Source organism: Xiphophorus maculatus, chromosome 13 (assembly GCF_002775205.1).
Source record: "Xiphophorus maculatus strain JP 163 A chromosome 13, X_maculatus-5.0-male, whole genome shotgun sequence".
NCBI classification, from domain to species: Eukaryota; Metazoa; Chordata; class Actinopteri; order Cyprinodontiformes; family Poeciliidae; genus Xiphophorus; species Xiphophorus maculatus.
In genome coordinates, this window is record NC_036455.1 from 25,687,158 (window position 1) to 25,809,876 (window position 122,719).

Sequence of the window (122,719 nt, forward strand, 5' to 3'; positions counted from 1 at the left end):
GCTTCTGTTGTCATATTCTCTGTTTGAGCACGATGCCGGCTGCATTGTTTAGTTGTCTGATCCTGGTATTAACCATTAGTCTCTCAAGCATTTGTCATTCTGAAATAAGTCCTAGAGATATTTTAGGCAGACAGAGACAAATGGGATCCAAAACAGAACAGTGTAATTTGAATATGTGACAGTGCTTCTACAAGTTAATGTAAAAACTTGGAAATCTTTTGAAAAGCATGAGACCAGAAAGACACCACAAATCCATTAAGAAATTCTCAGAAAGGCTTGGCTATAGCTGGGATCTAAATCCAAAGTGAGGAAGTTCAAGTGAGGAAGAACGGACCAGAGCTAGGAATCTTTCAGCCAGAAACAACAGCTGGTCTGAAATTTCCCCATCAGTAAGGAAATCCTGTTTGGATCTGTGGATGAGCAAAGAGCCTCATTCTGGACTCCAAAGCAAGACAGTCCTTATTAGTTAATGTGTGAGAAACTGAAGGGCCCTAAGTTTTTCTCCCTTTCATTTAATCTTTTTCTCCCAGAATAATAATGTTGTTTTACTCACAGTTATGTTATGTTTTCTCCAACTGCCAGTGACTCATAGCAGAGCCAGGTTGACTTAATTCCTGGCTTTTAAAAGTACCAATTTTAAAAGTATCAATTTCACAACAAATGTCTTAAATTTGTAGTATGTAGGTATTGTGAAAAATATGTTTTTTACATATTTGTTAAAATATGTAAAATGTGTACAAAAAAGTACTTTATAGAATAGAATGGAATAGAATTCAACTTTATTGTCATTGCACTGTCACAAGTACAAGCAACGAGATGTAGTTTGCATCTATCCAGAAGTGCTCTACAAGATATAAATTTTTATTTACAGATGTACAAGACTATGTACAGTATGTATGGACTATAAGGGGTTGTAACAAAGAGATATAGATATTGTGTATAAATATAAATATAAATATGGGAGCTATATGCACAGATTATACTGATTATACAGAATATATAGAATATACAAGAATGTTAGGGAATGGATTATATATGTATATAATATAATACAAGATAAATAATGGCAGATAAAATTTACAGATTGTATGTGTGTGTGAAGAAAACAGTCCGTGATGTATGTGTGTGTGAGGATAGTCTCTTTGATAACAAAGAGAAATTAAATGTAACTGTAAATGCTACATTTACATTAATGTAAATGTAATGCCTGAGCATTCATGACAGGCTCTATTATTGGGAAGAAGATGTATTGTTAAGAGAACGGCAGAGGCTGTCATTAGCGTGTACACAAGAATGATTGACAGTGCTAAGACCCTCCTTCTGGTTCTGACTGGTTGTTTTTGACTGAGTGGTGTATTTCTGCAATTAGTCCTGGGAACACTGGGAGAAAGCAGAGAAGCTTTCCCATTTTTCTCAGAGATTATCTGTCTCATCCGATACTGTCACAACATTTTGATAACTTTGTAAAAAACATATTTTAAAAAAATAAAAGTTATATACTGTGGCTACGAACAGAAGAACATACAATTTATTTACAGAAATATATCGTCAGTTCAGTCCAGTTATGCATATTCAATATCAACTATATCAACTACATGCTTTCCAATTTGTTTGTAGCTACAAGACAATCCAGTCAAGTTTGGTGTTATTTAAAGTGGTAAAAAGTTTTTTTTCTTTTCATGTATCTGTTAATTCTATTTATTTTAATTTATTCAATATATGTTTTTGATGTTAGTAATAACTGTCGGTTGATGATTATATTCACTGCTGGTGCTCTTCCTATCATGTATGGTCATATTTTTCATGTCGTTTTGGCACGTTGTATTGCAACCCATTTATTAAACTTTATCTCTTAGTTTCTTTGGCTTTTTTATATATACTTGCTGCAACATTAATTGCCCTCTGTGACTTAAATTAACCTCCACCTGAATGAATTATAGTTTTGATAAATATTCTTCATTCTTGCTTTAAAAACAATATTGAACAATTTCATTATAGGTAGAGTGAAACACAAAACAGTTTTTCAGTGGATGTGAGACTGACATTTTTTCATGACACATATTAATTCCAGATACACTAATATAATTTTTGCTACACCAGAGGCTAAAAGACAAAATTCCAAACAGAATCATTAGTTGGATTGTGAGGCTGTTTACTGTGTGTGAGAACAGTTCAAGCACCAGGGCTGAGATAAGGAGGAAAAACTACCGTTTGAGGTTGAGAGGAGCACAGAGATGTCTAAAAGTGAAAAAAGTGCTGTGCTGTCACAATATGACAGCCAATCCATCAGTGAAATGGAGACTGTGTCTGAAGCGCCAAGGAGAAAGTGTCTGAAAGTTTTATAAATAGTTGTGCCTTTTAAAGGAAATTAGAAATTTTCACATGAATGCCATCTACATTTTTTAGAGAATATTTCAAGTGAAGAACTCTTTGAACATGACTGAAACATTCTAAAATATGAAGCAGCACAGCTCAAAACTCATTTGGAAATGGCAGGATCTCCCACTGAAATGACAAGTTTATTCCCAGGCCAGTGACACTTTCAACGTGTCACAGTTCATAAACAGTTTCCATGACATCTATTAACCTGGCTTATCCTTATGCTTTTTATGAACAAGTGAACCATGTATCTTATATCTTGAATCTTACTTCTGTGCTGAAAGCTAATAAATACATCCTCTAAATCCACCCTCAGTTGACTTAGTAAGTTAATTTTTCAACATACTGCATATGTTACAGCGTCATCAGACATATAGGTACTAATATAGCTCATTGGTTATATTTGCTTGTTAAAGACGCATAAAAAAAGATGTTGTTACAGATGTGTACTATCAAAAGCTAGCAAGCAAATTATGTTCACCAAACATCAAAGTCGAATGTTCCAACCTGATATTCACCAACCATTGAACATTCACTGCAAACATTCATGCGCTATGGAAAATTTGTATTTGGCTGTAATTTAAGTGTTAATATCTTTTAAACACTTATGGTGATTAATAATTGTTGGCCAAATCTGCATTTTTCTCTTCTAAGAAAAAGTTTATCTCTGAATGTTGTATTAAAGTTGTCGGAATGTCTGTGTGGGAAATTTTATAAAATGTAGTCAGAAAACCTCAGTACCACACTTGGGCAGTAGAGGGCTCCTGATCCGGCCAAACCTTATAAATAACAGTCATTTTATGAAGGAATTTTTCTGTCATAATCCAAGAACACACATTTTCAGTCTGAAGACAGGATTTCATGTCTTTTGTTCTCAAAACGTTTGAAAACTTATCTATAGTTAGATAGACAGATAGATAGACAGATAGATTATGTATATAGCAGATGTGTTAGATGATTTTTACTGAACAATAATTATAAAGCAGCCCAACCACCACCATTTAATTGCAATTTGTGTATACATGACTGCTGAGCATGTTGACCAGATAACATGGCAAGAAAAGCTGAGCGAATGTGGACTGAAAATACTGAGGAAGACTAGTGGCAGAGCAGCTAGCACAAGGAGCAAACAGGAATTGGGAACATGGAGAATAACTTGAGGGTCTTGTGAGATGTGAATCAAGGAGAGTTTCTTAAATACGGGGAGTTGAATGCTGAAACAGTGGACTAGTGCTACTTAGAAAGCACTAGCAGGTGTGAGGGGAGAGCAGAGTGCAAGCTCAGAGAGAGAGAGAGAGATGGCACATCAGAGCAAGGAGGATTAACACTAACAGGAAAATAGGAACCCTAAATCCAAACATAACTAACAATAGCTGAACACAGGAAATAAACATAATCTAACTAAAAAGAAACAGAAACAATCTTGATTTAATCAAAACAAAGAATAATTAGGGAAAAAAACTCAAATGATGAAAACTATAAACCCCAAAACAAGTCAAAATCCTGTTACATATCATTGCACTTATTTCATTTATGTCCAAATGGAATGTTTTCACAGTTCAAGTTCTTTGCATACTAATGCATGTTTTATTTGTATATATAAATGTGTTAATTTATGTATTATTTCTGTTAGGATCCCAGGATTGTTTAGTTTGTTTGGATTTTGATTTACTTATTCTAGTTTGATTATTCTGTCTTACTCTTTTCTTTGATTAGATCAGTCTTATTTCTTTTGTTTTATTTATTTTATAAAAATAAATAAATTCAAACTTGCCATTATTTAAGAACCTCATCCTCAGTCACTCCTCACTAGATTCTCTCATCTACTCCCATCACTTCCCCACATTCTCCCTCTGTTCTCCTGGCTGGTTTGTTTATCAGGATTCATGGTTTTATTCTGTCTTGGCTACCAGTAAGTTTTTCTTCTTCATTTTTTTTTATTATTAAGTCTTTACTTCATTGATTGTCTCAAGTCTGCTGCAATTGGGTCCATCACAACACATAATGACAGTTTCAACTTATAACAGCTTTTAGATAGTTGACCTTTTATTCAAACAAATTGTGGTTCTTTAGGTCAGTCAAAGTGTGCAATGCTAACAAAGTGTATAGACTATTAAGCAGATGAAAGTTGCAAATGAAGTAAGTGATAAACATTTCAAAACACCACATGAAGGATATTTTACTGTCCCTGGTGAAAAAATATATGTCATGTTTAGTTTTGACTCTTGATAGAATTTGTTGGAAATATAAAAACAAAGCTGCAGGATATCTGGTATTATTTTTCATAATGCAAGACATTGCTTTTCTACTGTAAAGGACAAAAATATTAGTATAATCTAAAATTTTGTAAAAATAAATAAATACATAAATCAGACAATTCACACTTCATGTATGAAGTTCATCCACCTGTTTAATTTTGTTTTGTCTTAAAATATTTTGTCATTAAATATTGTTCTAATTTAATGTTCTAATTTGTTTGGTTATGGATTACCACCATGTATTTGTCTCCCAGATATGTTTTCACCTTTGAAACATATTGTAAGGATGTGGTTATTCTGTGCATTATTAGTTAATTTAATCCCTGTGTTGTCTTGTCAAATCCCTGATTGTCTCCCCTGTGCATTTGGCCTTACTTGTCTCCTCCGTAACTCACTGGATCCTTATCATAGTTATCGTGTCCCTGTCATTGTTGTCTTTGTCAAGCCAACCTGAGTTTGTGTCCGTGTCTCGTCGTTCACCTGGGGTTCCTGGCACTGTGTACAACTTGGACATACATTAAAACTAATTTTTTCCACCTTATCCTGGGTCTCACTGCAATCAATCCTCATCATCATAAAACACATTTCATGACATATCTAATAAACAGCTTCTTAAGACATCTGAAATCTGGATAGCTTTCTGTTTTTCTTTTACCCCAGATTGACTGCAAAGTTGAAGGAACTCTGGGGCAGGAGTTAGCATTGAAGTCATAAAAAAGGGACACAATTTCCAAATTAGTTAAGCAAAACATAAAAACAGCCCAGCAAAGATGCAGCACCACAACTCCTTGTAAATTAGAAACTTTCGAGGCTGGAGACAAGGTTCTACAACTCGGCATCAGAAGCCAAAAGCGTGAGGGAGGCGAAATGGAGAAAAACTGTCTTTTTTTATATTAGCTAAAAACTTGCTGTTTGTGATAATAAAAACTCTGACTTACTTCAAGAATTTTATATCTTTTGATATATTTTTCACCCATGGAGGTTGGCATTTTTTCACTTGTGCATTGCATCCTAGGTTGATGACAGATTAATCTGTTCTGTACTGGAATCTCTAGAGTAAATACAGGAAGACTAACTTCCTGAGTTGTTTTTATCATATTGATTGATTCTGAGTGCTGCCCATATTTTGGTGAGAGTATGGTCAGAGGGTTGGAACATTTTATTTACTTATTTTTGTAAGTAATTTTAAGGGAAAATGTATTTTCTATTTTTATATATATTTACACTGCCTGTTGAAAGGCATTTATATTCAAAGGTTCCAGTGTACATAAATTTGATATAAGTGCTAATAAAATGCTAAAACTTTGGGCATGCCGTGGTGGCGTAGCGGTTAGCGCGACCCATATTTGGAGGCCTTGAGTCCTCGACGCGGCCGTCGCGGGTTCGACTCCCAGACCCAATGATATTTGCCGCATGTCTTCCCCCCTCTCCGTCCCTGTTTCCTGTCAGCCTACTATCATATAAGGGACACTAGAGCCCACAAAAGACCCCTAGAGGGGTAAAAAAAATGCTAAAACTTTAATACGTACACATATAAACTTCAAAAGAATTAAAAACTATGACAATCTACATCCGATTCCGAATTTCCTGCCATCAATTTTAGAATCAATGCAACTTTTTATTGGAAACATATGGCATGGTTCTCTATACCTCATCCAGTCTCATCCAAGTTATCTTCAGGCTCAGCTTCCATGAACCAAAGACAATTAAACAGTAAAACATTCCAATCTACCATGTTTTATATTAAATTATCAAATCTATTCAAAAGAGAGTCAAACATGACACTTCCTTAAATACAATTTGTTCTGCATGTCTCAGAAGTAATTGCTTAGCAGTGAACATTTTACTGCATTTAGACATCATCAGACAGTGCCACTGGGAGGCTAATATCCACATTCCACAAATCTGAAATGAAATGTAAAGGCAGTCTCATGAAAGATAAATGCAGAACATGGAAGCACAAGATTTACACCATATGAATGAATAAATATTCCAATTTAAATGCAAAACTCTAAGGTGGAGGTTGGCTGTAGATCACAGAGACAGTTTGCTACGTTTTTCTCTTGGACTCATAAATAACAGCCAATGCAATTACTCCTCTTCAAATGAGGTTTTAAACTTTACTTGTCGAAGCACATCCTTACAGTAATGTTTTTATTTCTTAAACCGTGTTTTATTTTTGCACCCAGTGTAATTGCTTCTGTCCTTTGGCTCATCGGCCTGACTGATATCTCTGGTAGGATGCTTGCTCAAGATCTAAGCTCTCCTTACTATTTCTGCACAACCCCAACTGTGGCTCTTAAATCCAGTGTAAATGTAGACTTCACACTGTTTACTTCTATTGTCTGCAGCCACTTTTATCCTTCAGAGAAATTTGTTTTGCTATAATTGTCACAGCGGTTACCGTGGTAATGCCTTAAAGTGATCTATGCAGGTTTCTTTTTTCAAATCACATCAATCTCTGTTCCATATACTTTGATGGGGTTGGTTGGAGAATTACTGTTTCAGAAGAATGATACAACAGTTTTCTTTAAGTCTTTTTTTATGTTTTAATCATTTGCATAAGACGTTGTAATCAGGGATAATTGATTCATTTCTCAATGTGCTGAGGTTATTTTTTTATCTAACAAGTATTCAAATAAAGATGTTTCATAAAATGTTACATTTAAAAATACAGTGCATATAAAAGTATTCACCTTCTTGGATGTTTTACTGTTGATTAATTAAATAAAAATATTTCAAATTAAATAGGTTTAATAAGAAGTCTCACAATAAGTGGAATGAAGATCACATGGGTGAAGTGTCTCCAGAGATTGCAGTATAAAGATAGCTGTATCTAGAAGATCCATTCACTGGTTCAGCAGTATTCCTGGTTATCACCACAGCATGAGGACTAAAGAACCAATCAGAGAAGAAGTTATTGAAAAGTATAAGTTGGTGGATGGATACAAAAACAACTCTAAGGCCCTGAACATCCCTTGAAGTTAACTTAAATCATCAAACATGAAGGAAAGTGGTTAATGTGTAAATTTGTTTGAATCAAGTCGTCCTCTCAACCCGAGAGCCCGTGAAGAAAAGGACTAGTGAGAGAGGTCACCAGGTTACCATGACTACGCTGAAGGAGTTCCAAGCTGCAGCAGCTGAGATGGAGAGACTCTACAGACAACCGTTGGTTCTTCACCTGTCAGAGTTTTATGGGAGAGAGGCGATGAGGAAGTCACTGATGAGAAAAACTCACATCGAAGCTGGACTAGAGTTTGTTTGCCTAAGGGCACGTGGGAAGAGACTCCATGGTCAGGAGGAAGAATCTTCTTTGGTCTGATGAGACCAAAATGGAGATGTTTGGTCATCAGACAAGATGCTATGTTTAGAGGACACCAAATACCACAAACACACTAACCCTGCTGTGATGCATGGTGGTGGCAACTTTGGCATTTTTGTGTAAATGTGTATAGTTCAGCATTTTACCTAAAACTGTCTCAGTGCTAACCGTCTTTGGTCGAATGGTACTTAGGCAGTTGGATTTTCCTATTGTGTTGCAGTAGTACAGGTTGGTACAGCTTTGTCACAGCCAGGTTTAAAACAGTTGAGGTATAAAACCATCTCACTCAGACACACGGCCCCACACACCAAGTGGTGAGTCAGGAGTTGGAGTTGGAATAGTGAACCAAGACTAACAGTGGCAAGCGTTGATCGTAGCGTTGCTCAACTTTGTAAATGTGTAATTTATCTGCAGTGTGAACATAGAGTGGAATGGGTCTCCTGTGCTGTATCGGAGACGGTATAGTGTTGAATGGATGACTGTGTCAGACTGACTACAATCCTTAGGAAGCGGGAAAGGCTCATGGCAGCACTCACTCATGACAGACAGGCTGCAGCTGAGCTACAAAGTGTTGTGGCTATAAAAATCTCCAGCAACACAGAGAGAGTTGCTAGATTTATCACAGGTAGCTGTTTTGAAAAAAGAAAAAAGTCGCTAGAGGGATCGGAAAAGGCAAATATAGAGACAAGTGGATAAGTAGACAACAGTGCTTCTTCCATCCTGATCAGCCCCTTCTTACCCTCTCCATTCGTTCACTTAGCAGTCTCTTGGCTCCGCCCAATTTGCTGGAATTTTTTGAAAACCTGCCAGGGGCCGGCTTATGCTTTCACAGGGGTCTGAGTTACACTTTAATAAAACTGCTTATTAAACTTTTTAAATTATATAGCTACCTATGTTTTTAGTGAGTACTTAAATTAAATAATATTGAACATGCTTTTGTGTTGATGTAAATTGTCAGCATACAAATAAAAACTGATTTGATTTGACTGATAAAATAATATTCAAGCACACAACTGTCATCTTGAAGTTCTATTTCTGTGGCCCTCTGGATCCCTGAGGGCCACAGAAACAGCTATGGTGAGCCAGATATGGCCTGCGAACCTTGAGTTTGACACCTTCAATTTGTATGTTGGACTGAATTCAAACCAAGATAGTGTTCTCTGATTGCTTTCCCCATTTTAGATATGATTAATCTAGAGGTGCAGCTAATGATTATTTTACTGATTGATAATTCTCACAATTAATCAATTAATGGGATAAAAAAAAATTGGTGCATTCTGCAGATTTTTCATTCAACCTCCTAAGCTTTTTTTTGTTGCAATATTAAATATACACTGAAAGATGCTAATAAACAAAAAAATCAATTCCTCTTTCAAAATAGGAAAAGAAACATTTTGTTGTCTAAAAAGCATTAACAACATTCCTTTGGTGAACGCTTGATTATTTGTTGCAAAGGATGCATCTGCAGTTAAAACAATCTTCATGTGAAAAGCTCATCCATTTCTGATATCAGTGCGATGTAGGGCTGATATGTTGACTGTGTTTTCATTAAACTAACTAATAATTGAATACAAGATGTGCTTTAGAGAAGTTTATTTTACAGAATTTAAACCAGGTGAAGCTAAAATTGACAATAAAATTGTTCTGGGTAGAACATATGTACAGATGAAGAAGGTTCTCTTCATCTTAAATGCAAATTTTGTACATTTTCTGTACAGCTTTGCCTTAATTTGTTTGCCTTAACTGCTATGAGTATGTTGTTCAGTAAATTAACTTTACTGTTGCTATACTCCAGGTAGTGATTAAATGATTACTACCTGATGATTATTTTAATAATCGATTAATCACATTTAATATGTTTCAGCCCTAGATTAACCTACCCTTGATAGATAGATATCTACCACAGAGGTAGCTGTAAGTAAACCTTTACTTAAGCAACCTTCTCTCCATCAAGATAATTTCATAAACTGCAGACCTACATTTAATCTTTCTTTCCTGTCTAAAGTTCTTGAGAAAGTCACTGTTAATGACGTGAGTGAGCATTTATGCAGTAATGAAGAGTCGCAGTCACTGAATGAGCATAGGTGAAAGCCACCAAAGATTCTCATGGCCTCATATAGTGGACTTGGTCGGTTCTCTCCCATTAGAATCACTGCTTTTTTTATCCAGTCATTATTCTTATACATTATTCTTTTAAAAAGGCTCAAACATGTAGGGATAAAGAGAACAACAATTTTAATTTGTCAGTCAGTTTTTCCATGTAAGTGATAAATCTTTAAACTCCATTGTTACTTTGGAGTACCAATATTCAATGCTTGATACTGTATATATACAGTACAAACCAAATGTTTGGACACACCTTTTAATTCAATGAGTTTCCTTTACTTTCATGACTATTGACATTGTAGATTCACACTGAAGGCATTAAAACTATGAATAAAACATGTGGAAATATGCACTAAACAAAAAAGTGTAAAACAACTGAAAATACCCCTTATATTCTAGTCTCTTCAAAGTAGCAACCTTTTGCTGTGATTACTGCTTTGCACACACTCTGCATTTTCTTGATGAGCTTCAAGAGGTAGTCACCTGAAATGGTTTTCACTTCATAGATGTGCCCTGTCAGGTTAATAAGCGGGATTTATTGCCTTATAAATAGTCATGAAAATAAAGAAAACCCATTGAATTAGAAGGTGTGTCCAAACTTTTGGTCTGTACTGTATATATATATATATATATATATATATATATATATATATATATATATATATATATATATATATATATATATATATATATATATATATATATATATATATATATATATATATATATATATAAAATGAATGGCAGATAACAACAAAAAGATAAAGCAATAAGTAGAATACCTAAAGAGTTTATGGTGGAGCATGCAGTTTGAACAGTTGTGGTTTAGTTAGACCAAACTCAGCACAGCTGGGGAGGAGCAGCTGGGTCAAAGTGGGACAGTGAATCAGGCTGTAAACAGAGTGCTCAGGTACAGGTCATCATAAAGGAAGAGGAGAAATGATCAGAAATTATCCTGGCAATCAAGTTCAACTGCAGCAGCTAAACAAATGTTTAGCTGCTGCAGTTAAACATTTGCAGCAGCTATGTTGCAGCATCCTCTACCTATTTATTTAAGGTAGAGGGTAGGAACTAAATTCTTATAAAATTGAATTTTATTATTTACTATTACCCACTGTTATCCACTTCTTGTGTATTTAATGTAACATAATCAAAGTATATCTCAGGTTCCATGCAGATCTTAATAAGCCTGGAAGTCAAAAGATAAAATTGCTGATAGTGCTGATAACAAAGATGGCTACTGCGATTCCACCTAAGTGTTTTGATGCAAAGTGATAAAAACACCCCTCCTTTTAGATCAATTCAGAGCCATTTGTCATCGAGCAAGGACAGTTGTAATCATCCCTTTTGCTTGTTTGGCCCATCAGTCTTCCCTGTTAGATGTATCATGATCAATCTTGGCTCATTTATTTTAATCGTCTCTTATTTGCCAGACTGGCAAAGTCAAAGGGTGACAACAGAAACTAAGTTCATGTTGTAAATGAGCCAAAGTACATGAAGCTGTCCTTTTGATGAAGCATTTTAGCTATGCATAAGAAAGCAGAGGTGTGGACTCGAGTTGGAATCAGTTTGAATTCATGGTCAAAGTGTGGCAGGTTGTCTAAACTTAAATAATATAATATAATAGAAAGAACTACTGTACATGTTATTACATGACATGTTAAGAAATCACAGTTGCTTTGCTCATTTTACACAAATATAAAGTAAATAATTTAAAATAAAAAATTAAAATACTATTTTCTAATTTGGTCAACAGAAAATTCCATTATTTAAATAAAATATCTGTTTTTGTGAGACTTGAATTTTGGACTAACATGGCTTTAGTTGGGACTTAATTTGAGATTTGGCTGGAAAGACATGAGACAGAATAAAACAGAACTAGAAAATCTGTGAATAAATTTTGTTGGTACCTGCTGGTTGGTTCCAAAGGTTCTGTGACTGAGTTAGTCTCAACATGCATCAGGTTTGGCTTTGAAAGTTGGAATAGCTTAAAGCAGAACTCTGTGTGTATCTTAGTCTCAATTTCATGAAAATGCCCAAGTATGTATTCTTTTGTCATGCGGGCTTGTGTTGTCAAATTCCATATGCCTGTTGTACATTCTTATTTTGGTCAAAGGTCATTTGTAGAGAACTTTGTACATGTGTATTAATCCGATCTGCTGTCTATAAATATAGATATCTACCAAAAGTCACAATCCATCTTTGGCTCAGACTATATATATATACAGTATATACTGTATATATATATATATATATTTTTTTTTTTTTTTCTTCCTTAAATGCTTTTTTTTCTTGTTTCACAGTTCCTAACAAGGGATTCATATTCAGAGCAAAGAAAAACAAGATTATGACCTGATTTCCCCAGAGGAGGTCTTAGTTTGGAGACATATGAATCTTTGATTTTAGCATAAAACACATTCAAAGTTTTCTTTGGTGGAGCAGCTGAAACGTTGGAAGGTTGAAGAGAGTGAGGCATGATTAAAATCACCAGATATTGCCTCAAATGCATTGGGGTGTTGAGTCTTAGCAACAATAGAATTGATGATATCAAACTAACATGATGTGAATACAAAGATGAGTTAAATAGGACAATAATAACAAAGAAGATGAAACTCACTTTGAACTCCATTTATTAGCTGTATATAAAATTTTAATATAAATATAAATTTCTCTTTCTCACACACCCAGAACAGATCAGAGATTTGATCTGATCTGTTCCGAACAGAAAACCAGGAAAGAATACGTGCATGCTTGGCGAGAACATGCAAACTCCATCCAGAAAAATTAAAACTTAGAACCTTCCTGCTGCAAGGCCGATTGTGCGACTACCCAGCATTCATCTTGTCATTTAATGACAGAGGTAATGAAGGTTTCAGTCTCCAGGAATAATGCCTACCGTATGCAAACTTGGCAATGCTTGAGATTTTATTTATTGTTATTATTATTATTATTTTACTCTGTTAGGTTAATTTCCCATATAAAATGACAGAAAGCCTGTCTAATGTCCCATCTTGAGTGGAAAATTTGGAGACAATTTTTCAGTTAAAAGAGGAATCAGTCTGGGAAAGTCTAAGAGGTACTTTATCACAGACTGATAAACTTTGTTTTATCAGAAACAACATAATGAACTTAATCATTACCAGTGTTTTGGTGTTACACTGCAACTCCCTTTTTTGTAAATTCTCAAGTATCTTGGAAAAGGTTTACAGTTAGACATGACCAGTTAGTTTTTAAATAAATGTTTAATTAATATTTTCTCTATAAGCCCATACATTTTCCGACTGATTGAGGGAATATAACTCGCTAAGCCCTGTTGTAGTTCACCCATTTTCTCCTCTGTAATGACCTAGTCAACACAGGATAACACTTCTGCTTACGGGTTATTTACTCACTTCGAAATTTTAAGAAGTAAAAAACAGACTATTTTATCATGTATCTCAGGTTAGATGCCATCATTATCAGCACCTTGGTATGAAATATCTAAGCTTATGCTGTGAAGACGTATTTGATCATGATTCTCCCCCTACTGTACCCATGGCAACAACATCACATCCTAACAACGTCACTTCGGTATACACCATTGTCCACAGAACATGCGGTTGAGGAAAGCCTCGTCCCTTTATTAAACGGAGTTCAAAGTGAGTTTTATCCTATTTGTTATTATTGTCTTTTTTTTTCAACTCGACTGTGTTCAGAACGACTTGATTTGTTAAGCTAACAGAAGCGAAATGATAGCATAAGCTGCACCCATGCTAGCCTGGAATGCTACTTGGTTAGCACGACTGTAGCTGCTCAAGATGCAAATGCTACTCAGTGAAACATTATTTTGTGTATTTGCTGGTGAAACCAGGTTGTTAACATTCGCTACTGCACTGTGGCTTGGCTCCAAGCGAGGCATTTTGACTATTTCCGTTGAGTCCCCGCAGTTGGTCACTAAGAAACACAGCTAATGCTAATGAAAGTTAGCCAGCTAAAAGACGCGGCTACCATAAATGTGTCACTGAGGATATGCTAGTTAGCCAGTGAACACTGAAGGTTTTCAGCTGAAAGACAGTTGGTGTGGCTTTCAGACAAAAACGATCGACTAGTAGGATCTAAATTAGCGACAGATTCATAGCGGTGCTCTCCATTTGGTTGGTAACTTTTATAAGTGAGTTGCGAAATTATTTCAATTCAGAGGCTGTTTATGGTGTACAAATGAACTCTTGCTAAAATTTAGGTTGGTATTTAAATGGACAACATGCCAGTCAGGTCGGGTAGCTCTGTACGTTTGGCAGTAGAAGTTCCAACTTTAAACTGCAAAAATGCAATATCAGAAATGCAAAACATGATAGGCTTAATGAAAATAACATTGCTGATGGCTCACAAGTGCAAACTGGGGATCATTGACCATAAAGGATGAAAAAATAAAAATATTACAATGTCATTGAAAAGTTATTTAATTTGAAAATGTTAACATAGATTCGTAATACATTGGGTGACATATCAAATATTTCTGTTTCTTTGTTGATTATGGATTGCAACTAATGAAAACCAAAATGTAGTCTCTCTGAAGCTTTGAATGGTAAATTAAAGGTCAAATGAATAAAAAAACAATCACGGTTAATAAATTTGAAAAGACTGACAGATAATTATTTAATGTTCATGTAATAATTTAGACCTGACAAACAGTACAAGTTTAGAAGCTTAACCCACAGTGGTGAGAAAATGTTTGTCTGTCAGAAACTTGACTTAGATTTGTCCTTCAAAGACTTAAGACTTGGCTTAGAAAAAATGACTTGTGAACACATGCTACCAGAATTATCACGATCTTGTAAAAAAAATTATTGAAAAATGCAAAGAATAATACAAGTTAAAGTTACAGTGAGAAGAAGAAGACGTTTTATTTCTATAGCACTTTTTCGGCAATAAGGCAGTTCAAAGTGAGAGATGTTGTATTACTTTTATTTTTGTTCACGTTTTTGAACAAACTGTAAAGTTTTGAAAAACATTTCTGGTAGACAATTCTATTAGGTAACATAAGTTAAGAAATAAACAAATAAACAAAAACAGACAAATAAATTCTAAATGCCTACATAGTGATTGTGTTTGAACATCTGGCTTGAATCAGCAGCAGAATTAGCTCACATCTGCCTTCTTTTACTCTGGCCTTATTCTACATTGAATTTGACTCTACTAATAATTTTGTCATGCTAATCTCTTTTCATTCAAACATTTATTCTTCTGTTTGTTTTTCTTTGTGACTGTTTAACAGTGGACCGAAGTCTGAAGAGACGTCAAGTGAAACCACTAGCTGCCTCTCTCTTAGATGCCTTGGACTATGACAGTTCAGACGATAGTGACTTTGAAGTGGAGGACGCATCAGGTAAAAATGATTGTGGCAATTTCTAAGAAAAGAATCAACCCTAGATTTTGGCTAACTCATGCCTTTTCCAGCTATATGGAGTGAAGGAGCTACATTGGTTGCCAGCAGTGCACACCTACTTAGCTTCCACATGTTTCAGGTCTAAACAAGCTACATCTTCAGATCTGGTATTATGTCCACTGCATGTCTGTCAAGTCGGATGCTTAGTAATCCGACTTGACAATCTAGTTGAGATTTCTTCAGTCTCAACTAGTTTGTAGATTCCATCCCTACAGCTGGTTCCACCAATCAGATAATTCTGGACACAAACTAAATTACTTTTGTAGCATTTTAAGCAGTTTCTGAGTTTGCTTAATTTAGTAAATTTAAGCTAGACAGCGCCTAGTTAGCAGGACTATGGCAGCTGATTGAACTTATTGAGTGAAAAGTATCCCAATGTTCTAGGGTTTCAGATTCATAAAATAAATAAGAGTTCCAATGTCTCCACACTCACATATTTTTAAAACAGAAATTTCATACTCCTTCGTTCCAGATGGAAAGCATCTTTCCACAGTGGTTATTTGTTGTAAAGCTGTTTGAATCTTTGCTAATTGAAATTCTCAGTTGTAATGAAGTGCAGGGCAGCAGTGGAAAACAATGACTGTGTTTTAACAGGAAGAAACCACAATAAGAATCAGAGTCAGGATAGGCAGTCCTAGAGTGACGGCATTTTTGAGATCTGAAAGCAGATGGACAAACGCTTGTGCTGTTGTATTACCAAAATGTTTTTTGTTTTCTTTATTATCTTTATAATAATTGTTGCCTGTTTTGTGTTTGAAGATGTGTCTATATGAATGGTTGATTGATCCTTGGTTGCTTGTGGTGTAGTTGATTGATTTTTGGAGAAGGGTTACACTATATGAGATTTTTTTTCTTCAAACTGCTCTTTACATTCTAAAATGAACATGTCACGTGTCAACACAAACTAAACTAAACTAATTGAACAGAATTAAACATAAACAAATAAACAAAAACAAATGAAGAATTAAGACAAGTCAGTAACTACGAAAACTTACCATTATCATTTACTATTGCATTAAAAGCATGGAGGCTCTTCCAGCAGTATGGGCCCATGGCAGGATAACAAAATGTTGCTCATTAAGAGTGAAAATGTCATAATTACAAAGTACACTATACTGAATACATTTGTAATTTTAAATAAAAAATGTCCCCCTTTCAGATTTCGGTTTCCAACCTCCTTTTCTTGTAGGACACAATCATAATCCTTCTCCAAATCCACAGAACACATGTAGACCAAAGAAGCAACCTCCCCTGACCTCTGTCATACAGCCTATCACACAATACATTCCTACATTCCCATATCAGTGTTTTTCAATTGTCTTTTGTATTTACATAAAACCAGTGTTTTAGTCAATGATGATTGAAAGACATTAAGTTGAATGTCTAAACCAAAGATTTGTGATTTACAGTCTGACTTTTTGAAATATGTATATTTTAATTCCATTAAAATTACACTATTCTAAGTATTTCTTTGAATCATTATGAACTTAAGAAATACTAAGCATGAAGTCAAGTTTTGTTTCTGTTAGAGTAACACATTATCTTCAGTCTATCATTACCTACATATAATGCATGTTTTAAATTTAACTCAATTAATTCTTGTCTAAAACAAGAATTATTCATCTAACATGATTTTATAACACAGCTTAACGATGTGACGACAAGCCTTCAAAAGAGCTAGTTTAAATGAACAGTTGCAGTACAATCTGTCATTAATTCCTAATTTGAGCTGTTTCTGTCCCATTTAAATGTCCAGATGTTCTTCTGTTGGCAGCAACAGTGTACTCAATGGTTTGTAAAATGCTTTTGGACTAAACCATTTCAGGTAATCTCTGTTCTCTGTTTTGGCTGACCCACACTACTGGAGGCAAAATACTAAATGATGAAAATAGTTTCCTTTTGGACATTTCTACTGTCACCAGTCAACCTTTTAAGACTGGACTTTTTACCGTACCTAATCATAAATCAAAGTCATGGATTCTCTACATTCTGTAACTACATTTATTCTAACTGACCATAAAAATTAACTGTGTACCAGACAAATACAGCCTGTACACATGTAGACATGAGTTAATGTGTGACACTAAAGTGCAGAAGTCAACCTCTTACAATGCAGCTTTGAAAAGCAACATCAAATCAAAGCAGTGAAGACTCTTTGCAGTCACAAGACATTAGTTATTTAGAAATATGACAATCTTCTTTCAGGTACAAAGATGGAGAAAGAAAGATCGAGTAACAGAAGACAACTATGGGTCTTTGAAAAATGTTCCTGCAGTAAAAACCTACTTCTAGTGGTAAATTTTAATGTTGCATTCATGCATTTACAAAAACGTGTCCGCACAACAATTAAATGGTTAATTTATTTATCAGGAAAATCTTTGAAGTTTAAATTTGTGTTTTTATTATTTTTTATTTAGAAAGACAGATTTCCATAACATTCGTTAATTACAGCTTTACTCATTTAAGGTCGTACATGAGGATAGAAGTGGAGAGTCCAAGGTTTTTTTTTCCATACTGCCTTTCTGGTATTTTCTTTTACAGACTATTACTAATTTTAGTTGTGAACGATAAGAAAAATGAACAAAATTGAACAAAAATGGGGATTGCACCACCTCGAGCAATAAAAACCACACAAACATAAAAGGGCAGGACACATAATTCACAGAAGTTTACGTTTTATCAGGTGTTATTAACAGACAGTGGGAAAGGTGTGTGTGGCTTAAAAATACCTGCCAGTTCGGCTTCCAGACCAACTTCCAAAGGCAAAGAAACTATTAACAGTGTCATAACCTATTCATTATACTTATATTTCATTAGGGTCCGATGGCACAGGCAATGGCAGTGATGAAGAAGGGTCCAAAGGGAGTGCAGCAGGCTCAGAAAGTGACTCTGAAAATGCTGTTTCTGGAAATGATGGTATAGATGAGGAGGCCAAAGATGTGGCTGTTGATGACAACTTAACAGAAGATGAGGAGAAACTTAAGCAGCAGCTGTCTGAGGACAGCTCCACCAAAGACATCCCGTCTGCCACTCCATCCAAAGGTCGAAGGAAAAGCAAGAAGACTTCGGAGCCAGAGAGTGCTGCAGCTGGAGAAACTGAATCTACCTCAACATCTGGTGGTGGCGTTGTCACTGTGGATGAGTCTCTGACTGAGCCCAAGAAATGGAATTTCCGCAGGAATCGTCCCCACCTGGACTTCACCACCATGGAAGAACTGAATGAGATAGATGATTATGACAGTGAAGACGATAATGACTGGAGGCCCACGGCAGAGAAGAGGAAAGGCAAAACATCAACTCAGAAGGGTGGAACGGAGGAAGAAGAGGGAGCTAGTGTTAGTGAAGATGATGATGACGATGATGATAATGATGATGATGATGAGGACGATGATGAAGATGATGAGGGCAAGGACAATGGTGATGACATTAACAATAGTAGCAGTGACAGTGACAAAGAAATGAAGAAGCCCAAGAAGAAGGTGAAGAGTACCAATGCTTTTGATGATGAACTGACCAATGACAGTATGTCTCAAGGAAAGGGCAATGAGGTGAGTGGACCTTTGGTTGAATATGTCAGATATACTGTATGGTATGTTTCATGAAGCAAAGGGTTTATTTTTTTACTTATCTTGCCAAAAGATGATGTAGGGGAAAAAAAAAATCACTTTTTGGCAAAAAATGACTTACCATTATTTTAGGAAGATGACAATATGGAGAAGTTGTTGTCTAAATGTACCAGAGTAGTATCTCAGTTCACTATCCTAGATTTGTGATTTTCTTTGTTAAATCAAGACTTCAACCAGAGTAGAAAGGCAGGGTTTTTAGTTTACTTTGGTTTTAGCTTTATTTTGGTTAGCTACATAGTTGATTTGCCTCACCCAAGTGCTTTTATTAAAATAGAAAATTACATTATTTAAACTGAATTCCAATATAATTTATTTCAGTGCTAACTTCAAAGATAAGTTCTGCAGACCAAAACAACAACGTACAGCTCTTCCCTGTGCGTTCCCCATTCAGCTCCTCCAGACTAGCGGCAGCAGCAATTAGCAAACACCAGGTGGAACTGCTAGTCAACTGAGCTCATAATACTTCTCAGTTCAGCACTTCTAAGAATGGTCGCAGATGACTTTATGGAGCGTTGTGATGAGGTGCTGAAGGAAAGTGTCAGAAAGAGCAGGAGCTTCTTAAAGAGACAGAGCCATCAAAATCATCAAATTACAGAGTCAAATTTATTTTAAGTTATATTTGATATATACAGCATTTTTTATAATAAATGAATGTAACAGTTATTTGATTGTGCTATAATATGGCACTGTGTTCCTGGAAAATAAATAACACTGTTCCTTTATAAACATGTTTCTATGTTGGTCTCTGAGTTAAGTCCTGTCAGTCAAACAGATACTCTCTGCCTCTGCCTTGTGGCTAATTCTAAGTAATCTGCTCACCACCTAGAGGAATCTGGTCTTTATGGTTTTTCTGTGTTTGTTCAACTTGTTGCTAGCTTGTCAGGCCTGTTATGGATTTTCCCCAGCCTCAGTATTGGTACTATGTTTGTTATACGCCAGGATGCTTCACTTGACCGCTCGCAGACCTGGAATACCCAGCATATCCTTATATGCTGCGTCTGCTTGGGAGACAACAGTGAGGACGCAGATGAGATCATCCAGTGTGACAACTGTGGGGTCACTGTGCATGAAGGTAGGTCCCTCCCTGGCAACGAGACCGATCGGCTCAACCTGGGCTGTACTGAGCATGAGGGTTCCAGCCACGTCGCAAACTTTCTAAGGTGCCAACGCCAAAGTTGACACAAACTGGATGAAAACGTGCTTCTCCTATGTGTCACAGATGCTAACACCAAGTCAGGTGAATAAACGCTCCTGCCAGTAGACCGAGAATGCACAGAAAGAAAGTTGCAAAAACCTGCAAAATAGGCAAGGATGCATGCATTTTTTAAACATGCTGAATTTCTTTTTGCAACTTGATGTCCTGCAGGTAGATGTCCTTGCAGCTTGATGTCCTCTCAATGAGAATGAGATACTCTTATTCCAGGAGTATCTCCAGGAGGTTGAAAATTTGCAAATTGAATTAGCCTAAGAGCTTGATGCCTGCCTCTGACATGCAACAAAAATCCAGTCATCACTGAGTAAAAAGTTTTGACCTGGTTTACCTGTCAGATCTCCCACACCTCTTTAGGAATGTTGGGTCAAATATGTTGATGTATTCAAGACTTGTTTAAGTACTTCTTCAATTGCTGTTAAACATATTTTGTTTGTATTAATGGTCCTTACCAATCAGTTGTTCTAAAGAGTGTAGAAAATGAAGGATAAACTGATGGCAGTTTTTTCTGCACTGATATTTAAAAAACTTGACTGATTTTGCCCTATACCAGTTTATTTCTGAACTAAATATAGCAAAAAAGTTGCAAAGTTGGCAACTTTGCCACATTCAGTTGTGAGGTCAATCACCTGGAAGGCTGAGTCTAGCATGTTGTTGTTAAGCCAGGTTTCTGTTAGGCAAAAAACAGCACAGTCCTTCATCTCTGTAGAAACATTCAGATATAACAAATTCACTTTGTTATCCAGAGAGCGGACATTGGCCAGAAAGAGAGTCTGAATCTGTGACTTCCTGACAATTTCCAGATGCTTGAAGACCTCTGGGATTTCAGGTATTATTTGAGATGCTAATCAGCTGCTCCCACTAGTGAAAACAATACCGTGTTGCCATGGTTACACATAGCAACAGTTTGAAAGTAAAGACAAAAGTAAGAGCAGAACAGCTGCACAACATCTAAAACTAGAGAGAATGCTTGTCCAAATGCGTAATGCCTAAACAAAAAAAAAAAAGAACAAAGTCTGGAAAATTGGGAACGGATTTAACAGAGCTGCTAAATGAGCGGCGCTCTTCTATTAACTAAACAGAATTAGACTTAGACTTGGAGCTATACCTTTTTGGTCTCATCTTAATGGGGAACAACAAACAGAAACGCCCTGCCCACACCACCATCACCACAAGACACACACACTCACACAGATACATAAATTGTGGTGTGTAGATACACCAATTTTTATTGGCAGATATGATATGAGGAGGAGGTTTTAAATTTATCTTGTTCGTTAGGCTGGTTGATATTTTCTTCCTCAGAGACACATTTAATCTGCCTGAAAGGACACTGAAGGGAAACTAAGTGGTCTGCAGTGGAGGTTTGGGAGAAAAGCACTGGCAGCACTTGCAGGCAGTTCTTATCATCTCCTCCATGGACATAAATGGGGCTCTCTGTGGGGGTGGGGTTCTTTAACTCTGGCAGTCAGCTTGGTGAAGATGTGCCCTTTTATTGCACATTATGCATTTTGAGATTTAATTTAATGCTTGACTGAGTTATGGCACCAATTATTGCTTTGACATTTTTAAACAACAATATTTATGAATATAAATAAAGCTGAACACTGAATGCAGATCATACTCAGTTTTTGTAAAGTTATATTCAACCTGTTGTAGAAAGTGATGAAAGCTGTGGAAAGTTGCCCAATCTAAAATAAGAATAATTAACTAATTTACAGCCTGTTCCCCTTACAGTTTTCATGTTGACCCTTTGAAAAAACAATTTTCAGTGTTTTGCTTCTAATTACTCATTTTAAGTGTCAGTAGCATCATTTAAAAAGAAAGGGAAGAAAAAGATCTTTTATTTGCTAGTAGTCTTTTATATCTTGTCTTATCAAAGCATCAGAGAATGGATGATAGAATAATGAAAAGGTTATGTTGATACCTTGCTCTTCATTCCTTATATATACTGTATATAAGCAGCAAATCAAGAGCATAAAATAAAGAATATATTGAAAGGAATGTTAGACTGCTAATAATTTAAAGCTTAAGATGTTTTATGTCTGAAGTATTTTTCCTCTTTCTGTTAAATTAAAAGGTCTTGTGTTTTCCATTATTAGAGGTGTGCTGGCTAATCAATAAGGGATTACTGTTCTACCCCGACTGATTAGGAAACACAGCAGCTAAAATCCTCATTATTCCCATTTGAGTCAAAACACACTGCTTGTCTGAAGCTTCTTATGCAGAATAGAAAATAAAGATGTTAAGTGTGGATTTTTTTAACTATGAGAGAAAAAAATAATAATTTGAACAATTTTTTGTAAAATGTTATTGAGTTCAAAATAATTTATTTATCCTTAAGAGAAGTTATATTTTGTTGTTTCTCATGATATCCAAATATCTTCAATGAGTTGTTGTGACCTCTGACTGAGTACTGTTGCTGTACCTACAACACCTCACCGCACCATATACTTGGAGTATAACCAGCACTTTCTAACTTGTGTCATGAGGGGTCAGAAGTCTCTGTTTTAACCTTGGATAATATGAGTTACAACAACATTTTACTTTCCTTTGGAATCAGTAAAGTAAATTTAAATTTGTTGGTAATTGGCTTAACTGTTCTAGTGGTTCAGTTGAAGTAACTTCAACAGACATGATTGAACTGCAGATGTGTGAAAAGCATCTTTGCTGGAAAGAAGTCATATGGAGATGGAGTTTATCTTTCAAAATAAAAGCTATTTCAAAATAAAATACTCCACACACAAACTGTAGTTATAATAAGAACCTTGACAGAGCAGTTAAGTTGCCGTGAGCCGCACAGGAGAGAGATAAAAGCCACTTCTGCCAAACTGTTTGTGATGGCCCTGTTCAACATGCACTTAAAAACCAAAGTATGGCTTTAAAACATTTTTGAGGAGACATTTTAATTAATCTAAATTGGAATCTATTGGTGAGGACTACAGAGAAATTGAACTCAGCTATGAAAACTGAAATCAGTAAAATGGACTGTCCTTTTGTAGTATTCCTTCTTTCCATATATTTTACAAATTGAGATTTAGACATCGGAATAACATCACAGTTGGAGCTGAAAAATGCAAAGGCAGGGGGATTTGCTAATTGTTGTGCTTAGTAACAAGGTAAACTAGAATTAGTAATACAGTTTAATAACAACATATTTATCAGCTGCTTATGCATTTCAGTAATGAATGAAAAACAGTACAAGTTGTGATGTGTATGAAATAGAAATGGCTAGTGGAGCTATTTCTCTATTATTGCAAATATCACACAAAGAATTTTACCTGTTGTACCAATTTTAAAAGCATTCCATGTCAGAAACTTGAGACTTCAAAACAATGTTCCTGTTTAATGTTTTTGAGAACAAATGGACTACATCTTTATTTAACTTAGTACTTAACTTTAAGTACTAAGTTAATAACATATTGCATGAACATCTATGAAGGATGTGTGAGTTCCATCAGTCATACACAGTTTAAGAACTGTAGAGTTAAGGAGACGGTTTTTGTGAAAGGAAGGAAAGAAAATCTAATATGTTTGACTGAAGATCTAAATAAATTAGGACATATAGATAAAGTAGGAGCCTTATTTATTTTATGTCCATATTTCAATATCCTACTTTCAAAATGGATGGCAACTAGATGTTGAAAGTTTTGTTTTTTGATCACATTGATCAAATCCCTAAACATTTCTCTTTTTTTTCCTCCAAAGTTCCATATTTTAATGTTATTTTTTTATGAAAATAATCCCTTCATGCCCCAGAGTGACTCAGATATAATGCTACACCTTGGCCTCAGTATGGATGGAACTATGAATATGCAAATTGGTCCCAGTCTCCTTATCTCCAGTCTCTCCCTCTGCTGCCCGCCTGCAGCAGCTGCTGCTCTTCATCCTCTCCTTCCTCCTGTCACTGTTAAACTACTCCCAGTTACACAATATTAAATTAGAATATTTGACTAATTCAACTGAGTAATACTGCACACAGAAAAGACAAAAAACAAAACTAAACAGCCCCATCCAGGGAATCATAATTTAACTTGTGTAAATGTCTTTGTTCTTATAAAGCTTTTGATGTAGCATTGCAATTTCCCCCCTTACTAGCGGTAACATGTATTGCAACAAAGTAACATGTATTGCAATAAAGTAAGTCATATTCCTAGAATTAAAGCTTGAAGCATTCAGTGACATTACCTGAAGGTAAGCTTGCAATTAATCGCTGCAGGTTACCATCCAAAAGTTTCTGTAGCTGCAGTAAAATGCCCTCTTTAGGAGCTTCACTATATTTCATTCATAGTTTAAGATCCTAGGCTAGAAGTTCCTACAAACATTCATTAACTTGAAAACTTAGCAGATAGAGTCCATTCAGTCCATTTAAAAGCTTTAATATACCTATGGTGGCATTATTGTTTGATTTTTTAATTACGTTTTTTATTACGTTTTTTAAAATAGATTTTACTATCCATCATCCTGAAGCACTACGGCCCTACATATACTTTGACAACTTCCAGAGCCAAGCTCACTGGGTATTCAGGTCCACCAAGATGGTGGACAGCTGTAGTTTGGATGGAGCCTACTAGTGAATGGAACTAAATAACAATGACAGGCACATATTAGGCCTGTATCATGGTCTAAACCAATCAGAAATGGTGAATGGCTAAAGGGTGAATGTAATGCTGTTGAGTAGAGAAAATGAAAAATCCAATAGAATTTTTTGTTAAGTTGAGCCAGTTATTACCAATGGTCAGACATGGAGCCATCAACTTCCACGATTATGTGCAGTTGTGCTCAAAAACAGCCCTTCCAGTCTGGGCCCTCCATATTGCGCTGCTGATAATTAGGCCGTGCCTCCAACCTGAACATTCAGTGAGACTGATGACAGTGCATACATCTATGTGGAAAAATAAGAATAATTTCACTCAATAGAGTTCTAGCTCATGCCACGTTGACAAATTCTTGTTCCACCTGCTCTGTGGAACAAGTGCAGATGTGTATCATAAAGACACGTGGAGTGTGTATCTTTATGATCCACACACTCCATCCTGACTCTCTCCTTCTTATCATGCTCGCCCTGATGTCTGCGGTCACAACTTAAGAAACTGTATGTAAATAAACCACACACAAATAAATGCATAACGTTAAAACATTTAAGAAATTAACAAAATAGTCAATAAGTTTATGTGGGGTTTTTTGAGTATTAATGTCTTGTGGGATTTTTATGGTCAATTATGTGGGGAAATATAATACAGATTTGTAAAATATTGTTTTGCTGAGTGTTTTGACTTATGCCATATCTATAGTTGATCAAGTGCAATCCTACTGAATGTAGTATAACATCCTGGCTTATTTTAGAAATCATAAAATGTCTTTTTGAGAATAAGACACGTGGAAAGACAGAATTATTTTAAGTCAGAGATGAAAGATGATCTGTCAGCATCTGCACCTCCGACAAGACAGTCTGCTGCTCGACTCCACTGCTTTTCTTTGTTCTTGTAGTCTCACAGTGTCTGGACACCATCACACATTCTCAGAAGAAAACAGAAACTGACATGAAAGTGGGGGAAAAGACCAGCGTGAGAGATGAAAAGCTGGGATGAGCTGGGCCCCGTCTTCACTGAGCTGATCAAGACGTCCTGTGCTTGCTGCAACACCTTTTGATTTTCTTCTTGCAGTTAGTCATACAAGCAGCCAGAATTACCTTAAAGTGTTTTGCCCTCAGCTTTGTCTAGTTACAACTCTTTACATCAACTATGTTCAACAATCTCATGTACTTGTTTTGTTAATAATGAAAAATGGCTGTTTTAAAGCTGCAAATATAATATATCTATTATTTCTTTTATAATGTAGTATTTTTATGTTGATTTCTATAAAGGTACATACACTATCTAAGTTTTGTTGTAGTTTTCTGCAGAGTATAATCTTTTCTGATGTTCTGGCCTCATAGAGCATGGCTGGGGGTAGAACAAGCTGATATTAGCTAGTTCATGCAAAGCTGAACAGGATAATTTTGAGAGGAATTTAGATTGGACAAATGGTCTGGACTTGCACATCACTTTATCAAGTCAGAGGACTCCAAAGACCTTCTCACACCACTCAGTCATTCACTTACTGATACACAGATTCACACGCTGACAGCCTGAGTAATCATTACCTGATTAAATACCTTCTTTAAAAAAAAAGAAAAAGTATTTCAATATCTTTTGACATACAGCTGGGTTGGACAACTGGTTGCTTTCTCTGGATCTACCTGGGATTCAGCTCCTAGCTGGAAGGTTCATCAACCTCATAGCTGTTCTGTTGCTCAGACGCTGGGAGGCAGTTGTTTCTTTGGTCCAGTCTGGGTGTCTCAGTGGTTTCTCTCTCTGGATTCAGAACCAAAGTTTGCCCTTAAAGTTTCAAGTTTGTGCTGCAGATTCATGAATATAAGAACAAACTTATTGGAACTTTGTCTGCTCAACAAAAATGCAGCATTTATTTTTTTGCTTGTTTGAACACGAGGATGAACTAGCCCATCTTTTAATTGAGATGGGTTTTATGCTCGGTGGTCCTGGTCCTGTGTTTTTCAGTTAGTCCACCATTTGATCTCTTTTCTGTCTCTCTGCCTCCTTCTCTTTGCCCTGATTCAGCTCTAAACATCTCACAGAAGTTGCCCCCTTGTCATGTCCTGCAGGTTTGAGGAGTTCACGTATGTTCAGGGCACTTTACCATTACGAGGCTGGAAATGTATTGTTGTTCTTTGAAAGCTTTATCTTTACATTTTCAGAGTATTGTTTCATAATGAATGATAAGAAGTGAATGAACACATGTCAAGCTCTTAAAGGCCGTTGAAATATTTTAAGCAAGAATTTTGTTTGTGTTTACTGTCCAGAGCAGGTATGCAAACCAGTTCAGCATTAAGAGCCAAATTAAGCTCATGATCACTGTAAAGAGCCCCACAGCAATTTCAAAATTAGCTTTTTTTCACATTGCTTGCTGAAATGATTTTTTCTTTGTCCCAAAGGCTTTGGGTCACCTGACAGTCTTCATTTTTTACAAATGTCTTTAGGTTTGGCTTGTTTGTTTGTTTGAGCTCCGTCTGACAAACTGACAGATGTGGAAGTTTCTCACACAGAATATTTTTGAAACATGTAGGACAGTTTATTTGTTCATATTTGTATCTATTTATTTGAGGGTATTGTGGTGACATCTAGCATTTTCATATTATACTGTACTTTAAAGAACAAATAAAAAATATGTGAATGTCAGAAGAGTAATCTGTTTTAACTGGGCTGCTCTTTGCTTTTCAGAGCCAACTCCACTGAACGTCCTTTCTTTCATCAGGTTATTTAATCAAACCTCTTGGTAGATTCATACGTAATTGGTTAGTCTTTGTTGGACACAAGGAGACAGCTTTCTGTTAAGTCCCTTTCCAGGTAAAAATGGTTCTCACTTCGCTCAGCTCTATCTTTTTTCCTGCTAAGCTTGTCACTTCTGACATGGTTAATCTTTCTTTTAAAGATTATGAAGTTATCCAGCAGTCATCACTTTTTGTCAGCTTAGCTCATATTAGCCAGCAAACTCTGGCTTTACAGTGTGAGCTTAGTTTCCAAGTTCAAAAGGAACACAGCAGATCCGTGCTACCTTAAATCTGTTAAACCAGCGCTGGTGATTATTTGTAACCCTGACTTGCATCTGTCTGAGCTCAGTCAGTAAAGAGTTTAACTGCTGCCAGGAGCAAACCAACAGCAGCTTCATTTATACCACATAAAGATTTAGCAAACCATTAATGGCACTGTCATTCCAAATACACTGTTGGACAACATAGACATGTTGACTGAATTAATTGTCTCAGTGAATTAATCTCACTAAGAAATCAAAGATCTGCAGGAAACAGAAAAATATTGCCACAGCCTCTTACAAGCAGAGGTCAGAATTAACAATTCACCGTGACACACATCAAACCGTCTTTCAATCAGAAGACACACAGTCACCAAACAAAGTGAAGAGCTGAATAAACAACTCCGTCTGCACCATTGTTTGCTTTTGATGGGCTGCCCAACTCCCCTGTGTGGCATCCAGTGACAGGCCTGCAGAACAGCGAGCTTTTGATTTGTGAGTCTCTCCCGTTGCTCAAAAAGCCCGAAGGCTGCTTGACTGAATTAGGAGCTGGAGTGTTATCTCCCCAGCAGAGGCAGAGTACTGATTGCTGCCCTCATTGGAAGTGAGGAGCACGTTTGCCTGGTGTAATAGCTGCCATAGAAACCACATCAGCCAAGTAATTGTTTAGGCAACCTCAGAAAATTAAGAGGACAACATAAAAATGTGTTCCCTTGGCTTCTTCTCCATTCTCTGGGGCTACGTATTTTGATTAAATATTCAATTTTCGGTGCTGCAGTGTGACTGGAGATTGACAGCTTTGGACCAGACAGCACCATGACTTTTCTACTTTCTTCATCTCCTACTTGTTCAAGTGCAAATTTGGCTGCTGCATGTTAAAAACCTCAAACTGTAGGTAACGTTATGTTGATCTGATCCTGCCATGTTATTGGCACAGCAGCGAATATCAACAATGTGATATTTAGTTGCTGTTGCGCTGTTTCCTGTGAATGCCGGTGTTCTGTATGGGTCCTGATCAGAAGGAAATGAAGGAAATTTTGCAGATCATAAAGTCCTGTCATGACTTTGAAGTGTGTGACTTTCCTTCGGCTGTGCTCCAGTTGGCAAACGTTTGTTCATGTTGACATCAAGAGGGCAAAACACATCATTCTCTGCTGCATAATGACCAGAAACTGTAATTTTCCATGACATCACTGTCTACATTTATTTAGTCCTTCATATTAAAGGGACTGTTTATTTTTAAAGCTGCTTTGAAAACCCACCTTTTTTCCACTGGATTTCCCAGCAGCTTCACTGTGATGATGCATTTAGATACATTTGGTACTTTTATCATCTAAATCCAAACAACTCCAGACCTTTATGTTTTCAAGTGTTTGCCAAGTCTAATGGAATACAGTGAACCCTCTCTGTAACGCGGTTCACCTTTCATGACCTTGCTGCTTCGCGGATTTTTTTGTGCAGTTTTTTTTCACAGTGCATTGTGTTCTGCACTGGCTAAACAGTCTCCGCGCTTCTTCTCTACCTGTGTGCCAATAACGTTACGGTATTTAAATACAGTACAGACCAAAAGTTTGGACACACCTTCTAATTTAATGGGTTTTCTTTATTTTCATGACTATTTACAAGGCAATAAATCCCGCTTATTAACCTGACAGGGTACACCTATGAAGTGAAAACCATTTCAGGTGACGACCTCTTGAAGCTCATCAAGAAAATGCAGAGTGTGTGCAAAGCAGTAATCACAGCAAAAGGTTGCTACTTTGAAGAAACTAGAATATAAGGGGTATTTTCAGTTGTTTTACACTTTTTTGTCTAGTGCATATTTCCTCATGTGTTATTCATAGTTTTGATGCCTTCAGTGTGAATCTACAATGTCAATAGTCATGAAAATAAAGGAAACTCATTGAATTAAAAGGTGTGTCCAAACTTTTGGTCTGTACTGTATTCGTAATACAGCTTGGCAAATTTTGGTAAATGTTTTTGCCCAGAAGAACAAAAGAGCGACAACAACTACCGATAACTATTGTTTTTCTTTCGAAAAAATACACCTGCACCACAGGCTTCAGAAGAAAAAGACACTAGACAGCGGCGTGAGGCCGCAGCCTCACAGTCAGAGGAACAGTGAAATACGCGAGTCACATTTGTCCTACTGTACTTTGTATTGATGATTAAAATGATTATCTTACTGTAGTTATTTGTAAGAAAGCTTTATATTTGTTTAAAAAATGCTTGGGCCTGAAAACAGGTTTTGTTCTTTGGTTTCATTGTAGAGTATTTAATTATGCTGTATAATAATTGTAAAAAATAAAGGTACCAGTAACTACTTCACGGATTTCGCCTATCACGCGTTCTTTTCAGAACGCAACCCCCGCAAAAAACAAGGGTTTACTGTATTTCTAAACAAGAATAGTATCCAATTTCAAGTTTTATTGTGTCATCCAGTCATCCATACATGTACCCATCCACCCCTTCCATACTTATTTTTCTCTCAAATCTCCAGTCAGTTCTATAGTGACCATCTATTTGTTTCTGTTGATTGAAGTGGAAACGTATTGAACCCCAACTTTAAAACCGATGCCCGTCCGCATACCGTTACACCGCTACAGTCCACAGTGAGGATATGAGGGCCACTCATATCCTCACTATATTGTCTGCAGATCCTGTTTAGTTAACAGATAATGTCTGATTTTTTTCCAAACATTTGTAACAGCATTTATTCCCACGTATTGATCACTAGATGATGTGTCCCTCTTCTCTGAAATATTGTCGTTTGCTATTCATCAGTGGCATCATGTTGTGTAGGTTGAGCTCTGTGAGCACCGTGGCACATAGCTGAGGTCTGCTGTGTTGGAGCTCCTTCTAAAGCTGTGTCCTCTCTTGGACTCCAGGCTGTTACGGTGTGGACGGTGAGAGCGACTCCATCATGAGCTCAGCCTCTGAGAACTCCACCGAGCCTTGGTTCTGCGACGCCTGCAAGAATGGAGTGACTCCCAGCTGTGAGCTGTGCCCCAACCAGGACGGCATCTTCAAAGAGACGGACGCCGGGAGGTGGGACGGTGTAGCACAGCGTGGTCCAGTTTCTCGGAAAAAAGCAGGCCAGCTAACGTAATCAGAAACAAATAACAGCTAATGGCCTGAGCTTGGCAAGTGGCGGCAAAAACGCTGTCTAAATTGTGCTCATTGTTTATTCGCTGCTGAGAAAAGGAGGAAGTTGGATTAGTGAAAGAGAGAGAACTCATAGAGGAGTGAAAAAATACGGATAGAAGGAATAGGAAGAGGAAGAAAAAGGAGTGAGAGAAAAGAGTGTGTTTTGTGAAGCATGGAGACTTCAGCCACGTTATCGCTGATAGTGCTCCTCAGCCAGGCTGCACCCGAATTTACTACTTCACTAGAGCATGAAAAACACAGCAAATTAAACTGTGAAGCGCTTGCTTGCTAGAGATGGATATCTTTATATTGGACTTCGGATTCTCTTCTCTAAAGTCCGCATTTGAAATTGTGTCACACCAAAGTGTAGCCAGCATCTGGGGCTACATTAATCTATGAGCTCATTTCTTTTTGAAGTCTCTGAGCAACTGACTGCAGCCAATTTCACAATATTAGGCTCCTTATTGTCTGCAGGAAAAAAAAAGAAAAAACGCTGCCATGTTTTTTAATTGGTTTCCTGACATGCCTTAAAAACGGTGCATCTAAATGTCACCAATTACAAGCTTATTTTCAGCCTGAAACATCTATGTTCATCCTGTCCTTCCACTTTCAGGTGGGTGCATGTGGTCTGTGCACTTTATGTCCCTGGAGTAGCGTTTGGAGACATCGATAAACTGCGACCAGTGACGCTTACGGAGATGAATTATTCAAAATACGGTGCTAAGGCAAGTTGTCAATTCACATCTTGACTCGGGTTGAGTTGGATTTTCATAATCAGTAGAAATACATGTCCACCGCTTCCAAAGGCAAAATATAAACAGTGCAGGTGATAAGATGCTCCCCAAGAGCAGTGATGTCATATTAATTTAGTGGTTTTCTGGGTGTGATGATCGTAGAACAAACATTGTCAATAAATTTAAAGACATTTGGGTCCACAAATGGTAATTTATTTATGGATGCAATGTTTGGGAATGGAGGAATGTGTCAATCCTTTTTCCATGTTACCTGGGTCAAAATTATGCATACAGGCTCAAACATCAACATATATCCCAGCAGATCCTTGGTTAAAGATCCCTCAGTATGTTGCAGGGAAATTACATTTGTTCTCATCAGTAAGCTTTTGTCTTAATTACACCACTAATACCCATTTTGTGCAAGGCAGAAGTAAACACCGGCAGCTACACAGACTGGATCCAACGATGACTCAGCATGTTTATTAGGGATAATGATCCCAAACACACATCAGAGCTGGTTTTGGAATGGATAAAGCAGACTAACATTAAACCTCTGTCATGGATCCAACCTCGACATCAGAGAACATTTGTGAACTTAGCTTAAAATTGGGTGTGTTCAAGAACACCAGCCAGTTTAAATAAACTCTGTTGTTTTTTGAGAGCCCAAATACCAGCAGAGTCAGAATTATAAGAAAAACTCAGTGACATCTACAAAAGAAGTATTGTTTGACTGCACGTTGCTGAGGGACTTTTAGATAAATACTAGTTATTATTTATGTTTATCTTCTACTCTTTATGCATAATTTTGACCCTGTAGGATTTAAGGAAAATTTACAATAAATTTAAACTTAAGCAATAAACTGTTGCTCTAGAAATTCATTACAGCTGTTAGATCATCATGCCAATCTGGAAGAAGAATAGTCCAAGTGCATCATTAACATCCTAAAAAAACATTCATGTCCATGCATTATGTCCATCAGTAAGAAGCAGTGGTCCAGGGCTAAGCAACACATATTTTAAGTAATATTTTTTTATCCTGCTCACCTCATCTGAAAGTAACAGTTTTTTGCGACTGAAAGCATTTTCAATGACTGATTTCTGAAATTTTGCAATTGAAACCTGATAAAATGTGAGTTTCTGCTTTTGTAAATTCTCTGGAAGGTGTTAGAATCGATCATTTAGCTGTCATTTAAAAAAATTTTATCTAATGAGGTCTGGGAATATCTTAACAGGAAGTGACAAATTCATGCTCCCAGTTTTAATGATGTTAGAGCAGTGATGTTGATTATCCTCGGTACTCTGTACAGGTAAACACTGAACCAGTAACACTGCTGGCAGAGATGACAATAATTAATTTCTGCATAGGGTTTATATGAAACCAGGAAAACGGCCAGGTAATTTGTTCCTGACGAGCTGAAGTAAAATACTCTAAAATCTCAGGCTGTTCTTGGATATTTTTAATGGAGTCATGTACAGAAAATAACCTGCTGAAAAAGAAACATTACACCGTTTATTTTTCTCTTTACTCACACCAGTCTTTATTTAAACTAGCAGATTTCTAAGCTTTAAACAACTGTTCCTGGTTTTAAAAACACTGCACTTCCCTAGTTTCCAATCTGAATCTATCACCAAACTGTGTCCCCTCTGTTCTTGCTGTGTGTTCTGGTACAGGAGTGCAGTTTCTGTGAGGATGCCCGTTTTGCCAGGACCGGTGTGTGCATCAGCTGTGATGCAGGAATGTGTCGATCCTACTTTCACGTCACCTGTGCACAGAGGGAGGGGCTTTTGTCCGAGGCTGCAGCAGAAGAGGTACATCCTCACCAGAAGAATGTGTGATAATAGAACTTACAGTTCCTGAATAATCCGGAGCTCTGCTACCAGCAAACAGAAATTAAGCAAAGTATCTGTTGGTTTAGTTTAGTAGGTTAAAAGGAACACAATTAGATACAAAAAAACATTAAATAATTATATAAATGTACCATGTTAGAGTAAGGTGGTTTGATTTGTGAAAGTTTAATGAAAGGCCAGTAGCTCTTTCTTGTATCTGGACCACATTAGAAATGCTCCAACACTTAGACTCTTCAACCTAGACTAGATTATTCTGCACTAATAGATAAACTTTCACAAATCAAATAAAGGTTTCATAAATTAGTACAGTAAGTATAGAATAATCCAGGCCAGGTCTGAAGTGTCTGAGTTTAATAGTTTTTTAACTACAGCAGACTAAACATGCTCAGTTTGTGAAAAATTTGGATCCATTTTATGAATCACCTTTACGATGTAGCAATACAAAGCTGACATTCAATCAGTTCTTTGACTTTATCCACCACGTAATCAGGACGACAGTCTCTCCAACGAACTCGGGGAAAGCTCAGGAAAATCCTCCTTTACAAAGAACTAGTGGAGTTTAACAGATCAGATAAGCCCCGCCCCTCAACCCGTTGAGCATGAATTCATGGTGATGCTGCAGGAACAGGAACCGTAAAATAATTCAATACACATTTAATTAATTACCTGCAGTTTTTATTAGTTTACATTTGAATAATTTTAGACAATTTAGTAAATTGTTTAATTGAAAAAAAATTTTTTGGGTGCATTTAATAAACGATTTTATGATGTATTTACTTAATTTTGTCTGTTTTACCTCTCCATAGTTGAGAGGACCAGCAGGTACCAGAGAAGCCAGTGGGCTTAGAAAGTTCCTCTTAAAGTGATGTGTCCTGTTCATGATGACTAGCTTTATTCACCATCAGCTCACTGATACTGCTGGAACCAGTGAGCTGATGGATTTTGTGGGATGCGCTGCCAGTCAGCCGGTCTGCTCTGTCTCGATCAGGGCGGATTTGATCTCCTGATCCAGCTGTGGTTAAAGGTTGTCATGTTTTAGAGATTCAGGTCTCTAAAAAACTCTAGTTTTAGTTTCCTGAACCAGAAATAAGGGAATGATTTCTAGCCACTTTTAATAACTTGAATAACTTTCATATTAACTCTTTATTATCCCTACAATAAAATAAATAAAATTTAATTAAAATAATAAGCTACATTTGGCTTGAGTACCTTGATTTCAGACTTGGTAAAAATTGGCTTAAATTTTGACATCATTATTAAACCTGTCTTGCCTTTGTGTCTCATCAGGATATTGCTGATCCATTTTTTGCATACTGCAAGCAGCATGCAGATCGCTTTGACAGGAAGTGGAAAAGGAAGAATTATTTGGCTTTACAGTCATATTGTAAGGTCTCTCTACAGGAGAGAGAGAAGCAGCTCACTCCTGAGGCTCAGGTAACATTGTCTACATGCTTTTGTATTTATTTTTGTACAGTTGAGAACAGAAGTTTACGTACATGGAGTAAAAAGAAACACCCACCTTTCTGTATCACTGTTAAATCAGTCTAAGCATCTCAGCTAGGATTGTCAATTTTTTTTGTATTTGCTAATGCCTCAATAATAAGACTAACAAATATATTAAAGATTTATTTATTCTATTATTTGTTATATTAATGTCTACATTTATGTCAGAAGTTTACATACAGAATGACTACCATTTTTTTAAACAATGATGCCTCGGCTTTGGAAACTTCTGATTAGTTAATTGACACATTTGTGTTAATTGAAGACTGACCTGTGGTCCACACCCGGATGAACTCTCTGCTCGGTTTGTCAGCAGGAATCAGCCCAGATATCAGGAGGAAAATCAGGAGCTGCCCCAGACTGGTTCATCCTGGGAACAGTTTCTAGATGCTTGATTCCATTGAATTCATCTGTTCACTTGTAGCTGGCATGATTGGAATATCCAACCATCACAGCATCACAGTACTCAGGAAGGAGACAGGTTCTGATCCAAAATATGCAGATTGACCCCAGAACAAATGGCAGAGATCTGGTGTAGATGCTGCTGAAGCTGCTGAGACAGTCTCATTATCCACAGGCAAACAGTTCCCAAACAGATATGAAAGGCAATATCTGTGAGGATGAAGCTATTACTATTAAGGAAACATAAAACGTCAGATTGCAGTTTGTGGAGACCTTCATTTGTGGAGACATGTCCTGTGTGTCTGATGGAACTAAACTGGAACTGTTTGGCCATAGAGACATTTGTTACGTCTGGAGGAGAAACAGGATAAACCATCCCATCTGCATATGTAAACTTCAGGTTTCAGGATATCCACATTAGGTTTAGTGTTTGTTTTGAATTCCTTCAGAGATTAGACGTGGTTCAGATTCAGTTTGAAGCACAGTGGATGTGTGGGGGGTTAACGAACAGCTGCTTGGTATTTCCCTCTCAGGCCCGTATCACCACCCGCCTTCAGCAGTACCGAGCCAAAGCAGAGCTGTCCCGGAACACTCGACCTCAGGCTTGGGTGCCCCGAGAGAAACTGCCCCGACCTCTGACCTCCAGCGCCTCAGCCATCAGGAAGTTGATGAGGAAGGCAGAACTGATGGGCATCAGCACTGACATTTTCCCTGTGGACACTTCGGATGCCAACGCCAGCATGGACGGACGCAGGAAGCACAAGCAGCCGGCCCTCACTGCGGACTTCGTCAACTACTACCTGGGTAAACAAACTCCCCGTTGCATTTGTCCACCACTGGTCAGGTTTTTTTTCCAGTCACATTCAGGAAAATATGAGCTGAGCTCACACCTTTAAACACATCTGTTGGATGTTTATGGGAAATTAGCTGTAAGTCTGATTATGTCAGCTGATTCACTTTATCTCCAGTTTATAGCGACTATTTACAACTAATGTTATACTTTATAAGGCACCATCACTTTATAAGATCCATAAGATAAACCCAGTCAGGCAGACAGATTCAAATTAATTATACTTCAAACCTGGTCTTAATACAATTCAATCAAATTCAACTGATAATGCAGATTTTTTATCTGAGGAAACCTAGCGGATTACATTGATTTAATATTTATAATATACCCATTACCAGTTATGATTTTATAATGAAACAGAACTTTGATCACATTGTTAAAAAATACGTATTTTTCCAGAATAAGATGGGTATGGGTTGGATTTGGGTCACAGGATATTGCTGGACTCCTTCATTGTAGAAACGTGGATAGATTTGGAGAGAGACGTCCTGTTCTTTTCTGACTGATTATGTGAAATATTAATTCTGGCTCAATAAAATAAAACCATCAGTTTTTAATAAGTGTGCAGCAGTGACGTGCAGTCAGGGGAGGCAAGTGAGGCAAAGCCTCACCTGTCATAATGGAAAAATATGATTAAATAATTTATATTGCTATTTTCACCCTGTGGTTTATACTGTAAAGTATTTTTTTTTATTTAGCTTAACCAATTCTGATTATTTTTTCTTCAAAATTGCTGAATTTTTGTATTTTCCCATTCAAATGCTTGGAAACGAAGCTGGTGAGCCAGCAGTGAGTTGAGCTGAGGATTGGATTGCGCAACCTCTTGCTAACTGTGCTGGCTGCCATTCTGTAGGAGCATGTTTCTCCTATCTGTACGTCACCAATAAAATGGTTAAAAAACATTTAACATATGAACTAATTTTCCATAATTTAACTTATATATATAATGTACAGTGTTTTTTGTCACCAACTGTGTGTGTAACGTGTTTTGTGTGCTGAGCAGCAATCAGAAACAGCAGAGAACAGATTTGAGGTGAGGCAGGCAGTTTTCCTGCCTCATGGCAGGGGGCGCTCATGATCCCAGACATTGTGACTCCACAACTGCAGAGTAAGAGACAGTAACAGCGAGCTAGCCATACATTAAAGTCAAGTGTAGCGATATATTTATAGTTTTTGCTTCTTACCACAGGAATCACTTATTAATAATCGCAAAACAAACATTAAGCCTAAAATCATACCACTGCAACAGACTGAATGTTCTGCTCTCTGTGTGGGAAATATTTCAGTGTTTTTTAGGGGCTTTGTTGTCAGTTGCTATGGCAACGAGTCTGTGTGTAGCCCGGCCAAGGCAGAGAGCGAGAAAGAAGTGGTTTTGAGTTGCACTTAAACGGTTTTTCCCTTTGCTATGGAGCACAGCATGAAATTAATAATACCTAAATTTCCAAGTTTCATTGAGTTAACAGAATTATTATACCGCGGCAGCACAGCTATGGATGGCATGTAAAAGAATTGTCTTTTTGCCCTCCAGTGTTGTTCAGGTGGTCTATATTTGTATATCTGATTATGATTAAGTCAGTGCCTCACCAGCATTGCACCTCACCGCACGTCACTGGTGTCCAGAGACCTTTAGTGAGCACATTCAACTGATGCAGTTTGGACTATTGACTACAGGTAAGATACTAGTTGCTTGGAACTCCCTGTGGAAGTTTCTAGAGGTGCCTCCATTTTGGACGGATCCTTCCTGTTTAGAGCGTTTCTGCAGCTTCTAGCAGCAGCTGTGTGAAGCGTGATACATTCCTATGATCACCATCTGCACTCAGGAGAAGAAATGCTCTGTTATCTGAAGCTTATCTAACTCCTAATCTCTTTCTGTGCTGGAAATAAAGCAGAGATATTTATATTGAGTGGAACAAATGCAGTTTTAGCTTTGCTTGCACAATGTGAGAGTGCAGTGTTTAGAAAGTTAGAGCAGCAACTTTAGAATTTCAGAGGCAGCAGGAGAAATTTACTCTTATCAGAATCACTTGAGAAGTAGGGGTAGCTGGTTATTTCTTGCCAACATTATCTGTTTATGACAAGATTATTAAATTAGGTAATACTGTAGTTGTAACCAGGAATAAGCTTTTTAGGAAATTCAAATGAAAAGTGTTTTCTTCCCAAATAAATGGCAGCATGTCAGTAACCTTGAGAACTCTGAAATGAGCTTGCAGAGGGCCTATCTGCCATCAGGGCTCTGTCCTGGGCTGTTTTCCTGTATATAGATTGGGATCGGGCTATTGATTTTTGTCCCATTGTTATTCAGAGCGGAACATGCGAATGATCCAGATCCAGGACAACATCTCTGAGCAGAAGAACCTGAAAGACAAACTGGAAAGTGAGCAAGAAAAACTGCATGTGGAGTACAACAAGGTGAGCAGCTGCTCCATGTGATGCAATGAATGTGAACCATTCAAGGAGCTGAGCAAAAATACAGCAACTTCCTTATTTCAGGTGTTTAGTGGAGAACCAGAATTATGTATTGTCATTGTTTTTCAGTAATCATTTTTATTATAAATTAAAATTTTAAACTTAATTTGATCTTAAGTAAGTAATGGTATGTTAGTTAGAATATTAACTTCTTCTTCTAAGTTATAATGCAAACATGCAGCAGGCTTTAATTGTTTGTTTCCTTATGTTTTATGAAACGTTAAATTTTATTTTGTTTTCTTTGAGGTCTGACTGGCCAGTACCCTCTTTCTGTCTCTTGTTTTAGTTCATCAATTAATCATGAAAGAAAACTGTGATAGAGAAGCTTGAGGAAAGAATATTATCTCTGCATCAACACATATTTCTCTAACCATCTTATTTTTCGCTAAATCCAAAACAAAGCTCACCAAAGAACATTCCCTGCTGGTCTGTTTACAGGCAAAAAAACAAAAAAACAGTCATAGCTACCAGCTAACCTTGTAGTTTTAACATCTGTAGATTTTGCAATCAGCCCAGTTGTGCACCAAACCTCTAGCTCTGTTCTGCTCTCACTACAGATTTAAATATGATGAAATCTAGTGGTTTAAGTATTGCCATTTTTTGACACTAAAAATTGGGGAGGATTCTTTCCAAATATTTTGATTATTACCGGTAGTTCATTTTTTTTAATATGCACAGGGTAAATCAAGGGGCAGGAAGGAACATTTGTGTTCCCCCACAAACAAATAAAAATAATATCCTTTTTATTGTAATTTTATTGTGAAGTCACAATAAAGCTCCAAAATCTCCAGAAATAAAACTCTTCAGAACAAATGAAACATCTTGACAGTCTATTTGACTTTTGCCTCACATAAAAAATGAAACAGGAATACATGCGTTTTCTAACTTGCAGAATAGATTACATTAGTGATTTGTTTTCTCATCCTTTTTAAGACCTGAGACCACATGACGATAAAAAGTTGTAGATAAAGCAAGTTTGGTGATACATTGTATGGAGTCTAGCCATACACTATGGCGGGAGCAAGATACACATGATCCAATTTCACTCACCAACATTCTGATGTCAGACAGTAAATCTTGCAAAACCTCATTGGAAACTGTTGGATTATTTTTTTGCACTTTGCCTGATACTTTAATCTTTGTATCTGATATCAGTGTAGTTAAGTTGTAGCTGTTTTAATCTGCTCCCATGTGGAATTTGGTGGATGCGGTACTGTAATGAAGACAGTCACACAGCTCATGACCTTTATCTGACAGCTAGTGTATAGACTCGGCTTGATGCTGGCATTGCTCTCTGCTTTTTGTCTGGCCCTGTAATCAAGTCTAAGCTTTGTTTCAGTGACTGACTGGCTGGAGAACGCTACATGAGATCAGATCTGGCCCCAGGAATGGAGCATTTAGCTTTTTATTATTTCCTCTCAAACATGTGGCCTCTATGAGGCCATGGCCACGCCATCTGTCAACATGAGGAAGAGAATCCAGTGGCAGAGTAAAAGTCACAGGAGTTAATGTTGCATAGGGGAATGTGATGTGTGTTGAGCGTTATTAATGGAGTGTGTGTTGCTAATTGCACTGCTGAGTTGTTCCTACATGGTTTTAGCCTTAGAAAAAAAATATGCTGGTGGAAGACTGCTGGTAGAAGTCTGAGTTTGACTGATTCATCTTGAACCTGAGGTTTTCAGTTGCATTTTTAAATAATTAGAAATATCAATTTGTTAGTTTCTCTATTTTTTTCTAATAACCTTCCTGACCATCCTGTTTATGCAAGTACGTCTCAAAAAATGATATTCTGAGAATATCGTGAAAAATTATTTGTTGCCCCTAATTTCAGAAAGTCAAACTCATATTTTATGTAGATTCATTACACAGACTGAAATATTCCAAGCCTTTATTTCTTGTAATGTTGATGAATCCAGCTTACAGATGATGACTTCCCAAGGTTCACTTTCTCAGACCATTAGAATATTAAATTAGGCCAATTAAAATATATTCTAAGCACAAATGTGAGACTTTTGAAAAGTATGAACAGCACTCAGTACTTGGTTGGTCTCCTCTGGCATGAATTACTGCATCAATGCAGCGTGGCGTGGAGGACAGCAGCCTGTGCTTCTGCGTAGGTGTAAAGGAAGCCCAAGTTCCTTTGACAACTGCCTTCAGGTCATCTGCTTAGTGGGTCTGATGTCTCTCATCTTCCTCTTGTCTACAGCCCAGAGATTTTCTATGGGGTTAAATGTTAAGGGAGTCTGCTTTGTTTTCTAGAAAGTAAAGAAAGCAGCTCAGAAATGCCTTTGTTTGTATTTATTAATAATAAGATTGATATACTCCAGTCCCCCCTGCAGTACCAGTGCTGTTAGCTACAGTGATCCTGTTGCCTCATCTTGAGCTTCCTGTCCTGCTGCAGCTCTGCGAGTTTCTGGAGGATCTGCTGAGTGTGAACGGAACCCTGCGGAGTGAAGGCCAGGCCATGTGGACACTGCTGGGCGGCATTGTGGGCCAGGTATGTTAACAATCACTTCTTTTTTCTCCTTGTGTCTGAAGACGTTGCTGAACATGCTGCAGGAGAGATTTTTAAGGCATGTTATCCATGATGCTCTCTGCTTTCTGCTATACCTTTATCTATTCATGTTATAATAACTGAGTGACCTGTCCTTTGCCTTTATGATAGTTCTGACAGACAAAGACTTCACTTTTGGTTCCTATCCCAACATAATGGCAATATGTACTGTACAACAGTATATGTACAAACAAAACTCAATCCTGGCCGCATCATAGTCAGGACAGTTATTGATCAATTAATTACTAAATTACTTCTTTCATCCCGATTGTTCTAATTAATTGTTTCAACCCCAGACATCAGATGTTCTGTTGTATTGTAATATGCTCATACATAGTGGTTTGATTACTTTCCCATTCCTAGCTTGTTTTTTTTGTCTCTTTTAGTGGCAAATATTCAAGTTTAATTTCTCCCTGCTTGTCCTACCAGTGTTGAAACAAATGATAGTTGGGACTATGAAATTTTGGGTCACATAACAGTAACTCTTGTGAAGTTGTGACTGTATGACTGCAAAGGGAGGGATAAAATGATACAACAGGAACCTAAAAAACCTAAACTTTAAACATAAACAGTAGATTAATAAGGAGCAGAAACAGAGTTTGACTATTGAGGCTGGGTGTTCTATTCACAGCCGATTCTGTGACATAAAGATACTCCATAAATCTGAGCTGCTTTGCTGTATGAGAGTGTTCTTTCTGTCCTCTAGATTTGGTGTCGTTATTGATTGAATGTCTTTTTTAAAATTACAGGAGCTACTTGTTTAAAGGGATCCACGAGTAATTGATCAAGTCAGACTAAATATGTTGTAATTTCTCAATTAACTTAAAAAAGGCAGTTTGTGATGCGTAACAACCCATAATTACTTACAAATTTTACATATTTTGCTATATTTCTCACCCATGGAGGCTTAGTGTCTGGTCCTTGTTCTGATAAGGAATTGACCTCTTGTCTTGAGGGTTAAATGTTAGGAGGTGGCAGAAATACTAAAAACCATGTGAAAAACTACCAAAGCACTTAGAACAAATTATTAATTGTTTACCGATTTTTTTAAAATGGCTACATTGGAGTTACATATTTTAACAACAGTACATTACAATGGTTTGTCAAATACTCTTCAGCATTAAATACAAAAAACTAAATTTTATTTTCTCCATCAATATGATGGTTATAAAGAAGCCGTGAAGCTTACAATCTCAGATGTATCAGTATTTACATAATTTATGTAAATTCGTCTTCTCGGTGGTCTTCAAGACATACTTGCACTCTACCACCCCCGTTGGTCACAGAATATGATGGGTCACAGTTTTTGATGTAACACCTGACCTGACACCGAGTGCGTCCACTATTTACCGGATCACACAGTCTGACCAGAGGTACATGTGATTCATTGTTTAATTTATGAAGCTGAAGATGGGAGCAACAGCAGCAAACACCAGTTTCATCAGCCAAAACTTTCCTCTTTCTTCGTTTGCTCCTCCTTATTTCAATGGAAATGAATGGAAGTTTCCGTTGAGCATTTTTAAACTAAAAAGAGGCTTAAAGTTGTTTTGGCTCTTTTGGCTGGATGGAACTAGTGCGGTTGGACCTAGCGTACATCATTTACCCAGAATACATTGCAGCTTAAACTACATGGTGATGTCTGTGTGACAATGTTTTATTAAAATTTATAAAAACCAAAAAGCCTACAGTAGCTTTACTGTATTGATTTTATATCTAACATAAATATTTCTCAAATAAAGTCTAATGTTACATCTAGTCGTGGATCTCATTAAGGAATAACGGTCTTGTTCAAATGTTAAGAGATTGTAAAATCTAAGAAACTAATGAAACTTTATAGAACTTTATAGATGGAATCTTTCTGTAGTAAAGCACTTTCAACATTGAAATCACACTTCTATTCATGAATACTCTCCATTATCTCTGATTGACCTGGATCTTTTCATATCTGCAGTGCTACCAGTGGTGAGCAGAAAGGTTTCATTTCTAAAAGGTTTGACATCTATAAGATGTATTACTCTCTAAATCCATAAAACGCTAAATTAAAAGTGTGGCTGTTGAGAGTATGAGTGTTGCAGATAAATGGTCAAATGATGTTAATACGGTAGCAGGACAGATAAATGGAGCGGAATGTGGAAGACTGGCGCTGCTTCTGCAATGACCAGCATAAATCACCTAATTATGAACATTCACAGCACAAGTTGTAGCATCAGTCATAGTGCTGCATGCTTTTGTGTCATCTGTCTGCCACATTTTCATCTTCTATTTGTCATCCTGCCTGTGCAGAAATAATTGATGTCCCCAACTGGGACTAAAATCAGTCATTTAATACACAGTTGGAGCTTTTGTTCCTCCAACATTTACCACCCCTGGTAACTTAACATGGAAACACTCAAATGTTACTTTCCACATGCTGCTGTAAGACACATGGGGCTCACACAGCTAATGCACAATAAACCCTCTCCCAGAAACTTGTTTAAAAATAAACTTTTATCTCTTCTTTTCTAACTAGTAACATAATTCATGGTTACTATGGTTACAGTTGATGGAGCATGCACCTTGTTCGGAAATGCTTGACTGTGAGATCCAGTAATATTTATTTTAGTCTGTGGAGCGTCTTCTAAGAGGTTAGTTTGAATCTTTTCAACTGAGGTTTCATGATATTATTTCTTTTACTTGTTCATTTCTTCAAATTTCCTTCAGTCTTTCTTTGTGATCCTGATTGGTTCCCTTGGAAACAGAGCAGATTTGCATTGCTTTTGGATGAGATTTGTTGCTTGGATATGAACAAATGTTTGACTTTTATATTAGCATTAGATATTCCAGGCCCTCCTGTAGTTCCTAATGTAACACCGATTGAGCAGAATGTTCCTTTACTCTGCCCTCTGTCAGAGTCTGGAGAGCTAATATTTGAAGAGTCCATGTAAGTTGTGATAGTGGATCTGTTTGGGTTCAGCAGTACCTGATGTGGCTAATGTCTGCTGTTTCCCACCGGATGAGAATGTTCATGGGTATCTACAGTACCTCTCTGTTCTACATTCAGGATGTCCCAGGAAACAAAACATCAAACAAAACAACACATTGACTCTAGCATGTAAACAAGTTCCACGTCACACATATTTCATAATGGAGCCCATACCTGTATATGATGTCATTTTGTGTGCTGATGGAGTGATTGAAAGCAGGTCCTGGCTCTGGTTCAGAATCTGCTTTAGGATCCAGGGATCTTCTGAAAACACATTAAAGTGAGCTGGGTGCATAGCGTTGGCTGAGACCGGCTGCCGTCACTGCTGCGCTCCACATTTATCCACAGGGAGCAGCAGAGCAGAATCTGGTCTAAAATCAGAGCAGCTCAGAAAACAGTGGCTGCAGGGCTGTCTACGCATGGATTAGGCTAAAAGCTTTAGCACATGGCACATACCCTGAGAGAGAGTCAGAGTGGAGCCGGTTTGCCTTGGCAAATGTTGGTTTCAGGTTGTGGCTCTGCTTGATATTTCTAGTTTAAATACAGAATGATGCAGTTTCTCTGAGTCCTGGACAGCTTTATGGATATAAAACAATCTATTAGAGCACCAGAACCCTTACCAACTTCCTCCTCTTCACTTTTACTCTGTTTGGTAAACTTTGCTATCGGTCTGTAGAACAGAACTGGCTCCATATTAGCAGAAAGGAGTCTGTATTAGCCAGATATCAGGAGACCTCAGCTGAGACTGAGAGGGTGACCTTATCAGACCCCAGTTCTGGGGTCAGCTGAGCCTCTATCAGGCCTCGGCGCCGCTGCACTGCTGCAGGCACAGCAGATTAGAACGTCCTCAGGGGATACCTTGTCTATTTAGTGACAGACTCAGTCCCTACTAGATAGGTTTTCTAATTAACCTCCATGGTAGCACCACACCTGAGATTCAGATGAAACTAATCAGACCCTCTGCTGTCGCCTTACATCGTCCACATAGCAGGTCTCACTTTTCCTCCTAATGAAGCTGAACTGGAGCAGTCTCTTCTTTACATTGGCCAAGTTCACCTGCAACAAATAAATAAGAAATTCCATTTCAAACCCAACTTTTCACACATAATATTTTTGCTAAGCTAAGTGTTTATAAATTAATAACTGCTCACTTGTGCAGTAAATGCAACAACAACCAAAACAAGAATCATAAAGAGAAAACCAAATAAAAAGCTACCAGAAAACATTATCTTATGTTATTTTTACAAAATGTTCATTCTATAAAAACACTCACCACTTGAGCTAAATAGTTGTTTTTTTAATGTTTTATTTTATTTTATTTTTATACAAATATTTATTTAATGAATTTAATAAGTAGCTTTCACCTTATGTCTATGTAGTTCATCCAGAAAGTATTCACAACATGTCATTTTCTCCACATATTGCGGTCTTATTACAAATTGTGTTAAATCGATCTCTTAACTCAAAATTCTACACACAAAAAATGTAATAATGAGGTATTTATATACATATAAAATCTGCATTAAGGTTGTAAATACTTTCCTGCCGTACTCAGACCACAGCTTGTCAGTGACACCTCACTTGAACCCACAGAGGTTTTGTAGAACACCTGAACATCTTAAAATAAACATTTTAGTATCATTATAGTTGAAATGGAAGTAAGTCCTGGTAAGACATGAGTTTCATTCATTTAGGAGCAAATGCCTTCCCAGGATTTAAGCAGGAGGCATCAAGTCTCTATCCAGTTTAGTTCAACTGACAGACCAATAAAGCTCATTAAAATGACTTCATTTATAATGTTGCTTTTCTTCTCATGCTGACCTCTAAGAGAGCTTGTTTGTATTAAGTGGTGAAAAGTCGCCATGGCCTTCATGTTTGTTTTAACAGCTTATAATTACACCTGGGTTAACAGTGGATGGGCTTCTTGTATAAGGTTTTAATGATGTAAAAGGAGTCAAGATTCATATAAATTTACTTTTTATATTTTCAGACTGTGTTTCAATAGAATTAACACTAAAATGTGACATTCTGTTTGCTTTATCCTTTCTTCACTAATGTGACAGTATGAACCTGGTAGCATTCTGTGATCTTTGGAGCACATCTGGTTCTACACCAACTGATTCAGAGGGACAGGTCTCTCTGTCTGATTATAAAAAAAATTACATTCTATATTCTGACTTCTATTTTTTTGGTTTCTGTAGAAACTGAACACTCCAGCAATTCTGAAAGCTCCAAAGGAGAGGAAGCCCAGCAAGAAGGAAGGAGGAACACCGGGGAAGTCATCCAGCCTTCCAGCAATTCTTTACAGGTGAAGAATAGTTTGCTCCTGGTCGTACAAAGGGAGAAACATGAATGCAGACATACTAGCACGTCTCAGAAAATTGAAATACTATGAAAAAGGTTGTTAATGGAAACTAGTGGTTTCAAACCCTTATCAGCTAGTTGACTCAAAATACCTGTAAAGTTTTCCTGACCCTGAGTGTTTCATTCTGGGTCAGTCTTACACAATCATGAGGAAGAATGCTGACTGTACAAATGTCCAGAGGACAGTCATGGACACCTTGTCATTCTTCTTCTTTTATGTGAATGGAGACAAATGTTAAATATAAACTAATACTGAACGCTATAACATTTATATTTCTAGCCAGTTTGCAATGCACATCCCAGGCTGTTATGGCAGAGATGCAGCTGTTTTATGCTTTTAAAGGGGACATGTCATGCAAACTCCACCTTTTCAGCTCTTAAATAATTTTTATTTGCGTACTTTGAGCATCTAGGAGTGCAAAAAAATAAATCTCCCAGTGCTGCATACATATCTTTATCTACACAGATAAAGATCCAACCATAGCTAATCAGTCCCCTCAGCCTGTTAATCAGGTTAATGAAATGATATCAGCTCAGCTCATCTTGATGCGACAGTAAAGACTACAGAACTGATTTAGTTAACACTTAATGAAATGGGCATATCAAAAGAAATTCAGTGAAAATGTAAATATAAATCAATTTTTTGAGCTTAGGACTGTTTTAAACCTGTAAGACGTTATCAGTAGTCTCCACTAAACATTAAAATCGTAGAGTTTGCTTTACTTTTTCATACAACTTTATAAATTCCTTTTTAAGCAGAACTTAAAGGTCAGTGTATTGTGAACAGAAAACGTAAGCTGCCAGCTGTTCCAGTCTGTTCCAGTCTGTTCCAGTCTGTGGTTTATCTGAATCATTTCTGCAGCTGTGGGATCTGTAAGAAGAACCAGGACCAACATCTGCTGGTCCTGTGCGACACTTGCAAACTCTACTACCACCTGGGCTGCCTGGAGCCTCCTCTGACCCGGATGCCCAAGAAGACAAAGAACAGCTACTGGTGAGACTCATCCAGACCCTGCAGGATGGGATTCTGTGTTTCCTGTACTTTATTCATGTGGGAAACTCAGAAATGACATCAGTTCTGATCATGCTGACAGAACAAGTGATGCAGGATGGCGTTTTCATAATATGGATCCTGATGTTTGTTACATTAATTTTCATTGTTAAATACATTTTCAAAAAGTAACTCCCCATTAGAAATCTGGTTGTAACTGTCCCTCAGATGAGAGAACAGCACAAAGTGGTGTAGGTAGCATTTATGATGCAACTCATTCATCCTGTGAATGTAATCAGCAGGTTCTTCTTTTTATTCGCCTCCTCCTAAAGGAGCAGCTACCAGTTGGATCTGGAGAGCATTTTAGTCGTATTATTGGTGACATTTTTGTTCCGTCTGTGGAAGCTGTTTTATCAGATAGCAGATGCAGAGATGGTAGAAATGTCACCGTCTCCCTTCCCCTCCCACAGTCTGCAGCTTTTTATCTGAAGAAGATATTTAATGCTTCTGCCTCTCCACATTTAGCAACTCTAATGAACTGTGGTCATTAGAGAACAACTAGAACTGTGTCTTTTTTCCATGTTATAAATGAAAGAAACAAGGAGAGGCAGCTGGTTAATTGTACATGATGTCCTCCTATTTTTGTAATGACACTGGTCTCATATTTCAGCTTCTCAGCTGATTCATGATGTAGAACTGGAGTGTCAGATGTTTATGGCTTCATCATTTTTGTATCAGTGAGTTAAAAACAGAAATTCACAGTCAGATCAAGGTCATGAATTTGATTTTCCAAGTTCAACGTGGCAGGCTTTTAAAACATTTTAGAATAAACTAAAGTGTTTGTTAGTATGGATGGACAGAATAATTTGTTTCAATTTAAAATAGAACTGCAGCTAACAGTTACTTTAGTAATCGACTAAACCCTTTTAGTACAATATTAGAAATGGATTAGAAATTCAAATAAACAAATACTTCAGAATAAACATGTTATTGCCTAAAAAGCCCTTGATCATTTGTGGCAAAGGATGCATCTACAGCTAAATAAATAATTCTAACACCAGAATGTGAAAATCTCAGCCTTTTATGCTGAACTAACATTAATACTATACAGGGTTGATCTGGGATTATTTCTTGGATTAACGGATTAATAATTGGATAACAGAAGGCACTTAATAGGAGTTTATATCGTTCAACCCAATCTAGAACCTATATTTGTACAAAATTAAAATTTTTCAGGTCAGACTTGAATCTGGAATCAGCCGGCAAAAACCTGCGTCCAATAAAATATCAAATATTTGGATCATTGACAGTAAGTTTAATACAAGAGCAGTGACAGCTCTCTGTTTTCTTCAGGCAATGCTCCGAGTGTGACCAGGCCAGCAGTGATGAAGCTGACATCGCTATGGAGACGCTGCCTGACGGCACCAAGAGGTCTAGAAGGCAGATCAAAGGACCGATCAAGTTCATCCCTCAGGAGATGTCTCCAGAGCCCAAGAAGCAGCAAGTGAGAGGCACAGTGAGTACTGGTGAACTCTCCTCTTCCTCTTCTTCCTTCTCTTCCTCCTCTTCTTCCTCTTCCTCCTCCTTTACTTTCTCTTCTTCCTCTTGCTCCTCCTCCTCCTCCTCTATTGGATCATTAGAATGGGACTGATGGATGTGAGGGCTAAGTGATTGCAAGTAGTTAACCTGTGTTCTCATGCTGATTGCTCATTTTCTTCTTAAGGTTCAAAGATGGAAAAAAAACACATCCTGATGTATTTACTTTGGATGTACTTTGAAGTGGCATTAGTTTAAAGAGACAGCTCTGAGGAGAGGGAGGTGCTGTGTGTTACTTTGCCTCTGCTGGTCTCTTTTCTCTGGGTTGTCAGCTGAAACTCTGCACACAGAACTCTGGACTCCTCTCACGGTTCAGCTGTACAGTAACATGCAGTTCTGCCTTTGAAAAGCATAAATACAGCTACACACTGCAACTCAGATTTCTATCAGCAGGTTAGCTCTACAGCTGATCGGTTTGAGTAAAACCTCTTTAGTATTTGACAGCACGGAGCTTCTGCTGCCTTTGTATCACTATCCATATATCTGAAATTCATACATATTTGCGTTTTTATTGACATTATTAATGTCTAATCTTGTTTTTATTTACGTCTGGGAAAAAAGAAATTGAAATACTCTTAGTTTTCAAAATGACCATTGTTTACTGGTGAACCAGAAGATAACTGGCTCTATCTGAGGCAGGAGTTGTGATGTCCTGCCCTCACAGCCAGTCTTTAGTGTAAACTCATTCAGTCTGCTGCTGTTCTGCTGGATCTTTGCCTGGTTTCTCCCTTTCACTTGTGAGACGTATGAGAGGTGTCCTGGGTGTTTGAAGTTACCCCACCACATCTCAGAAGGACAAGGATCTGGGCTTTAACTAGACCAAGGACTTTCAACTTCTTATTGGACAGAGAGGCACATTTAAAAAAAAAAAAAAAAGCATTTTCTTAATTTTTTTGTTTATACTATTGGAGTTTTCAGTGTTTTTAAATTAGTATTAAATATTCATATGTTTCACTTGCTTGTATTGTCATGCCTTGATACATTTTTATTGAAATGAACCTTTGTAAGGCAGTGCATACACACAGTAAAAACCAATGAACTCTTTTGAGTTCATTGGTTTTGCATTGGATCCCGTTCAGTTCTCCTTCATTCAGTTGAATTCTACGTGTTGATTCAACATCATGTAGATCGAAGCAGTGAAAACGGATGACCTGATGACGCCCAAAATACTTAGATTTTGCCACAATAGCTGCATTTCCATTCAGTTCAGTTTTATTTATACAACAGCGCCAGTTCTTAATGAATCTTGTCTCAAGGCACTTTACAAAAAAATTTTTCAATTCAATCATCCTACATTCCAGTTATCTTTCCAAACACTAGGAGTCGTTACTGAGAATAATAATACTCCCCACAGCAGGAATAGAAACAGATGAACCCAACAGCAGCTCTGCTCTGAAGCGCCAACAGTCTGAGATCACGTCTGATTCAATGACCAGAATCAACATCTATTGTTTATTTAGTATCAAATGAAAATACAATCTTACTTTTTTATTAACCATTTGTTGAGATGTTTACAATCCACTGTATAAATCGGAGTCATTCTGACTGCTTCTGACATCCTAAAAAGCTTATCGGACATAAATTCACAATTAACTCCTACTATCATGTAACTCCTACTGCTTTCATGTAAAAATTTTAATTTGTTTTCAAACATCAATGAACAGCCTGAAGAAGTGGCAGATGTATAAATACAATACAAAATGTACAAGAAGGCTTTATCCAGAGGAGTTCACAGTAATGGAGAAATTGTATGCTAATATATTTTAAATAGAATTTTCTAAATATTGTGATATAAGCTGAGTGATATGGACTTGGAATTTTATCAGGATACTATTCTGATAATGATAAAAATATGTATTATGTCTTTTTTAGGTCTCTGTGTGACTGTGACTGCATGGCAGCATTCATGGTGCCACAGACACTAAAACTGTTCTGGAAAAGTATTCCCATTTCAAACAGGCATTTTTTTACTGCAGTGATTTATGTAATTTAACTGCTCAAAGTAACTCCATTTATTTAATTAAAATTTACTGATATTTATTGACGCTCTTGTGGAATAAACAGTGGAGAAACAGGTAAAAATAAAATTTCAATCAGTTTTTTTAGCATTATAAATTAAAATTAATCAAGGCAATCAACGATAAGAAATTTTTCATGATAAATGATAAACGACACAATAAATGCCCATCCCTATTGTCACACATAAACTTAATGTCTGAATGTTGTTGGGTTTGCTGCGGCTCAGGGCGATGTCTGCAGTCTCTTTTTTTCTCCTCCATTCCCAAACTTTCAGATTTGATGTGAACAGAGCAATACATCTAGATATCATTGAGAAACACTGTTGCTCTACCAAGGCACTCACTTTCACAAATGTGAATGAATAGGTTAATCTTCACATCCCACCACCAGACGAAGCGTTCAGACATGAAAGTGATGTGTTCAGTGACTGTCAGATTAATGGAGGACGGTCCATGTCTGAAGGATGAGCTATGAGCAGGAACAGAAGCTTCTCTGTTGCTCACTGGATCCTGCTTATCTGAACTGACCATGCTCTGATCCTGTAACACAGAGCTGCCTCTCTGCTCCCTTGACAAACACTTCAGATTGATATCTGACAGCTTGGAAGTGTCTGTGTGGGTGTATGATGTGTGTTTCACTTCCCATCTGATTTTTGCTTTGTTTTTACTGTCAAAACATGACACTGCCATTCCCAAGACTTCAGTAGAAATATTAAATTCTGTGCCTGCGTTTCAAAGAGAGGAAGACGGAGAGGAAGAGCGTCTTGGACCTCGGTCTGTGTGGTGAGCGCTGGAGTGTTTTTGCTCAGGTTTGGAGCTGTTTGCTCTCAGATACGTGCTGAACACCCTGCCGGGGTTCTCTGGGATTAAGCAGCCTTGTGATTTCTCAGACAGCCGCAGCCATTCAGGAGCAGCACTTCAGTGCAGCATTTATCTTCAAAAGCAAGGCATGCAATGGCAGCAGCTAAAAGGGCTGCTTTGCATTTTTAATGCTTTTACCGGAGCGCCCGAGTCCTTGCACTTCTCTAAAGCCATGTTTCCATTCATCAGGACCTGCTAATCGACCTCCTACTGGCCTTTGTGTGTGTCTGGGAGTTCATTTGTCAGGAAGGAGTTTTGTGTGTTAACAGAAAAACACATTTTCCTTTAGTGGACATCTTTAAACAGTCCAGTGGCACCTTATATGTCTGAGTGTCTTGGGGAAGTTATTAATGGATTAAAGTGCAGTGTCGGCTTTTATTTATTTATCATCTATGTGATTAGGCAGGAACCTTACGGGGGCAGTATTATGTATTTTCCAGGCACATTATGCCATTCTATAGCACAGTCAAGTAACTATGTTACCTTCAGTTATTAATAAAGTTGTAAAATATCAAACATAACTTAAAAGACATTTGAAATTTGATATTGGGCCTTTGTCTCTTTAAGAAACTTCTGCTCTTTCTGACACAGCCCAGCCCCGTGTTCCTTCATTAAGCCGTTTTTAATCGTTCTTAAGAGCGCTGCACTTGGGAAGCAGATCCTATGATGATCTTAGCAGATGCTCAGTTCCACCAGGTTTTTTTCCTAATTACTGCTGCCACTAGTCTGGAGGAGCTGAGGCGTGGTGGAAGGCTGCTCTGTGAGGCAGAGGCTCGACTGGAGACTGCAGCTCCGAGGAGGAGATTTGGGTAAATAGGCAGATCTTTGTGAGAGCAAGAATTTAAGCACCCCCAATGGTTTATTTATTTACTTTATTTATTTCAAACATGATAGAAGTATAAATAACACACATGAACAAGGAATCCAAAAGACACATATTTTTGTACCACAATAATCTTAACATGCTCGAAAAGGAGTAGGAAGAAGTAAGAAACTTATGAATTTCTACTCCATAAACTCGTACAATATTTCCATTGATTGCCATGGGAGATTCAAGGACTCCTCAAACTAGCATGAAAGAAAGCAACACAGTTCAGGTATGTGTTTGATGCTATGCAGCTCAAAAGCGTTGATTTTACGTAATGCCCTCCCTTTGACTAATCTTATAGGACAACTTGACCATCCCTCCTGGGTGACCAAACTTCCACTGCCCTTATTTCTAAGGGCAGTGGCACCCCTGATATAAAATATAAAACTTAACCCAACTCCTGGCTCTGCTCCTGATTAAAGCTCAATATCTCCTCCAGACTGATCAGCTCTCTGCCAACAATGGCATGTCTGCTGGTCCACTGTTAAACCATATGAGAAATGTCGTTTGGAATTTTCAGTGACGTAAATCATGGGACAATCAACAAATGTGTTATTTTGCCAGTCAAATCAATTCTGCAGTGCTCTGAGCGGCTAGTTGGATCTGCTAATGGAGAAGAATCTGGCCGAGACGGACTGATACAGGACCAGTTAGAGGCGCTCTAGTGGAGATGCTATGTTTTCAGTGAGTTCTGCACCAACGTAGAGGCTGGACGATATGGCTTCAAAACTTATAAGTGTTTCATGTCATTCGATAGTGATGATTGTCGATATCAATAATTATTGATTAGTTTTTTGGCATGACCTTTCTTGTTTTATTCAGTTTTCACTTCACAGCGTTTATTTTGAAGCCGTTATGAGGCACGGCGGCAAAACTTTAAACTGCACAAGTTACTGAACAAGTTGTTGCCAGGTAACCAAAGAGTGAGTTAATTGATGTCACCCACCTTACTTAGCTGGCAGTGAGCAGCCAAAGCCTTTTGTCTGCCTACATCTCCCAGAATGCCATATGGTTCTGGATTAGAATTCAGGGAATATTCTATATGTTGACTATTGAATATTCAGCTGTCTTATTTATGGATATTGATCATGTGTCTGTGACAATATATGTTGCTATTGATTTATTACCTTACATACACGTCAAGTATAAAAACCTCACCGCTTGCTTGTACACTCAACACAAACCTCTGAAAGATCAATTACAAAGACTGAGTCACATTTTGTGTTCGTTTATCTCACACATGCTCGCTCAAAAGCGCTTAGTGCGTGTTGTGGCACACGCTTGGCTCTGTGTGTGCACACAACTTGATAAAGTTGAATGAAAATATAATTTTATTGTCCCACTGCGTGAACATTCTATTGTAACAGCAGCAAAGTGACTTACACTCAAAGCATGTAGAGTCACACAAAGATAAAAATATATAAAAACAGAATTAAGAATGACATACTGCATAATACAGAAAAAATTACAACATAACATACCTTGCGATTATTAAAGCATACTCCAATCCAAAGGAATGTTCAACGAAAATAATTTTTAAAAATTGTATTTGTGCATTAAAAAACAACTGATTATTTGCAAGTCTATGTAAATGAACCAGTCAACCACAGACAGGTATCCATTTAGTTTCTAGTAAATAGTGAATTCACTTTGATAAGTAAAGTAATGACCAATCACAACCAGCAAATCAAAATAGTGCACTAAGCTGTAGACATTTCTGAACATAACAGATTGATTAAGAAAACTGAATGTTGTATTCTGGGAATATTTAGTTAAGCATATGAACTCATCATTTACTCATCATTGTGCATTTTATTTATATAATATTTATTTTAATTTATTTTGCTTTTAAATATGATCAGCATTACAAAGCTTGTCTTAAGATCCACTTAATTAGGATTTAGCTGAACTGCAAAGAATCATGTTTTTTATTTGAATTATATTTTATTGTATTTTAGTATTGTCAGCAATATCTTCCACTAACACATAAATTAGCTTGTCATATTCTCAAATTTCCTGTGGACATTTTTAACAAAAAACATGGTGGGGCGCTGGTGGACCACCCCAGTGCTGGGCTTTCTGGGAAAATCCTGGATGTCTGCTGACTGAAGAAGAATATGTTTTAAAGATTCTAAATATGTCCTCCATTTCCTTTCCTCTCAGAGATCGAGAATAAAAGTTAGAACAGAAACGCATCCCTCTAAAAAGTTTAGTTGAAGTAGTGGCAGTATTGCTGTCCTTTTGATTTGTTGCTTGCTTTTAATTACCGGTATTTAAATTACTGTATTCAAGAAAAAATCATTCGTCATTATTTTTATTTCATTTTCTTATTTTTAATTTATATATTATTTTATAAAGTGGCATGGAGAAATACTAGTACATCTCCCAAAATTAGAATATTGTATAAAAGTGAAATATTTCTTGTCAGTCATTTTGACATTTTAATATTTAGCAAACCCAACATTAAGTGGATTCTATGACATGTCAGAGATTTAACCTTAGTCTGCTCCAAAATGTGTCAGCATTTTAAAAAGTCATTGCCTTTATTAAACATGATGCTGTTCTGGTACTTTAACTGAAATCCACTGTCTTTTAAATGAATTTACTATTAAATAATATCCAGATTATTAGTGAATATTTAGACATATAACTGAATAATGAAGCAGCCTAACAAGAGAACAAAGTGGAGATAAATATCCTCCTAATTGGACGTAGTTTAGCTTAACATTGTGCTAGAATGCAAAACTTCTCCATATGAACATGTGTAATTAATCAGCTGAAAATTACGGCAAGTTAATATGGCTAGTTACTATCTGTCCTATGCTCTGTTAATTTCTCTAATCCTCTGTGAAATGATTCATGCTTGTTAAAGATGCACTGATGTACTTAATTAAAAGATTGATTTTGCGTGGGACATAAAATAGTGCCTGCAGTTTTAATTTCCTCACCTGAACAGAGCCTGAGATTAGCTGTGCTGTGTGGCTGAGCATTTTTCAGCTGATCCAGCTCCTCAAATGCACACTTTCCTGCTCTCTCGCTGCCTTAACAGACAGTGCTTTAAATGGAGAATGCATTGAATAAAGATGGGCATTCTTTTACACTGCAGACCCAGGAGTAATGGATCTCTGAAGAAGCCTGTTGGCAGCATTCTTGCAGTTAGCATTCTTAATGATAACTCCTCCATCTGGTGAGTGGTGGTGAGCCAAAGGCAACAGATGGAATTGTTTTCACAATCTGTTTAAATATGTTGTTGATTTTTCTTCCCCTTATAAACTTCCCCAGAAGCTCAAATGCTTGCTTGCTTCCAAAGAGATGTTGGATTTGTATTTCCTCTCATTCAACATTAAGCTTTCTGTGAAGAAATAGCAGACTTCATACCAGTGAAGTAGAGGGGAATAGATGAATTACAGTTTTTAGAGTTTCAAGCCTTTCAGGGAAAAACTGTAATTGTTGTGATAAAATAATCCTGAATCATGTTTGTTTCCATGGCACCAATACTAAACAGGACTGTCTTTCTGAGCTGCAATAAAGAGGTTAGTCATTTCATTTCCTTTTTGAGGTTTTTAATTTTCAAAATGAAAAGTAAGGAAAATACAAGCAACTATTAAGTCTTTACTTGTTATCACAATATATTTTTCTTTTTATTGTGTTGTTGGTATCTTTCACTATGGCCAGAAATCTATTACTATATGTAGTCAGAGACCAATGAATCCAAATATGGTTCTAAGAAATGAACCTTTTTCAAATATGTTCCTTCACTATGTAGTACAAACTACTAACTTAGGCCAGAAATCTATATTTATAACAACTCATTAATGCCACTGCATTAGTAAAGTTGGGCAGGGGAGCATGGTTAGTAATATGTGCAGAATCAGCACATTTGACATTCACGTGTCTGGAGGCTCAATATCCAGCCCAACCCAACTACATCATCAGAAATGGAGATGCACCAATATTAAAAGTGTGGGCTGATATTGTAATTGCTGTGCAAAACCAAAATACAGACATTGTTCATCTATTCGCTCTTTGGTTTGACTTCTGTTTATTTGGACATTTTAAGTATGAGGACTTTAGAGAGTAAATCAAGTTGTCATTCTGGAGTTTAAAACATTCCAGTGAACTGAGTTGAATGGAGCCTGGAGGATTTTTTTCTTGTGTTAAAGTGAAATGTTTGTGCTTCACAGAGAACCAGGGGCCAGAAGAGAAAGAGAGTTCCTATCACTGAAGAACGAGAAGAGAAAGTTGAGGTTAGTCACTTCTTCTTACTGCTGTTCACAAATCTTTGTAGCTATAACATTTTCTGATTCGTTTTCTTTTTTATTTATTCATTAGTTCAGACTAGATAATTTTGCTTAGCAGACACAAATCTCCCATTAATGTAATCCTCCAAATCTTCTGTCCTAATGTAAAAATTATGGATCAGGTGACAGATGGTGAATGTTTAGGTTCTCTGCTCACTTCATCAGAAAGCTGCTCAAATACTTTCCACATGATGCAAGTGTGCTAGTGGTTGCTGGGACTCAGGTCTTATTGCTAACACTGGTTCAGTAAACTTCCAAAGCACACAGACCATGCTGGCGACCCTGAGGATCCTCTCTGTTCAGGTACTTTAGTGGCTGTAAGAAGAACAGGTCCAGCATTTGGTTTTGAAGCCAGAAATGTTTGTGTATAATTTGGAAATGAAGGAGTTATACTTTTCAGCACATTGTACTCCCTCCACAGTTTTAGCTTTCATTTTTCCTTCCAAGGCTCAAACAAGCATCCATCCAGCTCTCATTTCTAATCAGCCGTGTTCCCATAGGAACCACTGCCACGGGAACGCAGACAACGCCAGTCTGCGGTGCAGAAAAAACCCAAAGCTGATGACACAAGAACCGAGTGTTCGACTTGCAAAGGACCAGGCGACAATGAAAATCTAGTGAGGTGAGGCAATGTGTTTGTCTGTATAAGAGAACCAGCTTGGGCTATTCCACATGGTGAGTGTATGTGTGTGAGTGTGCATACCTTGAGAGGTCCATATTTGTGTGTGTGTGTCTCCTGGAGGAGCCATATCCTCCTGATGATTAAAATTCAGTCTTCATTAGACTCCGGCCGCTGGGCTGTGCAGCGTGTGAGGCTTAAGGTTGTCCTCTCCACAGGACCCTATATTGACCTGCCACATACATTTGCTCACTTGATTAAGGTGTAATGAATAGCACAATTAATTCCCCTCCTCTCTTGAGGTATCAGGTGTTTGGCATCTAATCAACAGGATTCTTCTTTGCTGTTCTTTGAAACCCAGCATATGCCTTGATAGCATATTGTCATGTAATGACCATTTTAGGTTTAAACCATAACACCAGACTTTGGGCTGAACAGAACCTTTATTTTCCCTGAAGCAGGTTATCAGTTGTAGTGATGCTGAAGTGTTTGGTGAGTAAGGAGGAGTTATTTTTCTTTTTTCACCATCATTCATTGCCTCTCTGTATCTCATTAAATGGTAAAGAGAAACCTTATGACAGGAAACATTTCCTGTATGGCTTCCTGTACAGCCATAGAACCTCAGAACCTTTTAGTCTTTGACCTTGAACTCTATTTGTACATTAAAGTATTGTAGCTTTAGATATCAGGCTACTTGACCAACAAGGACGTGTTTTCCATTAATAACTGTACCTTTAATATGTATGTTTCATAATTTTACACAGTGATGTTTAAAGACAGACAGCAGTAAGAATCCCACTATGATTATTTGGTATTGCAGTCAGAAGCCACAGATTGTCAATGTTTTGCTGAATGCCCCTGATGCAGCGTTAGTTTGGAGGGTTTCTGGTCGGGGTGTGAGGTGTGCTGCCCTGACTCTTTCTATCTTTGCATTGCACAGGTTGTGAGAGCCGGGGCAGCCACCTCACCTCCCATAAAATGTCGGGACTGATGGCCGTTGGCTTAGAGACAGAGGGGCAAATTGAGGCTCGAGTCAGAAGGAAGAACCACACCTTCCCATCGCTTCGGCAAGCACGTCTGAACCAAACTGGACCAGCAGCTGTCCAACCAACAATTTTACCTGAACTTTTGGATCTGAAAACATTGAACCCTGAATGCTTACGTTTATTTTCATTCTTTTGGTAGTTTGGGGCTTGTACATACTGACAGCATCTTAGTGGATTATTGTGTGTTAAAGTTTCTTCAGTATAATACTTGTTTCTGTTGGTAAAGGATTTTTTTTATTGATATAATTAATTGTATTTGGCAGGAAAATATTTGTTATTGTATTGTTAGAGTTATTGATTTACCCTCTGATGCTATTCATTTATAGCTAGATCACAGAGGATTTAGATTGTTGTTTCACCTTAAAACAAGTCAACAGGAGATTTTTCAGATTGCAGTCTGGTGGGTTTGGTTGACAGTGACGAACCAACGTAGTCCCCAGCTGCTGAACATTTCTTCAGCAGCTCAACCCTCCCCTCTCTTCCTCTGCCAAAAACCGATTGTCTTTAAAATCAACGTGAGATTTTTCTGCCTTTTTTTTGCCTGTCTGACCTTCTAATCAGTTGTAATCAGTATTATTGATTGAATTCCAATGCCAATCACCCATAGCAACTCGGCATGAGTAATTAGACCACTTGAGCCGTGGCTTTCTAGGTTTTCCTGTGTTGTGATTTAGTTTGAAGTATGCTGAGGACCACAAGAAAAGAAAAGTCTGGTCCATTTAGTAAAGCACTGAACTAATGCTACTGCAGTAGGATCAGGTTAGTTGTAGTTTGCAGCAGCATCATTTAGATGTTAGTCTGAATGTGTTTAGAGTGATTGAACATGAAGAAGTCTTCCAGTGTGTCAATATGTTTAAGTGACAGCTGAACAGACCTGTCCTCAGAGACGTGGCCGGGTTGGTCTCCATGTCTCCACTCGCTGGCCTGACTGGGCTCATGACAGCAGTCACATCTTGGCCTCATGTGTCACTCTGTTCCCCGTTCTGGACCCATATATGCATGCTTTAGGGAGCCGTCAGACCAGCCCAGTTAGCTGAAGGAATCAAGCAGCTGCAGAAAATTTGTTTGCTGCCCATTTCTGTTTGAGCTCTAAGATGCATGACAATGTATTTGCATAGATTAGGTAAATATTACACAACTTCCAACTTAGTGATGTGATCTTACAGAAGTCTGAATGCTAGGTAGTGTGATGATGTGTACAGTATTTATTGAAGAGGCTGAACTGTCTTTTTGTTTTGTGCCTGTGCAGCTTCTTAAACATGGATCATATCTTGTGTTGTGAAATCTGATTTGTGACGTAGCCATGAGACATGAGACTGCGTTTTCTTTGCCAAACATTTGTTTACAGTGATGCTTTTGAGGGAACATTTTGATCTCTGCTGTACTGTAACATGAAGTAAGAGTGTGAATGTTGCTTCTGCTGTCTATGTCATGTGTCTCAGCGTCTGGCCTTTAGCTCTTGGAAATTAAGTGGCGCTTTAATAAACTCTTGATTTTTTTCACCTTATTGCTGCAGTGATAAATGAGTGTCAGACAGCTAATTAATTGTTGTAAAGGTGCGGCATCGGCGGTCCGTTTGTGCGTGTAATGCCCCCTGTCAGCAGTGATTTATCACCTGGGAAGTGGCCCTCTTGTTTTCTTGTGGGCTGCTCAAATGAAATGTTACTTCTCAACCTACGCAGAGTAAAGTCTCAAATGCACCAGCAGGAGGATGTGAACTTCTGTTTAAAATAAGCAGCAATAACTTACAGTATATGGTGATGATGATTTGCAGGATATTTGCTTTTGCCGTTTCTTATCCCTTTTTTAACTGAAGTCCCATCGAGTTCAGGGGTCGCTTTCACCAGCAGGACCTGCCCAAGGCAGCAACCACACAATCCAGAGCTGCACAGCACTATTAAATAGCACAGCACCGTATATAAAAAATAATGAACAACAGTTAAAGGTTACAGTGCTGCTGGTTGTCAGCTGCTCTGCACACCTTTATTGTGTCCAGACAGTGTATACAAGTGAGGGGATAAAGGATCCAAGGTTGTTATGTGATGGACATGGGACATTTTACAGTGTGGAAACAACAGCAAATAGAATCAGCTAAAAAGACAAACTATTTTGTGTGGAGAAAAACAATCCCCACTTCCTGAGCAACAACAGGGTGACAGCAGAGAGCCTCCCCCCATCCCCTCATGAACATGAAGAAAACTCCACTGAACCCCAGTTCACAATAACCGGAGTTCAGAAAACCGGGAACTATTTCTGTCAGATAACACTGAAACATCCAGAACAATGTGCCTGAGACATCTAACCGGTAATCCTTTCAGGAAGTAATTGTTTGGGTTTGTTGTCAAACTTCAAGTCTAATTTCTATTCATATTTATTTGACAGCCTTGCTACCATAAATAAATACATACATACGTATATTTGTAGTATTCTGGAAATTTTACAATGGTTTTCATTCCTTTGATATCAATGCATATGTGAACGGCAAGCGAACCGGAGACCGCTCCAGAAGCAGGAAGCGGAATACAGCGCAGGGCATTCTGGGTAAATGCAAGCAAAACAAACAATGGCTTGTGAGTTTTTGCCAAAGATTAAAAAAAAGAAAACCTACAATTGCTAAACTCTGACATTGTTTAATTTTTGTTTACATTTTGTTAAGAAGGTAGTTGTGCTCAGTCTTCTTCAGATGTTATTTCTTTCAGTAGCTGTTGGTGCAGCTCCACCACAGGCCAGGAGGGGAACAGGCTTTTGGTTTGTTTGTCACTGCAGTGTGAACGTGAACCGCAACAGCTAAAATTGGAACAAATGTTGCAATTTTGGTCCCCAATCAAACCGAGCCTACTGGATCATCAGGTGTGAAAACAGCCTTAGTCCTAACAAATACACTGAAAGACAGGATTGTTTGGCTTGTGTCATCAACCACAGACATGTTTCAACAGCTGCAGTGGATGATTTGTGCAGATGTTTATTCACCTTTCACTTTCTAATGATTTTCCCTATTGTTTAGACAGAAGGGAGCATCATTGTTCTTATGACTATTAGCAAAATGTTCTGGTCTCTGTAACCAAAGTCTGCAGGTTTTTTTTTTTTTTTTTGCATTTTCTAAAGATACCTCAGAGATGAGATCCAGAAATGTGCCATCTGTGAGAGAAAAGCATACCCTTCGGGAGCTCATACATCCCAGAGTGTTGACCAAGTATCTGGGTTTTGGTTAAGGGCTGAAAGCAGAGCTTAGGGATTGGTGGAGTGCAGAGGATGGGGGATGGCAGGAGAGAAAAGCTAGCAGGGAGGTTCTGGAAAGCAGTAACCTTTCCGATGATGAGTGCATTTCCTATTACTGCTCTGACACCAGATCCGGGGAGATGATTTAATGGCGGCATTTTGTTTTTGCTGACTTCACCCTTTCCCCCTCTATTAAAACAGAAAACTCAAGAGCTTGGACTGGAGCTATGTGGGAAGAGTGGCCAAGCAGCTAAAATCTATCACTCCTCTGCTTCCTCCCCTGTCTCTTTATGCCACTGATTCACCCACTGTGTGGGTTTGCCTGAGCGCTCCCTGAGGTTTACACTTTTCATTCCCCAACCTCTTTACTGGCTTCTATTTTTTATCCGTTTTACCCCAACCTCCACTCCATATATTTCAGCTATTACACTGGATATAAATCCTGGACCTTTATGGGTGTCGTGTAGATTATTGCTGTCTTTTTTCCTAAATCTCTGAAAGAAAATTCAATGTCTGTTAGGTGTCACAAGGCTCCAATTTGGCCTGCACTGCAGGGGGCACAAATATGTTCTTAAATTGGTACCCAGTTTACTGGAGCCCCCTGCTGGAAAATTTAAGAAGCTCTGGTTTCATTGCGGGCTCTGGGTGAGAGCTGTAGAAAGACCCGTCCTTGTGCTTCTTTCATCCTCTCTATAGCCGTGAATGAGTTGTGTCTAGATGGGCTAATAAAAGTAGCTGCTCTGACTTGGCTTTATCCATACGTGCGACGTCAGCAGTCTATTCATTACTTTCCCCATCTTGTAAAACAATGGCTCTTTTCTAATGTTGCACTGACCTAACAGTAGATCAAAAGGTAGGAGGCTCCAAAAGTCCAATAATCCACTCCTTTCTGAGGTGCACTTTGTCATGGATGAGAGTCAATGGCTTAGTGCTTTGTGTCATATTGATTTGTGTCACGTGGCCACTCCCAGGGTAATTGCATTGCCCACTTGTGATAAATTCACTGCCTTGTTTTAGCCTCTTGGTCTCAGACAGCAGAGCTTTTCAAAAGAATGAGCAGTTCCACAAACTCCCAAGAAAACTATGGACATTTGAATGAGTTCATATCTGTTCCTGGATGGAGCGCTCCGTGTACAAGTGTTCACATGCTGGATCAGCAGGACTGCTCAGGTTATCATAAAGTCCTAAGTAAATTCAGTTCCTGATCTCCATTGTCACTTTTTATATACGACTAACTAAAAAGCGAGATTATTGCAGAATGTTTCAGAAAGCCAAAGCGATGTGCTCTGAGGGTGGAGGGGTAAAATGACTAGTGGTTCTGCACAGCTCCACTGAAAAAGACACAAACACTCTTTAATTCTGACAGCGTGTTGTCAGGTTGACATTGATTGGATGTGTGATCTGCCAGCTCCACTTCACACTGGGTACAATCAGCTCCAGCACCTTAGAGGCAGATCAACACCACAGCGTTCTGGTAAAACACTGATCTATAACTTCGTGACAAATATGGGTTCTGTCATCCACAGGAGTATTGACAGTCAAGTGAAACCTTTAGCATTTAAAATGAATCATCTCATCTCTCTGAAACCGTTATAAACGAAGCAGTACTACGTCAGTCTGTCATAAAATGCGTTTGTCTCCAAACCTGGACAACGCATGCCCTCCGCTGCTTTGGGGTCACATTAGGACAGCTGTCAGTGTGCTTCAGAATAATTTACCTTCATTCTGTGAAACAAATATGGAAAAATTTCCCAGAGCAAAACAGTCGGTCTGCATTCACACCGTTACCTACCGGCTTTAGATCGAATCCATCAGGGCACATGATCCTTAGATCTAAACTCTTGAGCAAAAATGAAAATAGAAAGTGTAAATGTTCCAGTCAGGATTTGTTTTGTCCCTGATAATGATCCAATTTTTGTATTTAAGAAGCTTTGACTTCTATAAAGTTTCAGTCCAAAACTTCATTATAATCAAATAGGTAGATATAATTCATATGCTTGGAAATTCTGTTGCTTTCTACGGAGTGCAGAAAAATTACCCATTTAATTTAATCAGCATTACAAGCCGCACACCAGTACAGCCACTAAAGTCTCTTCTATTCTTTCTGATTTATCATGTTCTTTACAGTGAAACATGAAGGTAAAGTAAGGTAATTTTGTTCATATAGCATATTTTTAGCAATAAGCCCATTCAAAGTTGCTGTAACTGCTGTTTGTCCAGATCTGCCTCAACGTCTGGCAACATGGGGTAACATTTAGCTAATAGAAATAATTCTGCTAATCCTAAGACAAGAAAAGTTTAGTCTCTTTTAATATCAGATATTGTGGAGTAAAGGTTGTATCTTCCTGTAATGTATGTAATTATCTAGTTTTATCTATACTGTCGCCTTCGAGGCACAGCTCTTCCTTGTACCTGCAGTTTCCAAAGTCTTCCACCTCACAGAGCAGCCCTCCCCCCACTCAGCTCCTTCAGACTAGCCAGCAGGAATTAGCAAACACCCAGTGGAACTGTACTTCTGCTGAGTTTATTATAGGAGCTACATCTCAGTGAAACACTGGTAGAAATGTTGCTAAAGGGGTTTATTGAGGGCCGGTGCTGTGATGACTTCTTGAAGGCAGAATTTCAGCAAGAGCAGGAGTTTTTAAAGAGATAGAGGCTCAGTTTCAAGGCGTCAAATTACAAAGTCATATTTGACATATACAGCAGTTTTATAACAATTGAAGGTCACATAGTTACTTAATTGGCACTACGTGTCTAGGAAACACATAATACTTGCCCCTTTAAAGAGGACTATCAATAGTAAATGTCTGTGCTGTTTGTGTGAATTCAGAAATCCTTCAAATTATTGAGACACTCTTGTATCCTGGCTCAGCAATGTCACAGCTTGAATTGTGCTTTTCATTTCAGGGTAAAAGAAGTGCTCTTGTAGACATAATATTCAATTCATCCAACTGCTTGGTGTTTTTATTGTGTCATCAATATCGTGGTTGCTGTGATCTCCTTTAACTCAAATGACACATCAGTGAAACTCCTGCAGGAGATCTGTAAAATGGAGGCTCTTTGCGGCGCCTCAGGCGACGGCCCTTTCTCATTACGACACATGAACAGGAATGTGACAGCTGGAAGAGCTGGATCAGATCAAACAGCTGATCACAGATCTGTTGGCCATCAGCACCACTCAGGGAGGACCGGTCCACTGGTGCCACCGCAGGGGCGAGGAAGATGTGAAAACCTCAGTCATAGATTAAACAGCAGATGAAAGAGGACAAGAATTGCCAACTGAGAGTGACACATGTAGCAGACAAAAGCAATCTGTCACATCCCCTCCACACCCTCACCTCCAATACGATTACATCAATCAATAACCTCTTATGAGTGATTGGATTTTGTCTGCCTCCAAAGTACAGGGTAGGAGGGGGAGCTGCTCAATGTTTCCAATGATTAAAGCACGGCCAAATTGCTTTGATAACATCAAGGACCTTGCTGTGCCTGAGCACGTAAGGGCATTGTTGGGAGCAGATAAAGGCTGGAGGTGGCCGCTGACTCAGATCAACTCTGGAAACACAACGGAGATCTGCCAATGGAGGACTGAACTGATCGGAAACTATGGAGGGTTTTTTGCATTCTCTACTTATAAACTTGCCATTCATTGACTGTTCCCAAAATATAGAATACATGCTAGTAAAATATTAAGTAAAACCCATGTCAAAACACACAAAGACAAAAACTTGTAAAATCACAGTGTAATTTGCACTTCAAACAACGCCTACAAGCCTAATTCTAAGGTAACAGCGTGCTTTAAGATTTAACAAGCTGTTCTCCAACTTCTACTAAATGGAACTGACTTAACCTCTGAGACTCATCAGTTTAAATTCCTTGTTTTATGTCTCTGCTGCAGAGAGCAGATTTTATTCATCACTTCAGATATTCAGCCCAAATGTTCATCTGCACAAACAGTGAGTGACGTTTTGACAAAACTGAGACTGTCATAATCTAATCCAAAAAAACAATTAAGTTTGTGGAGGTGAATTTATAGTAATTAACCTATTCAGACCACTAGTTGTGTGAAATGTTTGTTCTGTTTTGGCTTTTCTATCAAACTTTTATATTTCAGATCATAAACCAATTTTTAACATTGGATAAAGATCACCTGAGTAAATATTGAAAAAAGGTTTTCAGATGATTTCATTTGTTAAGAGGAAGAAGTTCTTCACACCAACATGTTCCTGTGAACCACCGTTTTTGGGGGTTTGCAAACATAATCAATTTGAACTCATTGATATGATCAGTAATATTAAACAATCAATCCAGTAATTGCCCATCCGTTCTCTGATGAACAGTAACTCCATACAAAAGTTAAAACTAAAATTCCTTTTCAAAACAAAGTTTATGTTTAGTTGATGATGCCTGATCTGGCTGGTGACATGTTAGTTTCCTTCCCTCCTTCCTTCTGTCTGTCTATCCATCTGTCCATTCGTCCGTCCAAGCCCCCACATCCTAGCTAGCAAATCCGCCCCTGTACTTTAAATGCATACAGAAGTAGGCTCACTTGCTTCTTGGATGTCACTGTTGGGAGAATATATCTGGGTATAAAGTGAAAGTATTTGGAATGAGTCCACCTTTCAGTGCCTTACCCCTGAAATGTCTTGTCTGCACCATCAGGACATACTTTAGATCTGCTCATATGCGTCAAATTCTTTGCTAAAGTCATTAGGAAAGCATGTGTGCAGTCACTACAGTCTGGCTAAATGGAAAGAGCACTCCTGTGAATTTGGAAGTTCTTCAATGGTCTCCAGCTGTGAAACAGAAGACTTTGGTCTTTCCTTTATGCCTTAGTTGGAGATTCATGTAAAATCAATTGGCAGTTTGTGAGCAACAATAGGAGTGTGCTCATTAGCAGAGCACACGCACTTTGGTGATTTGTCTTCTATTCACTAGGTGGCTAGAGGGCACTTTAAATCCCCATCGGTTCTCGGCTAGATATGCCTGCTCAGCCCATCACACACATCATCTGATGGTGTGTGTGTGTGAGACAGAGAGCCAGAGAGAAAAGCACCTGCCGTGGTGTATGTGTAGTAATGTGCAGCAGCTGTTAGGTTATGCCCTTACAACTCATAAGATGCCAATTATCCATGCCAATTAAATTTTTACTCTGGTTTTACTAAATCGGCCATGCTTAGTGTGTAAATACCACACTGTATTATCCCATCTATTTCACAGGTATCACCAGTCTGCTGCCAGAGGGCAACGCGCCACAGTGCACAGATTACCAGACACTCGTCTGGCCTTAAATAATAAACAGAAGATGTCAGGTTTCTTTGTCATGCTGCCCACACAACACAGTTTTGATTTTACAGTACATGAACGTTTTTGCCATAAGGCTTCTATTTATTTCAAACAATCCCCACTTTTATCCCCAAATAACATTTTGAAGAACTTTACAGATATACACATTTGGAATAAAATCGTACTGCATGTCCAAAAAATGGTTCCCAAGAGCAATATTGCAAATCCTCATGTTTCCCTCACTACTGTTTGGTTCAATGTCCATAGGTCTGCCTGTCCTCAGTCTGTCCTCAGCCTGTCCTCAGTCTGTGCTCAGCCAGTCCTCAGTCTGTCCTCAGCCAGTCCTCAGTCTGTCCTCAGCCAGTCCTCAGTCTGTCCTCAGCCAGTCCTCAGTCTGTCCTCAGCCACTGGTAATGGAGTTGTACTGTGACAACCCTGTAATCAGAGCCAGTCTGCGCATTTTAACCTCATTTTGTAAACTCTTTAAGGAAGAACTAAATAGTGTTTTTAAGCTAACAAAATGTTCTTCTAAAAATAAAAAAATATCTAAAATTACACAACTCTGAAGATTTTTAGACATGAGTTGCGGCAAGATTTCATTTCTAATTGTAATAAATAAAGTATTTTTGATTGAATGAGTAGAATCTGAAGCAGATAGAGCACAACAGTTTCAACAGTGTTGGACACATTTGGACTGCCAGCAGAGGACTTGTGACAGAAATGAGCCAGCTGGTATTAGGTAAAGGTTAGGTAAACACCCTGCTCACATTTTCTGTAAATTCTCATGTCAGAGCTACTGTGTTCCACAATCCCAGCTGCATGTTCTGAAAGCCTACTCGGCCTGTGATCACAACAGATTTTTATCACAGCACTATGACGTAAAAGCTTCTAATAGGTTCTGTTTAGACAGAGGCTTCATAGTTCATGTAGACAAAGAGTCAGCTTGAAGCAAACTACCTGGCTTTATTTTTTGGCTGCACTTGAAAAAAAAAATAAAGTCCATTAAATGCATTGTTTGGTCGACCAGTGAAATAATTACCAACTGTAAATTACTGAACAATGCCAGTTTATTTAGCACACAAAAACCACCTTTCAAAGGCTTGGAGTATTTAACAAGTTTCAGCTGAATCCCAAAGAGAGCAGACATTTTTTTCTTCTCATTTATGATGCTGACCATCTCTCAATAACCTCCATCAGACTAGTGAACACTCACTTTACAATTAGAGCTAATTATGTTCTAATCAATGTAGGAGGTTCACAATCTTCAATGAAAATCTGATAACAGGAACAGCCAGGGAGGTCAACCACAAACTCCATTCATCTTCATTATAGCAGACAGAAGGGCAGTGTAAGGGATTTAAGGACAAAAAGAAAAACACTGGACAAAACACGGGGAAAAAAAGGATAATTGAGTATGGGCAGTTTTTCAGGCCCATGTGGAGTTAGATTGAAGGTAAATAAAACCATTTCATCTTTATTAGGCATAAATCATAATATTTAATCTTTTTCTGATTGTTTTAGGCTCACAATAGTTTCTGTGTATTCATTCTTGTGACAGAAATGAAGAGATATTAAAAAAAATGGCATGAAAGACCCAGGCCTTATTGCAGAGGATGTAAAACCTACAATATGTGGAATGTGGTTATTTGTGTTTGATATCACAAACACAAATTTGTGATATCAAATTTGTGTTTGTGACTTATAGATCAAAGTGTTCTATAAGTGAGCGTTTACACCAGCATTCCCAGTAACAGATCACCAGCAGAGAACCGGACCTTCTGCTGCTGTCAGTTCTGTGACCCAGAACTTAAAACTTTATTCAGAAACATTGCAGTTGTTTGAATCTCTTTTCTGTCACACTGGTCAGTCTCACAGTCTGCAGTCAGGATACTCACTTTTCTCACATATGATAGATGGAAGAAAAGATAACATACTGATAGAACAGGACTGCAGCTGCAGTTAAGCTCCTTCATTCATTTGCTTACACATAAATATCAGAAAATGTATAGAAAATAACAGTTGCAGCTAATGATCACGACTAACCTGTGTTCATTTAGAGACAACGGATACTGACCTAACACAATCTGCAGACATTAACAAATGTTTTGTGTTGGGGAAACAAAAACAAAAAGAAAAAACTCTGCAAAGGAGAGTGTTTTCCTACCTGTTCCCTATATGATGATGTCTGTATCAAAAGTTTTCTACGTCTATTTCTTTGTCTTCAATGAGTACCTGTACATTTGTTCGACATATTCCTGTTAAAAAGGAATCTTGTTTTATCAAGAAAAAAAGTCTGTATCCTTTATACATGAATAATCTATCATATAAAATGGATCCAGATGACACTTCATCATCTATATATGGTAATTACTTCCTATTTCAGCAAAGACCTTTCTGTTGTCACAAAGGACTTTAAAAGTTGTTTTTATTTGCTAATGTTTTATTTCATATTTATAGGTCTCAGCACTCTAAAATGCAACAATATTTCCCTTTAATAAAAACAAAACAAAATTTTTGTGTTTTAGTAAATATGATTTACCTACTAGTTAATTTTTCTTTACAAATTTACAGTTTTTCATCCAAATACTGAATGAGAAAAGAGTTGGAGTTTATTCCCCAAAACCAATCAACAGTTCACAGAGAATCAATTTTAACAGGTCTGACGATCATTTTTTAAGCCATCTGAAGTAGTTCCTTCCGTCATCAGAAAACCATTCATACCAGCTGTATTTTACAAGCAGAGGTTTTGTCAAAGAAACTGCACTTGCAGTGCTGACTAAGAGAAAAGGACAACTGAAAGGAAGAAGTCCTTCCAAAACCATAAATTTTGGATTCATTATTTTTTCTCTTCTCGCCTTTTTCTCCAGAAATTGGTTAGTAAAAGCATAACGCATCTGAATTATTATAATGGCTGACTGATAATGGATCAGAGCAAATAAAGGAAGTTATCAATCAATCAAGTTTATTTGTATAGCACATCACAGCAGCAAGGCAGTTCAAAGTGATTTACATAATAAAAAGTTATCACCACAAACGTCCGTAGTTCTTAACTTCCCTTTTGACATTTATAGAAATAGATGGGTTAAAGTTTTCGTGCCATATTTGTTGTTGTTTTTTTATGTATAGCAGGTTTTTCGTGTTGTGTGTTGGAGTTGCGTCTCTTCTCATGAGCTTGAAGAAACAGTCCATCCTTGGGAGATGTAACAAGCATTTCTCTGACACTAACAAGACCTGTATTTATCAGGGCACTTAGAAAAACCACTGAACAGTGCATGGCTGTGTAAAGTCAAGGGAGTACAGTGATTAAAGAGGGGTAGAAATACATTAGCAAAGTCTCATGGGTGACAGCTTGCTGCCTTGTTATCATCCATCATCTCTCCAGAACCGCTGGTTTGATTGAAGGAGGGCAGCAGCATTATTTATGTGACACATAACACAGGCCCTTCCTGTCCTGTGCCTCAGGTGTGATGAGTGCCAGCTCTGTTATCACTTCGGGTGTCTGGACCCCCCGCTAAAGAAATCCCCCAAGCAGACTGGATATGGCTGGATCTGCCAGGAGTGTGACACATCATCATCCAAGGTGAGTGGAAGCGGTCTGCATGTGCAGAAATGTTGTTGGTGTGCTAACTGCCTGCTGCATTAAGGAACTTTTAAAAGGTCAAAACGACACAAACAAATAAGTGTTTTTAATCCCAGTTTTTGTTTTTGTGTCAAGAAATCTGCAAGAGTTAAGCCAAGGTTTTTGAATTTGGGTTAAACAAGTAAGGTAATCTTAATAATACATTTACACGTAATTGTATATCCACACAAGTTGTCATGGCTGTTATTGTGAGCCATGCTTCAGTCTGTCACATAGATTGCTTCTGTCTTCTTTATGTAAATGTAGTGGGACTGTTTGGTAGAGAATGGACTTCATTTCAACCAAGTTTAACTATTTTTTGCATATTTATGCACATTATAGGGGGTGAGGTATTTGATTTTCTTCTTTCTTGAAAAGAAGCAGGCATTTCCAGAGGTGCAGTTGGGAACATTGAAGTACAGGCTACTGAAAGTGTAACTACAATACATTATATCAGTATCTTCTGGTAAAAAAAGATGTACAGTCTTTGGAAACAAAAGAAAATACAGCTTTACTTCTACAATTTACAGATCAAGACGCAGTACAAGGTTTATTAAATAGCTTTAAGTTAACCTCAAATAAAAAATAAAAAACAGCAGAAACAATTTCCTCAGTCTTGGAGGGACTTAGTTGTTCCTAATGATAACAGAAGCCGATCTTCTCAGAAGTTTCAGCAACTTTCACTCCCAGATTTCATAAAACTGAAGTACTCCACCTCCGACTCTACTGACCTCATTACTGTGTTTATGACAGAATCCTTCAAAAGATATTGAAAAATGAAAGCTTTTTACTCATGTTCAGTGTTGTTTACTGAGGGTTCCTCCTATTATGCAGGAAGAACGCCTCTTCTCTATAAAACAAATACTTGGTTTGTCTTTGTATGAACCTCAGTACTTCTGAAATAATGTCCTTTAAACAGAAGATATCCAGTTTGACAATAGTGCTGAGGACAGCATGCATTATTGCAGACATACAAACAGCAGGCATGGTGGTGGAGGTTAATGCTTTGGGCTTCATTGGTTCTTCTTGCTGGCACTCTTTGTATCTCTTTGGTGTTTCAAAGGACAGCAAACACATTCAGTGCAAACAGTTGTACATGTGATAAGAGAGATCTGATTGACTTCCTGAAATGACTTTGATTACATGCAACTGTGAGGGTTGCAGGTAATCCTGCCATGAGGATTCTCTGTCTCCTTTTTGGTTGTTTTTGTTTTAAATAGCAGTATATGATAACTAGTTGAAGCCTCTCTGTCGAAATGACAATTGTTTTCTTCTTTTATTTGTCATCAGAAGGCTGCATTCTTCCTTGCTCCGCCTGCTCTTTGTGGAGTTAAAGGCTGATTGATGCTGGAGCAGAGGAAATAAATTACAAGAAGTATGTTTTAAATGCTGAGTCACAAAAATGAAACATTCATTTATGAGCAAAATTGAAAGGTTATAGCTCTCTGTAAATGTTAAGTGGTCCCTGGATAACAATCCATTAAGTTCAAATTTCTTTTCAAATGGACTTTTCATATGACTTTTAATATTCAGCGGTACAGTTAAAGAAAAATTGCTAAAAAAAAAAAAGGTTGTTTAGCAAAACATACCAATGTTCCTCGTCCTGCAGGCCGTTAGAAGATCACCAGGTTCACAAACCACTGAACCTGATTCAGATCCAAAATGCTTTGGAGATAGTGATGCTTTTCACTTTGCCAGTGGGATTAGAACAGGTTTCTGCATTGTGGTGCTGCGTTGCCTCATGAGCAGAGCACGAGTGAGCAGAGATTACCGGAACAAGCTGAAGGTTTTCTGAGCTTTTTTCCTACGGTGTGACCAAGGATCTCTCCTTACTTGGAGCAGAAACGTCATAAAATGGCTACATGTTATCATGTAGATGCTGTCTGATGGTTGATTTGGAGACCTGGTAGACCAGGTGTAAATCTTTACAGTCCTTATAACAGTGAGCTTTCTCACATCATGATTATTATATTCAAAGGAATGAGGATGTCATGGATTATATGTCGAAAGTTCCTAGAAACTCCCAACTCAAAATTGCAAAACTGAAATTTCAATATAAAAAGCTTAAGTTTACTTTAATTGTTTGAAATTGTAGGAGGTTAGGGTTTGTAAAAACCCAACAAGTATTTCTTACAGGGTTGAATATCTGCCCTCAAATAAAACACTGGAGTTTTGTAAATGATGAGATTATGTTTCTGCAATAAATTAATTTATTTTTTAGGCTTTCCTGCGTTTTTTTCAAGAGGTAACCATGATGGGCGCGGTACACAACAACAAGCCATGTTAAACATGAGCACTTCAAAACATTCAGTCTGTTCCCTCAGAGACGGCTGCTTCTCCTTCTATGTATGTAGAAGGAGAAGTTGTAAAGTGAATGTTGTAGCTTCCTACGCTGCCCTCCCATTTATTCACATCAAACAGGAGAAGCTGCAGGGCTCTGCCTCACAGCAACGGGATGTTTCATTGGTTAAACAAAAATAAATCTCAACTTTATTTAGCCAGTCAGGAATCAGAAAAAAATCTGTTCAATAACTTTTCAACGTATTACTTTTGATCATCTCTTATTTCGGCAGTGGACTATAACACATTGTTACATGCAGAGTGAATTGTTTTCTAAATAAGAAGAATTTTATTTGCTTTAAATTCATCTAGCATATTAAGAAGGCACAAGTAAGTAAAAATGGATGAAAGAAGCCAACACGTGTTCGCCGCCACTTACATGGCAGGGTCTGCATTTTGAGAGGCAGTTAAGAATGTGACATTTTTCAGAAAGTATGATTCACGGACCTTTTAAGGCGCGAGGTGCTCAGAGTGTCTCAGTAATAGCAAGTGTGGGGAGATAATTGACTCCACTAAGGGCATCTAAAAAGCACTCTGAGATGAGAGCTGTATTTAAGGAAAGTTTTATTATCCGCCTCTAAATGCCAAGCCATGCACCGTTTTTGCCTGTGGTGGAGGAATGTTTCTTAAATGCCAGCTTTAAGTGCAGAATATTACCTGATCTGTGCGTTTGAGATTCATCTGGCCAAGATAGTGGGGCGGTCAACTTATGGCTGACTGTCTTCTACACAGACTAGTGCAGGAAGTAATTTGCCAGATCTCCCTGCTGCCACTGGCGTTATCTAAGAAGGAGTGCAACATCTAAGGGAAGAAATAAACAGAAGATAACAGAGTTTTACTTTAACTTTGTCACAAAAACCACAGATTCCCAAGTAGTTCCAAACATTACATTTTTATTTTTGCCAAGTGTCACCCAAATGCTGATGCAAAGGTCACTTTGTTCCACATGAGCTATTCAATTTTGAGCTGCTATAGAGCACAAAATATAAGACCTCCTTCAGATTTAAATAGAAAACATCTTAAAAACACAGTCACTATATGTCAATGTTATTTTTAGTCCATAGTATTAAGAACAATGTGGTTTTAACACAGTGATTAAAATCAGTCATTTCATTCTTATTTCCCAAAATAAGAGTCACCTCAGGACACTTTGAAAGAGCCAGTTTGTTTTCAAATATATGTAAAAGAATTCAGTCCAAATTCAGCCAGACAGAGGGAGATTCACATCAATATGAATACAATTCAGTAAAATTCATCTTCTTTTAAGAAATAAGGAGGCACCTTTTTAATATTTAATGACTCTACTTTTTTCAGTCAGACTGCCAGTTTAACTTTGTTCCAAAGAACTGTCTAGCTGGTGAAATTAAAACATTTTCAACCTTTGGAAGTGAAACAGACTCAGCATAGTTTCATCCCTCAAACCACTTAGAACACTCATAAATGCTTTTATTTCTATCCTTTTTCTATTTTGGGGTTTGTCTTTAATTGCACATGGAGGAGTATAGCTATGGATTACAAAATCAAATGAGGCATCCCAATATAAATTCAGATGTAACAACAGCAGCACAAAGTGACTATTTTTCATATGAAATTCAAAGAGCTGTGATTCTATAATCCTTCAACATGCAGTAAATCACAAAATCAAAACATGATAAGACAGTGCTGTAGCTATTTACACAGGTAAGAAAAGCACATCTTTTTTCCCCAATTCATATCTCTTGAAAAAAAACTGCAGAAAGTTTGATTAAGCTTGTTTGAAAACTATTTCAGTCCGATGTTCTGTTGTCTGTATTTTGTGGTAGACATGAGGCATCAGAGGTATCTTATGTTTGACAGAGTGAAAAATTACATATAAATATTATAATAATATATATAATATTGTTGTATTTCTAAGGTAGCACTCTTGTGTCAGATAATCTAAATCAACGTTGGGGAATAATTACAACTTTTTAAGATTTACAAAATCACTGTTAGCCTTCATAGCTGGAGCTGAACCCCTGAACTACACAAACAATGCCTAAACTCAGCTGGCATGCTGGTGGAGATAAATACAGGACATTAACATCCATCCATCCATCCATCCATCCATTTTCTGTACCCACTTGTACCTAGTGGGGTCAGAAGGGGTGCTGATGCAGAAGGAGTGCATTAGCACCCCTTCTGACCCCAGCGAACGTTTTGGGAGGGGTACACCCTGGACAGGACGCCAGTCTGTCACATTGATATTCTATTTACAAAATATAAACAATAATATGTAAACATTTTTTGTAAAAAGTTATTGCCTGAGCTCTCACAAAGTGAAAAATTCCATCAGCCGGGGTGTGCCGTGGTGGCGAAGGGGTTAGAGCGACCCATATTTGGAGGCCTTGAGTCCTCAACGCGGCCATCGCGGGTTCAACTCTCGGACGATATTTGCCGCATGTCTTTCCCCCTCTCCTTCCCCGTTTCCTGTCAGCCTACTGTCATATAAGGGAAACTAGAGCCCACAAAAAGACCCCCTGGAGGGGTAAAAAAAAAATAAAAAATTCCGTCAGCCGTTCCATCAGCAGTGCTGAGCCTTCTTCTGCTGTATTGGTTTAGCCAAGTAGGAGGGACGACCGCTCCAAGATGGCCGCCGTATTTCCTGCGCCCGAGTAGCCAATGGGACATCTACTCTTGATTATGTCTATGGTTCTCTCCACAATTTCTGTCCATGAACACCCAGTTTAGCGAACTACAGAAAGTTGCCTCTGACTTGTTGAAACTGAAGGTCCAAACCAACTATGAACTCAGGAAAAGCAAAGTGTTTCTTCTCTCGCCTGTGGAACAGTGGCTTCTGAAGTATATTTTTAGAAAATTATCTTCGAAAATTTTTTTTATTTTTTTTCAAGTTAAGTTTAAAATATTAGATGTAAAATATTTGCCCTTTGTCATTTTAGATTGTGTGGTTATATTGTATTATATTATCTTGGTTATTTTTGAACGCATCTGATTGTTTAGTTCTGTAAGATGGTTTTCTTATTTTCTTCTAAAGGTCAGAATAAATGAGATTTGGTTGATGTTTCAGAAGAAAATAGCATTTTAATGATGATTTGTCTTTGTGATTTGCTTGCATTGTTGAGGTATCTGCAGGCAGGTGTAATTACAGAGGAGCCGCTGGTTGCTTGTGTCACTGCAACTGTGAAGCTGAATGTTGCCACTACACACGCGTTTCAGCTGTACAAAAGGGGAAATAAAAGGCTTTATTGGACACCCTGGAGTTCATTATAGAAGCTGTGTTTCTCACAGCCTGCTCCGTTTAGATAAACCTCACTCTGACCAAGGCCATATCCCTCCCGCTCCGGGGCCTTGCTAAATTGATTTCAGCAATAAAGTGACAGTCTTGCCGTAATATACAGATGGCCTTTAATTCAGGCTTGTTGCCGTGCCAAGGGGCTCTTGTTTAAGGCTTTATTTATACCCTTGCAGCGGTGCCTGGCATGCTGGGCTTCATGGTGAATCAGGAGAGGAGATTTTGATAAAAGGTTTGAAATGCCAAAAGCTCTTAAAGTTGTTCAGACAGTGTTTAAAGTGCTCAACTGTGAACTTGTGTGGGATGCACCACTCAGGCTGCTCTCAGTCTTGTTGTTATCAAAAGGTTTGCAACTGTTGAAATGAACGTCCATAAAAGTTTCATTTGCTTGGCTGCCACCACAGCCACAGGCCAACTCCTACTCCGCTAACGATATAAACTTGAAGTTGGGTTCTGACCTCAGATTATTCGGCTCTGTTTATGTCTCGTAGCGCTTTTTCCCGGTTAACGCTGCTGACTTTGGCTACAGTGTTCTTGAGCTCAGTGCGCTGTAGCTGAGGTATTCTGGCTCTGTTTTTCTTTAAAGAATTTTGCATTCACAAGCTGTGCCATCAATCAGTGGCTTCCTGCCTGACCTGTGAAAGACGGTAATTAAATTAGCCTAATTACCGTAATGAAGTGTCACAGTCTGCTGCCTTTACTATATGGAGTAAATTGAAAGAAAAATAGGCATCATTACTCATCAGCTGCTGTGGTCTTCAGAGGGGGGGGACGAAAAAAAATCTGTCAGCTCCTCATCCTGTAAGTATCTGTCTTAGAGGAGAAATATAGCCTTTAACCTATTTTTATTTTCCATATGAGGCGTTTTTCATTAGCAGTCTGATTGGATTAATCTGTATCATTGGTGCATTTATGAAATGAAGATAAATCGCCTGATTTGAATTTGTTGTCCTCTATTTTTTCCTACGTGTTCAAGTTTACTCCTAATATCTCGGTTGGGGAAGAGTGCATTGGAAAATTCCAGCAGTTAAAGCTCTGCTGAAGTGTAAGAGTTGATTACAGTTTGATAACTGCATTATTGATGCTTGTCTCGCAGACATAGCTAAAGCGTAGCCACAGTTTAATGTGATTTAAAGGCGAGCGGGGCCAACTAGACCAGCCCACAGGGAGCACAGTTGTGGCCTTGCGGGACGCCAGAGGCGAAGAGAAAAATCAATGCCTGGGAGTCACCTCCATCACTTTAACTAGGCGCTACAGACGTGCATGCCCCTCTCAGGGCCTAATTTGTGAAATAAACTGAAGTGTGTGATTTCTGTTGGGATCCCCAGTGGCTTGAGTGGCCCATTTCTCTGAACCCAGCTCTGTTCTAATAACCCTTTTAGCAGAGAACGTACATAAGGCCACTTGTCAGACTCCCCGGTATTATCTGACCATAAAGCGTTGAGCAGACTCAGAGAAGCGGCCGCGCAGCCTTCGTTAGGGTAACAGCTCTACAAGTCCCCGGCTCCTGCTGTGCAGGTTGAAAGCATGTTTCAGTCCAATGGCATTCTGCAGTCAGGAACAACTACTTCTCTCTATAAATATTCATAATGATCTTCTCTTTAGCAATTTCACCACAATAAGACATTCAGATGTCTTATTTCTTTTTTTTTGTATCTTAGGTTGTCTTAAGCAAGTTCATGCAAACCAAGGAAGTAAACAAAACTGTACAAAGAACTAAATTGAAATTTAGAAATTATCCGAGACACTAATCCCCGGCCATGAGGCCAGTATCTCCATGCAGTAGATCTGTTCGTACTTATTGAAACATTGGACTTTATCTGCAGCAGAAGGTCAAATGAGAAACTTTAGGGTTGGACATTCATTTAGGATAGAAGTTTATCATTTGTTCCAGATGTTAATAAGTGTATACAATGTGTACAGAAGGACAGTTAAGTATCTGTGTGCTTTGATTTGAACAGGAGCAGGAATGGCTGAAGTGACCTCATGGACGTGTGCTGTACTCACACTGTGGGACAGAAACACTAAGAAAACTGCTTCTGGTTCTAAATACAGTTGAACCCAAAATGATTCACATCTCTGACTGATTTAAACCTACAATTATCAGCAGCACAAAGTCAGCACCTCACCATAGAAACCACAGAGACTTTTTTTATTTATTAGTTACAATTTAAAATATGTGATAATCATGCACAAGATGTTTACCTATTATTCTGATACTATTTGAATTATAGAATGTTTATGGTTATGGTTGTTGTAGTTTGCCTTGCAGCATATTTTTCAGCACAGCAATTCTTAAATGTCCTCACATATATTGACATTGATGATCAAAAGTTGGTAAGTTCTTTTATTTATGACCGAATAAACAAATAGTTCCTGATAATTCTGCAGATTAGTAACACAAATTTCACTTTCTTATAACTACTAATTCAACTACTAACTACTAATAAACTAATTCAAACCGTTTTCTTCAACTCTCATCTGTCATATGAATATTTGACCAACTTTCATAAGTCAGCTAGCTTAAGAATGAAAACAGTGACACCAGGCATGAAGCCATTAGCTGCAGCAAGACATTCACTGCAAAAACACAAAGTCTTACCAAGTATTTTTGGTCTCGTTTCTTGTGCAAATATCTTAGCACACTTGAAATAAGATAAAACTAACTTACAAGTAACCTTTCAGCAAAAAATAAGAGCTTGTTTTAAGTCAATAATTCTTTAATAGTGATTAAAACATACTAGTTCCATTGGCAGATTATTTCAGTTATAACCCTCGTCCTGGCTGTTTCACACTGACTTCGCCTGCGCTTTTACTTCTCCCTTTCCTGCTGTCTGACCGTCATATTTACTGCGCCGAGACCGCCGGAGGTTAAACCCTAACCAGGTCCAGAACATATATGTTTTTGCACCTGTCTTTTGAACGAGCTCTTCCCTCGTGCTCTCAGCCACGCTGCTTCTTGCTTGCTCTGTTTTGATGACGGCCACATTCTTACTTCAATGAATGGGTGGATGGATGTTGCTGAGAGAAAGCTGATTCTTTCTTTTACAAGATTTTATGGTCTCAGGTCATTGATACTTGCAGGAATTTATTTAAGATTCCACCACACATTTCAGTTGTTTTAGCATCTGATCTTTGGTCATTTCCACACCTTGACTCAAGCTTTTCTCCTTAAGCTTTTCATTTTATTACTGGGTTACCCAATTACAGACTAGCTTGTCTCACGTTTAACAGTAAAACACTGAGATTCATGGTCAACCATTGTCAAGGTGATTACAAGCCAAACCTGATCAGTAATTTTTGAAATATAATGTTGTGTATTCTTATATTTGTTCTTTGCTGGCAGAGTGTTTTCAGTGAGTATTCAATCACAGTCTGACCTCAGAGGGAATTGTTGGGACCAGGGCCTTCTCAAACTTTTCTTAACACAAAACTAACAGACAAACATTTTTAGTTTGGTGGCAGGGCTGTGAGATCTACATGTTTTTCTGCTGTTTTTAAAGGCTGCAGTCTAGAAATAGAGACGTCCTTCTCTTTCCAACTCTACATTTCTTTCAGGGATATTTGTAGTTATCAGACAAGGCGATAAAAGGGAAACCTGCTTTTGCATTCCACCTCTTATTAAATTAGCCATCGCCTGGTAAGACCATCTCAGTATCAGTCATGCCTCACTGAAATGGAAATTTGTTTCTTGCAGGGAAAAGGGAGCATTAAACAGTGCCCTTCATAATAAATGTAACCGGAATTGCAAATATGAGCAGTCATCAACTTTAAATGTTCTCTGTGGTGGCTGCTTTGTGGGGGTTGAGGAGCAAAGGTTTGGGAATGTGGCTGAGGACAGAAGTGGGTAAATGTAGCGAGTAATGCACTGCCTGAACAGACTCATGAAGCTGCTGTTTATGACCCATGAAAACTGTGTCATCCCTTGAATGGCAAAAAGATCTCCATTACATGGAGGAACCAAAAACAACCAAAACACAGGGAAAATGTGCTCACGTTTGTAAGTTGGGTAATTATTTTGTGTGTTTTAGGATTCTTAGAAGAAATAAAAACAGAAGGTGTGCTACTGTGTCATGCTAGAAAAAAGTGTGAAAACAGGAAATTACTCCATCTTAATCAGTAGACTAGAACTCGAAGCATTTTATGAAACATAATTATAGCAGAAAGAGCAGAGATCTGAACTAGGTAAAATACTTCCTGATTATTATGATATTCTTATTCCTCTTTGTGCTGCATAACAGAAGATCAGAGTTTGTACACTTATCCACCTCATAAAACCATTGCACGGGTAGATTTGCACCTCAAACTGGTTTCCAAGGAAACATCTTTCTGTGCTTTCACAGTTGATTTTGAGGAATAAGCAACAGCAGATTTTTGTCGAACCAGTTGAAGTCTGATTGTAAAACACCAGCACTTGGTGCTGAAAATTAGATTTTCTTCTGAAAGCTGAAGCAACAGGGAAACACATTCTGTTATATTGTCAGAGCAGTTTGTTAAAATTTGCTGTTGCTGGTTTATAATAACCTTAAGTTGCTGTTGCACTGTTTACTGCCATGTTTGAAGAGAAGTCATAAAGTGCCTTTTTCCCCTCTGAAGCACCATAAGAAACAAAGCGCATTTTGACAAACATCAAGTCCCACCGCTTATATGAAGTTTCCGTGTCATTTCTGATGCTGCCTGTGTATATATTTGAATGACAGTATTTCTTGCATAGAACCAGCTCACCAGATGTCTTCAATGTTTCTTTACCAATGATTTGTACTTGCATTTTCAACGTACCTGTTGCCATTCCATCTCCTCTCAACCAGTACCGTTTCTTAAACCATTACTCTTCTAATGAATTCTGAAGATACAGTAAATCATTTGAAAATCCCTATGTGTAATTTAATTTTGTTGTAATTTTTATTTTAATTTATTCACTCTTAAAACTTTGACAGCTTGACAATGATCGAACTAAAATGTTTCTAAGCAACCTCTTGCTGACAGATGTCACTTTTTGGAGTCACAAAATTGCATTTCCTTCCAGTATAGTAGCTGATGGAAAATGATCTTTATCCTTGATTGTCAGCAGGTAGGAAATGAGAGAATGTGGCAGATCGTTATGTACCGTAACATGTTGGGACCAGAATGAAAAACAACATAAGGAAGTAGGTGGAATGACCAACACCCAGAAAGAGCCCTGACTGTGATAATGACTTGTATGATCAGATGTGCATTAAACCGTCTAAAATTTTTTAATACATATTTGACATATAAAATAGAAGTTATAAACACAGCTTGGTATAAAAAATTTATTTTGTGACTCTTCTGCAAGTATTTTGGGTAAGAAATGCAAATAAACAATAAATCACACACACACCCATGCCCCAACACACACACATATATATATATATATATATATATATATATATATATATATATATATATATATATAAAATTCCCTTCTCACCCACCGCGGGTGGTTCTTATCCTCTGAGCTCGGGTCCTCTACCAGAGGCCTGGGAGCTTGAGGGTTCTGCGCAGTATCTTGGCTGTGCCAAGGACTGCACATTTCTGGACTGAGATGTCTGATGTTGTTCCTGGGATCTGTTGTAGCCATTGGTTCAGTTTGGGGGTGACTGCCCCGAGGGCCCCGATGACCACAGGCACCACTGTGGTCTTCACCTTCCAGGCCCTCTCCAGTTCCTCCCTGAGGCCCTGGTATTTCTCTAGTTTCTCGTGCTCCTTTTTCCTGATGTTGCAGTCGCTTGGTATTGCTACATCTATCACAACGGCTTTCCTCTGTTGTTTATCCACTACGACAATGTCTGGTTGGTTCGCCATTACCATTTTGTCTGTCTGGATCTGGAAGTCCCACAGGATCTTAGCTCTGGCGTTCTCCGCCACCTTTGGGGGTGTTTCCCACTTTGATCCCGGGGTTTCCAGTCCATATTCTGCACAGATGTTTCTGTACACTATGCCTGCAACTTGGTTATGTCGTTCCATGTACGCTTTCCCTGCCAGTATCTTGCACCCTGCTGTTATGTGCTGGACTGTCTCAGGGGCCTCCTTGCACAACCTACACCTTGGGTCTTGTCTGGTGTGGTATATCTGGGCCTCTATTGCTCTGGTGTTTAGGGCTGGATAGCTCAATAGATAAGGCATCGGTATATCACCCGAGAGGGCAGGGTTCGAATCCAGTCTGGGTCCTTAGGCAAGACCCTTCAAGCTACTGCCTACCTCATACCATGAGAGACACAAAAATGCATAACATGTCAGGTGTTGGGGAACCAGAGCACCTTGATGACAAATGGGCTACTGGAACAAGACGGAAATGGGCGAGAGATGAAAATGTGGATCTGTTGGAATGCTACTACTCAAGTAACCCTAATCAGAGAGGTTACATGCAAAGACTGGTGAAGGAATGGTTACTTCGACATCCCCAGTCAACACTAAGCGCTAAACAACTAGTAGCTCAGTGTTCCAACATCCGCAAACGGCAACTGCTATCACAACTTGAGATTGACGAAATACAACACAAATGCTACGGCAAAAAGGAGGAACCTGGATGTCAGAACTGTGGGGACTTAACTACAAGTCCCCACCCAGTCAGGGGATACACGGCCCCATTGAGCGAATCAGAGCTGAACGAGACGGCTGCTGACCTGAGAGAGAAAATCATGACCCGAATGACAACCAGACCTCCTCGGCGCCAATTACAACGGCTGAGTGAAGTACCATCAGAGATCATTGAGAATGTGAATGCAGCATTGAGAACAATCCCTACCAACACCATAACAGAAACCAATGAGCTGATCTACAACTCAGCATCAGTGATCCTTGAGACACTTGGCTATAAGAGCCGCCATGAGACCCAATACCCACCATGGGACTCTCAATGGCAGGGTAATAACAACAGAGTAGACCCACCAAGGCTGGAGACTGAACAATACTGGAAAGGCATATGGGAAAGGGAGGCGTCCCACAACAGCAATGCACAGTGGTTGATCTCTCTACGAGAGGACCATAATAACCTCCCTGAGCAAGCCTTGGTAACCATCACTGTGACAGATGTCCAAGAAAGAGTCTCAGGTATGAAAAACTGGACAGCACCAGGGCCTGACATGATCCATGCCTACTGGCTAAAGAAAGCGACTGGCAGACCAAATGAACCAGCTGCTACAAAGTGGGACTCACCCTGAATGGTTAACTGAAGGGCGGACAATCCTAATCCAGAAGGATCCATCAAAGGGTCCAGTCCCACCCAACTACCGACCAATAACCTGCCTCTCCACAACATGGAAGCTCATGTCAGGCATCATAGCGGCCAAGATAAGCAAACACATGGATAAACAAATGAGCACGGCACAGAAAGGTATCGGTGTAAATAGCAGAGGAGCCAAACACCAACTCCTCGTAGACCGCACAGTTGCCCGAGACTGCAAAACCCGACACACCAACCTGTGCATGGCTTGGATTGATTACAAGAAAGCCTATGACTCAATGCCGCATACTTGGATCATTGAATGCTTAGAGATGTATAACATCAACAGGACTCTGAGAGCCTTCATTGCAAACTCGATGAAGCTGTGGAAAGTTGAAGCCAACTGCAAACCACTTGCACAAGTGTCCATCAAATGTGGCATATACCAAGGAGATGCTCTGTCCCCGCTACTGTTCTGCATAGGCCTGAACCCCCTCAGCCAAATTATCAACAAGACTGGCTACGGATACCGACTCAAAAATGGGGCCAACATCAGCCACCTTCTCTATATGGATGACATCAAGCTGTATGCCAAGAGTGAGCGAGACATCGACTCACTGATCCACACCACCAGGATCTACAGCACGGACATTGGGATGTCATTCGGACTAGAGAATATATATATATATATATATATATATATATATATATATATATATATATATATATATAAATATATATACACACAGCAGGACAAGTTCCTTTGTTTTTGTTGTACACTGAATAAATTTGGGTTTAAGATCAAAAGATGAGCATGAAATAAGAGTTCTGAATGTCAGCTTTTACTTCCTGATTTTTACATGTAGGCGTTCAGTAGATTAGCATATTTCACCATTTGAGTTACACCACAGCATTGTTAGGTGAGCAGATTTAAAAGAACAAATAATCTTAAAGTGAATAGTATTTAATATTTGGTGGCATAACCCTTGTTTGTAATGACTGGCTCAAGCCTGTGAGCCATTGTTATCCCCAAACTGTTGCATTCTTCATTTGTGATGCTATTCCAGGCTCTTACCACAGATTCTTTCAGTTGTTTTGTTGTTTTGGGGGATTTCTCCCTTTAGTCTCCTCTTCGGGAGGTGAAAGGCATTCTCTGGGTTGATGTCTGGTGACTGACTTGTTCAGTCTAAAACATTTCACTTTTTTCCCTGATGAAGTCCTTATGTGTGTTTTGGGTCACTGCTGACCTGCTGCATGATAAATTCCTCCCGATTACGTGGGAGGCATTTCTCTGTAAATTTTTTTATGTACACTTCTGAATTCATTCTGCTGCTACCATCATCACTTATATCATTAATAAAAATGAATGAGCCTGTTCAGAAACAGCCATGACATTACCTCCACCATGCTTCACAGATGAGCTTGTGTGCTTCAGCTCAAAAGCAGTTATTTTCTTTCTCCACACTTTGGCCTTTCCCTCACTTTGGTAGAGATTCATCTTGGCCTCATCAGTCCATGAGATTGTGTTCCAGAACTTTTGTGTCTTATCTCTATACTTCTTTGCAAATTGCAATCTGGTCTTGTGATTCTTACTACTGATGAGTGGTTTGCCTCTATATTTCTGCTCTCAGAGTCTTCAAACAGTGTATTGCGATACCTTCACCCTGCACAGTGGGGTTGTTGTTGATGTCACTACTGATGCTTTGGGATTTTTCTTCACAGCTCTCACCATATTTCTGTCATCAGCTGCTGCTGTTTTCCTTGGCCGACAATACTTATTTGCTTATTTGCAATTCTTAAAGGTCTTTCACAGTGGACATCCACCTAAGATGAACATTTCAGACCCTCCATGATTTCTAAGTGGGAGAACTTGCAAAGTCTCAGAGTATTCAAATACTTATTTTCCTCACTGTATAATATGGAGACATATTTCTGAAATACTTCAAATATTTCAAGATGAGAATTTAATCAAAGAGGAAATATTTACCAAAGTGATGGATATTTATTAGATAGTACAATAATATAAGTGTTCATGTTCATGAAAAATGCTATTTAAATCCTACAATTAATGTAAAAACTTTTATTTTACACCATGCAAAAGCTGAATATGTGTCACTGTGATTTTTTAATACTATAAACTCTTTGAATTTAGTGTTATTTATAAATTGTTCCAAACTTTTAGTTAGCATTAGTTATTATTTAACTTGAGTAGTACTAGCAATAGTTCAATTATTATTATGCATATTGGATTTTAAATAAACATTTTAAAGCTCCTTTTGTAAGTAATTTATTTTTTTAGCTGCTAAAGCCAGGATTACCCAGCAGCTCTCCAGAGCTCAGCTGCTGCTCAGGTTTTCTGTTCTGGACTGGATTTATTAAACTGTTGGCCAGTAAAGGTTAGAGGGGTCCATGCAGCACTGCTTCTTCTGCATGCACATTTTGCAGTGTAAGACACTGACACAAATAAACACAATGGAAGCAGAAAACATGATAAGAAAGCAAGTCGCACTAATTAACTGCTAATTCTTCTGAGGACTGTACGGCCTTGATAAAGGCAGGGAAGCTTACTGAAGTGCACACTGTGTTATATATTATGATTCCTTTACAGCTGAATTTTAATCCAAGTTTCTGAAGATTTGCTGGGGTGGGTGGGGGTGGGGGGTGCAGGGGTGTGTGTGTGTGTGTTTTCGGCCGGTTCTGTTAGCCGTGTTGGAGCAGCAGTCATGGGTTTGGCTGCCCTGGTCTTTGATGCCACCTAGAGCCCAGGCTGAGCTCTCTTTCTCTCTTTGTGCATCACAGAACAGGAACAACTCTCTGCTAGTGCCCTTTAAAGTGTCTACCTCCAATGAAAGATGTGGCATTTCATTATCATATATGTATGTGTTAGTGCCAGCGGCTATGGCAGCCTATAGGAATGTGCTGCCCTCCTCCTCTCTCTGCTCTGCTCGTCTCCTCTCCTTTATCTCCTCAGAGGGATGGAGATATCCCACAATGTCACAGCCCATCAGCAGCTGCAGGCTCTTCAGAGAGGCAGCGTCTCTCGCGCCTTTTCCCCAGAACGCATATCTCTGTAGCACGGGCTACTGATGCACAACTCAGCGCCTTAACTGTGCTGTAGCAGGAGGAGGCAGAGCGCTGCTGCTTCAAGTCAGCTGTTTCCCTGGATGAGCCGCTCTGGCTGCGCCGGGCGCCTCACGCTCACACCCATGAAGAACGGCAAGCTTCAGACCAGTAATTATATCAGGTCTCTTGAAAATCATTAGATTTGTTATTCACCGTTGATGTGATGACAGTCTGCCTGATTGCAGAGGTTAAACAGGTTGTTTTAAAAAAGACAGCAAATTACAGAGAGAAACTGTGAAGACCAAATACTTCTTTTTAGAAACTTGTTTTTCTGTTATTATGGGTCTTCTGAGTTTTTTATTTGCCTTAATAAGAGTGAAAATAAGTTATATATTTTTGTAAAAATAAATTAATCCAAAATTGTGATGCTGTGTTAAACAGCAGTAGAGAGAGCCGGGATCCTTCTAGACCACAGGTCGTCCTTATTCTGCACAATTAAACAGGCTGCAGGAACTTAACACCTTACATGATTAACCATGAAGACTTCTGTAGCCAAAGTATCAATGCACCCATATGAAGATGTAGGCCAATTAATATCTGATATTAATATTGCTGTTCTGGCCAATAGCCGAGTTACCAATGTGTGTGTGGGTGTGTGTGTGTGTGTGTGTGTGTGTGTATGTGTGTGTATATATATATATATATATATATATATATATATATATATATATATATATATATATATATATATATATATATATATATATATATATATATATATAGATCTATCTAGATCTATCTATCTATCTAGATAGATAGATAGATATATCTATATCTATATATATATATTGATAGCTATATGTAGATATATATATATATATAGATAGATATAGATATATAGATATATATTCACCTCACTACACATCTGCTTCTCTTTTCCATTAAACTACCCAAAATCCTTTGCTGCATCACTACCACTGTGACATGGCCCCTCCATAATAAATAAACATTGGGTCTTGTTATCAACCCCGTTTCATCAGCCAATACTGATGTTGGTACCAATATATAGTACATCCCTAAGCTAAACTAAGAATCAAATGTTGCCATCAATTGTCTGAACTTTGGCCCAAACTAGACAGAATTCTATTCATTTGATAAACATTTGATGTGTTGCAGTTTTACTGTAATTTTCTTCTATAATGAGCCACATTCACCGAATTGCTCTCACAAATGTACATACACACACCCATACACATCTTTGTTGTGTGCACCTTGAATAGAATCCACAACCTTCCAACTCTAGATGATTTAGTAAATCCACTGCTTTACATTATTGCTGCAGAAATGGGTTCCTCAAGTTTTTTCATTCTGGCTTCATCTGTTTAATAACCACAGTGTGGAATCTGTTGTGTGCTTCAGGATAGATTTAATAATATTAGATGGTGGTAAAGACCAGATCATTCTATCATGTCTTTATACATTGCACCCTAGAGCTGACACTGTGTTTATATTATTGCTCTGTCAGTACAGATATTGATATTGTTGTCTTATAAAGTGAAAATCTCTGCATGTGATTTGAACAAGAGTGAAAAGAAGCTTCTTAGAAGAAAGGTACTCACTTACTACACAAATATTTGCAACTCTTCCAGAACGTATAATAGTTTGATGAACACTAGTAATTAGTTTCCAGATTCCAAACAACCAGGTTCATAGTTAGACTTGTGCTTTTTACTGCTGACGAGCTAGACTTTTCTTTCAAAGATTGGACTAAACCAAACAAGGCGCTTCCACAAATAGGTATCTTTTGACTTGAGAAGTGCAGCATTAAGGAACTTCACCTGTGCTGTGTCTGTGGTAACAACGTCTGGCTGTTTCCATATGCTCTGATAATGCTGTCAGAGTAGAGACTATGTATATCTTGTGCCCTCAAACAGCAAGTACTCCTACTCAGAAAGCTTTTCATACTTGCTGGATGATGGCTGCATTTAAAATATAATTGCTCATCTTCTTCATCTCTTGCACCATTCAGATAAGCATGTTACAGAGGCAATTTCTGCAGAGCCGCCATAAAAGCCTAACCAGAAGTATAGAAAGGTAAACAGTGGGCTTTATCTGGATGCAATTTTCAGATGCGGTTTCTCTTTCAGCCTGGTGCTTTACTGAGATTCGAAGAGACACAAAGATTAGGATTGTGCGACTCTTCATTCCCAGACAGGAGGGTGAGGGTGGAGGTAGGGGATAGAAGGTGGGGGGTGCGGGGTGGGGGTTCTGTAGGCAGCCAGACAGCAGGATAATACCAGCACCAGTGAAGCAGTGCAGCATTGACACTCGCCTGCTTTCCCTCAGGCACAGGCAGGAATGATAGGTGGCTGAGGGGTTGGAGTGGCAAGGATAAAGAGCACATGAGAAATCCAGCGAAGGCCCTCAGGGGCCACATGAACCTCCGTCACTCTTCCCCCAGGGACACCCACTAAATCAGAACAGAAGGAAGCATGGGAGGCACTTCTCTGGGTTTATGAGGTAGTTAGCATGGCTTAGCCCCTCCTCTCCTCTTGTTTCCCATTTAAGAAGTGACTGGCCCTCTGATAATGAATGGCACCACAGGTAATTGGAAAATTGGCAGACTTGTCTGGGAGATTTGGTAGATGGCACAAGCATATACGATGGGGGAGTTCACGATGCGTCATCCTGCACTCAGATTTATATCGGCCCCACGGACCGACACCACAAAGCAACAGAGTTCAGGAAAAAATGGCACATTTTTCTTGAGGGAGGCCGCATATCAAGACTGTTCCAGAAGCACCGCCAAGGTTCTTTTAGTAAGAGAAGATTTACAGGCCAGTACTTGCATTCACTCTAACACTAATTTACGGGTTCTAGACGTGGTCTTAGAACCCTGCTGGCAGAAAATATGACGGGCACCGTTTTTCTCATCTTTATCTGCAACATGCCTACCGATCAACTTAAAACTGGAACAACACTGTTATATTATGAAACTATGTGCTATGATGTTTGAAACTTGCCTGAATATATTAGTGTCATTCACTAATTAAACTAAATAAGCTTGCTGACAAAGCAGAAGTAATTTTTTTTTATTGTCATTGTCCACCTGCTACTAAGCCTGTAGCAATAAGCAATTAATTAATTATGAGTTTGATCATTTCCATTCTAATGATTAATATTTTTTGAAGGGCAATTTTGTTTGCAGTGAGATCATAATCCATTTTATTTATGGTGTGTACTTTTTCTTTCTTTTATTTTTCCCTATTTTATTTCTGGGACAATTTACCAATACCCAATAAAAGTTGTCATCAATGAGTGCAGCAGGAGGTAATTATACCAAAGTCTCCAGATTGATATTATGTTTTGTTATGAGAGTTTGTTATATAGTCTCCAAGAAATAGTGATGTGATATAATAGCATGTGACCAATAATGTGTTTTCTATTAAATTCCTAAAGTGTCTGTTTCCATTAGCTGTTACCAGCTGCTAGATTCTGACCTAAAGCAATATATCTCAGATTAACACCATGTGGTCAGGTTTACTCCTCTTATGTTTCTAATATGATTAGTCCACTTCCTGCGTTTGGAGCGCTCTCTGGTTCACTTGGTGTTCATATATGCATTCTAACTGCACCAGAGTTCACTTCAACCAAACCCAGACCAAAGTTTGTAGGAGAACCAGAGTTAATTTTTTTGGTCCGCATCAGAGTTCGACTACACATTCCCAGTTTCCCAAACAAACCAGACTTTCTAGACAAACCACCCAGAGTTGGATTCAAGTGGACTGAACAGGGCTGGTGTGAACGCACCCATAGAATCACAAGCTAAGGTAACTGAAGAATTTCCCAAATCTCATACTGTATTTGGGAGATGTCTGTTTGTTAAAGATTAATTATTTGAAAACTTGTGAGCAGAAAAGAGACAAGCATTCTATATTTAATTAGTAAGTCAATGGAAATCAGAATCATGATCTGCTGTTGGTAAATAACTCTGAAATGTGTCTGACAAAAGGCTTTCTTTAACATAATGAGGACATGAAAGGGATGCAATAAACATCATTATGGGACATTTAACATTCAGTATATTTTTATTCACACTTCACAGCATGATTAAATAAAATGTGAAATTTCAGAGAAGTGTCTTTATATGTAAGTAGAACAAAACTACTCATGGGAGTCAGGCTCTCCTTGACTGACAGAAAATTAGGCCCCAACTATTGTCTGCTCTCGTCTAGCTGCCGGCGATTCATAGGGCGCCGTGGGCTGCAGATCCTAACCTGGTGATCACACATTCTGGTGTGTAGATGTGTCTATTAACCTCTGGAGGGGGGTAATTGTATCTGTCAGAGCTGTTTAATCACCGCTGCAGCTCTGTCACTTTCACTTTGGCTGCTTTTCTAAATCAGCTGGCTCCTGCTCTCTCCATTTCACATTCTTCTTTGTTGCATTTAAAACTCACATTTACATTTACAGTGTCACCATCTGGATGCACTAGCCAAGCACATCACTGTGAGGTAATTCACCTGCAAACCAATCAACAGATAATACTGACGATCAATTATTGTAAAATAAACCTCTCTGGCCCATCAATTAACTGCTGTGGCCAGTGGATGTTTCACTGGGTGACGACTATATATGGAGTGATTATATACTATAAACATGCATAGCCATAATGCTTTTTTAGATTGTTACAAAGATAGATCATTTAGTTACCAAAAAAGACTGTTGTAAGGAAAACATGCAAAACAACCTCTGTCTGCTTACTGAAACCATCATAAAGGAAGGATTGAGTTCTTATGATCAAGAACTCTGATAGTGATGGACTCAGACCTGAACCTACAGTCACATAAAGACAGTTACAAAGTCTGCCTTCTATCACTTGAAGAGCATTTACAGGACTAGAGGACTAATGTCTCAGTGAGATCTTTCATAATTGGATACTGTATTAAGTTTTATTATGTAAAGCACTCTGAGTGGCCTTGTTCCTGAAATGTGCCATACAAATAAACTTGTCTTATATGTTACAAAAGGACTGAGCTTTGGAGGGAAAGTGGGGGAAGATTCCAAAAGTGAACCTGAAGCACCAAAGACAATGTGTGTCTGTGTAAAACACTTCTTGAAACGGATTATGAAACAAGCTTTAGGAACACAAGCCTGATAGACAGGATCCACCCCATAGCTAAAGCTGTCAATATGGCAACATGATCAACAGTTCCACCACACAACTCACAACTTGCCCAATGCTCCATCTAAACCAGGGATGTCAAACTCCAGTCCTCAAGGGCTGGTGTGCTGCAACTTTTAGATGTGCCTCTGCTGCACCACCTGAATAGAATAATTAGGTCATTAAGGCTCTGGAGAACTGATCTACACAAGGAGGAGGTAATTAAGCCATTTCATTCCAGTGTTTTGTACCTATGATACTTCTAAGAACTGCAGGACAGCGGCCCTTGAGGACTGGAGTTTGACACCTGTGATCTAAACGTTTCCTCTGTCTGGTTGGACCTTCAGTAATTATTTGCAGCACTCATTTTTTCCTTGGTGTCTGAATCAAAGCTGCCTGCAGGTACTGCGAACAAAAAACCCAGTTCAGTTCAGCTCTTTGTGTTTCACACAAGCCCCAGTCAGCCGCAGTGGATGAGCTGGGGGAGTCCCCGTGTCCTCTGGAGGTCACAGCACCATGCAGTCTGCTGCCCACAGGAGCAGCAGACTGCATGCTGACTGACTGCAGTTGGCTGGCTTTTTCTTCCACAGAACATTTTTTACCAGGTGCCACAAAACTGAACTTTATTGCATTGTTTTACAATCAGGATCAACTTGCAGTTGACTGAATTTGTGTATATGTGTGGATTAAAATGAGTGTATTTAATTTGTTTCTTGTTTAGTAAATCGCCTTGAGACACCATTCGTTCCGAGTCTGCACCATATAGATAAACTAAATTGAAATTGAATTGAACCACTGCATGGGTCACTGATACCAAGTATTCTGGGGACAGTCGTCAGAAGAAAAGGACTCGCTTTTGCACATCAGAGTAGCAACGCTCTTCTTTTGAACTAGAACTGTTTTCACAAGCAGCCATGCATCACTGTGGCAAATTACAGGCCGGGCCTTTTCCCTCAGAGAGTCGATCTGTCAAAACTCAAAGCTTTTGCTTTGCTCACAGTAAACAATTTTCTGCATTTTCTGCTTTTATAGATTTAGCTAACTCTGTTTTATTATTGTCTGGCTGTTGAGTCATACACTGATAGCTGAAGTCCTAAATATTTACTGGAAAAGTATTTACAATGTAAGTAATAATATGGAAAATCAGGTTAGTTGGAGCCAATCTTTGGAAAGGTGGCAGCAGGATGTTATGTGAATTCAGGATAACAAGAAGTGGGGCAAACTTTCTTTGACAACTCAAGTACAAGAAATCCTTCCCTCACATAATAACAGTAATCTGTTCCCCCAAACGTTTCCATATTAGAAAATAAACTGAAATATTTTTAATTGAGTATGTCTTAAATAATAGTTGGTATACAGACCCTTCAATAAATTAAAATATTGAAAGGTTCATTATTTTACTACCTCAGTTCACACAGTGAAACACATAATGTACAGTAATTCCAGACGGATAGTTTTAAGCCTTTATTACTGTTAATTATGATTCTCTGCTTACAGCTAATTACCACATTTAGGATTAGAATATTACATCTGGCCAATAAAGAAAAACAATTGTGCAATTTTGCTTAATGAAAAGAATCTTTAGTACCTGCTTAAGTGTTGATATTTTTAAAAGGTACTTTCAGTCTGGCAAACAAGCCTCACTGGAATGGGGATTCTGATCTTATTAGGCTCTTATTATGCATTTTAATGACTTTTTAAGGTTTTTGTGGCACCACTGTCCTTTATTTCCTGTAATCAGACAGGAACTGGGTCCCAAAGGTTGGGAATTGGATGCTCCACTGCTGCGTGGAGCTCTGTGTTTATGACCCACCTGCTCTACCCCTACGCCACGCGACGCCCAGCATTCATTTTGTGGTTATAACCAGAGAATGTTTTCTCTGAAGGACCTAACGTGTGTTGCGATGTCTCTGCAGGAGGACGAAGAGCAGCCACAGGAGGATGACTCTGTCAAACAGGAAGCAGCAGCGCCGGACAGTCCAAACTGATCCCGGGTCAGACGCTCCCCACCTTCACATTCAGCCTTCGCCTTTTGTGTTCACACTGCAGCACATGTGAACTTTTTACTAGCCTCCCAAAGTTTCCACTCAGCCATGTCAGTTAGCTTCTGCTCCTCAACATTTAGTATTCCTGAAGAAAACTAGATGAGCTGTGATTGTTTTTGTATGTTTCCTGGGTGGAGTTTGTACTTCTTATTGCTAGAGCTGCACAGATGGGCTAGTTAAAGTCCTCTTCTGGAGGAGCGTCTGAAGGAAGTGAGCCAGCAGAGCACAAACAGCAGAGTTACTCCCATTATATCAGACAGACACCTGCAGCAGTTCCACCTCTTTCCAAACAGTCTATTTTCATAGTTTAGTGATGTGTGTTCCTGCAGAGTGTCCTGTTAACAGAACGAAGTGCTAGCACAGCATGGCAGAACTTTCTTCAGATGCATTTCTTTTGACATTTGACTTGATGATTTTTATCCTCTTATTTTATTCATAAATTCTTCTTCCTTCCTTTTCATGTACTGGCTTCTCTTGTCACCTGTAACACTAATCTGGAATCTTACTTGTGTACACACTTTTAAAAAAAAAATTGTATTAATGAACTATTAAAAAGTAAAACTAGCCAGCAGTCTGAGCTGCCTGTGGTCTGAGGGTCAGACTTGCTTCATGTTTGGTCACCATCTCACATTCACGTTGTGCAGCTGAATGTTTTCCAGCAGCAGTGGTCAGACCTCAGATCACTTCCTCTTTCTACAGTGTTTTTCAACTAATGCAAAGGGAATCAGAAATGAAGAGTTTATTTTTAAGACTGTTATCCTCATTATGTCCTTCAGTCTGACCAGAGCCACTGTCCAACTGAAAACCTGTCAGAACTTCAGTCCTTTAAAGTGCCAATGGATTTGATGGGAGAAATGTTTTCTTATATATAATAGATACCAATGCAAAATAAATATATGAAACTATAAATTGTTTAGTTTTCTGATTTTTTCACTTGGAAGAGCTCTACTGTGTAAAGGTTGTGGACACAGCAGGAAACAGAAAGAGAAAGAGAGAGAACATATTAGAAGAGTTTGATAGTGTGTGTAGGACAGTATGATGGGAAAGTAAGATCATGGCCTAATCCACTGAATCTTCCACAATGGCTAAAATAATTTGGCTAAGATCATGCAGACCTAGTCATTTTTCATTTAGACACAATAACAAATGCAGTGTGTAGGAATTATTGTATTTTTTTAATTGTGGAATATGTCCTGCATTGAATTTCCACAACAAAATGAGTGCTAGTCCTTTTTTCTTGTCATTTCGTTGAAAGATAAATTCGTTTGTTTTCATGATTTCCCACAAACATCAGCATCCAGTAAAAGAAAATGGATCCATCCTGTTTTTGCAAATGTTTTCCTTTAATTTAAAGCCCAATTAAAATGACAGCAGATTCCATATAACAGATATTTATCAAAAAATATTTTTTTGTTGTTATTCTCTACAGATGATGTAACATTTGCAGCTGAGTTTTACTTTGCTGGCCTGAGGGTGAAAACGTCTCTTTGGTTGCAGAGCTGTGGCCAAAGCAAGCTAATGCTAACGTCACACCAAATAAGGAAGAAGCAGAAAACTGACCCTTCTGCCAAAGAACTACACTGAATTTAACTAGTGCAGCATAATAAACAGCATCTCTGTGGAGCAGACCACTGCTATGACAACATGATGAAGTTATTAATATGTGAAAAGGTAAAACCTGTTTAAAAATTTTATTTTTCTATGTGAATCTTGAATTCTGCACAGCAGAACGTGTTCTACATCCCTTCTGTCTCTTTCGCAGCAACAACCAGACTGATCAACATTCAAATAGAGAATATGTTTTATCTACATGAGCTAATTAAATAACAGCAGCGTAATTACAGATAAAAGTGACTCATTTCAAAACTCTCACCATGCCTGTCAATAATGAAGGTCATCTAGGATTTAATAGAAAAGAAGACAGATGAGAAACTAGCCAATTTGACTCCTCCTACATTTTGGGATTCACAGAAGTGGGAAATTCTGGAAACTAGAATGTACCACTGTTACATTTCTTCTCCTTTATTATTTTAAAATTTTCCTTCCTACTTTTTCTGGTTGGAAAGTTGTGTGTTTTTTGTAAGGTTTTTCCCTGGGATGCTGGGCAGCTGGTTTCAGAGTTGGAAGGACTTGTTTTCTCACTTAGTACCCACAAATAACTTTTCAATTTGAATATCTTTGTGTTCAAAAGCCCATTTCCATGTGTATGTTTACTTTCTGAATTTCTGCTCATCTGAGCTGGACTGGTTGACAGGAAGCGGGAGATGACTGTGAAATCCGCCCCAAGATAAAATGAATATTGCATGTAGAAAGCATCGCTTTTTCAAATTATTGTGATAAATGAATTGCTGGGTTTTTGGATACATATTTGATTCAGGGGAAGTACTGAGAACATATGCTCAGCAAGTGGATGAGAAATTTGTATTTTGTAATTCTCTTAGGAACTCAGTTGTGGCTTTCATTAGCTCTGAGCCAAACTCATCAAAGTTCAAACAAATAAAAACTGGATATAGAAATTGAGATTTTTGGATTGAATTACTAAAATAAATGACATCTGTTGAGATGCAGCAGTCGCCATTTCTTGTGTTTGACTTGAGACCACAGTAGTATAAATATTTGGGTTTTTGTATTAATTACATCCGATTAGCAATTCAGTAACCGACTCACTGGCATATCAGACTGAGATCTTTGTTGCTTTCAGCTGCATTTACAGGCTGATTGATGCTGACCTCTACAACCATCTAAGCTTCACTTACAGAAATATGCAGAAATATCTTTCATCACAATTCATAGTAGAAGCTCAGGCAGCATTACAATATAATGCATAAAGGTTCTGTCTTCTCAGCCAGGTTCACCATCAACTGTCTTCAGTGTGACAGGTCTCGCCTCAGACAGTTTTACAAGTTTTATTATGTATTTCAATTTATAGCAAATGAAAGAAATTTAATTTGTCACATTTCAGTCACAAATTTTCAGTTCAACCTGGAGAGACTCACAAAGAAAAAGCTGTGATTAGGAAGTTTTATTTGACATGAGTGAATTAAAGTTTTGGGGCTCAGACCCTGGCAGAAGACGTAGGCGCTGTGAAATGTGACAAACATGGATGAGCATCTTAGGATGAAGATTAGAGACGTCTTCCTCCTGGGGCCGGACGCTGGTGGTGGAGGCTGAAGAGACGATGGAAGCATGAAGGAGTTGGGAGAACGAGGGTGGAGGAGGGGTGGAGATGGGTTGAAGCTCAATGGGAGCAGATGGAGCCATGGATGGAAGTCTTTATTAATGGAGGCTGGCTCAATGATTGGCTATGATGAGGTGAGGGCTGATGCTGATTGGCTGCAGCTTAGGTGCATGATGCAGTGATTGGATGATGCAGGTGAGACTGAAGAGTCTTCCAGACTGAATGAGGCTTCATGAAGCTTCATGTTCTCTGTTTTTATTCTATTTGTGTTAGTTATAGACTTGTTTGATGTTGTTCTCTTGTTTTCTTCTGATTTAGAAAATAAGCAGAATACCTCTAATCAGCTCTCCTTCACCAAGGTAAGTCCATCACCAGTCATCGCTCCACAGCACTTCTGCCCCAGTAGCCCATGGACTGTCTGTGTTTCAGAGGGTCTCACTGCGAAGATGTTCAGGTTCCAACTTCTACTGCTACCCTGAAATCTCATGAGCTCAAAGTGCGACGCATGCAGTTAGCTTACCAAAGGATTTAGTTTGAAAAGAAAAATGGATCAGTGACTTAAAACCGAGTCACTCAGATTCCTGAGGATACCAGTGGAAAGAAAACAACTCCAGGACAACTGATGACTAGAGTCGTCCAAGTCTTACCTGCTGAGAGTTTTGATGTGTCATTCACCAGCGATTTGATTCTTTTGAACGGCTCTAAGCCGTGAACGAGTCTCAGTTTGTGAGAACTGTTCTTTGTTTTTTACCACTTTGCTTGCTTGTAATGCTCCTCATTTATCAAGTCTACCTTGAGGTTATCTCACACATCTCACAAAGGATGAGATGTGTGAGATAATGTGTTAGTACTGCCGACCCATCCTGAGGAGACGTCCAGTTACCAACCTTTATCAGAACCAGAAAAAAACAAACGTTCTTAAATTTTGCAAATTGTCTGTTCCATTCTGCATGTTTACAACATGTCAAAGTCTGTGGAGCTGAAACTGTCTCATCATTCACAAATGCACAGAACAAGATCCACAAATGCACAGGACTATGGGATTCCATTTGTGTCAAAAATAAGTAGAAGTCATATGTATAGATGTTGTTGGTCTATGTTGTTGCTATGTGTCTTTGGTAGATGTCTATGGTCTTAGTGCTTTATGGATATGTCGATGTTGCATGTAGATGTTTCATATGTTATGTCTCTAGCTGCGTCGTAGTTATTATACTCACTGTCATCTTGTCGATTCATCTGCAGACAAGCAGTGAACGCCTCGCAGAGGTGGAAGATAAACAATCTTTCGGGGTTTCATCATAGACTTTGAGTCTGTGTCCTCAGATTTCAGTTTGATGTTTTTTGACTAAATTGGCTGACGTTTATCTTTGTTTGAAAATGAGATATCTTTAAGCTTATTTTTCAACTCTTTTATGTTGGTTACATATGCACTTATCTCTGCCTCTTGGGCTTGTATCTTTCTTCTGAGAGCTCTATCGTTGGTCTGGCTCTCCTGAACTTTAAGCAATGCATTTTCCTTCAGTAGGTCTGACTTACACTTGAGATACTTCACCACATGCTGCAGTTTCTCCACCTCAAGCTTGAGATCCTTAATCTCTGTCTCTTTCTCTTTCAGTTTTGTGGACAATCTGTGGTTCTCAGCGTGAAGCATTCTGAGTTTTTCCTTTTTCATGTCATCATCTGGGAGAATTATAATATCTCCTTTTACTTCATCTAGCCATAACTTTTCCACCTTAGAATATGTTTCTTTTACCATCTTAAATTTCTGCACATTCTCATGGAGTTTCTGAACTTCCTTAGATAATTCTGTAACCTTACATTCCAGTTTGCGAATTGCATTGGTCTGTATTCCAATTTTTCTCTCATTACAGTGAAGTGCTTCTGTGGCTCTTCTGTTTTTTGTCAGAGCTTCTTCTCTCTGCATGTTCAGTTTCCTTTGTCTTTTTCAAATTTTATCTTATTTTCCTTGCTGCTCTGAATTGTGTCAGTCAGCAAAATCTTGACCTGCTCCACTTGGTTCTCAGAGATGATACTCTGATAGATATTGTTCTTCTATTGATCGACAGTGAGCTCCACGATGTTCTCTGTGAGTAAAGTTGAAACTCTGCGCACCAAGTGGTCAGCTGCGTGTTATCACAGTCCGGATATGAAACCAGCAAATGCTCTCCACTTATAACACTAAAATAAAATTAGAAACAATCTTGGAGTAAAGGTGATTATTTGGTAGAAAATCAAACCTATTTGCTGTTATAATGTTTAAAGAGTGACAAACATAACAATCTGATTAACTGGTTCAAGCTAACCAGCCTGCAGTCACAAACATGTTGCTCTTGCCAGTTGTAGCTTTAACACAGTGTTTGTTTAAAGCAAAGGGAAAGCTAAGGAGCATTGTTTAAGCCACCCAACAGGCAGTGCACAGCCACACTTGGGAGCAAAACTTAATGTTGAAACAGGCAGAGAAAACCCTGAAAACAGCAGCATCTCAATAAAAAGATTTTACATTGCAGGGATGGTATGACAGAAAATTATAGCTTCATAACTTTTAAAAAATGCAAGAAGTCATCTCATGTCCAGAGCTAAAATCCCATTTATACATGAAAAGTACAAATAAAAATGCTTTGCTGGTATGTACAGTACAATGGCAGGTGACATTATGCTATAAGTAAGCAGAATTAAAATGTTTTTTTTTGTGTGACAGACTAACACCATGTTGGTGTTCAGGCCATCATTCAGTCTCATATCTCAGAGCTCCCAGATTTCCCCCTTAATGCTGAAGATGGAACACTTCCAATCTTCCCTTTGCTCAGACAATAGCTGCTGCTCTCCATGCTGAGCACAGGCTTCACTCCCTGTGCACGGGGGGTCCTGCATGTCTTCACACCCCCTCCCTCTGTACCCTGTATTTCTCAGATCTTCACATTCCATCGGCAGTGAGACCTGGGACGTCAGCGCTCACACATTCTGACATTAAGGCATCGAGGGGTGTAATTCCAATTTGTTTCAAAGGAACTATTAATTTGCCCATTTCAAGGCCAGGCAGGAGGGAAAACCCTGTAAGACTGCTGAACCGTGAAAGACATTATCTGGAGGCTTCAGATTTTGGTGGAAAGACATGTGGGATTGATGACGGGAGGCGTCAGAGCCTGCAGACGTTTGAGCCGGGCTCCCTGTGGTCGAGCTCGTAGCATGCCATCTGAGAGCGATGTCATTAGGCACATTATAACACCAATGGGCACATTAATGACAAAGTGGTCCGCTCTGCCACCCAGTGCCCCGCCAAACTCCTATTTACACCCACAGAATACTAAACAGCTCCTGATGATGAGGCGAACACTCAGAGCATGGAGCGGTGCTTAACATCCAGCTCTCACATCAACAAAGGAAACACTGCTGACTCTGTCTCTAACACATGTATTTCTGATGTCTGTAACATCACAACATTTTTATCCTAATCAAATCAGATGAGGGGGATTCGCAAAGAAATGACAACAGAATCCATTTTCATGTACACTATTTTATTGTTCTGTGTTCTAATTATATTTACATTTACTACATTATTGTTTTACTGTTACTAAATTATCATCATGTCACTCCAGCCCCTTTTCCACCAAAATAACACCAAGTGTCATTGTGTGTTAATGGAAATTTTACGTTTATCATTTTTGATGCTATGCAACTCGAAGTGTTTGAATCTACTAAGTAAAATGGATCAAGATGTTTTCCAGATTGTCCAAGACATGATCTTTAGCTGAACATGAGAGCAGTTTTCATATCTAAGCCATCTCTGTTAGGTTTAATATGCAAACCAAACCTGTTAGACAACCAAGAAGTTCAGATGGATGAACAGGTGGAGCAACAAAGTTCCACCTTTGTTTCTTATATTGTCACAATGAAATGTGTTAGATCATCAAAGAAATTTTAATGTGTGACAAAATCTGAAGAAATGCAAAAAAAATAAACACTTTCATAATTTCATTGGTTAGGAGGAAAAAAACTTTCTAAACCTACCAAATTCTTTGCTCCTCTTCCCTCCTTGTTTCTTCCTAAATTACCTTTGAATAACCTGACCAGTCTGACCACTGACTGCCACACCTGAAGAATCAAGAACTCCATTAAACATTACTCTTCTGACAGGTAGTAGTAGACTCCAGTTCTGTCTCTGTTGTCAAGTCTCAATCCAGCCCATTAATGTTTTGTTTGGTTCTGCCCAAGATGGAACCAAACCAACATGGACATTAACACCTGAGCGGGCTGTGAGCTGGGCTCGCCACTCTGATGATGTCATTTCACACATTCACTCAGCCGGCCACGTTCTCCAAAATTTCTCTGTGTATTTGTCCCTTCCAGCTGACGCAGTATGTTCTCTTCCGCCATGATAAAAAGTTTTGACCTCAGTGTTTGACCAGAATTATCAATTTGCAGCTCAGCATCTCACCAACTGCTACAGTCTTGTCATGGATTGAAAATGGTAGTTAAGACGTTGTTGTGTGAGGAGTCTGCAAGTCCCACCTTTGCTCATCCAGAGATGTAAAACGATGGGCAATCAACGAAGGCAGCCTGCTGTCAGTCAGTTGCTTTCATGCAATACGACTTGACTGACAAGTCAGCTTGTACCACTCATGAGTTGGTTCACAAAACTGGGAAGCAAACGGAGCTCAGTCTGTCTGAAGCTGTCGGGGGGGAGAACCAGTTAAAACCTCGCCTGGAGAAAAGGCTAAAAAAACCCAAAGAGCAACACATCAGGGCCTGGTTTCCTCCAGCAGTTCATGGAGGGGTGTGTGTGTGTGTGCGCCCTGGTATTTGAAACATTGGAAAGACCAGTTTCCTAACACAATCTATTAATTTATTTCTCCTATAGCTAAATAAAACCTCAATCTACTCTGAATACAAGTAAATGAAATCCAGGGAGAGCCAGTTGAATTTGTACAGAAGTTTACAAGAGATCAAAATAAGCTCCACAAAATTAAATGGCAACAAATGTCAATAAACTGAAGCGCAGCGTTATAGAAGAGACCGTAAAGAAAGATGTTACTTTCATTTTGTGTTCAATGAAAACCTAAGTACAAATGCCAACTTTTTGTCTGATTATATATGATACATCTCATTGGCTGGATGTTTTCTGCTAGTCCATCCATCCATCCATCCATCCATCGGTCGGTCCTTCTTTAAAAGCTGTTCCCTCCGTCAGCAGGCAGGAGGTGGTGCAGAGCTTTAGGAAGGTCAGTGAGAGACACACAAGATTCAAAAGGTTCTCCATATATTCTGAATCATAAAAAGCTACATATCTCAGAATAATATTTGTAATAATTGACAAGAAGAAACTTCAAACTGCTGCAAACTCTGGAAGGTCCTTAATGTGCAATGCTGAAGATCAAAACAACTCTCTCATATGCAGATTTATGAACTAATGCTGTGGGGGTTCAGGCTGATGTGGACCCCTGTCTCCTCAGGAGCCAATCAGGAAGTCTATTTTTAGCAGCTGCTAAAGCAGCCGTTTGGGCAGCAGATGGTAACTTAGAGGGAGTGGGGGGCAATTTACAGTAAACAGATTTTTTATCTTTGGCAGGTCATGGAGAGAGCTACAACAGTCTGGCAAGTTAATAAGAGCATTGGAACAAACTGTGGTAGGACAAGACGTAAGTGAGATAAAGTAATCTCAGCATGGCTCTGAAAAGCCCTGAAGCAACCAACTTGTTAAGTCTGGAGAGATGTGGGTCTTCTGATTTATAGAGCAGACTGAAAAACTCTCCAAAGTGTTCAGTTAACATACAGCGAAGATAGAAGGAAGGCTGTCAAACAGAGTGTGAAGGACAGCAAACAGACTGATAGATACCAGATATATATATTTTGATCTGCAAAACATTTGTATCTTGTATTTGTTGTTTTTGTGGGATTTATCTGAAAGAGATTGCAGGTTATTGATTTGAGTTCTCCTCAGAGTTGAAAAATGTCACTTGGTCTCAAAATGGGATAAATATTGAACATGATTTTAAGCAGAAAATGTCTTTTGAAGGTTATGACATGCCGTGCTGCCAGCAGAACAGTGTCTGGATATTTCAGTTTTCAGTGTCAAGTACAATATTTTACTCATGCTGATAAATAGTTTATTTTAAAATAAAACTTTAAAACATCTAATCTCTGATGCGCTGACCCTTATATTGATAAAATGTTTTAAACCATCAGTTAAACGTCACAGCAAGCCTTCCTGCATCTCTTCACCTAAACCACTAAAGCCCCAACTAGATGGCAGCATCCACCACTCTGCAAAGACTACTCCATCATCTGAATAAAATGTTCTAATCATAAATACTTTGTATGATCTTACCTCTATGTTTGATTATTCCACAGACCCTTCTTGGCCTGAACTCTGACCTTCACTGGGTCGCCTCAGGGTTGTGTGTTTGTGGTCTGTTGTAGAACCAGTGCAGGAACAGAGACGTGTTGCTGCTGCCGTTGGGCAACTGACACCAAAATATCAACAGAACCACCAGACTGTTGCTCATGCTGTTAAAACTCTAATGTGCTATGATGATGCTCCTGTTTTGTACCTCATCTGTTTTGAAATGATTTTACACTGTTATACATCAGAGAGATGCGCTGTTGACAAATCCTTTTGTACAATAAATGTATTAAATTTAATGAAAGTAAAATTTTCTCATTTGTAAATCAGCTGCAGAAGCATATGTCAGGTAGTATGTGTCAAATTTCAGATTTGTCTTATTTGATGGTTGTAATGTTTTAATACAGAAACACAGGAAAATTTCTTCGATGTATCCAAGTTCATACACAGTGTTTGGAAAAGACTTTATACTGTCACAGAGTTCTTCTTTGCTTTTTTTCTCCAACATTTTGTTTTAGATCATCAGGCAAATTTTATTTATGAAACAATGAGAAGTAGAGTAAATATAAAAGTTTCCAAATCATTATTCTATTTACTAAAGTTAAACAATAAAAATAAAATAAAAAATCCAACCCAAACTTGTGCTTTGTGGCGATATATTTTTGGAAAGCTGAGTTCAATATCACTTGCTACATCCAGACCTTATTACTGGCAGAACTGTAGAATCCAACAATACTCTTAATCAGAGTGTGTGTGGCTCCATGAAACAGGCAAGAATATTTTACAAAGCAACAAATCATGTCCTGATCTAAAGAAATTCAAGAGACAATGAAAAACAAAGGCAAGGTACTGTATGTATCAATGTATGAAATGTATCAATCTGAAAATGGTTACAAAGCCATTTTCTGGGTTTTATGAATCTGTTGAACCACAAATGGAGAAAGTGTTAAACTATGGCCTACTCCAAACCCGGCCTAAATCACTGCACCAGCTCATCAAAAAGAAGATTCTGCTGAAAGGTTGCAACTATCAAATATTTTATTTGTATTAAGTTTGACATCAAGACAACCCCAGTTTGAATAGCTTTGTTTGTTTTTAAATGAATAAATCATAATTTATTGTTTATGTTTACTAAAGTTATCAAAGATTGATTAAAATATGATGATCAGAAACAATGTAACAAAAATTAGCTAATGTTTTTACAACACTAAGTTTCAGTCTTATGGTAACCTTAAAATAAAACACTGAATAAGAATCACTGTTCATGCTGAAGCACACAAATATTTCATGAGATCACAACTGGCAGGGAGAATTCCTGATATAATGTTACAGAAAAGATTTGTATGGAAAAAGCAGAGAAATTGAAAACTGTCCAAAGTCTGTTTGCTGTTTAGGATTTGCATGTAGGTTTCTCAAAGAAAGGGGAATAAAGTCCAAAATTTAAAGACATTCAAAAACAAAAATACATACCAGACAAAGCCATCTTATTGTAAAAAATAAAAATAAAAAATCTTTTCCAGAGGATATAAACTTAATCACAGTCTCTCATGTTGCATTTTAACTATGGAAGGAGAATCTTGTTGCCTGATTGTGTGTGGAACTCCTTTGTTGGGGAAATTGGTTTGGTCGATGACAGAGCGGTGTGGCTGCAGCAGAAACGGGAGGGATGAAGTGTTCAGTGGCAGGAGGAGGAGGTGATCTTACGCCCCCTGCAGGTGTGTCCTCTGACATGGATGCTTTATGTGACGGGTGGAAACAGTGGCGCTGACCCACAGCCATGAGCCTGTGCCCTGCCACACGGTCAGCAACACCGTTAGTCAGTCAGACTTACTGAGCTTCTCCTCTACTGGTGACTCCATCCAGACATTAATGATCACATTCCTTTGTGTACACACAGGTTATCAGTCATTTGACCCTCCTGCAGTTTATTTGGAGAGCCACAGTCTAATGCTATCAGTTAGTCTGGACATCACATAATGTTACAACATTTTAATTACATCACATTATTTCATTCAGAGGCTAGTGAAGGTATTGTTGTTCACTTATGTTCCAGCTTGTTAGAACAATCTGAGGCTTTAAAGGATTCCCAACACATTCATTCAAAGTCCCAGTTTTAGTAGTTAGCTGAAGACAGTTTTTAACTTGCTTTAACTGTGAAAGGAGATTTAGGAAGTGCATATATTACAGAGGGAAAAAAGTATTCCATACACCACCATTTTTTCAAAACTTCCCACTGACAAAGAATGAAGAGGTCTGTGATTTTCCTCATAGGTACACCACAACTGTGAGACACAAGCTCTAACAAAATCCAGAAAAACATGGTATGATTTTTAAATAATTAACTTGCATTTTAACACATGAAAGAAGTGTTTCATGCAGAAATAACTCTGGCTCTCACACACCCGTTATCTTTCTTTAACAAGTCCCACTGTCCTGCACTCACTATGTGAATTAATTACATCTTTTAGAATTTAGTTAATGTATAAAAGACACCAGTCCACACACTCAATCGGACTCCAACTTCTCTATCATAGGCGAGACCAAAGAACTGTCAAAAACATGTCTGACCTTTTGACCTTCTTCGGGGAACAACATCAGGGAACTGAGGTGTCCCTCAAAAATGTGCTAGCCAATGAAAGGAAGCTCTCAGTGGCCCCGCCCCCTGGGGTTTTTTGTCAAAATGAGAAGCAAAAATTAGGTGGCAGCAAAAGCAAAATATACACAGTAAATAAGTTTCACAATAAAAGTCTTGGTTTTCCACAGTAAATGTCTCATTCGTCCAAAATACACAAAATTAATCTCCATACAAACACACACACCCCCTCTCTCACACACACACACACCCACGCACAATCCACAATGGCCTTTATTTAACAGCTAACAGGCTGCGTCGAGCACTGAGGCCTTCATTCACCATTATGTCAAGTATATTTTGTTTTCAAAACAAATTATGACTTGACTTTTTCTTTGCTTGCAAATTAAACATTTTACTTCTGAAATACTTTTTTTGTCTGCTTGATTTTAAGTTTTTTTTCTGTGTACTGTTATTGACCCTCATCAGATCCCATATCATGCTTTTGAATTGGGAGCATTAGGAAACTTGCATTGTAAAGTTCTGCACTAAGTTCTGCATTGAAGATGCTTGCTGTGTCATCACTTCCCTCTGGAAATCGAACAGATGAAAAGCATGACTGAAAACCCAGAACTAACGACGTTCATGTCCAGGATGAGTAAACGTAACTCAGACCAACACTCTGGACTCCACTGAATATTTCTGAAAGAAAATCCTGATGGAGACTTTTGAATGCCGGGTCGCTCGTTTAGAAATAAACCGAAGATGTTCTGCTGCCATCATCTTCATAACGAACGTGCCAAATCCTCCTTTGTGAAAAATGATGAGCAGGAATGTTTTCTTGGGGGGGGAGAAGAGGTTGAAGATTTTGTTGATGACCTAATCTTTATCCTTCATAAAACATGATCAGAAAAAAAGCGTCCATTTTAAGCCACAGATAACTTGGAAAGCAGATCATTTTCCATCATCCTCCCCCCACTGCAGGGAGTTTTACTGGTTGAGGTATGGTGGCGGTTACTGTCTATGGGCTGATAATTTTCTGAGGGGAGACAATTCTCAGTTAAGGCTCACTGGTGGGTGATGTCTGTATGAATTATACCTTCCATAAAGCTGTAATAGGAAGGACAATCAGCAGCTTGTATCTGTGCAGCCTTGCAGAGTATTTACCTTTTTATGTGGGTGTAAATCTGACATGATGTGCCAAGGACAAGCCTCTTCCTAGATATCCTGCCGTTTTATACTGGCTCAAAGGGCAATTTATAATGAAAACACCCATCAGAAACACAAAGACCTGGGTCAGTCAGTGCAGTCTTTGTCAGTCTGCACTTAAGGATTTTTAAAGCAGTCAGAGTTAGAGTTAATCAGGTCCAGCCTACATGTCTGGACCTGCATGTTCCAGACATGTAGGTGTTCCTACGTTCAGCAGCGATGAAACCCAAAACAGATGCTGCCTTACTGGTTGGTGGATATGCAGATAGAGGGAGGAAACTGAATGGTGGATTACAGATCTAAGAAGTGCAATGATTACGGATGACTGCTGTCCTCTAATCAACACATTCATGTTTGTACAGGAAACTTTGAAAAAAAAAAATTTTTCTTCTAAAATAAATGGGAAACAAACTTGTGCTGAACAGTTTGGACAGGACATAGGAAGAGAGAAGAGGAAGACATTCAGCAAATGGTGAATGCCTTTTCTTCACCAGCCCAGGTCCAGCCTGAAGGGGGACCCGTAGGGGCCCGAGGGAGGTCAGAGCTATGGCTGGTCATAGTAGTAGAGCCATCAGAAGGATACAGACTTCGTGTGATTTCCTGTGTTTTTCCAATTTTTCCAGTTCAATAAAGCATTAAAAAGGTTTCTTGTTAATGATGGTACCTGGATTTAGCAGCTTTAAAGGAAGAGCTCTGCCAGGTTTTGGTGTTGGAAGAATAAATGCAGAGGGACAGCTGCATGGAACTGTAGAGGATTTTGACTCTTTACTGTTTAGTTAAATCAGCAAAAATAATAAAATACACTAAGTTTTGAAACCATATTGGTCAATCATTCACAGATTGATCCGACACAGAACATTATGGATTCTGTGTCAGTTGAGTATCTAAAGTGAGTCAATTTAATCTTTTTTATTTTAGCTTCACTGTTTTTGAAGCAGCATCTAGCTGAACTTACTTTCCCTTTACCAAGGCTTGTCTTCATATTGTAACATTTTCAATTCAAAACCCTTTTTGCTTCTAAATTATTGAACAAATAATTTAGAAGTAAATAAATTAAGAAATATTAGCTCAACAACAATATTTGTAGTTTTTAATCTGTTATTCAGGTTCTTCAATCATCAGATTGGATCAGTGTCATTCTGTCCATTCAGTTTTTCAGAGTTTCAGTAACTCCTGATAATTCATGAACGTCTGTAGAAATGTGGCTTGTGGAGGCTACATTAGCATTAGCATCTTTGCTACTGCTGCAGGCTTAGCATTGAGCTATTTTAGGCTGGAATACCTTTGCTGATAAACTAATTCATTTTAGCACAAGTTGAACACAACAACAGTCTTTTCGAGCAACCAATCAGATTGGTTTTTGGAGGCAAAAATGATTCCCCATTGGGCCAAGAGAAGCAGCCTCATCATTACCATCACTGCTGTTGTCTTGTGCTTCAGAGATACAGGCGTACCAAAAACACACAAATACAAAGGTTCTGGACTTTTGTATGTAAAGAAAATAAAGTGATTCATTTTATTAAAATTTTTTACATCAATTTTTCTCCTCACTTAACAAATGTTCTTCAACTCAAGTTTTCATGGTGAGATTATGTTGCTACAATAAATCTCATTTTTATTTCCTTCTGCACATCTTTACCAGCCGGGGTATCTGGATCATCATCAGCTGACAGTAATAAGTTATGAAGATTTTAAAACTCTGAGATCATGGAACAGAGGCTTGTTAGTCCCTCCTACATGGAACACACAGCGTTAACAAGAGCTGAAAGCTGTACTTTGTTTTGGTTGAGTGTGTTCAGTGTGCTGCAGCTGATGAGCCTCTGAGTGTCGGCACAGCGAGTGTTTTAACAGCAGCAGCTGTCAGACGGTTGATGTTTGGGAACAGAAATCATTTCAAAATGTGGAAATGACATTCAGGTTTTTTCTTCAAACTTCTTTCCTTCTTTCTCCTTTGACCCAATATTAAACACAACATCAACAGTGCAGTTTTATATTCTGATGAGGTTTAAAGGATTAGTAAGAGTGCTGACACGCTCACCGCTCTGTTCAGAAGGTGGGTGCAGCGTTACCATTAACTGCTACTTGAAAATGCTTGTGAGGGGCAGAACATTTCCAGCTCTGCAGATAAAGCGGCTCATATAAAACACGCAGAGGAATCTATAATAATCTTGCAGAGCCAGAGCCCATATCTTCAGCTCGGCACATATTTAAAGGTCACTGGTGGTTTTACAAGTGGAGGTAATGGTGTTCCTACATTCCCATGAATTGGCTGATCTGTCACTGAGGGCTTGTTTATGACTGGTTTGTTCCTCTCTGTGCTTCTTTCTTGCCACAGTGCTCATTTCAGCTGCCATAAAATACACAATTGCCCCGATTCATCATTGAATTAGTGGGATGCTGACAGTGCCCTCCAAGCTGCTGCCTGAACACTGATCCAGGTGCAGCCATGAGCGATTATTGCAGCATGTGATCAGCAGACGGCCTCCTGCAGTCCATTAGAGAGCTGAAGACTGTGAGCTTTCACCGGCTTTAACTTCCTGATGGGACGGTGAGCTGCTACCACAGGTTTACATGTTATTAACCAGCAGAACCATAGCAACGACAGGTTGCTATGGTTATTGTCACGTTTAAATGACTTCATTAGTAGAAAATTAAATTTTGGGGGGGGGGCATTTCTTGAATTATTTCTTAATGCAGAGTTGAGAGAATTAAAACTTTTTATACTAGCAGATTTGACTTGACTTGTGCAACTTGATCATTGAACATAAAATAATTTAGTTCAACTTTGAATATTCTAGCTACAACATGACAGAAACGTGTTAGCATCATGAACAGCTTCAGGTTGGTTATGATGTTAACATCAAGTAGTTGAAGACATGAAGATGCGTTGAAATGTGAAGGCAGGGTTTTCAGGGTTTTCAGGGTTTTCAGGGTTTTCAGGGGTTTCAGGGGTTTCGGGGTCGAAACCAGAACTGATGTTTGTGTCATCAGTTACAGGAGGAGATTTCAGCAGCTGGAGTTAAAACATGCCAGTTTAGCCAACTTGTGAGCATTTCAGAGCGTTTATACTGTGAAACTGGATTAGAATCACTTCAAAGTCAGAAGGTTTATAATATTCACAGACATTTAATAAAACCCCAGAGAAGTATCCAGTAGAACCATAAAGCACACGCAGCAGGACTGTCTTGTCCTTGTCTTGCAGCTCTGTTTTTTTTCTAAACATAAGTCATCCAAAATCCTTAATTATTAATGACACTAATAATATAAAATCTATTACACTTAGAGTTAACGGGAACTGTGAGCGGTAGACAAGTTTAAACTGAGCTCACTAAATTATATTTTAGAAATAAATTCAGCTGATTTGAAATTCTTGGCACTCTCCCTCCTCTAAACTCCATCCAAATGTTGCTGGTTAATGAAAACGTCCCAGTCAAAGCCTGTATTCTGGGGCGTTCAGGTTCAGTCCATCCATGTAGACATGCTGTCACCACAATCTGTCTGTCTTTGATTTGAGAATCTGTCAGCTTTGGAAAGTGTTTCTGCTCCATCAGATTAACTATTAACTGATATTTTATTGCTGACAGTAATGAAAATCAGACATTAATTTTGAATTGTGGTTCAACAGAATCTTTTTTTTTTTGTAACTAATAAAACAGGCCTGGACAAAAATGATAATACGTCCACGACAGATAGAAGCTAATTTGAACACAGGGACTTGTTAAACTAATTAACATTCCAGTGTCTGTAAGCTGGTGATCAGTCAGGCTGTTTTGGTGACATGGTGTTTACCACACTGAGCATGGACCACAGGAAGGAAGGACAGAGTCGTCCCAGATAGAGCAACATGTTAAGGGAAAGACTTGGAGCGTCTCCAGGAGGCTTGATGCTCCTCTGACTCCAGCTGCACCAGCCTGACTGGTTTACCAACAGAACAATGACCCAAAACACTCAGCAAAAAACATTTTTTGCTTTGGAAACCACTCCTCCTATTGCATCATTTGCTCCAAATGTACAACTAGGTCTGGATGATAAAGAATATTTATTCCCTTCACATCCAAACCAGCAACATCTTTCATTCTAACCTGTTCCATACAGAACTAAACCCTGAGCCTTACACCTGAATGTTCGTATCGACTGTTTTGCATGAGTGAACACATTTTAAGAACAGAGTGAAACATCACCAACAATACAGACTCTCTGAGTTCTCTATGCCTCCAGAAATTGATCTGAAGTTAAAGCAAATATGGAATCAAAAATGTCACTCTAATTTTTTAGGATTTTGTTTTCATGCTTTCCACATTTGTAATTCGTTTTACATGGGTTCTTTAATTTTGCTCCCCACTTACTACCAAGAAGCAGAGACCTTTTAAAAACTGACTGCTCTCAGTTTAAGTGCTGCAGTTTAAGCATTGAACAGTTTCATTCATGCTATTTTTGTTAAAAATAGATCTTCCAAATTGTTATTTTGTTACTAAACCAGTAAATGTAAGAAGTAAAGGGCAAAATGTATAAATAATTCAGCATTTTTAAATTTTGCCACATTATTCATTAAAACTAAGTAGTGCATGTTAGTGAAGTGGAAGGAACGTTATGTAGTTCTCTTTTGCCACAAAATCTTATTTGTATTTAAGCCACGTTTACTCTGACAACATTAAACAAATTCACCTTCAGAAGTTTTCCACTTAGTGAACACAGTCCACCTGTGTGAAATCTAACCTCAGGTTAAATGCAGCTGCATTTAATCCACCGTCTGAACGCAGACGGAGACCTCAGCCTGTCAAATCCACCAAAACAACTGCAGCTGTATTTGCAGCTGGAGGAGGTTCTACAAAACCAGAGTCAGCAGCACTGACTGCAACGTATGCCACTGATGAATTATTTTATCTGAAAATAATTTGTTGGTTAATTATCTAAAATCCTAATAAAATAGACTGAGGTTTGTGATTATAATATGACAAAATAGGAACAAATTTAATAAATTCAGTAATTCTGTGTCTAGATGCCAGACATAGAAGGTAGATCTGACATCTCCAGAGTTGTACCCTGTGAACACACACACGCACACACACACCCACACACACACACACACACACACACACACGCACACACACACACACACACACACACACACACACACACCCCCACACACACACACACCCTCATCTCTGTGCTACTGAAACAAGAATGTTTTGGGAATAAGAGCTTGTCTCTTAAAGAGATCCCCATCCTAACAAAATGGTAATAAAGTGAGATTTGTCCAATAAAAACTTCATTCCTTAACAGCAAGATGATATCCTCTCCTCCATATTTACTAATAACCAAAGTGCAGTTCATTTTGTTTGCAGCGTGTCTCTCTGAGCTGTCACCGGGGAAAAACAGCCACTTAAGCAGAACGCAGTGCCGAGGACAGATACCGATGCTCAGCCTGCTGCCGCTGTATAATATTGTGAGAGGTCGTTCTTCTTTGCCCAGCGTTTTTAGTACAGTTCTATCTCTCACCCCCAGCTCTGCAGAGGGCCGATAGCACCAAGGTGTGCTGTAATTTTCCAGCGTTTTCTCATCTTTATCTCCTCGGCTGCTTTGGCTCTGTATGCGCGGAGCATGTCCGACACACCTCACAGTGTAATCTCACATTGTGTGGCGGCTTCATTTAAATAGGGCCGTTTTTATGAGGTCGTCACCCCACTCTTTTGCTCAAGCATGCCCCTCAAAAGAGGAACTCAGGGCTGTAACCTAGCAGGGGCCTCACACACACTCCACAGCTCCGGTGGGGATAATGCTGTCAATCTGTTCACACACACAAACACACACAGCTTTGGTACTGGAGAGAAAGGGAATTAGATGCTGAAAATTGTCAGTAAATTTACAGGATGATCCATTAGTTACAGTTTGTTTTTATCAGCTTCTTATATCTGCTTCCTCTGGCACCAACACATGATGAGCTCGCTTCAAGTCTACCCTCGGCATTTGTGTTCACTCTGAAGAGTGTTGTTGTTAGTGTGAATGGTAGCACTTAGAGTGGGGAAAATAAGTATTTGAAACAACTGGTTGGCAGTCATCAAGTAAAATACCATAAGGGAAATCAGTTCATATACTAAACTGTTCTATAAATTAGTGATCTGTATGATTTCAACACTTATGGTCAAAGTTGCTGAATGCACACATAGCTTGTTCAAATACATGGAAGGGTGCAGTGCTGTGTCTCGCCTGTGGTGGCGCTGTGTCACACTTACTGTGCTTCCATCAAGGATTTTTATGCGCATAAAAGCGTTCATTAAAAACGTTTGATGGAAACTGCAACATTTGAAACAACTTCATCAAAACCTAGGTTTTGATGAAAACCTAGGGTTTCATCAAAAAGCTTTGGGCTCCGGTACGGAGGAGAGGACTTCCTCCACTTCTCTGAGATGTGTGCTCAGCTCCACACGGCCTTCCTGTGCAATTCCACACGATTCAGTCTGGGCTTCCTATCACTTACTGGGTTTCCTCCAGTAGAGTTTCTACCTGCAACGTTTTAGAATTGTAGTCTTCCTGTAGTTTTAGCAATGGCAGCGGAGGAAGAGAACAAAACTGTTCAGTCCATGTTGACCACACCTCCAGATGTTAAATCAACATTCACAGCCGCCTCGTTCAGATCAGCACTTCTCTGTTCGCAGTGGAGGATGGTTGTTTACAGCGCAGACAATTTCTGTAAAACTTCTTAGCATCAAACTGGTGCATTACAGGCAAATGTTAGCAACTGGCTAAAAACTAAAACTTCAACAGAGTCAACGCCTCCAGCAACCAATCGTTATGGATTCTGTCTTTTCCTTTATCTTTTTTAGCCTCTTTTATCTGCTTACACGCACATGCTGCAGCTTACATAACCATGTTTATGTGTGACTGTCAGCAGTCATACATAAAAAGACTGAAACTGATTAAACTACCCTTTAGGGAGGGTACAGATTGCAGAGAATAAAAAGCTAAATTCGCACTACAGTCTTCGCCTCACTTGGTTCTATCCATAAGGTGAGCTCAGTGTGGCCCAGCGCTGGACGGTGAATGTAACTCTGTATTTGTTCCATAGTATGACATGTATGGCTTGTAACATTTGATCATTTTTCAGCATTAAAGTCTGTTTTTATATATAACCAAATCTCATTATCTCTCAAGGTAATTTATACTGAGGGATTCTGGTCGGGTCCTGAAACTGGTTAACGGACCTGGTGGAGCACAGAGACAAAATGAATGAACTCCAACACAATCGTCTTTCATTAGCTGAGAGTCAAAAAGTTCTGGAATGGAGAAGGACGAGGAGCTGGTCTTTATCAGGCTAGCTCCATGCTAACTTGCAACCTCTGCATCTTGTCTGTTACAACCATGTTTAGGTTTTGCGTAGTCTGGCTGATTTTCTCCAACAGCCTAACAGACATTTTCTATTTTGTTTTTTATTCTTTTGTGCAACTTTGCTAAGATTTCACTCAAAATGTGCATGAAAACTTAACTGGATGGGAACAAATTACGTTTGAAACAGTTGGAAGTTGGTGCAAAACCCCCCATATTTTCCAAATTCAAGTTGAATTCCATCCAGTCAGCATCATGTCTAGATGTTTTATTTTCCTGAATTATTACATCTTAAAATGATTGGCTTAGGATGTTTATAAAATGCTTGCAAGAAAGCAGTCTGTTGTCATCGCTGACAAAAACAACCTTTTTACAAACTGAGCTATAACCTTTAATAAAAAACTGAGGTCAGATTCCTGTAGAAATTCAGATTTTTATTTGAATGCAAATATTTATTCTTGTGCACATAAATGAAAGTGATGACAGGCTCCTGCACCACAGACTGAAACTGTTTAATATTATAGTTCCTCCTCTCAACACTCAACATTGTGAGTGATTAGCTGCTAAACCAGAACAAGAAGCAGCAGCAGCTGAGCATTAGAATGTGCTGGAGCTCCATCAGCTGGCGCGGGGCCCTCGCACGCTGCGGGGGGGCCTCTGCTGGACGGCTCCACGCCACACGCTCACCCTGCGTCTGAACCACTAATGATAAGGATTCATTACCATAAGTTTATTTTCTCCTGTCGAACTGGTTGCTAAAACAAAAGGGCAGATGATTATTTTTCCTTGATCAGTGTAGCATTCAGGGGGCCTGGTCCGAGAAGGGGGAGGGGACGGGACAATGAAATCCCTCGCAGCGCGAAGGAGGAAGCTGACATGCATACAAGGCAGGGAGGACGGCTGGATTCCCGAGGTGGGATCAGGCTGTCCAGCCTTCACAATGGACCCACAAGATGAGATGGACACACAAAGGACTGGAATGTGACAGTCTGTCCAGCCGGCCGGCCGGCCACCGTCTCCAGAGATGGCGCGCTGGCTGCTGCCTCCTCCACCTTCACAAAAGCCTCCTTCAGCATTGTACCGAACGTTTGACAGATTTGACATATTAGACTCAGTTCAAAGAACCAAACACTCACTGGGAATAAACCCATTTAAATAAAAAAGGAGAGAAACTTCAAAAGCGTTTCTTTGGGTCTTCCTAGGTTTTCTACAAGCTTCGTCCAACACATAAAACATCTTGTAAACGTCTACTTCTTACATCATCATCTTCATTTTAGGGCCGACCAAAACATGTTTAAATGCTTTATGCTGACAAAAAGTGTTTTTCTTTCATTCTTACCGTGATACAGTAGTTTAGTCCCTGTCTCTTCACAATAATCTATTATTGCTGCAGGAGATGAAGCTCAACAATGAGGCACTGCGGTCTTTGTTTCAGCAACTAAAGGGAATTCGTTATGCAAGTCTTCCCAAAGAGAACAAGGCAAATAACTGAACTGCGAGAAGTTAGGAGGAAGCAAAGGAAGAAATAAAACATAAATGGTTGTTGTAGTCCTCTGTGATCCAGTCTCCTCCACCCTGATCCTTGTTCTGGCCAGTTAAAAGCACCTGAGTGAAGTTGGCCCCCCCACCTTCTTCAAATTAGACAAAATTGGTGTCAATCAACTCGGCTACGTTTGTGCTGGTTTGTGCAGCAAAGATTTTCATTTGTGCTGCTATCATTTTAAAGATATTAAGAAATGTTTTAGAGGTCATCAAAGGTCAACCAGCCCTCTTAATATCTTTAAAATGATAGCTGCACAAATGAAAATCTTTGCTGCACAAACCAGCACAAATGTAGCCGAGTTGATTGACACCCATTTCGTCTGATTTGAAGAAGGTGGGGGGGCTGGTTGACCTTTTGACCTTTACCCTTTCCTTAATATCTTCAAAACCGAAGCAGCACAAACAAAAATCTTTGCTGCACAAAACAGCACAAATGTAGCCGAGTTGATTGACACCCATTTCGTCTGATTTGAAGAAGGTGGGGGGCTGGTTGACCTTTGATGACCTCTAAAAACATTTCTTTATATCTTTAAAATGATAGCGGCACAAACGAAAATTTTTGCTGCACAAACCAGCACAAACGTAGCCGAGTTGATTGACACCAATTTTGTCTAATTTGAAGAAGGTGGGGGGGCCAACTTCACTCAGGTGTTAAAAGCAAGCTCTTCCTCTCCACTGTTTTCTTGTGCTTGCTCATTCTGAGGTGCTTAATTCAAAAATCAAAATTGTAGAAAAATGGAAGCATTTTGTTTAAATGGAAGACCTTCTTCTAGCAGGATCTTTGATGAAGTAAACCTGAGCTTCCAGTTTCAGCTGAAGGTTTAGGAAGTTTACATGTTGCTTTCTCCTTTTGGAGTGAACTCCTGTTTCCTTTTCCCTAATGTCCCTCAGCCACAGCCCATCTGTTATCACACACCAGATTCCTATTCCAGTAACCATCCTCCCAGCTTATACACCACAAGGGTCCACTCAGGCCTTTTCCTGTTTTCACCTCACTTCCTGTGCTACTTTTTATCTCATGACTTCTACAGTTAGTTGCCACCTGAGTGTCTGTGATTTTCCTTTCTGCTCCACACTCCTTACACAAGGAGTAAGGAGTGTGTGTGTGTGTGTGTGTGTGTGTGTGTGATCAGTGGTTGTTTGCTGGTTGTTTAACCTTAATAAAATTTTAAAAAGAAAATAAAACTGATTTGCCTGCTGTCATTTCTAAAGTAAAGTTCAAGCTTTGGTTAAGTTTGAATTACAATAAAAGCTGCATTTATTTCTGTACCTTTAATTCTTTTAATTCATATGAGCTCCAGGCAGATATGATCAGTTTCCACTCAGTTCAATGATTGTACATTTATTCTGGTTCTTCATCAACCCGCTATAATTGATTGATTTATGCCAACATCACGTCATGATGCAGAATTTATACAAATTTTAACCACATCAAGGTTAACTTTATGGTTTTAATTCTATTTTAACAGGTTTTATTATCATTGCACAACATTTTGTACAAATATTTTGTTTTTTTGCTCAGTGTGACCCAGGTCTCTCTTGAAAATGAGATCTGGACCTCATAGGTTTTTTACCTGGTTAAATAAAAAATATTTTAAAAAATAAAAGTATTTGACACCTTCAGTCACCAGCTCTCAATTTTCTCTGATGCAAATTAATTTTAATGTTTGGCTTCTGCTTTGCAGATCACACATTGAAAATAAGATGAGACCGCAAGTAAAAATAAAACATATCTGCAGATTATGAAATTAAAATGTCTCAATTTTTTCCATGTAGCAATATTAGATCATGCAGCAGATCCATTTCATAAAGATAAAAAATCTAATAATTCCAGTAAAATCCCAGCACATTCTGCAGACATAGTAATCTAAATCAGTTACACATATTGTGATGTCATTGTAGTTAAAATACGGTGCAGTCAGTTCCAATGCTAACTGAATGAAAGGAGGAAGGCAGTCGAGATTCAAGAGGTTCATTTCTAATGCTCAGTTCTACACACAACCTGAGAGGAGAGATGCTGAGTCACTGCAAACATTTAACACAAGTAAGTTCAATTTCACACTAATCTTAGACATTTTTACAGAACATTGTGGTTTTTAACTGTTATAGACTTTTTATAATCTTAAATAAACAATGTTGAGTGGTGTGTGTAACAGCTTTAGTGATCGGGTTTGAACAGTGAGGAAAGTCTGGTGCCACATCGTCACTCTGCAGGCTGAGCTGCAGACAAACACCTGGCGAAGCCTGATCACAGCACCAAAATATCATTACAAGACATATGAAAATTCAAATGAATTAAATAAATAATGGCTAAATCGTTCAGATCATAAACATGAATTTGTTGTGGTAATGAAATGGTCCTCAACATGAATCCCTGCAGCCTCAGTTTATCTTGCTGCTGGTAAGTGGCTCACACCAAGCTGGCCATGTTTTCAGTCAGATGGGAGGAAGTGATGGAGTAGCAGGGGAGCAGAGGGGGAAAGTGAGCCTAACCTCTGAGCGGCGCCTCGGTGTCAGAGGGACCAGAGGGCTCTGATTGGGGACAACGTTCACTAACAAGCTGCTAATTTTCGCGCTTGATTGATCAGAGTGTGAATTCAGAGTGAAGGGCAAAGCAACCTGTGTGACAGCTCTCTGAACTGTGTGTCCTCACACAGCCACTTGTCACTCTCATGCATTTTAGCAATCAGCGCTCATCTGAGGTGTTCCATTATCTTTCTTCTTTGATGAATTAGGATTAGCACTTAGCTCTGAACCGTGTTTGAATGGAAGAGCAGCAGCATTGCTAAGAAGGAAGAGGATTACAAGAGGCTTTTTGTGCTGTAATTTCATTTAAAATAAAAGTCTTACCTTTGTTCTGTGTGCCCAGTTAGGGTGTGCTGGGAGGTTGAGATTAGCTCAGAGAATAGAGTTTGTCACAAAGCCGATTAGCAGTTGAAACAGGGCCAACAATGCTTTTCTTGTTAGAAAATCAGCATTTTTCCTGGCAAGCAGCAGACTGATTTCATTTCCTGCTCCAGTTTCGTGGCAAAATCTGAGCAGGGCAGCAGACTGACGCCTTGTTATAGTTTACATCTGGAACATGCGGAGCAGGCCGGTCAGATCATGGGACAGGTCATGATGAGACACAAACAACCATGTTGTCCATTTCCACATCCTACAGGAAGGAGAGGACAGCTTCATCAGAAGGAGTTCTGCCTCTGGCTCAGTTCTGATGGTTGTCTACTGCCATCTGCTGGACACTTTTACCACTGCGTTTCACAGGTGATGTCATCCAAGCTGTTCTTTGCATTTTCCAATTTGCAGTAGAAGAGAGAATTTAAACTAGATTGTAATAGAGGTGGGTCAGGCAGTTAGTGTTTGGGTGGGAAGCTGTAGCCGGCCTCATGAAACCTGATGTCTACCAGAATCCCTCCGGCTTTCCATCCTCATGTGGAAGGTTTAGTTTCCATCAAATGTTTCTCATTTGCTACACATCTTTTGTAAACCAAATGTGACAACACAGCATCCTCAGGAGTTATTCTGATATATGACCGGCTGAGAGCAGTGACTCTGACCTTTAACAGTTAATACCACTGCAGTTTTAAAGGAGGTTTTCCAAATATCGCCATCCTGGAAGACATTTTAAAACAGCAAAAGAGCATGACATGGCTATTGTTTTCATATCAATAAAAAATAAAACACTAGAACAGCACAGCAACATTTAAGATTTATTCCAGTTTTAATCAGATGTTGAAAATGAATAGAAGTTCAGAACTTGAGGCGTTTAAGTAATCATCCTACACAAAAAGTCAAATATGGCAGCCCTCCTAATGAAACATATTACAGTGATAGAATTATGGTTATTCAAAAATGAAAATCTATTCTGAGAATATTTCCATCTATGTTTCTCCAGTTTAAATGTTTTAGCCGTTGAAGCAGAACCAACCACAAAATCATGAAACAATCCCCTTATTCTACAGGTTTTGACACCTTAGCAACCACTGCTGGAATTGGATTTGCTCATATTCATAATATTATTCATAATAACAGGAGCTATTATGAATAAGACCTTTATATAACACAAATGGTACAAACAATAAGATTAAAACAAAAAGTTGCTAGCTTTGACATACCAACTTAACCTGGTGAAAAGTAAGGGAAATACACATCAGCTGTGTGTTGCAGATGTCAAATAATAATAATAATACACCTCTATCATATTCTAATAACCTTGAGGTGTCAGCCACAGAGGCAGTGAGGTGTTTGTGGATTTCTCTCCTCCTGATTGCTGATGAAGGTGGATACCTCATGTGGCAGTGTGGCGTCCTCTCCTCAGAATCGTCCAACCCAGTCTACCAGAATGTGTCTCCTTTGTTTCTAGAACCGGCATCCGAGGATAAAACTAGCCTGATCACATTTCTGTGTTCTGTCTCATCAACATGACCACCACCAGTAGGCAGGGCTGATGTGTGTGTTTTAACTGAATGTCACACAGCTGCACAGCTTCATCACTCATTTATTTCAATGTAACCATTAGAGAGAGCTCTGCTTTCTGCATTTAGCTTGCCAGCAAACAGACCATAGACTCTGTTTGCTAGTCTATGGTCTAGCAAACAGACCATAGACTAGCAAACTATGGTTTGCTAGTCTAACCATAGACTAGCAATTGTATTGTTACTATTGTTACAGTATAATACAATAACAGTATTGTACTGTTATTGTATTGTAACAGTACAATAAGTTAACACTTATTGTACACAATAAGTTAACAGTAACTTATTGTACTGTTAGCAGTACAATAAGTTACTGTTAGCAGTACAATGACAGTAACGTATTGTACTGTTAATACAACTTCCTGTAGCAGCAGCTATGAAAACACTGATGTGGTTCCAGATCAGTTATTTAGAGTTTGAAAACAAAAAAAACTACACACTTTAAAAAACAAACAACTGAGTGATTCATTATAAAGATTCATGATTAATGGTTAAGTTATAGAGTACAAAAACGAAATTAAAAAAAAGACTATTGAATTTTCAGGTTCTATTCTGGGCTAATTTTAGTTGGAATGTTTTGTCTTTAATCAGATCATGGAGGTTGTCTCACAATTCAGAGAGAGATTCTTGTGAATCCAACTAAGAAAAGGGAAAACTTCAAGATGAAGCTCAAATCATCTCTTCTATCCATCATAACAATCAAGGGTCGTATCCCAAACTCCAACATCTCTGTCTCTGACTGTACGACCAGACAGAGATTTAAAGAAGAGAGGCAAAATCAAATGAGGTGGATCAGCAGAGCTAGCCAACAACTGATGGAGTCATCCAGGACATGCTACTGTGGGATATTGGAATATTAAAACATGTAGTGTCTAACAGTACAACTTTGTTCCTGATAAACAAACTTCCTTTAGTTTTAAACTTCATCGATCAGTTCTCAATATTACCTTGTCTGAAATTTCATTTAAAGGAATGGAAGTTGTTGTTGGTTCGCATTTTTAATTTAAATTCAATTTACTATAAAAAAAAAGGTCAAATATTTAGGCCTAAAAGAAACTGAAACTATCTGTTAACCTTGGATTTGAATATTGTTAAAATGTAGCGTTTTAAATGAATTTAAAGAGTTAGTTGAAAACAGACATCAGTATGGTAGGAACACAATGGAGACATTAGGCACCAACAGTTCAAAGTATATGACGGCACATTAGGCCCGTAGTAGGAAGAAAACAAGGAGTACAACATCTTCAACTTTTGAAACTCCAAAAGCTTTTTCTAGAAAATAAAAAGATTAATCTCAAAATTTCTGAAGTTTTTGGCAGAAATTTACTCATCTTTTTTTCCTATCAACAGAGGCCCCCACATGTTGATGTAAAAGTACTTCTGGTTTTGGTCTGTGTTGTCTGGAAAACTTCAGTCCAATCTTCAGTTCCTCTTTGCGTAAGATGCCTAAAAGTTATGCTTGTGCATTCTCTTTCTAACTGCACAAGTTTCACATTAAACGTAATCTGCTGAGGATATTTCAGTTTTTCTGGATTCTTGTTTGGCGTCTTGGGGTCTGCTCTCATGGTGAACTTGCTTGGTTGTTCAGACCAGGCCATGCTGGCAGTCGTTTACAATTTCATTCACTGTGACCCCATTTGCTGTTCAGGGAAATGGCTGATCAAAGACCTCCTCCTGGCAAGGCAGGTCATAATACTGTTTACTCTCTCTGTGTGCTGCATGTACGTTCAGAGGGAACCAGAGTTGAAGTGACCTGTGAGGAGATGACAGGAAGCTGAAGGAGCCATGCAGGGGAAACGTCTGAGAGCAACTTAAAGTCAAGGTGACAGACAGTAGGCCTTCAA

The 122,719-nt window shown here is 38.5% G+C and overlaps 1 protein-coding gene across 3 annotated transcripts; it reads left to right on the forward strand.

Moving 5' to 3' along the window:
- Positions 1 to 13,606: 13,606 nt before the first annotated feature.
- Positions 13,607 to 95,135, forward strand: phf14 (PHD finger protein 14). Of its 3 annotated transcripts, XM_023344816.1 has the most exons (18): positions 13,607 to 13,703; positions 15,320 to 15,430; positions 18,308 to 19,038; positions 20,056 to 20,188; positions 30,805 to 30,964; positions 31,677 to 31,788; positions 33,469 to 33,606; positions 34,933 to 35,079; positions 36,084 to 36,354; positions 38,703 to 38,809; positions 41,268 to 41,363; positions 46,584 to 46,690; positions 47,609 to 47,740; positions 49,091 to 49,253; positions 57,265 to 57,327; positions 57,882 to 58,003; positions 71,014 to 71,131; positions 94,108 to 95,135. In XM_023344816.1, coding segments are annotated over exons 1-18 (2,784 nt in total). In that variant the 5' UTR covers positions 13,607 to 13,702; the 3' UTR covers positions 94,180 to 95,135. The 3 variants fall into 3 exon arrangements, with proteins under 3 accessions (XP_023200584.1, XP_023200585.1, XP_014326278.2); XM_023344817.1 differs by lacking the exons at positions 71,014 to 71,131; positions 94,108 to 95,135 and adding an exon at positions 58,941 to 60,553; XM_014470792.2 differs by lacking the exons at positions 71,014 to 71,131; positions 94,108 to 95,135 and having other exon boundaries at positions 57,882 to 58,007.
- Positions 95,136 to 122,719: the final 27,584 nt, after the last annotated feature.

What these genes read in the sequence shown, in the direction of transcription:
- phf14 (XM_023344816.1), top strand. An exon ending in CCGAGGCTGCAGCAGAAGAG is followed by an intron (nt 33,607 to 34,932) that starts GTACATCCTCAC and finishes GTGTCTCATCAG; the next exon opens with GATATTGCTGATCCATTTTT. An exon ending in CTTCGTCAACTACTACCTGG is followed by an intron (nt 36,355 to 38,702) that starts GTAAACAAACTC and finishes ATTGTTATTCAG; the next exon opens with AGCGGAACATGCGAATGATC.